The 137,070-nt window shown below is 41.4% G+C and overlaps 9 protein-coding genes and 1 pseudogene across 12 annotated transcripts; 4 read left to right on the top strand and 6 right to left on the bottom strand.

Annotated features, from left to right (window-relative positions):
- The first annotated feature begins 31,756 nt into the window (after window positions 1–31,756).
- Window positions 31,757–58,825, top strand: lbl (ladybird late). The gene is made up of 4 exons (XM_017151897.3): window positions 31,757–32,614; window positions 57,618–57,796; window positions 58,149–58,231; window positions 58,284–58,825. Exons 1-4 carry the CDS (start codon window positions 31,894–31,896, stop codon window positions 58,531–58,533), a joined length of 1,233 nt encoding a protein of 410 aa, XP_017007386.2. The 5' UTR covers window positions 31,757–31,893; the 3' UTR covers window positions 58,534–58,825.
- Window positions 58,826–59,062: 237 nt separating this feature from the next.
- LOC108064421 (uncharacterized) lies at window positions 59,063–60,140 on the bottom strand. Its single transcript, XM_017151928.3, has 3 exons — window positions 59,694–60,140; window positions 59,458–59,634; window positions 59,063–59,400 (listed from the first exon to the last, which is right to left on the bottom strand). Exons 1-3 carry the CDS (start codon window positions 59,949–59,951, stop codon window positions 59,230–59,232), a joined length of 606 nt encoding a protein of 201 aa, XP_017007417.2. The 5' UTR covers window positions 59,952–60,140; the 3' UTR covers window positions 59,063–59,229.
- Window positions 60,141–60,667: 527 nt separating this feature from the next.
- Window positions 60,668–63,875, bottom strand: LOC108064412 (nuclear cap-binding protein subunit 1). The gene is made up of 3 exons (XM_044394155.2): window positions 61,956–63,875; window positions 61,533–61,842; window positions 60,668–61,289 (listed from the first exon to the last, which is right to left on the bottom strand). Exons 1-3 carry the CDS (start codon window positions 63,374–63,376, stop codon window positions 60,741–60,743), a joined length of 2,280 nt encoding a protein of 759 aa, XP_044250090.1. The 5' UTR covers window positions 63,377–63,875; the 3' UTR covers window positions 60,668–60,740.
- A 4,600-nt stretch (window positions 63,876–68,475) lies between these two features.
- Ugt49B2 (UDP-glycosyltransferase family 49 member B2) lies at window positions 68,476–70,680 on the top strand. The gene is made up of 4 exons (XM_070216922.1): window positions 68,476–68,722; window positions 68,799–69,036; window positions 69,091–69,756; window positions 69,869–70,680. The coding sequence occupies exons 1-4, from the start codon at window positions 68,720–68,722 to the stop codon at window positions 70,540–70,542; spliced, it is 1,581 nt and encodes a 526-aa protein (XP_070073023.1). The 5' UTR covers window positions 68,476–68,719; the 3' UTR covers window positions 70,543–70,680.
- A 7,944-nt stretch (window positions 70,681–78,624) lies between these two features.
- On the bottom strand, window positions 78,625–80,128 carry bap (NK3 homeobox bagpipe). The gene is made up of 2 exons (XM_017151910.2): window positions 79,574–80,128; window positions 78,625–79,459 (listed from the first exon to the last, which is right to left on the bottom strand). Exons 1-2 carry the CDS (start codon window positions 80,028–80,030, stop codon window positions 78,756–78,758), a joined length of 1,161 nt encoding a protein of 386 aa, XP_017007399.2. The 5' UTR covers window positions 80,031–80,128; the 3' UTR covers window positions 78,625–78,755.
- Window positions 80,129–83,521: 3,393 nt separating this feature from the next.
- On the top strand, window positions 83,522–86,521 carry wfs1 (wolframin ER transmembrane glycoprotein wfs1). The gene is made up of 4 exons (XM_017152165.3): window positions 83,522–83,658; window positions 83,718–83,816; window positions 83,880–85,435; window positions 85,495–86,521. Exons 1-4 carry the CDS (start codon window positions 83,595–83,597, stop codon window positions 86,326–86,328), a joined length of 2,553 nt encoding a protein of 850 aa, XP_017007654.2. The 5' UTR covers window positions 83,522–83,594; the 3' UTR covers window positions 86,329–86,521.
- Window positions 86,522–86,638: 117 nt separating this feature from the next.
- On the bottom strand, window positions 86,639–87,246 carry LOC108064422 (uncharacterized). Its single transcript, XM_017151930.3, has one exon. It carries the CDS (start codon window positions 87,147–87,149, stop codon window positions 86,661–86,663), a length of 489 nt encoding a protein of 162 aa, XP_017007419.2. The 5' UTR covers window positions 87,150–87,246; the 3' UTR covers window positions 86,639–86,660.
- A 455-nt stretch (window positions 87,247–87,701) lies between these two features.
- Window positions 87,702–88,912, top strand: Gclm (Glutamate-cysteine ligase modifier subunit). The gene has a single exon (XM_017152002.3). The coding sequence runs from the start codon at window positions 87,866–87,868 to the stop codon at window positions 88,724–88,726; it is 861 nt and encodes a 286-aa protein (XP_017007491.2). The 5' UTR covers window positions 87,702–87,865; the 3' UTR covers window positions 88,727–88,912.
- Window positions 88,913–90,267: 1,355 nt separating this feature from the next.
- LOC108064465 (ankyrin repeat and fibronectin type-III domain-containing protein 1) lies at window positions 90,268–107,836 on the bottom strand. 4 transcript variants are annotated; one of them, XM_070216524.1, is made up of 11 exons: window positions 107,590–107,836; window positions 106,036–106,098; window positions 98,034–98,275; window positions 96,802–97,365; window positions 96,590–96,668; window positions 96,426–96,529; window positions 96,227–96,364; window positions 95,933–96,157; window positions 95,257–95,463; window positions 94,989–95,199; window positions 90,268–94,926 (listed from the first exon to the last, which is right to left on the bottom strand). In XM_070216524.1, exons 2-11 carry the CDS (start codon window positions 106,041–106,043, stop codon window positions 92,457–92,459), a joined length of 4,248 nt encoding a protein of 1,415 aa, XP_070072625.1. In that variant the 5' UTR covers window positions 106,044–106,098; window positions 107,590–107,836; the 3' UTR covers window positions 90,268–92,456. The 4 variants fall into 4 exon arrangements, with proteins under 4 accessions (XP_070072625.1, XP_070072626.1, XP_070072627.1 ...); XM_070216525.1 differs by having other exon boundaries at window positions 107,596–107,836; XM_070216526.1 differs by lacking the exon at window positions 98,034–98,275.
- Window positions 107,837–111,367: 3,531 nt separating this feature from the next.
- On the bottom strand, window positions 111,368–131,300 carry LOC123003030 (sericin 1-like; annotated as a pseudogene).
- Window positions 131,301–137,070: the final 5,770 nt, after the last annotated feature.

Genomic DNA, 137,070 nt, shown 5'->3' with positions numbered 1-137,070 from the left:
TTTTGGACCCACGGTTGATTTTATATGATCCTTTTTGTTTGCGCGGGTTGCGGGGGGCCTCTTTGGCAGCACGTTGTTTTTGTTTTTCGCAGCACTCACGAACGTCAGCAAAAGCAGAGCGGGAGAGTAGTGAGCAGAGAAAGAGTCATTTGAAGCGAAAGAGACGCCGCCAATGTTTTGTTTCTGGCTTAGAAACACCTGATAAAATTTTTCTATTTGGATACCAGAACGGATTATCTAATGTATGCAATTCTAAGTCAAAGTGTGTAGCCAACCCATTAAATTCATAAGGAATTTTGGTTTTGATTTTAAAAACATTTTGGATTGGCTTTCAAGGGGAGAGCAGGGAAAAACTTTCAGTCGTCACATTTGCATGTGAGAAACGCAATGACACACACACACATCGATAAATTGGCATGTACATAAATAAGTATGTAATGATTAAATTAGGATAAAATGACGGATCACCCAATGCAACCATTCTAAATCAAATATTTTGCAAAAATTTAAATTATGTTAAAGACGAGGGGCGCACGACGAAAATTGTTGGCAAATTTCGTCTCCAAAATTACACCTACTGTTTTCACCCAAAAGAGTTGGAGCTTTAGGTGCTTTTTTTAATTTTCCTCATTTCCCGAAATATTTAACTCCAGCTGTTGATCCCCAGCCGACATTGCACAGTGGTTTCCCCCATAGGCCAAAATTCAAAAAATCGACTGAACCCAAAATTGGAAAAGGGTATGCAAATTTTCTCTAAAAAGCTCAAGCTTCTTTGTGGCATACCAGATTTTTCTGGAAAACTATCGGTACTTTAAAAAAAAAGACCTAAAGTCGTGAGCAAGTGTTTAGTCGCAAAGCAAAACTGCGCGCATCACTAACTTTAAAAGCGTGTATTTCTTAAATTACGTGTCCAAATTAATATTCTGTGATATGGATTTTGAAGTTAAAGGTATTATTTTTAAGTTTCGATATTAATAAAAGCTAACTTGTGTTGTCCTTATTATGAAATTACTTTCTAATGTTTTTAGCAGCTGTTGTATTCGTCTTTTAATGTTTACTTAAAGTTTTAACTGTGTTCCCCCAAGATTCCCCGATTCATTTTTTATTCAGTGTAATTGTTAATACCTTAAGGTATAAAAAAAGTTAAAGCTAGCTGCAGATACTTGCAGATGTGTCCATAATCAACAATCTACTAACAGCCTCTTTTTTTGTCTTTAAGGTCAAATCAGCTGTTTATTGTGTTCTTTATTCGTGTTTCGTGTTTTTATTAGGTTCAAATTGTAATTTTTGTTTTCTTTTGCTATTATTGGATTTTTTGTTTATTATTATTATTGGGTTTTTTTATTTTTCAAGTAATTTACAGGTAATAATCAAAACTAACGGATTAATATTCGTGGGCGGAAAAGAACCCGAAGGCGTGGTTTCTTATCCGCTTAAATATGATTTAGATGCAATAATAGTTAAATAAAAAAAAATTGAAACCAAAAATAGCAACGAGTTTCAAATTTGGTCCGATATTTTGTATGGTAGCTATATGATATAGTCGGGCGATATGTCCAATTTTTTGTTGCTATATTTAAAATATTTTTATAGAATTTTGGGGAAAATTTCGTAATAATATAACAACTAGAAGTATTTTTGGCCGCTGCTCCCATACAAGCGGAACCACTGTGCATTGGGGCACTTCTTTTTTTGTTTACCTACCTATCCTGCGAGCGGATCCGTTTTTCGCTTAAAGCATTTTGGCCGTTGCCTTTCATATGTATTTGTGTGTTATCGAGTATTACTATAAAAGAGTAGATGTCGATTTGCGTCATGTTCCCCCAGCCCAAACCATAAGTCCTAAAATTCTGGAAAAAATTGGGTCTGAATCGTGTGTTAGAGGAGGTGTGCACTAAGAAAGGATTTTTTAAAATTCGGCTCCTAAGGACTCCCAGGACTCTCAAAAAATGCAAAATTGGTTAATTAAAACATCAACCATTCCCACAGTTTTTAACCAAACAAGTTGATATTTTTTTTTTAAGCTTTATTTGTGGAAATCTTTGAAAGCCCAGAAGATGAGCCCCCACCGACTTCCGGTTGGGGCACTTAATTAATTTTTCCGCACCGATTATGCGATCGCATCCGTTTTTGTTTTAAAGTGCGGAGCTATGCCATACAATTAGTAAGGTATTTTTTTTTCTTTTTTTGGACCCACGGTTGATTTTATATGATCTTTTTTGTTTGCGGGGGTTGCGGGGGGCCTCTTTGGCAGCACGTTGTTTTTGTTTTTCGCAGCACTCACGAACGTCAGCAAAAGCAGAGCGAGAGAGTAGTGAGCAGAGAGAGAGAGTCATTTGAAGCGAAAGAGACGCCGCCAATGTTTTGTTTCTAGCTTAGAAACACCTGATAAAATTTTTCTATTTGGATACCAGAACGGATTATCTAATGGATGCAATTCTAAGTCAAAGTGTGTAGCCAACCCATTAAATTCATAAGGAATTTTGGTTTTGATTTTAAAAACATTTTGGATTGGCTTTCAAGGGGAGAGCAGGAAAAAAAACTTTCAGTCGTCACATTTGCATGTGAGAAACGCAATGACACACACACACATCGATAAATTGGCATGTACATACATAAGTATGTAATGATTAAATTAGGACAAAATAACGGATCACCCAATGCAGACATTCTAAATCAAATATTTTGCAAAAATTTAAATTATGTTAAAGACGAGGGGCGCACGACGAAAATTGCTGGCAAATTTCGTCTCCAAAATTACACCTACTGTTTTCACCCAAATGAGTTGGAGCTGTAGGTGCTTTTTTTAATTTTCCTCATTTCCCGAAATATTTAACTCCAGCTGTTGATCCCCATCCGACATTGGGGCACTCCTTTTTTTGTTTACCTCCCGATCCTGCGAGCGGATCCGTTTTTCGCTTAAAGCATTTTGGCCGTAGCCTTTCATAGGTATTTGTGTGTTATCTCTAAAGATTATAAAATGAAAGACCGATTTTTAGGGGGATACGACCACAGCCTAAACCATAAGAGCTAGAGCAGCCAAAATTTTTCACAGTATTCCATTGGGGGCGTAGGCGCCCACTAAGGTCCGACATGTCCCCCCAGTGGCCCCAAACAGCTCCAACATCCATATTTAGAGCAAAAAATCATTAGATTTACTTAAGCTTAGCTTCTAAAGTGGTTGGAATTTCGAAATTTTGATTTTGCAGAATTTTAGGTCTTGAAAGGGCCTAATTAGAAATCTAAAAGAAATTTCGATATCCGCCATAATTTGTTGGCTACATTTAAAATTAACTTTTCGATTTAAAAAATCTAAACCGCTGCTCCGATCGAGATGATTTTTTGGTAAATGGTTATTCTATGGCCCAAATGCTTAAGTTTAATTTTTTAAATTTTTAACATTTTTTTTTAAGTATTTTTACCGAGTTTATTTAGATTTCCTAAGTTATTGCGCTGCATTTCGTGGGAGCCCGCCGAGAGAGCGAAACCCAGAGAGCGGATGGCAAGAGAGCGACGGCCGAGAGAGCAGCAGCAAAGAAAACTGTCGATGGGGTGGGGTACCGCTGTGGGGAAGGGGAATGGGAAAAGGGCAATTTTAGTTAAAATTTGTTTTGAATTTTAAAAACTTAAAATGCTGTTCCGATCAATATGATTTTCGATCAATAGTCAGTCCTGTGGATAAAATGCTTAGGTTTTATTTAAAAAAAATTATTTTTCATTTTGTTGCAGAAGTAAGAGCCTTATTTAATTTCCACCATGGAAGAAGATAAAAAATTACTACAAATTCTGTAAGCAAAGCCAAAATGTTTCCAAGTTAAATATCTTAAGATTCGAACTTTAGCCCAAATACGTATGTATATTTGGATATGGTTTGATTTGTACATTACATGTACAATACAATACATACACACAATGTGTGCTTATGTTTCTACTTGAAAGTCGATAATGTGCTTAAATACAAATAAAATTATTCATTTCCTTTCAGCCAATGCTAAATTTGACGAGTTTAATTTTAATAATTATCAATCAAATGTGGAATCGGAAAATAATAAGTTAGTTCAAATACATATTTGTGCGCAAATTAAAATTGCATTGATAACATTGTAACTGATAAAAAAATATACAAGTTCACCACAATTACTTGGATCACATTCATCGAGTATTACGATAAAAGAGTAGATGTCGATTTGCGTCATGTTCCCCCAGCCCAAACCATAAGACCTAAAATTCTGGAAAAAATTGGGTCTGAATCGTGTGTTAGAGGAGGTGTGCACTAAGAAAGGATTTTTTAAAATTCGGCTCCTAAGGACTCCCAGGACTGTCGAAAAATGCAAAATTGGTTGATTAAAACATCAACCATTCCCACAGTTTTTAACCAAACAAGTTGATATTTTTTTTTAAGCTTTGTTTGTGGAAATCTTTGAAAGCCCAGAAGATGAGCCCCCACCGACTTCCGGTTGGGGCACTTAATTAATTTTTCCGCACCGATTATGCGATCGCATCCGTTTTTGTTTTAAAGTGCGGAGCTATGCCATACAATTAGTAAGGTATTTTTTTTTTGTTTTTTGGACCCACGGTTGATTTTATATGATCCTTTTTGTTTGCGCGGGTTGCGGGGGGCCTCTTTGGCAGCACGTTGCTTTTGTTTTTCGCAGCACTCACGAACGTCAGCAAAAGCAGAGCGAGAGAGTAGTGAGCAGAGAGAGAGTCATTTGAAGCGAAAGAGACGCCGCCAATGTTTTGTTTCTGGCTTAGAAACACCTGATAAAATTTTTCTATTTGGATACCAGAACGGATTATCTAATGTATGCAATTCTAAGTCAAAGTGTGTAGCCAACCCATTAAATTCATAAGGAATTTTGGTTTTGATTTTAAAAACATTTTGGATTGGCTTTCAAGGGGAGAGCAGGGAAAAACTTTCAGTCGTCACATTTGCATGTGAGAAACGCAATGACACACACACACATCGATAAATTGGCATGTACATACATAAGTATGTAATGATTAAATTAGGACAAAATAACGGATCACCCAATGCAGCCATTCTAAATCAAATATTTTGCAAAAATTTAAATTATGTTAAAGACGAGGGGCGCACGACGAAAATTGCTGGCAAATTTCGTCTCCAAAATTACACCTACTGTTTTCACCCAAAATAGTTGGAGCTTTAGGTGCTTTTTTTAATTTTCCTCATTTCCCGAAATCGAGTATTACTATAAAAGAGTAGATGTCGATTTGCGTCATGTTCCCCCAGCCCAAACCATAAGTCCTAAAATTCTGGAAAAAATTGGGTCTGAATCGTGTGTTAGAGGAGGTGTGCACTAAGAAAGGATTTTTTAAAATTCGGCTCCTAAGGACTCCCAGGACTCTCGAAAAATGCAAAATTGGTTGATTAAAACATCAACCATTCCCACAGTTTTTAACCAAACAAGTTGATATTTTTTTTTTAGCTTTGTTTGTGGAAATCTTTGAAAGCCCAGAAGATGAGCTTCCACCGACTTCCGGTTGGGGCACTTAATTAATTTTTCCGCACCGATTATGCGATCGCATCCGTTTTTGTTTTAAAGTGCGGAGCTATGCCATACAATTAGTAAGGTATTTTTTTTTCTTTTTTTGGACCCACGGTTGATTTTATATGATCCTTTTTGTTTGCGCGGGTTGCGGGGGGCCTCTTTGGCAGCACGTTGTTTTTGTTTTTCGCAGCACTCACGAACGTCAGCAAAAGCAGAGCGGGAGAGTAGTGAGCAGAGAAAGAGTCATTTGAAGCGAAAGAGACGCCGCCAATGTTTTGTTTCTGGCTTAGAAACACCTGATAAAATTTTTCTATTTGGATACCAGAACGGATTATCTAATGTATGCAATTCTAAGTCAAAGTGTGTAGCCAACCCATTAAATTCATAAGGAATTTTGGTTTTGATTTTAAAAACATTTTGGATTGGCTTTCAAGGGGAGAGCAGGGAAAAACTTTCAGTCGTCACATTTGCATGTGAGAAACGCAATGACACACACACACATCGATAAATTGGCATGTACATAAATAAGTATGTAATGATTAAATTAGGATAAAATGACGGATCACCCAATGCAACCATTCTAAATCAAATATTTTGCAAAAATTTAAATTATGTTAAAGACGAGGGGCGCACGACGAAAATTGTTGGCAAATTTCGTCTCCAAAATTACACCTACTGTTTTCACCCAAAAGAGTTGGAGCTTTAGGTGCTTTTTTTAATTTTCCTCATTTCCCGAAATATTTAACTCCAGCTGTTGATCCCCAGCCGACATTGCACAGTGGTTTCCCCCATAGGCCAAAATTCAAAAAATCGACTGAACCCAAAATTGGAAAAGGGTATGCAAATTTTCTCTAAAAAGCTCAAGCTTCTTTGTGGCATACCAGATTTTTCTGGAAAACTATCGGTACTTTAAAAAAAAAGACCTAAAGTCGTGAGCAAGTGTTTAGTCGCAAAGCAAAACTGCGCGCATCACTAACTTTAAAAGCGTGTATTTCTTAAATTACGTGTCCAAATTAATATTCTGTGATATGGATTTTGAAGTTAAAGGTATTATTTTTAAGTTTCGATATTAATAAAAGCTAACTTGTGTTGTCCTTATTATGAAATTACTTTCTAATGTTTTTAGCAGCTGTTGTATTCGTCTTTTAATGTTTACTTAAAGTTTTAACTGTGTTCCCCCAAGATTCCCCGATTCATTTTTTATTCAGTGTAATTGTTAATACCTTAAGGTATAAAAAAAGTTAAAGCTAGCTGCAGATACTTGCAGATGTGTCCATAATCAACAATCTACTAACAGCCTCTATTTTTGTCTTTAAGGTCAAATCAGCTGTTTATTGTGTTCTTTATTCGTGTTTCGTGTTTTTATTAGGTTCAAATTGTAATTTTTGTTTTCTTTTGCTATTATTGGATTTTTTGTTTATTATTATTATTGGGTTTTTTTATTTTTCAAGTAATTTACAGGTAATAATCAAAACTAACGGATTAATATTCGTGGGCGGAAAAGAACCCGAAGGCGTGGTTTCTTATCCGCTTAAATATGATTTAGATGCAATAATAGTTAAATAAAAAAAAATTGAAACCAAAAATAGCAACGAGTTTCAAATTTGGTCCGATATTTTGTATGGTAGCTATATGATATAGTCGGGCGATATGTCCAATTTTTTGTTGCTATATTTAAAATATTTTTATAGAATTTTGGGGAAAATTTCGTAATAATATAACAACTAGAAGTATTTTTGGCCGCTGCTCCCATACAAGCGGAACCACTGTGCATTGGGGCACTTCTTTTTTTGTTTACCTACCTATCCTGCGAGCGGATCCGTTTTTCGCTTAAAGCATTTTGGCCGTTGCCTTTCATATGTATTTGTGTGTTATTTCTTATATATTCTTTTTTATGTTAAGGTTTTTGGGGGTTAGATCTGTTTAAAATAAACGGTAAAAAAAGAGTAAAAGTTTTTCTCTGCATTCGCTTAGCTAACCAAATCTATAAAATTAAGTTGCGATTAAGGAGGTATTAGATAGATTAGGGTAAAAGAACTATAAGGGAAGGGTGAAGGTGAGAAAGATAAAGTTCGTTTGGACTTTAGTGAGGATAAGGTCAAGGTGACAAACAAGTTTTACTAAGAAAAAGTGAAGTTAAAGTAAGTATAGTAAGGAGAATTTGTTTTCAGGTGAGACTAAAGTTAGGTTAGCTAAGAAGAGGAAAAACTGGTGCTAAGGTGGGTTAAGACTAGGAAATAGTGAAAACAGCATTAAGGTGCTAAAAAAGTGTGCCAAGAGTTAGAATAAAATAGGTGGGGTTAAGGTGAGGTAATATTAGGGTTAATGCGGTGTTAAGGTAAGGTATGTTATGGTTAGAAGGATTAGAATATTAGTGCGTTGTAGGTGGGTTTACTGTTTAGCTAAGGTTACGCGGGATTTTACTCTGATATTAATTTGAATTTGAATATACAAAAAAATCAGCAATAAATGCATTGCTAATAGTAGCGGACAACGTCGCTTCGGGTATTGCTAGTTTCTTATATATTCTTTTTTATGTTAAGGTTTTTGGGGGTTAGATCTGTTTAAAATAAACGGTAAAAAAAGAGTAAAAGTTTTTCTCTGCATTCGCTTAGCTAACCAAATCTATAAAATTAAGTTGCGATTAAGGAGGTATTAGATAGATTAGGGTAAAAGAACTATAAGGGAAGGGTGAAGGTGAGAAAGATAAAGTTCGTTTGGACTTTAGTGAGGATAAGGTCAAGGTGACAAACAAGTTTTACTAAGAAAAAGTGAAGTTAAAGTAAGTATAGTAAGGAGAATTTGTTTTCAGGTGAGACTAAAGTTAGGTTAGCTAAGAAGAGGAAAAACTGGTGCTAAGGTGGGTTAAGACTAGGAAATAGTGAAAACAGCATTAAGGTGCTAAAAAAGTGTGCCAAGAGTTAGAATAAAATAGGTGGGGTTAAGGTGAGGTAATATTAGGGTTAATGCGGTGTTAAGGTAAGGTATGTTATGGTTAGAAGGATTAGAATATTAGTGCGTTGTAGGTGGGTTTACTGTTTAGCTAAGGTTACGCGGGATTTTACTCTGATATTAATTTGAATTTGAATATACAAAAAAATCAGCAATAAATGCATTGCTAATAGTAGCGGACAACGTCGCTTCGGGTATTGCTAGTTATTAATAAATACTCTTAAGCTTTTCTTGAGTTTTTGTAATAATAATATTCATTTTTTTAACTTGTAAAACAAAGTATTTTTGAAAGAATGCTTTATATCTCGAAAACATGAGATTTTTAAGCTGAAAAGCCTCTAAAAATCTTGCAGTTGCATTAGGACCAGATTTGGTACTCCCCCCAATCTGGTAGCGACTAATTTATATCACGACTAGCAATACCCGAAGCGACGTTGTCCGCTACTATTAGCAATGCATTTATTGCTGATTTTTTTGTATATTCAAATTCAAATTAATACCAGAGTAAAATCCCGCGTAACCTTAGCTAAACAGTAAACCCACCTACAACGCACTAATATTCTAATCCTTCTAACCATAACATACCTTACCTTAACACCGCATTAACCCTAATATTACCTCACCTTAACCCCACCTATTTTATTCTAACTCTTGGCACACTTTTTTAGCACCTTAATGCTGTTTTCACTATTTCCTAGTCTTAACCCACCTTAGCACCAGTTTTTCCTCTTCTTAGCTAACCTAACTTTAGTCTCACCTGAAAACAAATTCTCCTTACTATACTTACTTTAACTTCACTTTTTCTTAGTAAAACTTGTTTGTCACCTTGACCTTATCCTCACTAAAGTCCAAACGAACTTTATCTTTCTCACCTTCACCCTTCCCTTATAGTTCTTTTACCCTAATCTATCTAATACCTCCTTAATCGCAACTTAATTTTATAGATTTGGTTAGCTAAGCGAATGCAGAGAAAAACTTTTACTCTTTTTTTACCGTTTATTTTAAACAGATCTAACCCCCAAAAACCTTAACATAAAAAAGAATATATAAGAAATAACACACAAATACATATGAAAGGCAACGGCCAAAATGCTTTAAGCGAAAAACGGATCCGCTCGCAGGATAGGTAGGTAAACAAAAAAAGAAGTGCCCCAATGCACAGTGGTTCCGCTTGTATGGGAGCAGCGGCCAAAAATACTTCTAGTTGTTATATTATTACGAAATTTTCCCCAAAATTCTATAAAAATATTTTAAATATAGCAACAAAAAATTGGACATATCGCCCGACTATATCATATAGCTACCATACAAAATATCGGACCAAATTTGAAACTCGTTGCTATTTTTGGTTTCAATTTTTTTTTATTTAACTATTATTGCATCTAAATCATATTTAAGCGGATAAGAAACCACGCCTTCGGGTTCTTTTCCGCCCACGAATATTAATCCGTTAGTTTTGATTATTACCTGTAAATTACTTGAAAAATAAAAAAACCCAATAATAATAATAAACAAAAAATCCAATAATAGCAAAAGAAAACAAAAATTACAATTTGAACCTAATAAAAACACGAAACACGAATAAAGAACACAATAAACAGCTGATTTGACCTTAAAGACAAAAATAGAGGCTGTTAGTAGATTGTTGATTATGGACACATCTGCAAGTATCTGCAGCTAGCTTTAACTTTTTTTATACCTTAAGGTATTAACAATTACACTGAATAAAAAATGAATCGGGGAATCTTGGGGGAACACAGTTAAAACTTTAAGTAAACATTAAAAGACGAATACAACAGCTGCTAAAAACATTAGAAAGTAATTTCATAATAAGGACAACACAAGTTAGCTTTTATTAATATCGAAACTTAAAAATAATACCTTTAACTTCAAAATCCATATCACAGAATATTAATTTGGACACGTAATTTAAGAAATACACGCTTTTAAAGTTAGTGATGCGCGCAGTTTTGCTTTGCGACTAAACACTTGCTCACGACTTTAGGTCTTTTTTTTTAAAGTACCGATAGTTTTCCAGAAAAATCTGGTATGCCACAAAGAAGCTTGAGCTTTTTAGAGAAAATTTGCATACCCTTTTCCAATTTTGGGTTCAGTCGATTTTTTGAATTTTGGCCTATGGGGGAAACCACTGTGCAATGTCGGCTGGGGATCAACAGCTGGAGTTAAATATTTCGGGAAATGAGGAAAATTAAAAAAAGCACCTAAAGCTCCAACTCTTTTGGGTGAAAACAGTAGGTGTAATTTTGGAGACGAAATTTGCCAACAATTTTCGTCGTGCGCCCCTCGTCTTTAACATAATTTAAATTTTTGCAAAATATTTGATTTAGAATGGTTGCATTGGGTGATCCGTCATTTTATCCTAATTTAATCATTACATACTTATTTATGTACATGCCAATTTATCGATGTGTGTGTGTGTCATTGCGTTTCTCACATGCAAATGTGACGACTGAAAGTTTTTCCCTGCTCTCCCCTTGAAAGCCAATCCAAAATGTTTTTAAAATCAAAACCAAAATTCCTTATGAATTTAATGGGTTGGCTACACACTTTGACTTAGAATTGCATACATTAGATAATCCGTTCTGGTATCCAAATAGAAAAATTTTATCAGGTGTTTCTAAGCCAGAAACAAAACATTGGCGGCGTCTCTTTCGCTTCAAATGACTCTTTCTCTGCTCACTACTCTCCCGCTCTGCTTTTGCTGACGTTCGTGAGTGCTGCGAAAAACAAAAACAACGTGCTGCCAAAGAGGCCCCCCGCAACCCGCGCAAACAAAAAGGATCATATAAAATCAACCGTGGGTCCAAAAAAAGAAAAAAAAATACCTTACTAATTGTATGGCATAGCTCCGCACTTTAAAACAAAAACGGATGCGATCGCATAATCGGTGCGGAAAAATTAATTAAGTGCCCCAACCGGAAGTCGGTGGAAGCTCATCTTCTGGGCTTTCAAAGATTTCCACAAACAAAGCTAAAAAAAAAATATCAACTTGTTTGGTTAAAAACTGTGGGAATGGTTGATGTTTTAATCAACCAATTTTGCATTTTTCGAGAGTCCTGGGAGTCCTTAGGAGCCGAATTTTAAAAAATCCTTTCTTAGTGCACACCTCCTCTAACACACGATTCAGACCCAATTTTTTCCAGAATTTTAGGACTTATGGTTTGGGCTGGGGGAACATGACGCAAATCGACATCTACTCTTTTATAGTAATACTCGATTTCGGGAAATGAGGAAAATTAAAAAAAGCACCTAAAGCTCCAACTATTTTGGGTGAAAACAGTAGGTGTAATTTTGGAGACGAAATTTGCCAGCAATTTTCGTCGTGCGCCCCTCGTCTTTAACATAATTTAAATTTTTGCAAAATATTTGATTTAGAATGGCTGCATTGGGTGATCCGTTATTTTGTCCTAATTTAATCATTACATACTTATGTATGTACATGCCAATTTATCGATGTGTGTGTGTGTCATTGCGTTTCTCACATGCAAATGTGACGACTGAAAGTTTTTCCCTGCTCTCCCCTTGAAAGCCAATCCAAAATGTTTTTAAAATCAAAACCAAAATTCCTTATGAATTTAATGGGTTGGCTACACACTTTGACTTAGAATTGCATACATTAGATAATCCGTTCTGGTATCCAAATAGAAAAATTTTATCAGGTGTTTCTAAGCCAGAAACAAAACATTGGCGGCGTCTCTTTCGCTTCAAATGACTCTCTCTCTGCTCACTACTCTCTCGCTCTGCTTTTGCTGACGTTCGTGAGTGCTGCGAAAAACAAAAGCAACGTGCTGCCAAAGAGGCCCCCCGCAACCCGCGCAAACAAAAAGGATCATATAAAATCAACCGTGGGTCCAAAAAACAAAAAAAAAATACCTTACTAATTGTATGGCATAGCTCCGCACTTTAAAACAAAAACGGATGCGATCGCATAATCGGTGCGGAAAAATTAATTAAGTGCCCCAACCGGAAGTCGGTGGGGGCTCATCTTCTGGGCTTTCAAAGATTTCCACAAACAAAGCTTAAAAAAAAATATCAACTTGTTTGGTTAAAAACTGTGGGAATGGTTGATGTTTTAATCAACCAATTTTGCATTTTTCGACAGTCCTGGGAGTCCTTAGGAGCCGAATTTTAAAAAATCCTTTCTTAGTGCACACCTCCTCTAACACACGATTCAGACCCAATTTTTTCCAGAATTTTAGGTCTTATGGTTTGGGCTGGGGGAACATGACGCAAATCGACATCTACTCTTTTATCGTAATACTCGATGAATGTGATCCAAGTAATTGTGGTGAACTTGTATATTTTTTTATCAGTTACAATGTTATCAATGCAATTTTAATTTGCGCACAAATATGTATTTGAACTAACTTATTATTTTCCGATTCCACATTTGATTGATAATTATTAAAATTAAACTCGTCAAATTTAGCATTGGCTGAAAGGAAATGAATAATTTTATTTGTATTTAAGCACATTATCGACTTTCAAGTAGAAACATAAGCACACATTGTGTGTATGTATTGTATTGTACATGTAATGTACAAATCAAACCATATCCAAATATACATACGTATTTGGGCTAAAGTTCGAATCTTAAGATATTTAACTTGGAAACATTTTGGCTTTGCTTACAGAATTTGTAGTAATTTTTTATCTTCTTCCATGGTGGAAATTAAATAAGGCTCTTACTTCTGCAACAAAATGAAAAATAATTTTTTTTAAATAAAACCTAAGCATTTTATCCACAGGACTGACTATTGATCGAAAATCATATTGATCGGAACAGCATTTTAAGTTTTTAAAATTCAAAACAAATTTTAACTAAAATTGCCCTTTTCCCATTCCCCTTCCCCACAGCGGTACCCCACCCCATCGACAGTTTTCTTTGCTGCTGCTCTCTCGGCCGTCGCTCTCTTGCCATCCGCTCTCTGGGTTTCGCTCTCTCGGCGGGCTCCCACGAAATGCAGCGCAATAACTTAGGAAATCTAAATAAACTCGGTAAAAATACTTAAAAAAAAATGTTAAAAATTTAAAAAATTAAACTTAAGCATTTGGGCCATAGAATAACCATTTACCAAAAAATCATCTCGATCGGAGCAGCGGTTTAGATTTTTTAAATCGAAAAGTTAATTTTAAATGTAGCCAACAAATTATGGCGGATATCGAAATTTCTTTTAGATTTCTAATTAGGCCCTTTCAAGACCTAAAATTCTGCAAAATCAAAATTTCGAAATTCCAACCACTTTAGAAGCTAAGCTTAAGTAAATCTAATGATTTTTTGCTCTAAATATGGATGTTGGAGCTGTTTGGGGCCACTGGGGGGACATGTCGGACCTTAGTGGGCGCCTACGCCCCCAATGGAATACTGTGAAAAATTTTGGCTGCTCTAGCTCTTATGGTTTAGGCTGTGGTCGTATCCCCCTAAAAATCGGTCTTTCATTTTATAATCTTTAGAGATAACACACAAATACCTATGAAAGGCTACGGCCAAAATGCTTTAAGCGAAAAACGGATCCGCTCGCAGGATCGGGAGGTAAACAAAAAAAGGAGTGCCCCAATGTCGGATGGGGATCAACAGCTGGAGTTAAATATTTCGGGAAATGAGGAAAATTAAAAAAAGCACCTACAGCTCCAACTCATTTGGGTGAAAACAGTAGGTGTAATTTTGGAGACGAAATTTGCCAGCAATTTTCGTCGTGCGCCCCTCGTCTTTAACATAATTTAAATTTTTGCAAAATATTTGATTTAGAATGTCTGCATTGGGTGATCCGTTATTTTGTCCTAATTTAATCATTACATACTTATGTATGTACATGCCAATTTATCGATGTGTGTGTGTGTCATTGCGTTTCTCACATGCAAATGTGACGACTGAAAGTTTTTTTTCCTGCTCTCCCCTTGAAAGCCAATCCAAAATGTTTTTAAAATCAAAACCAAAATTCCTTATGAATTTAATGGGTTGGCTACACACTTTGACTTAGAATTGCATCCATTAGATAATCCGTTCTGGTATCCAAATAGAAAAATTTTATCAGGTGTTTCTAAGCTAGAAACAAAACATTGGCGGCGTCTCTTTCGCTTCAAATGACTCTCTCTCTCTGCTCACTACTCTCTCGCTCTGCTTTTGCTGACGTTCGTGAGTGCTGCGAAAAACAAAAACAACGTGCTGCCAAAGAGGCCCCCCGCAACCCCCGCAAACAAAAAAGATCATATAAAATCAACCGTGGGTCCAAAAAAAGAAAAAAAAATACCTTACTAATTGTATGGCATAGCTCCGCACTTTAAAACAAAAACGGATGCGATCGCATAATCGGTGCGGAAAAATTAATTAAGTGCCCCAACCGGAAGTCGGTGGGGGCTCATCTTCTGGGCTTTCAAAGATTTCCACAAATAAAGCTTAAAAAAAAAATATCAACTTGTTTGGTTAAAAACTGTGGGAATGGTTGATGTTTTAATTAACCAATTTTGCATTTTTTGAGAGTCCTGGGAGTCCTTAGGAGCCGAATTTTAAAAAATCCTTTCTTAGTGCACACCTCCTCTAACACACGATTCAGACCCAATTTTTTCCAGAATTTTAGGACTTATGGTTTGGGCTGGGGGAACATGACGCAAATCGACATCTACTCTTTTATAGTAATACTCGATTATTGCATCTAAATCATATTTAAGCGGATAAGAAACCACGCCTTCGGGTTCTTTTCCGCCCACGAATATTAATCCGTTAGTTTTGATTATTACCTGTAAATTACTTGAAAAATAAAAAAACCCAATAATAATAATAAACAAAAAATCCAATAATAGCAAAAGAAAACAAAAATTACAATTTGAACCTAATAAAAACACGAAACACGAATAAAGAACACAATAAACAGCTGATTTGACCTTAAAGACAAAAATAGAGGCTGTTAGTAGATTGTTGATTATGGACACATCTGCAAGTATCTGCAGCTAGCTTTAACTTTTTTTATACCTTAAGGTATTAACAATTACACTGAATAAAAAATGAATCGGGGAATCTTGGGGGAACACAGTTAAAACTTTAAGTAAACATTAAAAGACGAATACAACAGCTGCTAAAAACATTAGAAAGTAATTTCATAATAAGGACAACACAAGTTAGCTTTTATTAATATCGAAACTTAAAAATAATACCTTTAACTTCAAAATCCATATCACAGAATATTAATTTGGACACGTAATTTAAGAAATACACGCTTTTAAAGTTAGTGATGCGCGCAGTTTTGCTTTGCGACTAAACACTTGCTCACGACTTTAGGTCTTTTTTTTTAAAGTACCGATAGTTTTCCAGAAAAATCTGGTATGCCACAAAGAAGCTTGAGCTTTTTAGAGAAAATTTGCATACCCTTTTCCAATTTTGGGTTCAGTCGATTTTTTGAATTTTGGCCTATGGGGGAAACCACTGTGCAATGTCGGCTGGGGATCAACAGCTGGAGTTAAATATTTCGGGAAATGAGGAAAATTAAAAAAAGCACCTAAAGCTCCAACTCTTTTGGGTGAAAACAGTAGGTGTAATTTTGGAGACGAAATTTGCCAACAATTTTCGTCGTGCGCCCCTCGTCTTTAACATAATTTAAATTTTTGCAAAATATTTGATTTAGAATGGTTGCATTGGGTGATCCGTCATTTTATCCTAATTTAATCATTACATACTTATTTATGTACATGCCAATTTATCGATGTGTGTGTGTGTCATTGCGTTTCTCACATGCAAATGTGACGACTGAAAGTTTTTCCCTGCTCTCCCCTTGAAAGCCAATCCAAAATGTTTTTAAAATCAAAACCAAAATTCCTTATGAATTTAATGGGTTGGCTACACACTTTGACTTAGAATTGCATACATTAGATAATCCGTTCTGGTATCCAAATAGAAAAATTTTATCAGGTGTTTCTAAGCCAGAAACAAAACATTGGCGGCGTCTCTTTCGCTTCAAATGACTCTTTCTCTGCTCACTACTCTCCCGCTCTGCTTTTGCTGACGTTCGTGAGTGCTGCGAAAAACAAAAACAACGTGCTGCCAAAGAGGCCCCCCGCAACCCGCGCAAACAAAAAGGATCATATAAAATCAACCGTGGGTCCAAAAAAAGAAAAAAAAATACCTTACTAATTGTATGGCATAGCTCCGCACTTTAAAACAAAAACGGATGCGATCGCATAATCGGTGCGGAAAAATTAATTAAGTGCCCCAACCGGAAGTCGGTGGAAGCTCATCTTCTGGGCTTTCAAAGATTTCCACAAACAAAGCTAAAAAAAAAATATCAACTTGTTTGGTTAAAAACTGTGGGAATGGTTGATGTTTTAATCAACCAATTTTGCATTTTTCGAGAGTCCTGGGAGTCCTTAGGAGCCGAATTTTAAAAAATCCTTTCTTAGTGCACACCTCCTCTAACACACGATTCAGACCCAATTTTTTCCAGAATTTTAGGACTTATGGTTTGGGCTGGGGGAACATGACGCAAATCGACATCTACTCTTTTATAGTAATACTCGATTTCGGGAAATGAGGAAAATTAAAAAAAGCACCTAAAGCTCCAACTATTTTGGGTGAAAACAGTAGGTGTAATTTTGGAGACGAAATTTGCCAGCAATTTTCGTCGTGCGCCCCTCGTCTTTAACATAATTTAAATTTTTGCAAAATATTTGATTTAGAATGGCTGCATTGGGTGATCCGTTATTTTGTCCTAATTTAATCATTACATACTTATGTATGTACATGCCAATTTATCGATGTGTGTGTGTGTCATTGCGTTTCTCACATGCAAATGTGACGACTGAAAGTTTTTCCCTGCTCTCCCCTTGAAAGCCAATCCAAAATGTTTTTAAAATCAAAACCAAAATTCCTTATGAATTTAATGGGTTGGCTACACACTTTGACTTAGAATTGCATACATTAGATAATCCGTTCTGGTATCCAAATAGAAAAATTTTATCAGGTGTTTCTAAGCCAGAAACAAAACATTGGCGGCGTCTCTTTCGCTTCAAATGACTCTCTCTCTGCTCACTACTCTCTCGCTCTGCTTTTGCTGACGTTCGTGAGTGCTGCGAAAAACAAAAGCAACGTGCTGCCAAAGAGGCCCCCCGCAACCCGCGCAAACAAAAAGGATCATATAAAATCAACCGTGGGTCCAAAAAACAAAAAAAAAATACCTTACTAATTGTATGGCATAGCTCCGCACTTTAAAACAAAAACGGATGCGATCGCATAATCGGTGCGGAAAAATTAATTAAGTGCCCCAACCGGAAGTCGGTGGGGGCTCATCTTCTGGGCTTTCAAAGATTTCCACAAACAAAGCTTAAAAAAAAATATCAACTTGTTTGGTTAAAAACTGTGGGAATGGTTGATGTTTTAATCAACCAATTTTGCATTTTTCGACAGTCCTGGGAGTCCTTAGGAGCCGAATTTTAAAAAATCCTTTCTTAGTGCACACCTCCTCTAACACACGATTCAGACCCAATTTTTTCCAGAATTTTAGGTCTTATGGTTTGGGCTGGGGGAACATGACGCAAATCGACATCTACTCTTTTATCGTAATACTCGATGAATGTGATCCAAGTAATTGTGGTGAACTTGTATATTTTTTTATCAGTTACAATGTTATCAATGCAATTTTAATTTGCGCACAAATATGTATTTGAACTAACTTATTATTTTCCGATTCCACATTTGATTGATAATTATTAAAATTAAACTCGTCAAATTTAGCATTGGCTGAAAGGAAATGAATAATTTTATTTGTATTTAAGCACATTATCGACTTTCAAGTAGAAACATAAGCACACATTGTGTGTATGTATTGTATTGTACACTAGCAATACCCGAAGCGACGTTGTCCGCTACTATTAGCAATGCATTTATTGCTGATTTTTTTGTATATTCAAATTCAAATTAATATCAGAGTAAAATCCCGCGTAACCTTAGCTAAACAGTAAACCCACCTACAACGCACTAATATTCTAATCCTTCTAACCATAACATACCTTACCTTAACACCGCATTAACCCTAATATTACCTCACCTTAACCCCACCTATTTTATTCTAACTCTTGGCACACTTTTTTAGCACCTTAATGCTGTTTTCACTATTTCCTAGTCTTAACCCACCTTAGCACCAGTTTTTCCTCTTCTTAGCTAACCTAACTTTAGTCTCACCTGAAAACAAATTCTCCTTACTATACTTACTTTAACTTCACTTTTTCTTAGTAAAACTTGTTTGTCACCTTGACCTTATCCTCACTAAAGTCCAAACGAACTTTATCTTTCTCACCTTCACCCTTCCCTTATAGTTCTTTTACCCTAATCTATCTAATACCTCCTTAATCGCAACTTAATTTTATAGATTTGGTTAGCTAAGCGAATGCAGAGAAAAACTTTTACTCTTTTTTTACCGTTTATTTTAAACAGATCTAACCCCCAAAAACCTTAACATAAAAAAGAATATATAAGAAATAACACACAAATACATATGAAAGGCAACGGCCAAAATGCTTTAAGCGAAAAACGGATCCGCTCGCAGGATAGGTAGGTAAACAAAAAAAGAAGTGCCCCAATGCACAGTGGTTCCGCTTGTATGGGAGCAGCGGCCAAAAATACTTCTAGTTGTTATATTATTACGAAATTTTCCCCAAAATTCTATAAAAATATTTTAAATATAGCAACAAAAAATTGGACATATCGCCCGACTATATCATATAGCTACCATACAAAATATCGGACCAAATTTGAAACTCGTTGCTATTTTTGGTTTCAATTTTTTTTTATTTAACTATTATTGCATCTAAATCATATTTAAGCGGATAAGAAACCACGCCTTCGGGTTCTTTTCCGCCCACGAATATTAATCCGTTAGTTTTGATTATTACCTGTAAATTACTTGAAAAATAAAAAAACCCAATAATAATAATAAACAAAAAATCCAATAATAGCAAAAGAAAACAAAAATTACAATTTGAACCTAATAAAAACACGAAACACGAATAAAGAACACAATAAACAGCTGATTTGACCTTAAAGACAAAAATAGAGGCTGTTAGTAGATTGTTGATTATGGACACATCTGCAAGTATCTGCAGCTAGCTTTAACTTTTTTTATACCTTAAGGTATTAACAATTACACTGAATAAAAAATGAATCGGGGAATCTTGGGGGAACACAGTTAAAACTTTAAGTAAACATTAAAAGACGAATACAACAGCTGCTAAAAACATTAGAAAGTAATTTCATAATAAGGACAACACAAGTTAGCTTTTATTAATATCGAAACTTAAAAATAATACCTTTAACTTCAAAATCCATATCACAGAATATTAATTTGGACACGTAATTTAAGAAATACACGCTTTTAAAGTTAGTGATGCGCGCAGTTTTGCTTTGCGACTAAACACTTGCTCACGACTTTAGGTCTTTTTTTTTAAAGTACCGATAGTTTTCCAGAAAAATCTGGTATGCCACAAAGAAGCTTGAGCTTTTTAGAGAAAATTTGCATACCCTTTTCCAATTTTGGGTTCAGTCGATTTTTTGAATTTTGGCCTATGGGGGAAACCACTGTGCAATGTCGGCTGGGGATCAACAGCTGGAGTTAAATATTTCGGGAAATGAGGAAAATTAAAAAAAGCACCTAAAGCTCCAACTCTTTTGGGTGAAAACAGTAGGTGTAATTTTGGAGACGAAATTTGCCAACAATTTTCGTCGTGCGCCCCTCGTCTTTAACATAATTTAAATTTTTGCAAAATATTTGATTTAGAATGGTTGCATTGGGTGATCCGTCATTTTATCCTAATTTAATCATTACATACTTATTTATGTACATGCCAATTTATCGATGTGTGTGTGTGTCATTGCGTTTCTCACATGCAAATGTGACGACTGAAAGTTTTTCCCTGCTCTCCCCTTGAAAGCCAATCCAAAATGTTTTTAAAATCAAAACCAAAATTCCTTATGAATTTAATGGGTTGGCTACACACTTTGACTTAGAATTGCATACATTAGATAATCCGTTCTGGTATCCAAATAGAAAAATTTTATCAGGTGTTTCTAAGCCAGAAACAAAACATTGGCGGCGTCTCTTTCGCTTCAAATGACTCTTTCTCTGCTCACTACTCTCCCGCTCTGCTTTTGCTGACGTTCGTGAGTGCTGCGAAAAACAAAAACAACGTGCTGCCAAAGAGGCCCCCCGCAACCCGCGCAAACAAAAAGGATCATATAAAATCAACCGTGGGTCCAAAAAAAGAAAAAAAAATACCTTACTAATTGTATGGCATAGCTCCGCACTTTAAAACAAAAACGGATGCGATCGCATAATCGGTGCGGAAAAATTAATTAAGTGCCCCAACCGGAAGTCGGTGGAAGCTCATCTTCTGGGCTTTCAAAGATTTCCACAAACAAAGCTAAAAAAAAAATATCAACTTGTTTGGTTAAAAACTGTGGGAATGGTTGATGTTTTAATCAACCAATTTTGCATTTTTCGAGAGTCCTGGGAGTCCTTAGGAGCCGAATTTTAAAAAATCCTTTCTTAGTGCACACCTCCTCTAACACACGATTCAGACCCAATTTTTTCCAGAATTTTAGGACTTATGGTTTGGGCTGGGGGAACATGACGCAAATCGACATCTACTCTTTTATAGTAATACTCGATTTCGGGAAATGAGGAAAATTAAAAAAAGCACCTAAAGCTCCAACTATTTTGGGTGAAAACAGTAGGTGTAATTTTGGAGACGAAATTTGCCAGCAATTTTCGTCGTGCGCCCCTCGTCTTTAACATAATTTAAATTTTTGCAAAATATTTGATTTAGAATGGCTGCATTGGGTGATCCGTTATTTTGTCCTAATTTAATCATTACATACTTATGTATGTACATGCCAATTTATCGATGTGTGTGTGTGTCATTGCGTTTCTCACATGCAAATGTGACGACTGAAAGTTTTTCCCTGCTCTCCCCTTGAAAGCCAATCCAAAATGTTTTTAAAATCAAAACCAAAATTCCTTATGAATTTAATGGGTTGGCTACACACTTTGACTTAGAATTGCATACATTAGATAATCCGTTCTGGTATCCAAATAGAAAAATTTTATCAGGTGTTTCTAAGCCAGAAACAAAACATTGGCGGCGTCTCTTTCGCTTCAAATGACTCTCTCTCTGCTCACTACTCTCTCGCTCTGCTTTTGCTGACGTTCGTGAGTGCTGCGAAAAACAAAAGCAACGTGCTGCCAAAGAGGCCCCCCGCAACCCGCGCAAACAAAAAGGATCATATAAAATCAACCGTGGGTCCAAAAAACAAAAAAAAAATACCTTACTAATTGTATGGCATAGCTCCGCACTTTAAAACAAAAACGGATGCGATCGCATAATCGGTGCGGAAAAATTAATTAAGTGCCCCAACCGGAAGTCGGTGGGGGCTCATCTTCTGGGCTTTCAAAGATTTCCACAAACAAAGCTTAAAAAAAAATATCAACTTGTTTGGTTAAAAACTGTGGGAATGGTTGATGTTTTAATCAACCAATTTTGCATTTTTCGACAGTCCTGGGAGTCCTTAGGAGCCGAATTTTAAAAAATCCTTTCTTAGTGCACACCTCCTCTAACACACGATTCAGACCCAATTTTTTCCAGAATTTTAGGTCTTATGGTTTGGGCTGGGGGAACATGACGCAAATCGACATCTACTCTTTTATCGTAATACTCGATGAATGTGATCCAAGTAATTGTGGTGAACTTGTATATTTTTTTATCAGTTACAATGTTATCAATGCAATTTTAATTTGCGCACAAATATGTATTTGAACTAACTTATTATTTTCCGATTCCACATTTGATTGATAATTATTAAAATTAAACTCGTCAAATTTAGCATTGGCTGAAAGGAAATGAATAATTTTATTTGTATTTAAGCACATTATCGACTTTCAAGTAGAAACATAAGCACACATTGTGTGTATGTATTGTATTGTACATGTAATGTACAAATCAAACCATATCCAAATATACATACGTATTTGGGCTAAAGTTCGAATCTTAAGATATTTAACTTGGAAACATTTTGGCTTTGCTTACAGAATTTGTAGTAATTTTTTATCTTCTTCCATGGTGGAAATTAAATAAGGCTCTTACTTCTGCAACAAAATGAAAAATAATTTTTTTTAAATAAAACCTAAGCATTTTATCCACAGGACTGACTATTGATCGAAAATCATATTGATCGGAACAGCATTTTAAGTTTTTAAAATTCAAAACAAATTTTAACTAAAATTGCCCTTTTCCCATTCCCCTTCCCCACAGCGGTACCCCACCCCATCGACAGTTTTCTTTGCTGCTGCTCTCTCGGCCGTCGCTCTCTTGCCATCCGCTCTCTGGGTTTCGCTCTCTCGGCGGGCTCCCACGAAATGCAGCGCAATAACTTAGGAAATCTAAATAAACTCGGTAAAAATACTTAAAAAAAAATGTTAAAAATTTAAAAAATTAAACTTAAGCATTTGGGCCATAGAATAACCATTTACCAAAAAATCATCTCGATCGGAGCAGCGGTTTAGATTTTTTAAATCGAAAAGTTAATTTTAAATGTAGCCAACAAATTATGGCGGATATCGAAATTTCTTTTAGATTTCTAATTAGGCCCTTTCAAGACCTAAAATTCTGCAAAATCAAAATTTCGAAATTCCAACCACTTTAGAAGCTAAGCTTAAGTAAATCTAATGATTTTTTGCTCTAAATATGGATGTTGGAGCTGTTTGGGGCCACTGGGGGGACATGTCGGACCTTAGTGGGCGCCTACGCCCCCAATGGAATACTGTGAAAAATTTTGGCTGCTCTAGCTCTTATGGTTTAGGCTGTGGTCGTATCCCCCTAAAAATCGGTCTTTCATTTTATAATCTTTAGAGATAACACACAAATACCTATGAAAGGCTACGGCCAAAATGCTTTAAGCGAAAAACGGATCCGCTCGCAGGATCGGGAGGTAAACAAAAAAAGGAGTGCCCCAATGTCGGATGGGGATCAACAGCTGGAGTTAAATATTTCGGGAAATGAGGAAAATTAAAAAAAGCACCTACAGCTCCAACTCATTTGGGTGAAAACAGTAGGTGTAATTTTGGAGACGAAATTTGCCAGCAATTTTCGTCGTGCGCCCCTCGTCTTTAACATAATTTAAATTTTTGCAAAATATTTGATTTAGAATGTCTGCATTGGGTGATCCGTTATTTTGTCCTAATTTAATCATTACATACTTATGTATGTACATGCCAATTTATCGATGTGTGTGTGTGTCATTGCGTTTCTCACATGCAAATGTGACGACTGAAAGTTTTTTTCCTGCTCTCCCCTTGAAAGCCAATCCAAAATGTTTTTAAAATCAAAACCAAAATTCCTTATGAATTTAATGGGTTGGCTACACACTTTGACTTAGAATTGCATCCATTAGATAATCCGTTCTGGTATCCAAATAGAAAAATTTTATCAGGTGTTTCTAAGCTAGAAACAAAACATTGGCGGCGTCTCTTTCGCTTCAAATGACTCTCTCTCTCTGCTCACTACTCTCTCGCTCTGCTTTTGCTGACGTTCGTGAGTGCTGCGAAAAACAAAAACAACGTGCTGCCAAAGAGGCCCCCCGCAACCCCCGCAAACAAAAAAGATCATATAAAATCAACCGTGGGTCCAAAAAAAGAAAAAAAAATACCTTACTAATTGTATGGCATAGCTCCGCACTTTAAAACAAAAACGGATGCGATCGCATAATCGGTGCGGAAAAATTAATTAAGTGCCCCAACCGGAAGTCGGTGGGGGCTCATCTTCTGGGCTTTCAAAGATTTCCACAAATAAAGCTTAAAAAAAAAATATCAACTTGTTTGGTTAAAAACTGTGGGAATGGTTGATGTTTTAATTAACCAATTTTGCATTTTTTGAGAGTCCTGGGAGTCCTTAGGAGCCGAATTTTAAAAAATCCTTTCTTAGTGCACACCTCCTCTAACACACGATTCAGACCCAATTTTTTCCAGAATTTTAGGACTTATGGTTTGGGCTGGGGGAACATGACGCAAATCGACATCTACTCTTTTATAGTAATTATTGTACATGTAATGTACAAATCAAACCATATCCAAATATACATACGTATTTGGGCTAAAGTTCGAATCTTAAGATATTTAACTTGGAAACATTTTGGCTTTGCTTACAGAATTTGTAGTAATTTTTTATCTTCTTCCATGGTGGAAATTAAATAAGGCTCTTACTTCTGCAACAAAATGAAAAATAATTTTTTTTAAATAAAACCTAAGCATTTTATCCACAGGACTGACTATTGATCGAAAATCATATTGATCGGAACAGCATTTTAAGTTTTTAAAATTCAAAACAAATTTTAACTAAAATTGCCCTTTTCCCATTCCCCTTCCCCACAGCGGTACCCCACCCCATCGACAGTTTTCTTTGCTGCTGCTCTCTCGGCCGTCGCTCTCTTGCCATCCGCTCTCTGGGTTTCGCTCTCTCGGCGGGCTCCCACGAAATGCAGCGCAATAACTTAGGAAATCTAAATAAACTCGGTAAAAATACTTAAAAAAAAATGTTAAAAATTTAAAAAATTAAACTTAAGCATTTGGGCCATAGAATAACCATTTACCAAAAAATCATCTCGATCGGAGCAGCGGTTTAGATTTTTTAAATCGAAAAGTTAATTTTAAATGTAGCCAACAAATTATGGCGGATATCGAAATTTCTTTTAGATTTCTAATTAGGCCCTTTCAAGACCTAAAATTCTGCAAAATCAAAATTTCGAAATTCCAACCACTTTAGAAGCTAAGCTTAAGTAAATCTAATGATTTTTTGCTCTAAATATGGATGTTGGAGCTGTTTGGGGCCACTGGGGGGACATGTCGGACCTTAGTGGGCGCCTACGCCCCCAATGGAATACTGTGAAAAATTTTGGCTGCTCTAGCTCTTATGGTTTAGGCTGTGGTCGTATCCCCCTAAAAATCGGTCTTTCATTTTATAATCTTTAGAGATAACACACAAATACCTATGAAAGGCTACGGCCAAAATGCTTTAAGCGAAAAACGGATCCGCTCGCAGGATCGGGAGGTAAACAAAAAAAGGAGTGCCCCAATGTCGGATGGGGATCAACAGCTGGAGTTAAATATTTCGGGAAATGAGGAAAATTAAAAAAAGCACCTACAGCTCCAACTCATTTGGGTGAAAACAGTAGGTGTAATTTTGGAGACGAAATTTGCCAGCAATTTTCGTCGTGCGCCCCTCGTCTTTAACATAATTTAAATTTTTGCAAAATATTTGATTTAGAATGGCTGCATTGGGTGATCCGTTATTTTGTCCTAATTTAATCATTACATACTTATGTATGTACATGCCAATTTATCGATGTGTGTGTGTGTCATTGCGTTTCTCACATGCAAATGTGACGACTGAAAGTTTTTCCCTGCTCTCCCCTTGAAAGCCAATCCAAAATGTTTTTAAAGTCAAAACCAAAATTCCTTATGAATTTAATGGGTTGGCTACACACTTTGACTTAGAATTGCATACATTAGATAATCCGTTCTGGTATCCAAATAGAAAAATTTTATCAGGTGTTTCTAAGCCAGAAACAAAACATTGGCGGCGTCTCTTTCGCTTCAAATGACTCTTTCTCTGCTCACTACTCTCTCGCTCTGCTTTTGCTGACGTTCGTGAGTGCTGCGAAAAACAAAAACAACGTGCTGCCAAAGAGGCCCCCCGCAACCCGCGCAAACAAAAAGGATCATATAAAATCAACCGTGGGTCCAAAAAACGAAAAAAAAAATACCTTACTAATTGTATGGCATAGCTCCGCACTTTAAAACAAAAACGGATGCGATCGCATAATCGGTGCGGAAAAATTAATTAAGTGCCCCAACCGGAAGTCGGTGGGGGCTCATCTTCTGGGCTTTCAAAGATTTCCACAAAGAAAGCTTAAAAAAAAATATCAACTTGTTTGGTTAAAAACTGTGGGAATGGTTGATGTTTTAATCAACCAATTTTGCATTTTTCGAGAGTCCTGGGAGTCCTTAGGAGCCGAATTTTAAAAAATCCTTTCTTAGTGCACACCTCCTCTAACACACGATTCAGACCCAATTTTTTCCAGAATTTTAGGTCTTATGGTTTGGGCTGGGGGAACATGACGCAAATCGACATCTACTCTTTTATAGTAATACTCGATAACACACAAATACCTATGAAAGGCTACGGCCAAAATGCTTTAAGCGAAAAACGGATCCGCTCGCAGGATCGGTAGGTAAACAAAAAAAGAAGTGCCCCAATGTCGGCTGGGGATCAACAGCTGGAGTTAAATATTTCGGGAAATGAGGAAAATTAAAAAAAGCACCTAAAGCTCCAACTATTTTGGGTGAAAACAGTAGGTGTAATTTTGGAGACGAAATTTGCCAGCAATTTTCGTCGTGCGCCCCTCGTCTTTAACATAATTTAAATTTTTGCAAAATATTTGATTTAGAATGGCTGCATTGGGTGATCCGTTATTTTGTCCTAATTTAATCATTACATACTTATGTATGTACATGCCAATTTATCGATGTGTGTGTGTGTCATTGCGTTTCTCACATGCAAATGTGACGACTGAAAGTTTTTCCCTGCTCTCCCCTTGAAAGCCAATCCAAAATGTTTTTAAAGTCAAAACCAAAATTCCTTATGAATTTAATGGGTTGGCTACACACTTTGACTTAGAATTGCATACATTAGATAATCCGTTCTGGTATCCAAATAGAACAATTTTATCAGGTGTTTCTAAGCCAGAAACAAAACATTGGCGGCGTCTCTTTCGCTTCAAATGACTCTTTCTCTGCTCACTACTCTCTCGCTCTGCTTTTGCTGACGTTCGTGAGTGCTGCGAAAAACAAAAACAACGTGCTGCCAAAGAGGCCCCCCGCAACCCGCGCAAACAAAAAGGATCATATAAAATCAACCGTGGGTCCAAAAAACGAAAAAAAAATACCTTACTAATTGTATGGCATAGCTCCGCACTTTAAAACAAAAACGGATGCGATCGCATAATCGGTGCGGAAAAATTAATTAAGTGCCCCAACCGGAAGTCGGTGGGGGCTCATCTTCTGGGCTTTCAAAGATTTCCACAAAGAAAGCTTAAAAAAAAAATATCAACTTGTTTGGTTAAAAACTGTGGGAATGGTTGATGTTTTAATCAACCAATTTTGCATTTTTCGAGAGTCCTGGGAGTCCTTAGGAGCCGAATTTTAAAAAATCCTTTCTTAGTGCACACCTCCTCTAACACACGATTCAGACCCAATTTTTTCCAGAATTTTAGGTCTTATGGTTTGGGCTGGGGGAACATGACGCAAATCGACATCTACTCTTTTATAGTAATACTCGATAAGATCACACGCGCAGAGCCGCCGCATCCAATCACATTCCCATCTTGGATCGGAATCTGGGGTCTGGGTCTCCCATTCCCATTCCAAAAGCCATCACAATCAGCCACTTAGCCCATCTCGCAGGGAACACACACGTAGGCGCCTCCAGCAGCAGGTTCTTAGGTGTCCGTCAGCGGAGCTCGGAATTCGCCGGACACGTCCGCGGACAAAGATCGATGCTATGGGGGCCACTTAATTCGTTTGATGGCAATGAGTTGACGCCAGCCTCAGCAGCTGTACCGCTACATCATCGATAAGACAGAAGTTTGGGAAATCAAAAGATTCACAGCTCCTACAACCCGGGAGAAGTGTTAATGGATGTCACTTTAGTTGGTCCCCCCTTCCACACTTTCTTAGCCCCTTTTTTCGCTTCGATCCACCTTTTGGCTGACATTAAGCTTCATCAGACATTCAACTCGATGCTGAATTAGCATACAAATTACACACGAGCACTAGCACTCAAAAAATGCTCTTCGGTATTCGGGTTTTGGGTTTTAGGTTTTCGGTTTTCGGACATTCGGCTCTCTGACCACAACAAAAAGCCGACAAATTTCGCCCCAAACGCTTCCAAGTGGCAAACGGCTACCGATTTTATTATTGATAATGTTTTGATTTATCACAAAGATATACAAATTGCCACTGCCCCAAACTTCGGTTGAGGTCCACTCTGTATCTTGCCGCAGGGCGCGGCGCTTTTGTGTGTATCTTGTGGATAAACGCTGGGGTATTTCATTCGAGACCATAATTTGTATGCGGTAGCCCGAACGTCGGTTGTTGGTGTCATTTCGTGCTAAGTTCCATTGTATCTGCAGAGAGAAAAAATATATAACAATATTCCGAATTTATTAATGTTCTCTATAATAAATTTAAAATATTAACTTGAGTTAATTGGTTTCCTATTTACAAAAGGATTGCCTTTTTTGATTGACAAAAGTCAAAACTGGATATACCATCTATATCTTTAGTATCGTTTGAATATTTTATTAATCTACCTAATTATAACATAATCGCCTCATATTTTCTCACAGTGTGCTCTTGCGGCTTCGCCGGACTACTTATGTTAAGCGATCTCCGGTGCTGGTCTTAATAGACGGATCCGATCCACATTGACAAATGCTGTTCGTCGCGTTCAGTAAATTGTTTTCGACATTTTCGTGTCGCATTTGTGGTCGAAATCTGCATAATGAGTTGGCAAAACGCTGACAGCTGTCCCAAGTGCCGGAGATTACTCGATGATAAGGCGAGGATCGCTTTGGCCATAAGCGCATTCGTCACAGATTTCTTTCGGGGCGCAGCTGAAAGGTTGAGGTTGAAGTTGAGGATACATAGCTGCGAGCTGGCTATAATTGGCATGCAGTTTGGGTTTGGGTTTAGGTTTGGAAGCGTCGAGCGTTGATTGTTGACAACTGGCTGGCACAACTTCATCATCGTCAGCCACAGGAAGAAGGGGATGGGGAACTCGAGTTCTGGTGTAGATCGGACCGGCAAAAAAACAAAAGGCGACATTAATGCATTGCCAGCAGCCACTCTCTCAGTCGCCGCCGAAGGGGCGTGACGAATTTGACACAACGGCAATGACTTTATTACCAAGTGACTCCTGCTCCGACACCCCTGATCACCCCTGCACAAACCCCCATCCATCCCCGCCCCTGGCAGTATGACAATATGACAATGTACACAAATACGAGCACCGTGGTGAAGAGCCCTCTCCGGGGATTTGGGCTTGCCAGATGCGACAATAAACACTTTGGCTATTTATGAGGTTTTAATGAACACGGGTTCGCCATTCGCCATCTTGGGCCGACTAATGAAAGGATATAGAGCCGATACATTTGGCTTATGAATTTGCAGAATTAGAGGCGTGTCGGACCGTTTTCGAGGGGCTATGAATTTGAGTGCCGCTTCGAGTGGCTCTTTCCTAGGGGCGATGGCTAATTGTGATTGACAGGGCGTGTCGCGTCTATTGAGGCGCCCAATTAAGAGTCGTTTTATAATTGATTTTGAATACGAAGGCGATAGCAATAACGAATGTTCACAGGGGAGGCAAATTTCCAATTTTCAACTTCCAATTTCCAAGCGAAAGGAAACTCTGGTCCGTCAAGTCAGTCAAGTGCAGGCATTAATCAAACAACGCGGCCATCTTGCAACCAGAATACGGGGAGGTTGGAGGGATTGGAGAAGGGCTCTTATGCAAATGCCGACAACAACTACAGCCGCGTCATAAAAACCGAAATAAATAGGGGTACATCGAAACAGGTACACCCTTTCAGAGGTCTGAATAAACTGGAACTCAAACTGGACTCGAAACAAATTATAATAAGGCTTTGTTTGTTTCTTTAGCAACTGGTAATCGGCTATAGGACTAAGACTTAAGTACATTAATTTAAATTAGTTTAAAATAATTTATTATCAAATTTATAGAAATATTTTCAAATTATCTATTGAAAAAATAAACGATTTTACGGATATTGTTATTCAAGAAAACAAATCCCAATCAGTTTAGAGTTTAAACTAGCACCTCCACCTGATTACCTTTGCCATTTTAAAATAATCAATTATACCCCGTTTTAAGAAGGCAGTGTGAGGCGAGGAAGAACCTATTATCGATTACGGCTCGGCTGTTACATCATTTCACTTAGCCGACTCTCCAGTCACATTCCCACCGGCAAAGGGCGCAATGCAGTTAAATAGACATTTGCATGCAAAATGCAAGAAAAAGCGAGAAATAAAAAGAAAACCAGGACAAACAGCGGAGCGAAATTGAATAAAAAACTGACACTGACAAACAAACGAAGCGCGGCGCATACAGGGCGCATACGTGATACAACGAGCGGACCAAAGTTGCAATCAATTTGGAAATGCATCGAGTTGAGTTGGGGAGTGGGAAACGATGGAAATGGCAAGACAAACGAATGTGTGCCAAGAGAATGCACTGAGAAAAAAACCAGCTAATTAAAAATAACATTTATCATTATTTATTATATTAAACCTTTATTAAATCGCAACAAAAGCTAAGTCAACTTATCTATTTCAAAGAGTGTGTGTTGAACATTAAATTATGATCTCGACATCCTAGAAATCTTGTAAATTCGTTTATAAATGTTTATCATTAAAATAGTAGGTATATTCTTCAGTGAACATTTTGATGGATTATACAGAAGGAAGAATTATTACTTTTTTGATCTTAATATTTGTTTGCCTTTTTGTTGGGTAAAGGATTACTCGATCAGGGAAACTACTTTAATTTTTTTCCTGTGCACTGGAGGTCTCGAAACACGGATTCGAAGAGGCTTGCTTTTTCAGCGGAAAATAGATGAGGAGCCGAAGCCAACGGTACAACGAGACATCATTATTGATGACAATTGAGTGGGCCAAAAGAGAGCTGCGAAAAAGCGGGAGAGCCAACAATTACGATAATTAACGCAGTCAGCCGCCTGGAAAGTGGAGGGGAGCGAAAGGGAAGGAGAAGGTGAGACAGAGAGAGAGAAAGGGAAGGAGCGCGCATGTCAAATTGTACAAATTGATGACGTTCGCACGTTGACAGCGAGTTTCGGGGGGTGGCAGGGGGCTGAAATGCTCCTGGCCCACTGCCATTGGTCCGCTGGCCCGCTCTCTGCCTGTCTCTCTCTCTTGGCGACTGCCCCGCCCCCTTTGGCCAGAGCGAGGCGGCGCGTTTCCAATTAGACGAGCTGCGCAGATGCGCGAGTCGAGTCCGTGACGTCACGAACCAGTTTAGAGCCCCCAAAAACCAGTCGAGAGAGTTGGCCATAAGAGAGCGAGAGAGAGGCAGAGGCAGAGGGAGAGAGCCGAGCGACATTAGCAACAAATTCTGGACGAGCCATTTTCGTTGTTGGTGTTTGTGTTGCACGTTGTGCCGACGTTTTTCGTGTGACAGCCGCGCGTTTTTGCCGACGCGTTTTTAGCCGCGAGTTTAGTACGCCATACTGCAATAGATATAGCCAGGATATGCTAAGTGGCCAAGGGAGAACCACCTGAAGATGCCGCAAAGAACTCCCAGTCCCGCTAATTCCGAGATTTCGGTGGGTTCGCCCAGTCCGCCGCCCATGAGATCCTTGAACATGAAGCGTTTGCGGCTTTTGAGGAGTCCTGTGAACCTAGCAGATGGCCGTCAAAGATCGTCGCCCGTCAGGATCAAAAGCTTTTCCATAGCCGATATCCTGGGACGTGGAAACGAAGAGGGTGGTGAGGAGAAGAAACCGGAGAGGAGTGCGGTACCCAGTGTTCCCGTACCAGGAGTTTCTGCCCCTCTCGTTCTGATAAACGAAAGATTGCAGATGCCCCTGGTGCAGATGCAGAATTGTCCACCTCCACCGCCGGCTGCACTGCATCCGTTTCTGTCGCCCGCCCTGCTCCACAGCTACGAGCAGCGACTGGCCTGGGACTATCAGCGCCAACTGCAGGAGCACTTCCAGGCCCAGGCGCACCTCCTCCGCCACATGACCTTGAATCCCGCCATCATCGCCTCCGAGGACGGCAGCTCCGAGCGTTCCCAGCGATCCAGCAGCAGCAATGGCAGCACCGACTGCTGCACTCCCAGGCAGGCGGAAAAGCTGGAAAAGCTAAACACCCCAGAGGGCGGCGAAGGAGCAGCGAAAAAGTCGGAGGCGGAACAGCCAACGGGGGCGAGAAAATCAAATGGGGACACTCCTCTGGACGCCCTCTTCCAGCTGTCCACCAAAAACTTTGACGAGGAACAAGGTGAGTAGTTCGGCAGTCTAGTGAAAAGATAAGCAAATCTATAAAGGGCTTTCTTAAACTCAAATCACCTGTGAATTCAGAAAGAATCTTTGTCCTTGAAGAGCTTAAGCATATCAAAACATTTTGCTTCTGAATATTTTTACCCCAATAACAACAGTTTCGTTTAACTGAATCGGCCTTGGAAAAACTTTTAAAATCAACACTTTGTTGTAGATTTTTGTGTATTTTTATACCCTTGTAGAGGGTATTATAATTTCAGTCAGATGTTTGCAACGCAGTGAAGGAGACGTTTCCGACCACATAAAGTATATATATTCTTGATCAGCACCAATAGCCGAGTCTATCTAGCCATGTCCGTCTGTCCGTCTGTCCGTCTGTCCGTCTGTCCGTCTGTCCGTCTGTCCGTTTCTATGCGAACTAGTCTCTCAGTTTTAAAGCTATCGCGATGAAACTTTCCCGAAGGTCTTCTTTCTATTGCAGGTACACCCAGAAAACAAAATGGACTAAAAAGGGGCCTAATTACCTAAAATTTTAGGAAATATGGCCAGAAAAACGCGCCAAGGCCATGCATTACCTAAAATGTTGTCCATGTGGACTATATTTTGTACGCAGTCTTGAATTTATTTCTGGTAATGGTTACCTAAAAAAATGGCTAGTGGACTAGATTTTTAGGTCAGAATTACCTAAATATTAGGTATTTAAAAAAAAGCTAGGATTTTTACTATTGATAGTAACATATTTGATTATTTTAATTGCTTATATTGTATTATTCGGAAAAGCAAATATTTTATCTTTCTGAAAAAACAATCACTTTATTTTGTCCTCGGTGGGAATCGATCCCGGGTCTTCTGCGCGAGAGTCCAATAGGCTAGCCTCTGGTCTACGGAACTACTTAAAGGCCCTGCGGCAAAACCAAAGCCTGCTTCAAGGGGCTCAGGCGAATTCTATTTTTAGAATAGGGCACTATTACCTTAAAAGTAGGAAAATAGTCCACGTAGGTATTGATTTTATATATTGAAACTTTTCCATCACTAGCTTTAAGAAAAGTCTAAAAAATTTTTTAACATTAAACTTAAAAAACCGAATAATTTGTTTATTAATATTAGGGACCAATATTTGTATTAAGTTGTGAGTGATAATCGACTTTAAATTATTCCTAAATTTTAGGTCTTATGGACCAATTTGAAGGTTACGATGGCCTATAAAAATCTCTTTAGCTTTACCTAAAAAGTAGGAACATAGTCCACATGCTAATATTTTTAGGTAACCCATTACCTAAATCTGAAATTTTAGTCTATTTAAATTTTTTAGGTCATACGTTACCTAAAAAATAGTCCCACATTTCTCTGGGTGTAGTACATATGTCGGAGCCAGCCGGATCGGACCACTATATCTTAAGGCTCCCAATCAAATATAAGAAAATTCATTGTAACTTTGTAGGAAGTAGGCGTTTTGATTCTTGACTACTTAAAAACAAAATTGAAATAAATCGAAACGCTGAATCTGGAATCCCTGGAACTGCACCGAGTGAGTATTCTTTTATCTGCAAGGGTATATAAGCTTCGGCTGGCCGAAGGTAGCTTCCTTTCTTGTTTTTCTTCTGAACTTATTATTTTAAGCCATAGTTTTTTGAATTACTTACTGCTCGATCGCCAACGCGAATTACCTCACTTTTTGCTCTGTGCACACAGCCGCAATCAAATTACATTTTAATATAAACTGATTTCCCAACGAGACCCATCATAACCATTAGCCCGGCCAGCGATTGATCAATTGTTGTCATTACGTCTTGATGAGATTCTGCTTAAGGCGTAAAAACAGTAGTGAGGTCAGTCTGGTCGGCCGAGGTGGCTAAATCAATTTCAGGCCGGCTGGCTGCTCGCTCGGCATCGCCTTTGGAGGCAATTGCCTTTCCCAGACCCAGACCCATACCCATACCCAGTCAGAGACCCACTCGAAACCCCCAGCCCGATGATATGATGGTGCTCCAGCTCGGATTCAGACCCAGGCTGATGGCTCTGGCGCATGCGTATCGTTCGGCATAATTTGCTTAGCGGCGTTGATTTCTCGTTAAGTCGCAGACGCGAACCGATTCATCCCACACTCAAAACAAAACAGTAATCCTAAAAAAATGATAAATTTTACCAATTCTATAATGTCATTTAATATTTTTAGAAATACCAGATTTCACATAAATCTTTAAACAAAAAAAACTTTTATCAGTTGATCATGTTAAGATTATTTTCCCAAAATATTGGAAACTGTTGTATTTCCTTTCTGATTATTCATTTAAATATAGTGAAACAATTTTGTATTAAAGTTTAGAGCCTCATTAAAACTTTAATTCAAGATATGCTTTAAATTTAAACTGAAATATGTTCCATCCTGTTACAAAAGAGGTTCTAAAGCAAAGGATTATTCGTTTCAATATTCTTGTAAATTTGCAAACTAGTTTCCATATTTTTCGAGTGCAATCGCCAGCAATCCATCAGCGAACCCATGGTCTGCGCTTTGTTCATCAGCTACTGAAATTGAATTTACGCGGCGCACGTACAACGGGCAATTGGTTCGTGCTCCACTCTGGATTGCCTTATTGCTGGATTGCCCGACTGCTCGATTGCCACAGAGCCATCTAATCAGCATCAGCTGATTTGATCGGTTGATCGGTTGATCAACTGCTACTGGCATTGAGTGCCGCCCGGGATGATTATGATTATCGCTGAGCTGCACTTAAGCGCCGCAGTTTGCGAAAATTGTATTATGCTTTTTTCCCAAGACAGCATCCGGTGGGGAGATCGGAGACCCTCCGCTTCCTGCAACTCTGCTGAGCAATTTGCCAGGCCGATCAAAAGCCGTAACCGGCCAGTTGGGGGAAAGATCTGAGGCACTTCCGCCTGGTAATTAGGAGCAGCGACAACTCCCATTGCAACACCATCGTAGCTCCACTTTGGCCTGCTCACCGCTCATGACGATTGCCAGCAGATTGCCAGCAGATAAACCAAAGAGCAGCCCATCTAGCACATACAAAATAATTACAATGAAAATGGCTGAAAAGTTGCAGCTATTTGAACAATGGACCTGTCGTTAGGTCTAGTCAATTACGAGCTCATGGGACATGTGGTCACCGAAGGTCGGTTACCCTTTAAGAAAAGGGAGTATTTAGGATATAACAAGTGGATAAGATCCTGAGGTGTTTATTTCTTAATTTCTCTGATTTTCATTAACATTAAAGATAAAGTTGAACAAATTTATAACAAAAATTATTTGAATAAACTTTTTTAACAGTTGAGAAATAGGAGTGTTCAAAAAGAATTATATTATAAATATCTACATTAACTAAATATGTGTGAGCACTTTCTCGAAATGGAATAGAAAGTCGATCATTACTGCTGGGACTCCCCTTTAACTTCCACAGGGTATACCCGCAATGGTAGTGGGCCAAAGGGGAGGAGACTCAGTGGGTCGAGGGGTGATCAGCACGGGTTGTTTTGTCGGTGGCTGCCGTTGAAATGTTGGCTTGATGAAACGCCAAGACAATTGGCACAGACAGCCGCATTATTGAACGCACAAACGGCACAGAGAGCGGCGGATGCATCCCTAATTACAATTTAATTACTAAAACTTTTCCCACTTGACAAAAGGCGGCGGCAATGGCAGTTGAAGACCGGAGGAGGAGGACCGAAGACTGCGACCCAGCCGAGCGTGAACCACAAAACGCACCGCAACCAGATACAGATACATTTACAGACACCCAGTCCCAGAACTGAAACAAACTCACCGAAACTCACACAGCTACAGATAGGCGGCCACAATGATGATGGCACTTCGGGTTGACAGTTGATTTGACAGATAGCAGTGTAAACATTTTACAACATGCGGGCCTTAGGTCGCGGGGCGGAGCAAAATAATAATAATAAAACGCGGCCGGGTGTGAGGTGGTACTTACATATACGAATACGAGGTGGTGGTGCCCAAAGAGTCAAAGCTAATTAGTTCAACTAGACGTATACTTAATTTCGAATGGGAGCAAAGTCGAAAAATGTAAATAAGTGGCGGATTGAGCATAAATTATAGTTATAATTGGAAATCCGCACGGATAATGGGCCGGGTCGTGTGCTAACTACCATGCAAATGGATCCCAGTCGGAGCTGTTAGAAGGCAATTTTCAGTCACGTCAAATCAAACGATCCATAACCGGTCCACATCCAGTATTCATATATATCGGTGGGTGGGGTAATAGCTTTTTGAGATTCTACTCTCGGAACAACGTGACATTCTAAATGGCGTGCCTTGGCTATCTGGGTGGCCAACAACGCCCCCCACACAAAGGTATTATATGTTTATCTGGTGTGCCAGATAGATTTCCATCTTTCGCATTAGTGGCCACTTGCCCTGTAATTGCTGTTCAAATATTTGCCTCCAGATCGCGGTGTATTAAAAATCAACTTGCCGATAAAAGAAATGACAGTTCTGCGTGCATCGAAAGCCATAAACAATTTAGCACACCGCCATTTAGATAATAACAAATGTTCAGCGATTGTTATGTAAAGCAAAAATTGATTTAATATTTGATTCTTTGAAATCGCAAACACTTCGCCATCGAGAATGCGCAAGTGCACTCAATTGCACTTGCAATTTCATTCAATTTAAATGCTTCCCAAGAAACCCATTCAATAGACTAAAACCCCTGGCAAAAGTCAACAAGCTGCGAGTTCAGACTACACATAAATCAAGCAAACAAAAAGAAATCCCGCCAGAGTGTAAAATAAAAATTCACTTCGAATGATTAATAGCTGCACAGCGTTTCAACAAAATTCGTTAATGACATTAAAACACCGCGAGAATACTATAAACAGCGTATATATTCGCATATGTGTTTATTAAATGCTATGAGGCGAGACTCGTTTGCCTCAATAAAATCGAGAAAAATGACTGCGGGCACAAACTGTTCTAACGTCGCATAAAATATGCATGAAATATTGCAAAAATGCCTCCGAGCAGCCGAAACAAGTTGACAAGCCGGCGCTCGGCATAAATTCTCTAATTAACGGTTGCGCCTCGAATCTTTTATTAAAAATTATAATTCGCCAGTAGTAGTAAAAGTGGCAGAGAAATATGAGTTTGCGTGCTGGCTAACCATAAAGCATTAGCATTAATACGAGCCAGGGAAAACTACGAAAAAAACTAAATAAACTAGCGAGACCCGCGTGGCGGGCTTTCAAAAATGGTTAACTGCCCGCTTTGCTTTCACTAGCCCTCGGCCCTCAGGGATGGACACACCGATACACTGAGCCGCGGTATTCCATATTATACCATACTAAGCGGCACCACTCGGGTGGTCCGTCATCATCATGGGGCACCCCTCGAGCAAATTGCATACCTCGCTCGGTCCGGTTAGAGGCGAAGTCAGAACAGGAACACAGTGACGCCTGGCCAGAAGATACTCAGATACAAAGATACTCGGATAGCCAGATACTCTGATACCCAGATACTCAGATCCCCGAGATCCTCAAATGCAGAAGAGGTGTGCGAAAGCAACGCACTGAAGGTGTTACCTGCACGCTTTTGATGAGCACTAATTGAGCTCAAGTTGCATTTTTCTTCCCTGCCCATTACCCGCGATCGGGCGGAAAGGGGTCCATCGGCGTCAAGATCAAAGCCGGCAGGCCGATCATAAAGACAAGCGAAAATCAAGCATCGACAGTTGCACAAGAGACAGCAAATGAGAGAATTAGCCGGTAGACTGAGACTCAGAATGAGACTGAGACTGAGAAGGAGACTGGCGAGCCAAGAGAGAACGAGACTTGGCCAAGAAGCGCTACAATTTGGTAATAACTCTATCAGAGCCATATAGGAGGCCCAGGAACAACTGTTGCCAAACGCTAAAAGGGTTTGCTACACGGAGAAGAATAAAGAACAATTATCACTATGGACGGCAGTCCATGTAGTGACGAAGCGCACCAGGAGAGTGTGCGAAGGCGACTACTATATATACACGAAGAAATGAAAATCTACTGTGATGGTCCGATCATAATGAATAATACACCTATCGAAAGGTATTGCGAAAACTAACAGGATTGCATACCAAGACTTTAAGAAAATCAATTGGCTTGGGAGAGAGAGCGGTGAAAGTGAAAAAGTGAAAATTTCGAAATTTGGAGCTGTTGGGGCCGGTGGGGATAAATGCCCCCTCGCAATGTTTTAGTTGTATTCCTTTTGAAAATACCCGTCGAATGAGGGGTCATTTGTCAAAATCCGACTCTCCGTTCAAAAGTTATAGCCAAAATAAGATTTTCTTCTTCTTCCCAAAATGAAAATTTAATTCTGTTTGTCAGTTTGTCCACTTGTCCACTTGTCCAAAATATGTTTTTTAAGTTCTGAAAATTTGATATGACGTTCATCACATCGATATAAAAAACTTTTGTTCTACCGCTTTTGGAAAAACCCGCTAGTTTAGCGGGAAAACAGCTATAAATAGCAAAAATTCGGAAAGCCGTAACTTCTATACTACTAAAGCTACAGACTTGTGCTGCATCTCGTTTGAAAGGTATTTTTAAATGCTATAAACACCTTTTATATGCAATTTGTGTAAATGTAATAGTTAAAAAGATATGAACAAAAGAAAATTTGTTTAAACTTTTTTTTTAGCTTTTTTTTAATTTTCTCAAAAACGGCTCTAACGATTTTCCTTACAACTTTAAACTGTATAGCCCTTGAGATTCCTTAAATTTTGGTATATATCATGTTTATGTAAAAAATCGCGTTTAAAAGTTATTCAGAAACGAAAATAGCCACTTTTGCCAGCTCAGAACAACTAACGCTCCCTGAGTATTGAATTTTGTGGGAGGGTATCCGAACTGTATTTTAGGGTCATGGAATCAGTAAATTTGCACTTAAGAGTTCCATATAGGAATCTTTTGTTCTACGACTTTTGGAAAAAGCCGCTACTTTAGCGGGAAAAAGCTAAAAATAGCTAAATTTCGTTAGTTTGTAAGTTCTACACTACTAAAGGTACCGACATGTGCTATACCTCGTTTAAAAGGTATTTTGAAATACTTAAACGCCTTTTTAACTTAATTGGTTTAAATACAATAGCTTACAAATTATGATTGACCAATTTAAATTTAAATGTATATATTAGCTCCTATGAGAGCAAATGTAAACAAACAAAAACTTCTGATATCAAATAAAAACACCTCTTAACGAGGTAAAAAACTAGTGACGACCGCACCTTCAACATACAAAAGTTCTGATATCAGCATTTGTGACGAAAAATTATTACACTCGTCATTAAATAGACTTTCTAATCTTTTCTCATTCGTCACGCTGCAATAGAAAATGCCTGTAAGGGGAAAAAGGCTGGAATAGTTTGCTAGGGCGGGCCGAATGAGAAAAGATTAGAAAGTCTATTTAATGACGAGTGTAATAATTTTTCGTCACAAATGCTGATATCAGAACTTTTGTATGTTGAAGGTGCGGTCGTCACTAGTTTTTTACCTCGTTAAGAGGTGTTTTTATTTGATTATAACATACAAAACCTTTATAAGCAACATCTTTTTAAATATTAAAATAAATTATTTCTTTTACTTTATTAAAAGTAATGGTATTCGTAATGGTATTTCTAAATATAATATTAAATGTTAAAATATCCATATATTTTTCATTTTGTATACAGAAGTAACAAAAAATGTTATTTACCCTGTAAAATTTAAGAATCAGTCCTTTTTTATTAAGTTATTTTTTCTCAGTGTAACAAATGAACCCTGAAAAGGGGCAGGAATGCGGCATTCAAGTCAGGACCTTGTCAAAGTTCTTAAAAACGCATTCGCATTCGCGTTCCCACTGCGATTCGCATTCGCGTTTTTGCCAAACATTAATCACTGGCCCGAGTGAAGAGCCGGGACCGCCCGAGCTGTGAATTTTCGGCATGTGTCGAACATCAAAAGCCCGCGCCACGCATAAAAAGCCATTTAAAAACGCATTTTCTGCCTGGCCCATGGCCCCGGGGCCGAAACTCCTCGCTGATCCCGCGGAGCCACAGCCAACTGCATACTGGCTTACTGCATTTGGCCAACAGTCCACGGTCTTGGCCAGGAAATGCAGAGCGCGAGATTGATGCGTTCACGGACAGCCCAGCGAACTACTGCAGACGGAATGCGAGGTGGCTGGAAGGCTCGGAGGGGAAAACGCATTTCCTCGCGGCTTTTCCAGCTGCACATTATGTGGGTCAGTTGGCGCCCGGCCTGGCGAAACCAGTTTTCCATCCTAGGTGTTGGCCATTGTGCAGATCTTAGAATTCACTGGGAAAAAATATTGATCAAGGCAAACTAAAAAGTTTTTTTTACATAAATAACGATGTTTAACTATTCGAAATGTCAGTTAGTTTTTAATTCAATTAGTTCGAGGGCTTTATTTATTCCATTCTTCTATATTTATTGTTTTTTCCCAGTGAACAGTGGGTCTAAGAAACGCGGGTGTATCTATGATAATCGTGAAAATGCACGGCGACAAATCATATTTATATGCCCAAGTCTTTGATGATAAATGTTGAAAAGCCAGCATAAATTAAAGCATTCAAATCATTAGCAGCGATGCCGAATAAACGAGCTGCGATCGGAGGATAGAGCGGAGTCGGTGTTCCAAGGGGAGGGTTCAACCAAGCGGATGGGGAAATTATTCACAGCTACGGATCGGGCGACATTAATGCGAGGGAAGTGCCCAGATGCAGGAGCCCTGGGTGGAACTCCACTTCCTCCAAAAGAATTCCCAACTCGCTTCCAGTTCCACAGCCTGCAAGGTGTCTGCTCTTTATTTTTGACCAATTTGCTGCGCCGACAGGTGCAGGCATCATCCCGTATCCATTCAGTCCATCTAGATGTCTGCACTTCAGTTTTGATGAGCCCCGAGTATCGTTTGATACATTGTAATATAACAGGATTCGATAAGGTGCACAATCAGACCGAAGCAGACATAGGATCTTCAAAGAACGTTTAAAATGTAAAGCGTAGCGGATTCTTGATGCCTGTCGATAAAAATATGAAGTGTAAGCAATCTTGATAAGATATTGCATAGGGGTATAAATATTATATGTATATTAAGGGAGACTTTCCAAAAACAAGATAAAAAACATCCGAATTTTTTTCGAACACAATTTGTTATAGTCGCCAACCATAACGTTTGAGGAGGATCGTTTATTCCATATTTATTATAATATATTCTTTATTTTTATTTAAATAAGATTAGCTTAAGTTGATGTGCTATTTCTATATGGGCACTTCCAAAATGTCGCTCGGGACATTTGCACACCTTTAAAGTTGAAAAAAAATTGTAAAACAATGGATTTTAGTTTTAATTATGGGCTTTTCTTTTCACTCTTCCTAAGCTCTATTTTTGGTAAAAATCTTGATTTTGTACCACTTTTAGTTTTTAAGATATCGGTAAAAAACTGCCGTATTCGCTCGGGACAAAAATAGAAGTGGATTTCGGGGAAGTTCATACAACACCAGAAATTAGCGAATTCTGATGGAATATTTTAATGCGATTTTTTTTAGAATGTTGTTCAAACATGTCGCTGTGAAATGCTTTTGGTTTTACTCAAAAATTCTTTGCCGTTTTTTTTTTATGCAGTTTCAACCACATTCGCTCGGGACATGTCGCTCGGGACATTTTTTCCGACTGTTTTGTAAAGCGGATTTCTTTACCTCTAACTCTCAATTGCTGGATGTTTTGCTTTTAACCTAATAGTTTAGCATGTGAATGAAGCATTCAGTACAGAAAAATGTCACATATTAGCATTCCTATAGGATAAATTTACAACAGAAGACAGGTCCAAAAAATAACAAAAAAATAGCCAAAAACTGATTTTTGCATATATTGGTGGGGTTTGTCATAAAAATAATCAAACTATACTCCAAATTTGTAGTTAAGCTCAGTATACAACTAATTAGAAACTAATATCGGGGCAAAATCATGTGGAAATATGTTTTATTCAAGTTTCAAGGTTTTTGGCTTGGTGGACTTTTTTCTGGAAGTGCCCATATTCTTATTACTTCCATCTATCAACATCACTCTACTAAATCTTAAAATCATAAAATCATTTCCTTCCCGACGATTGACTTTCTCTAATTAGTGCATTAAGTCATTTTCACGCCTTCCCCTTTCCGAGGAACACTTCCCCCGCATTGTCAGTACATCAAAGAACATATTCAGCCCTTCGCTGGAACATATTCGAAACTTCACCCAAATGGCATAGAGACGAAGGGCATAACAAATTTCGGACCGAAAAAGAATTCAGTGATTTGGAAAAACAAGCACAAGTTGGTGTTATTGTGTGGATGTTGATGTTGCTATTTACACGCAACACGACTGAGAACCAACCACCAACAATCACCGCAATAAAGCAAGCGGAGAACGACAAACTTCACGCTAAAATCGAAGGAAGCTGTGAAAAATGTTCTCTTCCCCCGAATCGCATCCTCCAATCGGGTATATATAGTACTGTGCTACTGTGGGCAATGTCAACAAAGCATTTAACACCTTCATCAAATACCCAACCGAACACCAACCCCATGTGCTGGTGGGTATTTGTGTAATCGTTTATTAAAGTGTGAAGAAAATTAATTTGACTATCTGAGATGTTTGCCGCTGTTTCTATGGCAAATGACTTGCAGTCGTTGACAAGATTAATTAATCCCCATTGCACGGCTGCGGGGAAATCGAAAGAAAAACAAAAATGCCTGCCTTAATTGATTTTCTCTTCCACTGCATTTCTTTTCGATTTCATTTGTATTTCTTTTTGCAGTGCAGAATTGTTATGACACGTCTCGTTATGCCAACGAAAGGCGTTTTATTCCAGGTTTTTGGTTATATGCAGATGATGTATTACACACAGAAAAAATTCGATGGCAAATAGTTGGTTAATACTCAAAATAAATATTGCAGAAAAAGGGTTAACATTTTATAGTAAAAAAATTAAAGCATTATTTTTACAAAATTAAACTTAGATTTTTCAACACAATTTATAGCGACAATTTCTTTATTTTCTTATGACAGCTTATTCTGTGTGATTGGATTTTTTCCAGTGTACATATATGCTTAGTTGTCTGGGGCTGTTTCATGTCCGCCGACATTGCAACGCCCCCCTCCTCTTTCGGGCTTTAACTTTAACTCCAACTCGTGTATGCACTTTTGACAAGTAATTTAATAAAGCCAGCGACATGACGCGTTGTTGTTGCCAAAAGGTGTTGCAGTTGCTGCTTAAACATGCATAAGCCTTAACGTGGCTCATGGTAGGGGGAGGGAGAGGGGGAACCACCGCCGTTGGCTCGAGTGCCAGTCAGTTAGTCATTCAGTCGAAGAGCAGAAGAGGCGAAGCAACCTTTAGTTTATTTTCGTTGCTGTTTGATTGCAGCTTGTAATCACAATTAAAGTGTTAAACATAAATGCCAGGGGCCAGTGGGCAACTAACGAATGTAAAAGAGACAGTCGACGAAAAAAAACGAAAATAAAGGAGGCGCACAAGGGTTGCTCATTGCTTTTATTGCTCAAGTGCAAAAGTGGCAAAACGTCTGGGGATCGGCCGACGGTTTTCTGGGCTCGGGAGTTTATCATTTCATGGACATGTCTACGGGCTGACAGCTTTGGAATTTCGGCAGTTTTTCGATTAATTAATTGACTGCCTGCCACCAGCCAGCCAGTCAAGTTCAAATGCATTTAAATGCTAAGTTTAATTTGTCATAACAGCGAAGCGTGTGAGCAGAACTAATCGAATGGGGGTTGCTGCCGTCAACGGCATTTTTTTAAATACATAAACAGTGTTTACCCAAATCAGAGCTGACTTACAAGTCAAAGCAATAGAATCCGAAGTACACAGCACGAAATCATTTTACTTTATTTTTAGCCCTTAAACTAAATAAGGTAAAAATCGATAATTAATGCTTAGAAAATTAAATATGCGGTGCAAAATATTCGAATGTATTGATAAAATTTAATAACAATTTTAAAATATAAGAAAAATACATCGTAGAATTTACTATACCATCCATTGGCCTTAATTACTCGTATAACCCAACTGCTATCAGTGTAGAATCATTTGCAATGCTAAACTGGACGTAATGAAGCGCTTAGCGGACAGATCGCGTCGGGCCAACACCTTTACAAATTACAAGTCAGCATTTAAATGGCCGTAAAGTTTTATGACACGGCGTCTACCAAATAATCAACTGGCGATCGGACAAAACGGGCTCATTAAGATGCCAGGCAAAGATCTGTGCCAGTTACAGTTCCAGTTCCAGTTCGGGGCCCACAATCCCAGTGCCAATACCAATCCCAATCCCAGAACTGCGTCCATCAAAGTCGGGCCAGTTAATTGATTTTAATGTGCCAATATCCTGACTGGGTCGTCGGACACAAAACATGTGCTGGCGATATGGATCGCCACTTTTCATTAATCGGTTTGGTGTTAATTTATGGCGTATCTTTATGGCCCAGACTCGGAATCAATTGCTTCCGTCTTCTGCCTGCCATCATGGTGGAAAGTCCACCCGGCAGACGTCACTTCAGAATGCACTTGAATCTCTTTCCAGCTCCCCGTTCTCGCTAATTACGGCAATTAAAAACCACTAAATGTAAGAAAGAAACGAAATTTTCTATGGCCGATCTTCGTCGTCGCCGTCAAGTGTTCCCCAGTCAGCCAGTCGAGTTCAAGTGGCTCGGATTCCCGATTCCCGAGTCTCAACTCCCGATTCCCGTAATGAAAATTACATCTTAATAAACCATAATTACCCTGCTGCCAAATGGAAGGCCCGAGTGTTTTGTCAAGTAGGAGAAAGCAGCCGACGGCGGTATCCTTTGGTGCCCAGGATATTAGTCAGATATCGCCGCTGATTAGCCGATTAGCCAAGAGGATGGTGTATAGTGTATAGTATATCTGCCCCTCCATTAGCAGTCCCAGTTGCATTACATTATTGAACAACAGCCACAACTGCAAGTCATAAACAATTTCAATTGCCGTTGCACATTCGCAACACTCAATTAACGCTTTTCAACAAAGGCCCAGCCAACCAGCCACTACTCAGCACTCACTACTATTCACACTGTTCAACGGCAGGCACAATAACAATAATAATAATGCATTCATCACTTTATGACGGGCCCACATACAAACTTGGCCTAGACAATAGTGTCAACCATAAAGAGATTGCAAAGCCCGAGCCGCGTATCTATTAAATTATGCTTAACTATGTGCTTTTGTTGGCCCAGTCGGCGGCAGTGGATGTTGCCGTTGTTAAGGCCACTTAAGACTGCGGAGGCAGAGGGCTAAGAGCGGCAGCTGGCTAACAAAGGAGCTCGCAACTCGATTGCCTCTTCTTCAGCACTAAGGCTGCCCTCGCTAGAATGGCAACCTATTTTTAAATTAACCCCCTCTTCGTAACGATGTCACTAACAAGATCAGTAACAAGAAATCAATTGGCAACCCAATTGGTAGTTCCCTTTTCCACTTTCAATTTGGCCAAAAATAAACGGCCCACGCAACGAGTTTTGGCTGACACAAAGGCACAAAAACATATGTGCCAGTGTATCGAATTGACTTGAGCGAACTCAGATGTGAAATATGTAGGAAATAACACGAATTTTTCATAAATTCTCCTTTAGCAAGAAAGCGTGGGACTCACGCGCTCACCTAAAGTGGGAAAGCAGCAAGCACTCCCGAAATACCCTACAATTTCAGAAGGAAATACAAGGGAAAAAATTATATATTTTTGGATAAAGAAGAATTTTAGAAATATTTTTAAATATGTTTGATTTTTTATCAGTTTAAAATACGTTTCTTGTATTAGGTACAAGCCTTCTTAAAAAATGTTCTATTACAAAATGTTGAAATTAATGGGTCTACCATTTTTTTAAGTGTTCCCAAGGTAACAGGAAATTTTATGTTTCTTACCATTGAAGTAGTATTTATTACCTCCCTGCTATCGCTTGTTAAAACTAAACCAATTTGGAAGGAAAGGCTCATCAAGAGATGTTCCCAACCTACTCAGATACCAAGTTGCCTGCATTTTTATGTCAATTCAATTGACAATAACCGCTGTGTTTCCCTTCGGGGCTGTACGCACATTTGTAAACGCCAACGAAACTGTCATTGGGCATAATTTCTGGCCGCGTTTTCTCGTCCGCAATACGCTGCGTATACGTAATGGCCGCTTAGGCGACTGCAACTGCAACTTCGCCTGCGGCTGCCACCGAGCCAATGCATAAAGTGCTGAATTTATGCACATTCGCCAATCTGAGGAGCTGAGAGCCAAGGTGGCTGCCAACGGGGCGTAGATTTAATTAAATAAATTCCAAGAGCGACGCATTCGGCATCGTCGCATTTTTTCCTTTTTGCATATTTGTGCGTAAATTTATATTATAACTGTGCTAATGTGTCCGTGCATGTGCGTCACCTGTAATTAAATAAATCTGCGCATTGTTTGCAGTGCCGTTAACGCGGCAACCATAAATGGGACAGCAGTTTTCGCAGCAGCAGACTTTACACTCTCCTTTTACATTGGTTTTAATGTACAATAGTTTCCCAGATTGTTTGTGCATAAAATAAATAATAAATGAATTTTTATAGTCACGTTGCTTAAAGGTTATTTTATGCGCACGCAATTTTATTATAGAGAAAGCTTGGCAAAATCCTAATTATTTAGAGCAATGCTTTCTCAAAAAATAAAACCGTACTTAAACACTTCATTAAACGAATATTTATGTGTGATTTGTTGAATTTTTTAATTTAACTATTTTAATTATTAGAAAATTTTTTTTTAATTCAAGCGACGAAAAATTGTTTGTATCTTTTGAAAATATTTTAAAATCTTGATAAATACACCTTGGCACTCCCTTAATTATTAAGTTTTTTGTTTCCAGTGTAGACAATGAAGTGTACGCAAACTGTATTTGCACAATATTTATTGTTAATTTATTTAGCTTGTCATTCGTCGAGCCTTGCAATTACGAAGGCAAAATGTGAGCCACGCCCACCGCAGCCCGAAAGTCGAATGTCGAGTCTACCATACAAAAACACGCACTCTCTGAATCGGGCATATTTCAGGCATATATCAACGGCTTAACAATTGGCTCAGACTTGTCGTCAGGTGGCCATTGCCGTTAAGCCTCCGCTTTTTTTTCCACCGACCCCGTCGTCCTGCCAATTTCCATTTTCAATCCCGTTCTTGACGCCTTGCGTGTGCCCCTCCCCCTGAACCTCCTCCTCCCCCCGCCCACTTCACCACCCGCCCCTCACGCATTCTGATACTTTAATTTATGGTCTCGCCTGCAGTTTATTTGTCATGCCAACATGCTGTCGCCGTAATTATACACATAACCGTAACTAGTTTTCTTTTTGGTGCAACATGCAAAACATTTTTTACGGCCCCTCGTAACATATAACACGAACGCACATCAAAAGCGCCATGCAAATGGTCGCTTGTTATGGCTAATGGTTCGGATCGGTCGTAAACAGAACTCGTTCTGAAGACCAGTCAATAGAGGACGCAGAAACGGTTATCGGATCCACAGACGTTGCCATTTCAGCTCAAATGAATATTGAGCCGGCTGGGTAATTAGTATATTTCTCACTTGATTGGAATGTCTTTATTTCGCCGCCTTCAAGTTGGCAGCTTTAAATTTAAGACAAGATTATGAGCAGTAATTTGAAGAGACTGAATAATAAATAAACACGAGTTGTGAAATCAAAATCTTTAACATTCTGAAAAAGATTTTATTTTCCGTATTTTATAAAATAAAATTTAAAATATATTCCCTCTTAAAAAAACCAAAATTATAAAAACTTGATTTTAAAAAGTGAATAGACTTCTGTTTATTAATACTTATTTAATAACTAGGTAGGTAACTCTATTTAAAGTCAAATCGCTTATAGAGCCTCTCAGCTGGTAGCCAAGTGACATTTTTCCACCTTCTGGAGACCAACGGCAATCGGCACTGAACTTTCATTTTATGGCGCTCACTAAAAACAAAACCTACGAGCGCGGCCCACTGCTCCTGCTTAAAGCCGCTTATCTGGCCGGCTATATCGATAAACATAAATTAGGCGATATTGTCGTTGTCGCCCCAAACCGGCGACTACAAGCTGAAAACTGCCAACTGCCAACTGCGAACGGCCGACTGCAAGCGGGCCAACGCCTTTTCGAAAACGGGCAGTCAACATGCAGGCGCACATAAAAACTCACCATAATGATAACGATAATGATAACGATGCGCAGCGGTTTGTTGTTTTACAAGAAAATTATGTATTATTAGCGCGCAGGCGCACACTGCGATGAGAGATGCACTTGTTTGTCGTCCTGCTGTGCGATCGCAGCGTTATAAAGATGCCTGCTTTATCACTGGGGATTCGGGATCGAAGATCATGGAGATCAAGGGGTGCAGTTGTACCTTTATACAGATCCCCGGCAAAGTAACTTGTTCCTGAGTTGCGAGCTCTGCTCGTGCCGCAATCTCGCAAGCCCGTCCTCATGGGTATTAACGGAAATTTATCATAAATTCCAATACCCTACTACTAATGGGCGTTGATTAGCTAATTTGCTGCGCTCGTTTCATTTTCCACTCATGCCCGGCAAGTCATTTCAAATACTTAATGCTCGTTGGCTGCTTTTCGTCGTCATTGCCGTTCGATCAAAACCGTCGGCAGCATATTTGCCAAGATTACACTGAGAAAATTTAGCGCCTTAAAAAAAAACTGAGGATTTAATTTATCCAAAAAAGTCTTATGATTCTCCTAATGGTTGTTAGTTTTAGGGTTTCAATTTTAAAGTTTATTACAATTATTTTTTAATCAAAACTTATACTTTTAAAAAGGACATGAGTTTCTACAGATTACCGTTATCTTACTTTTTATCAGCTCATATTTTCATATTTTCCTAAACTAAATTGAAGAAACTCGATTGTTTTTTAAGTGTTTTAGTCTGTCCATCTCCTGTTTGCCATATCGGCAGGCGGCTTGTTCGCTTTGATCTCCGCTTAGGAGCTACAAAATCATTGCTCGCCCCGAAATAATGAATGAAATCGAATCGGAGCCAAATACCGGGCTAAAAACAAATTAAATGCCGTTTGGCTTTGTGCGTTAACAGAGTCTGGTTAGGCAGCCGACGGATTAGCATAGCGTGTTCTTACTGTATCATTTTTGGCACGCATGTGCACCGGCACTCGGTCCCTGTCCCGCTCTCACCCGACTTGCTCTCCCTTTCTCGCTGGGCCCAACAATGAGAAGATTAATTTATGTTATTAAGTCGGCACGGCAGTCTTTGATCTTCGCTTCTGCGAGGTGTAAGGTAGGCAAGTCAATGGCGGTGGCAATGCCGGCACCTGAAGAGACCCCAGCCCCCGCCCAGAACCACAGAAACTACAGAACCACGGACAATCGATGCCCAGATCGAGATCTTCACGACCCGATCCGATCTGATCGGATCCGATCCAGCCAGCGATCGATCGCACGACCCTAACCTGACCACAGAACAGAAGACTCGGCTACCTGCAGCGAGTTAGATTGCCCCTGGTCCTGGTCGAATCGAGGATGGGGCCCAGTTGAGGAAGTCATTCGGAGGTTCTGGTTCCGAGTCCTAACTCTCTCTGCCTGCGCATCATTACATTAATTTGTAATTTATGGCAGCTTGTCATAATATCAACTATATTGCGCTTGAAATCCTAAGCAAGTGCACTGGAAAAATTGTAATACCTATTAATAAGAGATTTAAGATAAGTAAGGTATGCAACAAATATCATATTATTTAGATTTATTCTCTTAGTGATAAAAACTTAATATTTTTATAAATATTATTCTGAATTCACTTAATTAATAAATAATTATAATTCTTATTAATTATAAATATGTTTATAATCTTATAGTTTTTTTCTGAGTGCAACCAACTTCTCCCCGTAAGTTATTCACATTTAATCAAATTTAAAATTGATTCCTAACCAATGATTTTTTGTTGTTGTGCGCTCATTAATAAGCCCCTCGATGTATTTTCTTCTTGTTCGCCGCCGCTTTGGTTTCGCTGAGTTGTCAAAACTATCGTACAATGTCTCTGGGGCAAGTTTAGCGGCTCAGCGATCGCGATGGTTATGGTGATCATCATCATCAGCCGCAGCAACAACAGGGATAGGGATCCGATCCATTCATCTAGTGGCTGCTTGGGGCATTGTTGGCTTTACATGCCGTTGTCAACGCTCTTTTGTTGTGCCACCAATAGAGCGGCGGTGCCTTTGATCCGGCGGCCAGTTCAAAGCCCCCAACGAACTTCTAACTCAATTAGTGTGTAGTTTTTTAAACGGTTTTGATTACAGCGCATATTTCTTGCCATCCCCAGCCACATCGGACAACATAGAATACATGCTACTTATAAAGACATTAGGCCCACATTGAGGGGGCTGGTCCAGAAGTCAGGGGTGGGGAAGGTCACTCAATCAGGGCGCAGGATCCCATCCTCAGAGCCGCCGCCTGCTCTTTGATCGCATTTTAATGATGATGACCATTGTTAGCCGATGTTAGCGATTGCAAGCCCAGATTTTCACTTAACATCAGTACATCAGCCGCCAAATGCCGCCGCCGCCCCAGATCGGGAGGGCTTAAAGGGCATGCAAACATAAAAATGATGGAGTGGAGTGGAGTCCTCCACCAGGGAAATCCGGGGTGAAGCGGCGTCCAAATTGCAATGCTACGTAATTTTTATTGTCTCGCACCGACCAAACGATGCTCACACAGTGGTATAGATTCTGTTTCGATTGGTCATAAAGTTACCATCATGGGAACTGAACTCATTAATAGATTTTTTTCACAACTCTTCATTTTTCAGCTTAAATTGGAAGTAAAAATTATGCTAACTTGCATTAAACATTACCTTTTAACATTGTCTTTTGAAGGTTAAGGTTTTTACCGACGGCTTTATGCCTTTGACCCACTGTCGACTACAACTGCAGCCCACTGCGCCTCGGGAGGCGTCGAAACCTGGTTCTTGCAGACATCGCCTGGGATCCAGAGACTGGCTCCGAACCCCTCGATCTCCAGCTCCATCAGCATCCCCATCCCCATCCCGCTGATCCCAGTTCTCGGTCTGCTGCTTCGTGTTCGACCGACTCTTACACTGACTGACTTCATTGCTCTTTACGTTACGTTAAGTTTAAGTATACGTTTGCCCACTGCCCGAGCGCCATCTCGTTTAATCTGCCTTTTAGAGGGCGTGGCCATAGTATTTTATATGTGCTGATCAAAGGGAGCCGACACTTTGTCCCGAAGCCGACGCGTTGCCCCCTCCGCGGAGCTCGTCCTCCCAAAGCTTTTGCGTAGCGCATGCGCAGCGGACCGATCGTGAATCATGTGGCTTTTGCTAAGGATGGGGATCGGGATGGATGGTCGGATGGATGGGTGTCCGGAGGAGGAGAATCGGTGTGTGGCCGTGGCTTCGATTCCCTGGGACTCTTCTCGTCTGGGCCTTACGTATTCATTATTGAATTAAGGATGACCACGTTTTCGGCGCTTTGTTTCGCTGCGTCGGAGTTGCAATTGATTTGCCAGCCATTAAAATCAATCAAAATATAAAGTCGGGGGTCGTTCGATGATCTCGCTAGTAATTACAAGTGAAAGTCGAAACTCCAGAGTCAATGAATCGCTAGAACTTGAGTGATCTTTGGTAATTAGTTGTCCTCAATATCTTATCTTAAACTTTCCGGTTTTATCCTTAGCTTTTTGGGGCCAATGTAATTTCGGCGCCCTGTAAAGTGAGTGAACATCGTGCGCAAACGGTTTGTTGGTTTACCCGTTCATGTTTACGTTTATATTGGAGTACGAGTCCTCGGGTCCATTGAAAAGAAAGCGGCCGACTCAGCGATCGTTCGATACATGTATGAAGAAATTAACCCTCGAAAGCATCTGATTACTGCCCCCAGGTACCGTTGACATGTTCTTCCACTCCGCAAATTGCCGGGGCACTCGGAAATTATTGGCCATGTTAATGTTTACAAGATGTAATATCGCAATCAAAATAGCTGCGGGCCAACATGAACATGAAAACTTTACGCTGGGCAGTGACGCTTTGGCTTAATGTACGAAAATTTCAATTAAAGAGAAGGGGGAGAAATAACCCAGAGAAAGTCCTTTGTGCCGAAAGGTAATCGGTAATTTCAATAGCCTAGAGGTTATTGACTTTAGATTGAGCGCCCTCCATAAATGTAACAATTTCTTATCATCAATATTATGAGCTAAGCTAAGGATATCAAACAAGAAATAGTAATAACAAAATAAATGCTATAAATATTTATTTGAAAAATAATTAAAATTTTGACTAACAATCAAAAATATTTTTTAAATTCCCTGAAAGCCTACGCTTAAAAGGATCGTCCGTTTTCTGCCTGATTTATAAAATGCCTTTCCGACCCAAGTCCCATCAGCACCTCCCTAATAACGTCCATTTTGGGCTTAAAATAACTTCGCCTACCTGAAAACCCAGTCAGTTCCCAGATCTCCGGGGCGGTACAAATGACAACAAAATACAAAAAGTTATTGGACGCATTACGAGCGTGTAAACAAGCAGCCAACAATGACAGTCTCTTAGTTCTCAGTTCGGAGGAAAGACCCCACCAGTCGACGAGTCGCCAGCTTGGATATATCGAAAAGAAAATACCAAAATTTATAACTTTCTCGTTATGGAGAGCTGCGCCCCGCGCTCCACTTCGATCCGTAATGATAATGGGAATCTCCGTGGCCAGCTCACTTTGTCGGCGGCTAAATTTGTCTCATCTTCTTATATTAATTTGTGTTATTGTGTTTCGGCTTTTCGTAGGTCCAGCAACAGCAATAATAATAATAAAAGAGCCAGCAAACAAAGGTAGCCAAAAGGTATCGGGTTTTATAACCTGCTCGAACTCATCAATTTCATTGCTAACAACACGCAGACACGCCAAAGTGAGAAAAATATGCAGGGCCCGCCATCGACTTTGATCCGGTCTGAATCATCGTTGGGATTCCAGATTCCACATCTCAGATCTCAGATCTCAGATTCCAGATCCCATAGTTGGTTCTGTATGCTTATTTTCCTTTTTGGAGAGCCAGATTGAGAACGAGAAGAAGAGACGCCGGCAACGTCATAAGTAAGTCTCTCGTGTTGTTTCGGGGATTTCAAAAAGCCATTTAGAATAAATTAACCGGGACCTACCGCTAAAAAGATCTCTGATCCGATCCGATCGGATCAGATCCCAAAGGGGCAGGGGCTCGTTTTCGTTTTCGTTTCATATTTGTTTCGGCGTTTTGGGTAAAAGGTGAAGCAATGCGGGAGTGAGCCCCAAACAGGATTAAAATTAGTTTTTGATTACGCTTTCGAGCTTCTGGACAACGCAATTTGCGGTCTGCCGCTGCAGCTCCTCTGCTGGCCATAATTAGCGCTTTTAGCCCAGCTCTTTTGCATTCGAAGGTCGCCTTTGTCCTTTGCCGGCTTCGGTTTTGGTTTGCCTTTGTCATAACTCTGTGGTGGCGGCAATCTTATAAAGCTATTGGCAGGTATTTAGCCAGGCCAGAACGAGACCCCTGAGAATGTGAAATTCCTTGCGGTCGTAAATCCCCCGAAAAGTCAAAGCTTCTAATTGAGTCTTCCGCTGGCAGCCCGACTCACATTCCACATGTCATGCTTTTGGCCTGGTTCTGCAGGCGAACGAAATCCGAGCCTGGCTACCTGGTCTTTCAAAGGGTCCGCTGCGATCCGAGGCATTTGAAGAGCGTGTGAACAGCAGGCACCTTGTGGCAAACTATTCAAGTATTCCCTGGGCATTGGCATTAGCATTAGCCTTATCCCAGCGATCCAATGCGATACGCATCTTGGTAGCACCGATCGAGAGTGCCAAGCCAAAGTATCTCAAGATTGTGATCTCGACGGCCTTTTATTATGATGTTCGCCTTTATGGGTGCATACCCATCGGAGTGGAGATTACCATTACTGCCACATATTCGGCCGCTGGCTGATCTCGGCTGATTGATTTGGAGCTGGCTTTAATTGAATCGTTCCTCGCCCTCCGGACTTAATCAACATAATTGCTCCGGCACTTTGAGCCTTACTCCGGTTTCAGCCTGAACAGCTTGGAAAATGCTCCAATAGAATTTCGATTTCAATGGCCGCTGAGCGGAAGAGCCGGTCGTGATCCGGCATTAACCAGCGAGCATTTAATTAATTGCTGTTAATTTATGTGCCTCCCAGTAGCAGAGTCCAGCTAATTTGCCTAATTACCAGCCACACCATTAGCCATGCGCACCAGTCTGGGCCTCAGATTGGCCGTTGATAAGGCACGCCATCTCGAATCGAGCAGTGGCGGTGCACTCGGAGAAATATGGGTGGTAAACAAGGTGTCACCATTGTCCAAACGACACAATCTGCGGTAGATAAGCGACTAGAACTAGGGATTTATAAATTAATCAGCGGATTTAAAAGTAGCATTACTTCTTATTAACTAGCTTAAAGGGTTCACCCTCCATAGCAAAATTTGTAAAGCATTTCCTTTAAAAATTACAGAACTAGGTATATTAAACGAAAATTCGATTTGCTCAAATTAAAATTATAATTTGATATTTCATATATAACCTTTATTTAAAGTTTTAAACCTTTACATTTGTAATATAAGCTATATAATGTTAAAATTAAATTAAACAAAGTCCGATCAATCTAGTATTTTTAGTGCCCAGATATTAAATGGTGTTTAAAAATACATAGATCATGAAAAAACTCACATAAGTGTATATTTCTATAATAATATTATTTAAGCTCATTAAAAATCTTTAAAAATTAAATAAATAGTCCAAGTAACTGCCTTAAAAATTTAATAATCAGATTAAAACAATCCTGATCAACCTTTTAAATATTTAATTCAAACTGATATTTGGAAAGTGTACACTTCCCCGTATTAGAAGCAGACCCAACCCACTTGCGTAAGGACAATGCGTCATTTTGTTTGTGTCTCAATTAGCAACGCTGCCAGGAGGCATAAGTTATGCTTACTTTCCAGACAACGGGAGCAGCTCCTTGGACCCATTGTGCTGGATGTCACCCGGTGGTTCGGTGTCACAATGATTAGTTATGCTGATGACATTGTTTGTTGGCCACGTCACGAGGTTCCGATGGATGTGGATCTGGAAGTGGAGGTGTGGGTGCCCAGATCGTAATTCTTTCCGCAAATACCCGTGCACTTTAACTTCTACTTTGACTTTAACTCCGTCTGGTGGGTTGTTAGTGCCGCAACTGACATACGCTCTCCATGTGGGCTAAGCCATTAACCAGGCTCCGACTTGGTCCAGCCCCCCAAGTAAAGTTTTCTTGATTAATAAAGCTCAACAAATGGCCAAAAACACACCCACCATCGCGAGCGCCGACCAGTTTTTGGCCAGGTGAAGGCTTGCCATGGCTTTTAATTAGAGGCGTGGCTAGGACGTGGTATTGATGGTAAGTGGGGGCCAAATTAAACTGGCTAATGAAGGAAATTGTACTAGCTAATGAATCGAATACCGTTTTCACATATAACGGTAAAAGGTTATCTTGAAAAAATGAGAAAAATATATGTATATCATTACTTTTATTTATTTATCGGGATATGTTCTTCTTTAACAAACCCAGTATTATACATTTCATGAAAATCAATCTTAAGACATATACTGTTGCCATTTACGTTAGAAAGTTACCCATTATGTAAGCAATAACCCTTTTGATGACACTACTCACGCACATTTTAGCTTCCCAAGGGGCATTCCTGCCGTTTACCTTTAATTAACTCTTCATGTTCCTTCTCGTGTAAATGGAAAACACCTAAATGTGTGCTTCCTGCGGCCAAAATTCCTTTCAACCCTCGAGTTTTGGTGGCAAGAGGCGTTTACAAAACAGTAGATTATCTAAACTCACAATAAACACATCAGGATAGTGTCAAAATGGCTTTGGACCCGGGTTTCGACTTTGGCCACAAGGCCGTAGAAAAAAAGAAGAGGGACCAAATCAACCCCGTCATCCTTGCGCTGTTCAAGGACCCAATTCGGTTGCATTAATTGTTATTTGTCGGACATGTTTAGCAACAACAAAATTGCCCCGACCGGCTTTCCAATGCGCAGCTGCCATTTGTGAGACTTCCTGAGACCTCCTGCTCCCTCCCTATAAGTATAGTATCTCCCAAAATTCAACCCCATAAACAAACGAAGCAACAGCCATTTCCGTTGATACTTTGGCTGGAGCACTCATTCTTATTCACCGCGATCATTCCGCAGGCATACGAGTATATCGGTCATTAATAAACACTCAGCCGAGAGGCGCAAAAATTGAATGGCCCGCGATAAATAAACATAACCTAATGGGGTTGAGTTCAACTGGGTTGAAAGCCGTTTCCGCCGCGAAACACTTTCGGAAAAAAGCCCAGTAAAAACATCAATCAGCCGCCGTATTACCTTTAAACATGCCAAAAACAAATACCGGCCATCAAAATCCAAATCAAATCAAATCCCCATCGAATCGCTTACGAAAACAACACAGGGAAAATCATTCATTCGGCGGCGTGGCCAATAAAACGCGAGGGTATAAAACGAAGAAGTTAGAGAATCCCCAGCCCGATTTTACGACCACCGATTTGTTGATGTCGATTGTCTATTATGAATTCCATTGAATTGTGTGTTTGAAATTGTTTTAGCCACGAGCATTTCACTGATTGAATTGAAAGTGCCAGTGAATGCGTAGAGATCGGCCATAAATGCGATCATTAAAGCATCCTCAAAATTATCTGCGGAGAAAGGTCAGACCCCGGTACTCGCACTTGGCCAAGAAGCAAGAAAGCCAAAAGCCCCATAAACTTTTCCGCTTTACGATCAGCCGTGTGAAGCATATAAAAAGTTGACTGATCGCTGAATAATTTACGATAGCATCTCACACCTCTCCGAATCGATTCCACCAGTGACATTGACTTTAACGTTGATCTTGTTGCCTTGCAGATCCCGCCACGTTGAACATATTTGCCACGCGATCGAATCCAAAGAAGAAGCGCAAGTCCCGCACCGCCTTCTCCAATCAGCAGATCTTCGAGCTGGAGAAGCGCTTCCTGTACCAAAAATATCTATCGCCAGCGGATCGCGATGAAATCGCCGGCGGCTTGGGCCTCTCCAATGCACAGGTGAGTATTGCAATGTCTGTGGGTGCTAGCAAAAGAGGAAGATACGATTTAAAGTCAGGAATAATACCATACAAACCATGCAAATCCAAGTTTCAGTCCATTTTCTTACAAACAAAACATACATATAAGGGAATAAAGTTCTTAAAGTTCCGTTGTTCAGCTTTCTATCACGTTAATTTTCAAAGATATAATAAAGATAATTTTTGGTCTTGGTTCTTTCTGAACAATATAGAAAAATCCCATTTCAAATTTAATTCAACTAAATAAAAAAATATTTGTAATCCTGATTTCCAACGTATTCTCCTCTCTGTGCAGCTGTGAATGGAAATTAATAGACTTTCTTCTAAAACAGGTCATCACATGGTTCCAAAATCGAAGGGCCAAACTCAAGCGGGACATGGAGGAGCTGAAGAAGGACGTGCAATGCGAGAAATTGTCAGCGAACCAAAGCTTTTTAAAGAACGTTAATGACTTGAGTATTTTAAAGACCCGACCAGTCAGCAGAACCCAATCGCTCGCACCACCATCATCATCATCAGCCTCAGCATCACCACCCCCACATGCAGAGCTTCGGAGCGGATAAGGATAAGGATCGGGAGAAGGACAAGGACAAGGATAAGGAGGAGCTGCGGATGCTGAAGCTAATGACCCTGATGCGGTATTCGGATGGCAAGTTGCTATATACGCAACCACCGCCAACCTATTTGCCTCCTCTCCAAAGGCAAAACAGTGATTAGAATAATTTGTAAAAAACTAAAACAAAGCTATTATATGTGTATAATTTGCAAAAAAATATATAACAACCGCCCAGTGCAAGAAGTTTAATTTAATTTAACTTTACAAGTATTAAATTTCGTAATAAACTTAAAACTATATATGAATGGCACTGTGCATCAACCTACAAAATAATATACTTAAAAGTGTGCGATACTATAAGATGTAAACAATTTTAGCTTCTGCCAAGCTTAATTCAATTATTTCTAACAGTATACCCCCAGTAAAGTTTGTAAAGTCTCAAGATGAAATCGAAGTCAGATTCATTTGTGGTGTTTTATTAGGACTTTATTGTGGGTGGGATTACAGAACATATTTAGATTTCAGGAAACTGGTGTTAGCTAAATCATGGAAATTACATTACCGGAACACTATACTTTATGTCTACAGTATCAATAATAAATATAAAGTCTATGCCGACAGCCCTTCTAATAATCAAACAAGTTTTTAAACCTTTCTAGACCAAAAACCTTTTGCAATCCCAAAAATAAATTTTGCATAAATCCATATTCACTTTATTTTATGTGCAACCAATATACCCGTGGTGAATAAAATATTTTAAAAGTCTGCTACTTTGACTATAAAAACAATAAAAAGGACCAACAAGTGGGAATAGTGCTTTTAGCACCCACCACATATAGCGTAATTTAAGTTAAAGATTAGGCTTTAACTACATCGCCAATGATTTCCAAGCATATGGCATCAGGACGTTTGGCATTAGCTTTGTCAAAGGCAGTAAAAGTTATTAAGGCCTTGTGACGTCCCGGAGTTAAAGGCGCAGCGTAACTTATTAATATTCTCTCAAGAAATGGTTCCACAACTAAAACTGTCTAAATAGGTGAAAAGGTAATTAATAAATTCACATTTTAATTTGAAATAATTCTTACCCCAGGAATGTTTATGCATTTGTCCTTAACATCCTCTTTATTGATTACGTGCTCGGTGGAATAAGGATAGTAAAGAGTGTTTTTGTCGTAAAAGGACTTGCAAAAATCTCTATCACCCCCCTTTAAAACGGTTGGTTTCCAAACTCCTTTCTCCAACTTATATATACCAACTTCAACCTGAAATGTGATTGATTATAATAGAAATTGCTGCTTTATTAAGGTATATAAGCACTCACCCCTATACGATCTGATGGTTGGACATTCCATTTCATGGTTATGTTTCCACCTATATTAATTCCACCATTTGGAGCCCTTTTTCGGCCAAAGGCGGAAAGATCCGCTAATTTATCGACACTTTCAAATCCTGGATTGTCCGTGCAGTCACTGAACATTTCCTCGTTCACAGGCACAAATTCGTGGTTTAATTGGAACGATAGGCTTGTTATTTGCAGCAAGATAAGAATCTGCCATTGCCAAGCCACTTCGCGAACCATGTTTCACTATTTTCGAGAATGCTACTCGTACTTCATCTCCTGTCGCTTTTATAAGGCATGCTATAACGTTACATAAGGTGGAGTAATTGATATTTTACACGCTCATGATGTGAATCTTTACAATAATATTCAAAACTGATTTGGGATCATAATCTACCTTATCAGCCATTGTTCGCGTGCTTATAAAAAACATCAAACCCCGTACTTTAGATTAAATTAAAAGAGTATTATTATGTTAGTCAAACCACTAGGAATACAAAAAATTTATTAACGGATATATTGTTTTTAGTATACTTGTTTTCATTAGTTTTCCATCTCTTTTTTTCCTCCGTCATAAAGTTAAATCCAATTTCAAATTTTTGAATATAGGCGCCATTCTTCCTCTTTTATATAGCGAGTACGCGAACCAAACGTCCAAAGGTTGTGAAATAAATAACGCAGACGAAACCCCACCGCTAGATGGCGAACCAAAAATATATCGAATGACTCTCTTCCTCACACTATCGATAAGTCTACCGTGCTTATTATTTTCGATACATAAAACTAAATATACAGTTCACAAACAGATGGCGCCTGGCAACCATTTGGCGCGCGGCTTGAAAAAAGAAGTGTACTATATTTACAACGAAATGCAATAAAATGTAAAAGACATATTTAAAATTTTCAGAGAATATCTTATAATACAAAACATAAATTGTGTATTTTTCTCTGTGTAATTGGTTTATTATTAGTTTATATTAAAGCAAGTACAAAAGTGAGGGTATGATGATAATGAATATGATACAATAATTACATAGCGTATGCCAAAAATCTCTGTATCGCCTTACTAATTTCCTCCCTTAGGTCAGCCTCCCCAGACATTTTCAGTAGCTTGCAGGACACTTTCCTGTAGTCATCCGCATAGATGAAAAGCGTCTCCTGCAGCCGGCCGAGAACCCATTGGAACCAGTAGTGCTCCTCGGATCCCTCCTGGTCCTCCGGAGCAGCGGAAAGAGATTTCACGAAGCGATATACGATGTCCAGTAAAATACCCCTCATCGCAGAATCCGATCCACTTTGACAGTCCCCATCCATATCCACATCCACAACTTCATTCTGCTGATGGACACGCTTCACGTGGCGCACAGTGGAGTGGAGCAGCTCCCAAAGGTACATCTTGGTGAGCTCCTTGCGCACTTGAGGACCGAAAATCCAGGACACTATACTTCGGCACTCGAGCACCTCCATGCGATGCAGCTTTTCGGCCACCACAAAAAAGAAATGCTCGTTGTCAACCCACACTTCGAAGATTCCGCTCAAGACCGCATGCTGCTTCTCTATGTCACCAGCAGTCATCTCCTAAAATGAAAAAGGTGGCGTAAGGAGAGAATTAAAAGTCTTTCATAAAATTGAATAAATTCACGGAGCTCCTAAATCACTTAAAATTTTAGTAGTGCTTTGATAGCTCTAATCTTTGCTCGAGTTAGAAAAGGTTAATTTTCCAGAATACATAAAAAAAATTAATTAAAATTAAAGAGAATTAAATTTAAAATTAAATTCCTTGTTCATTTTAATAAAATGAAAATAAATTATTTAACTCACCTTAAAAACCGTTTGGTATTTGCCGAGTATTGCGAAAGTGTGGCTGAACGACTTGGACCCAAGGTGAAGGCAATTCTGGGTGAACACGTTGATCTTGAGCAGCGGTCCGATTCCAGTAGTGCCGCCTATTAGGGTGGAGATCATTTCCGGGGAGCACTGCTTGTTGCGCATCGCCTCAAGGAGACTTTTGGACAACATTGCACCCGGGAGCGTTTGGTCGACGAACTTGAAGTGCGGAAGCGGAGCTCTCGGGAGCAAACCGACCAAAACCTCCGGCACAATATCAACCAGTCTTTGATAGTAGGATAATCTGAGTTAAAAAAAAACACAAAAAAGAATTGTTATAATAATAAATTAATAATAAATAGTCTTAGCTAACGTTAACTATTTATTCTCATATTCACAATGCTTATTTCAACTCACCTGAGGCACTTTTTGAGCAACTCCCTGAGGAAAACCACCTTCGGCTGGAGATTGCTGGCACTCGCATCGACTGGTGACGGGAGACTCTGTCCCCATTTGTCCCAGTGGAAGATGAAGGCAAAGTTGCTCAAATGGTGCGACAGCCAGTTGACCAAACGATCGAAGCAGGCCACACTCATGGCGTCCAGTCGATCGAAGAGTACGTCTGCGGCCCAATCCACCAGCCGGGGCAGCTTGGTGGGCAGGCGCTTGCACAGCTCCACCAGCAGGGAGGAGTAGTTAATGGTGATCCACTGGGAGGTGGGCAGCTGCAGCATCTCGCCCAGAATCACCTCCACGATGCAGTGATGAACCGGCAACTGGGGCTTCGAGGCGGCATAGGCCAGAAGGCTGTCGGCACAGAGCCTCCGCTCCTTGTGATTCGAGCCCAGTATATCCTGGATCTGGACCTCCAGCAAGTGCCGCTCGATGCTCAGCAGGGGCAGCAACTGCTGGTCCTCGCCGTTAAAGTCGTGGGAAAAAAGGCAGAAGGAGGCGCGGGGCGGGGGATATCGGCATCCCTGCTCATGGACTGTTATTTGGAAATCGGGCAAGCTGTGCGGCTGTCCGCCACTCAGGCTCTCGTCGAAGGCCAGATAGGGCCGCGGAATCAACTGGTGCTGCGGCTCGGCCCACCGTTCCTGCCTCAGATCGTCCACCTGGTGCCACAGCAGCTCCAGGTAGTCCCTCTGCTTGGAGTCCCGCCAAATACCCAAGACGGCGGCGGGCAGGGTGCATCGCTTCTTGACGTAAATCTGCAGCGTGAGCATCAGACCCTCGAATACCGCCTTCCCCTCCAGAGCGCGACCAATCAGGGGAACGGCGGAGAGCACACAGTAGGCCAGCCAATCGAGACGGGTCTGCGGCTCGCAGTCCTCCACTTCGTCCGGATCTCTCACGTTCGCGCACTCCTTCACGAAATCCGCTAGGAATTTCAGCACCGTCGACGAGCTGATCACATGGCAGTTGTACAGATCCACAAAGAAGTGGACTACTCCCAGGATCTTTAACCACTCGCGAGTGCGGAAGGAATCGTGCAGCTTCTGCAACATGAAGGATAGGCATTCGGAGGCGAACTCGAAGCTGCCGATGTTCAACAGGCCCACAAAAGTGGCATAGGCACTCGACTGACCGGGGTGATCGCCCACGCAGGTTATAAGCAGGTGCAGTATGTGCTCCTTGAGCTCGGCCCTGATGTCCTTGCTTAGCAAATAAGCGAGGTTATCCAGCTTCAGCTCGATCGAAGTGCCGCCCTGGTAGCTCAGGCCCCGCATTAACCTCTCCACGGTCACCACCTGGACCTCGGCGGTTCTCTTCCGGCGGTTGTCGAACTCACCGTCATCTTCACTCAAATTTTCACGCTTGCGACGACCTTGGAACATTTTTAATCCGTCTAAAAATCGAAGAACACACTATTTGCCCGAAAGTGCTACCTTGATTATTGACAAATTAACGAGAATTACAAAAATGTTTCTGGTTTTAGTTATGTGATTATAGCACCGTCCAAGAATAAGCGAAAATATTTAGTTTCAGTTTTTTATAATTATAATTATTACGTCCCGACTCGAATGAAGAAACCGTACTGAGCAATAAACAGAATTCAAACTGGCATTTAAACTTTCACCGCCTGCTTTGTAAATTATTAGCTCCGATTATTAAAAATAATATTGTTAAAATAATTAGTAAATATTATACCGATATGCACCTCGTTCTTTTTCTTTTGATTTTCTGCACAATGTAATCGATGAGTATTAACTGCGTTTCATATATAACTCGACGAACTTTCAATGATCTTAATCTGATAAAACTTTTTAAGAACTTTATTTTATAGAGTAAAAAAATATTCCCAATTAATCGGACGTCTCGACTTGACTAGATGCACCGTAATGAGCTATAAACTGATTTTAAACTGACATTTAATCATTTAACGCCTACTTTGGCTAGATTTTAATGTTTTTGAAATTAGTGATTTAAAATTACTTTTTTAACCGCCTGCTTTATAAATACAAACTAAGATTCTTGTGGTATCTTTCTAATTTTATTAACAAACACAAAATTAAGATTGGTGGAACTGCAGTTCAAAATGTGGCGAGTTTGGGGTCATATCTCCCACGAGGTCAACAAACTACCGAAACAGCCATCACATCTCCATTGGAATTGAACTCCAATGGGTACTTGAGCACCCGACTGGAGTGGCTTCAGCTTCACCCTTTCCCAGGCGGAGATAGCGCTTCATTAAGGCGCAATTATGTCAAATAATTTGGCGGCCACTTCAGTTACAAAGCCACAGCTGATAGCTGGGACCCCGACCCCACGGCCCTCGATTCCGACACTTGCAAGTGGCCGCTTTCGCTGGAAATCAATTCAATTATGACTCAATTTTATTCTCACAGGGATCACAGCCACCCACCGCATCCTGCTGCATCCGCACACAATGCTCTGATTAATTCCACACGAACAACTCCGAAGAGCGGCTGATGATTAGCGCACGGCAACCCCACCTCCACCTCCACCCAGTACCAGTACCATACATCATATCCAGCGACTGCATAAAGTCGAACAACCCGAAGACCCAAGGTGGGACCACCCACATGGCCGTCTGTGCTTTTATTGCTCACAAAGTAGCATAAACAAATTGCGCTTCTAACGGCGGCGGCCGTGGAACATCCATATCCACATCCACATCCACATCCAGAAAGCCAACGCCACCACACACCTGATGGCCCTGATGGATGGATAAATGGATAGATGGAGCATATGGATGGATAGGGACAGTGATAGGGATGAGAATGAATGAATGGAGCCGAGCTGAGATGATGAGTTCCACTAGTACATTAAATGCTGGGGGAATTCATTTAATGTACTAGTGGAATAGTGGAATACACAGGAAAAAGGGGGATGAAATTATAAATCAATCAATATAGCGTGTGGAAAAAATTATATAAGTATTTTCAAAGGGTCACAAATTAAGTGTTTATGTAAATATTTATTTCAATAATATATTTGACAACCTTGTTTGCAATTTAAACATAAAATGCTATATAGAAAGGTTAATAATGGTGATCTAGTTTCTAAGAGATTTACTTCAGAATACAAAATTTTGAATTACGTTTTTGAATTTTTTATCGAATTTTCTTTTCTGTGTTGTATTATTGTTTGTTGTTGCACAGCGCTTTGCTTATTTGGAGTACGGTTTTGGGTTATTTGCGTCTGTTGTGTGGTCCGTTCCCTCCAGTTTTTCCGCCTTGGCGCTGCCTTTTCGACGTTTATTTCCAAACAGTGGTCAACTAATGTGTCCCAAATGTCCCGGGGCGACAATCAAAACAAGCCACTTGGCCCAGGACCACCGCAGAACAGCTGTCTAGACGGGTTTCGAGTGGAGATCCCAATTAGCCACCTTGGCTGGGACCGAGGCTCCTAACCACTGGCCACTTGAGTAGCCAGGGGACGGGAACCCGCCAGCGTTCACACATATTTCACCCTCCTGCCGACATCCTCGAGTGTGTCCTGTCTGTGATGCTGGTCGGGAGCGGCGACAAGGCGTGATTTGTAAACAGTGCCACACGCATGATTACATGAGCCGGTGCATCACCATCGCCATCACCACGTAGGGGAAACTGACTGGCGGCCCCGACGGTTTCCAATTGCATATTAGCGTCGCCGCAAAGCAGAAGGTCGGCTCTCACTGAGGAAAAATATCATTTAAGAACTATGTTTCCCTCACAACGTCTGTTAATCATTTTTATAAATTTAATATCAAATTTTATCAGAACACTCATCCATTAAAATCTAGGATATCAATATTCTTTAAAGATCTTTATAAATGGACCGAAAATAATAATAATTTATGATTTTCTTATATAAACCCTTACCACGACTTTAATAAAAAATCATATTTATACCCGTTACTCGTAGAGTAAAAGGGTATACTAGATTCGTGCAAAAGTATGTAACAGCTAGAAGGAAGCGTTTCCGACCCCATAAAGTATATATATTCTTGATCAGGGTCACTAGCCGAGTCGATCTAGCCATGTCCGTCTGTCCGTCTGTCCGTCTGTCTGTCCGTCTGTCTGTCTGTATGAACGCTGAGATCTCAGAAACTACAAAAGCTAGAAGGTTGAGATTTCCCACACATATTCTTTGGCTTCCTACGCAGCGCAAGTTTATTTTAGCCGAGCGCCACGCCCCCTCTAACGCCCACAATCGCCCACTAACGATTTTAAAATGGGTCCTGCGTCCACATCTTTAAAGATTTCCGAGAAGTATAAATGCAATTTTGTTGTGTATATTTATACCTATCGAAATGTAGAAGACATTTTTCAAATCGGACCATTCATTAAAAAGTTATACGCAATCAAAAATTATATATCTATCTCCCTCGCACTCCCTTTAGCTGAGTTACGATTATTAGTCGGGATACCAACCCGACACAGCGTTCGCACTCCCTTTAGCTGAGTGACGGGTATTAGATAGTCGGGACAACAACCCGACTATAGCGTTCTCTCTTGTTTTTTATTAAAAACGCATATCCGGATTTTCCACCAAAAATAGCAGTATTTTGGCCAAAACAACGGAAATAATGATCCAAATATGGAATGTCGTACATCGTTGAACTCGTGCTAAAAATCTTAATCGATTTGCATTAAAACCTGAACATTTTCAATTTTTGAAATTTTTTGCAAAAAATCATGATGCATCAATGTATTATGATGTATCAAAAATGTAAAAATTTGCAAAAAACTAATTTTCCTATATCAGCTCAAAAAGTGATAGGGAACAATTAATTGCCTTGTTAGCTGCTCAAAACAGTATGCATTTTTTATTTAGGACAATTTTTGGCCAAAACGGCTATAAAAAACTTTTTTTTTTGCCTATTATTTAAACACTCAAATTGATTGTGAGCAAGAACTGTCTTATTTCTGAGATTTAAAAGTACAAGTCACAGTAGCCTTTTAAAAATAATTAAGTGCATTGATCAAAATTATAAAATTATTGGAGTTAAATTCTAAGCAAATCGTACAAAACTTAAAAAGACCAGGCAATATAAGTTCCAAGCACCAAGAAAATATGTTTTTCCCAGTGCAATTATAAAGATAGAATCAAAATCGCACACAGATTTCGATTCCGATTCAGATACAGATGCAGTGAGGCAAGATGCGCACTTTTAGGCTCTTAAGTACAGACGATTCACTTTGGCCAAAAGCGCACATTTTCAATTCCATTTCTGTTTCGATTTCCGATTTCGATTCGAAATAGCTGATTTTTCAATTACCATTGGGTCAGCCGAAGACAAGTACGCGTATTATTAATGTAATAGCGGCTAATTGCGCATTCGCTGCAAAGGCAAATTAGAACAAGCGGGCAGGCGAAACACTTCAGGCAGCGGCTTAAAAGCTTTGATTTTGATGGAACACTTGGCCATCCGAGTCGGAATTTATGGCCGCATTTGGCCGTTGAGATCATTGCAGTGATTGCCAACAATGGGGCATTAGCCAGAGATTAGAGAATTTGCAATAACTTCATCCACTTGAGCCCCCGTCCTCCGGCAACGCAAACACATGACCGATCAAGGTTTATGGCCAAATCGCAGCAAGCACCCGCCAAATGCCCATCGGCAAATGCCAAATTCACCGCAGAAAAGTCGTTGCATTTATTTGGCCTGGCCGAGACAATAAACAAAGTATCACTGCTGCTGGCGTGCAGCAACAAATAGAGGCAATCTAAATACGAGTACGAATGCGAATGCGAATGCGGCCCGCAGAACAATAAAAACACATTGGCAAAATATGACAAAGTAAACAATAATAATAAGTCCGCCTCGAATGGCTGCCAAATTGAATGATCGATGCGGTGCAGATCAGAATAAAACCCCAGTCCGTATGAAAATCCAGGCGGACGTCACAGAATCTCCCGAAATTCCAGTTCAAACATAAAATTTAATTGCCTACAAATTGGCGCGTTGAGTTTTATGGCCATTTAACCATTTATATCAGTGTGTATAAATGGGCGAATATATATCCGGAGGACTGAAAGACTGATGAATCGGAAAGTTTACATGGGAAGCAAAACAACAGCAATGATCCGTTTAGGACCATCATTTACCCCACTGCACGGGTGGGTGGCAACCGGGAAGCAAATATTTAATTTAGTAAAATGTCTGTGATTTATTCACTATTTCCCATCGTTTCACTTGATCGCTTTGGGAAGTACAACATAAAAACGGATGGGAAAGTTTTGAAATGAAAGGGAAATCCAAATTGTATGATCATTTTGAAAGATCACTTAATATGAGAGGAAACCTATACCTTATTTGTTTTAGAACATTATTTTTAGTAGAAAAAAAATTATTTTTAAAATTTAAATACAAATTATTTGATCAGCAATCAAAGTCAGCATGTAATCACTGAAAAATGTAAATACATTTGGATTTATCTAGTTAATTCTGCTACCGCCTATCGCAAAATATTTTCTGCACCCCCAGATAAAATATCTTGAATGAACTCTTATCATTGAAGATTACTGGTCTAAAAGGTATGGATAACGAATAACCGAATAATCTATTTTATCGGTAACACGCTGTGCCGTTGAACTGAAGAAATCTTCCAAGATATGTTTATCTGTCTTAGCCAAAAAAGAAGGAACGAAGGAAGATATAAAAACCTTTGGTAAGATTGTCTCCAGCTCAGTATACCTGTGTCTAGCGAATGCTAAAGATATAAAATAAAATGGTTTGTTTTCTGAAACAGAATTTTAGTTATTAATACGATACTTATTAGAACCTTGTGGTCTTCTATAAATCCGCAGATACTCATAATCAAGTTGATTCTCTTGTGCCTTTTGGGAATTGGAGATGGAGCACGGATTCTGGCACCTTTCTTCCTGCCGGTGAAAAGCCATTTAATGATGTCCAATGCGATTATAAGGGAACTGGTGAAACGTGGACATGAGGTCACTTATATTACACCCTTATCGCTGGCCAAGGAAAACTTGGGGCCCAACTATAAGGAAATTCTGTTGCCCCACTATAACACCTGGGCAGATAGTGAGTTAGTTAATTGTTTAAAAATTATATGATTTGTAAGAGATTTATCCATAGTATCTGCGTTGATGAAGACCAATTCGGCGGTGGATATGATTGACTTTTCAAAGCTAACACACATGCGACTGGGCCAACACATTGGAATCAAATCAACGGACTTGGCACTGGCGCATTCGGCGGTTCAGGATTTAATTCACGCTGAGGATAAGAGGGGAAAATTCGATCTCCTACTAGCGGAACAGTTCTACAATGAGGGAGCTCTGATGCTCGGCCATCTCTACCAAATACCCATCATTACAGTCGCGACCTTTGCCTATGCCAACTACTTTAGCCAAATCTTTGGCTTCATAAATCCTTTATCGTATGTTCCGAATGTTTATTTGTCCTGCACCGATCAAATGACATTGCGGAAGCGATTGGAGAATGTGGTGATTACCACTGTTGAGGATGTGATGCGGGAGGTATCGTACTACCCGGCTCAGGATGCTATTATCAGGAAGCATTTCGGAAAGTTGCTGCCACAAGTGCCGACTGTTAAGCAATTGGAACGAAATATATCGTTAATACTTCTGAACAGCTACATGCCGCTGACATCGCCAAGACCGATGACCATGAACATGGTTTCAGTGGGCGGACTACATATCCAGCCACCCAAACCTCTGCCAGAACATATAAAAAGCTTCCTCGACGGCGCCGAGTTTGGTGCCATCTACTTTAGTTTGGGTGAGTGCGAACCAGAATATTATAACTTAAGTCGTTATATAACCCCATCTAAAATGACAACGTTACAAACTAAATTTTACATTGAAACTAAGTAAACCTTTATTATTTTTAGGATCTCAAGTGCGCAGTGCTGACATGCCACCCGAAAAGCTGAAGATATTCCTTGAAGTCTTCGCCAGCCTAAAACAACGCGTCCTTTGGAAATTCGAAGACGACCAGTTGTCAAATATTCCCGACAATGTCAAGATCGAGAAGTGGCTACCCCAGGCCGACATATTGGCCCACCCGAAAGTGATGGTGTTCATTGCCCACGGTGGAGTCTTTGGAATGCAAGAGGCCGTTTATCATGCTGTTCCGGTTCTGGGAATGCCATTTTACTTCGACCAGGATGTGAACATTAAACAAGGCCAAGTGGCTGGCTACGCCATTGGATTGGATTATCGCACCATTTCGGAAGATCTGCTGAGATCTGCTCTCAATGAGCTGCTGACGAATCCCAAATATAAAGCCAATATGGACAAAGCATCCCGAATCTTCCGCGATCGTCCACTTGGGGCCATGGACACGGCTGTTTACTGGATCGATTATGTGGCAGAACATCGGGGGGCTTCGCATATGGTGGCTGCTGGAGTACATCTTCCCTGGTTCCAGTTTTACCTACTGGATGTCTCAGCAATTATACTGATAATTGCTCTAATACCTCTTTTATGTTTATATGTCATCTACCGAAAGGTGAAATCTTTGCGACGTGTTAAAGACAATAAGAAAGAGTCAAAATCAGAATAAATATCACAAATTTGCTACATTTTACAAACAAGTAAAGTTGGAAAGTAACCATCCCCAAAATAACAATAAATAAATAAATTATAGAAACAATTATATTATTAAATAAAACAAAAATTATAAAAAAAAGCGCCTGATCAAAGAAATTGAAAAAAATAAATGAAATAATCGCCACATGTGTATTTCCACAGAGTATTTTATATATACTTGATCTGCACTTTGTTGCTTTTTATACATATTTTTGCAATAATAGCCCGAACACTTAAGCTTTGGCACTTGAGCTTCTACTTAAGTATTTAATGAATCCAAATTGGTATGGTCCTACAATATTGTACTTAAGGCGCCTGAGTGCCGACCCAAGTGTTCTTTTCGAATTAAGCAAAAATGCAAAAGTCTTGAGTAGAAAAACAAAGCGTCTCCCATAAAAAGCATAGCTACTCATCAAAGATTTAATGGGATTTCAACATCATCAAAATGTTGCTAGGGATTTGGATTGCCCAATTGATGAAATGACCTCCAAGTTTGGGCTTACCATATTATCGAAAGCCAATAAATTCCCTCCGAGAAAACTAATAAAAGATATTTTGAAAATAAAGATAATCAAGATTTACCTGTTAAATGAAGAACAACACGAAGTGGGGAATTTTTCTGACTAAAGAGTTCTGGAGACATAAATTTCCTGTGCATTTACATACTTTAGGAGCCTAAGTACGCACACCAGATATGTACCATTTACGTCTGTCCAATATCGAAAATCGCATAAACAAAATGACCCCAAAGACTGTTGCTTCCTGCAATGGCAGCGCCATTTCGAGCGCCATTGGACACAGAAATGGGATGTTTACGCGACTCCGAAGACTGGGAGACTTGGAGACTGGGTCTCCGGCAAGTGCACTTGAGGCCGGAGTGCGGAGACACGATCCGTGGAGCTACAGGGCTCATTATGCATTCACGAACTGACATTGAAGTGGGTGCGACGCCCCATGCTGGATGCTTTGGCTGGATACCATAGCTATAGGGTTACATGGCCCATGGGCTTTATTATTGGTATTTGTAACACATGATTACGCTTTATTGTAAACAAAAGCGTCGATAAACAGGCAAACACACGCACGCACTAATGATATGTTAATGCAGATGGCGCACAGGGCGTATGAGTGCTGCTCCTGAGTATGGGGAGCGGAAAGGGGTGAACCGAAGCTGTTTGTCTGTCAACGGCTTAGGCAAATAAACTTAAAATCATCCTCCGGCACTGGAATGTGCTTATGCGATGGCTGTGCGAATGATGAAGGCAGGTTAACGAGGAGGGTTTCTAGAAGAAATTGTTAATTGACCGGCAATTTAGATGGTCACCTTTGAATGCAGCCCAATCAAAGTTGGCTAACCAAAAATGGGAAAACGAAAAAGAAGGCCGAATTTGTTTAAGCAGAAGTTCTCATACACTTTATTTAAAATATAAGCATATTCGAAATAAAACCTAAGCAGAATAAAGGTTACAATATATTATCCTTAAGCTAAGTGCTTCGATTCAAGTTTAAAAATTGATCGCTTCAAAATGATTCAGTTATTAAAAACACATTTAGTGCTATTTTTTCTAAATATTTATATATATTATTTAATATTCTATATCTTTTATATCTTCTACCCATAGTTACCAACTTCAGATCTATACTTTAATACCCTCTAAAAGGACGTAAAAGGCTGACCACCCGGGGAAGCTAAAGCTGTCGACACGCCGCAGCGTTTAAGTGTAATTTTCTTCTTATTCTATTGAAGCATGTCCTTTGCCGGCAGGATAACTCTCTAACTCACTGCAACGCACTGGGCAACTTCTCGGGTCTCCCCAGCTCGTTAAAAATTCACTTCAGCCCTCGCTTTCACTTCGGATAAACATAATGGCCGTTCATTTGCGCCCGTCTGGGTTCTGTTCTCGACCCACTCAGCCACCCAGCAAGGCAAAGAAATTGCAAGAAAATGTTCTTTTCGAATCGAAGTCGAGCGCTCAGGACAATTGCGTACGTGTGCGCCAGGACTGAGTCCAAAAAGAGGGGGAAATTCAAGGGAAAAAAGGAAAAATAAGCGAGAAAAGAATAGCTAAAGAAAAGTGAATGTCTCATCTTGTGCGCCATGTAATTTGCTCTCTTGCCATGTGCTTCATCAGAAAGGAAATTGAAAATTGCTGCTAATAGCTGCCGACATTGGAGTGGGTGTGGCCGATAGGCGTCTGGGTGGCAGGACGAACGAAATTCTCCGTATAATGATTATGAAAAAATAAAAGAGAAAAAAGAGGAGGAGAGATAAAGAGATGCCACTAAGAAAAGGTAGGTGGAATTCATTTGAAATTGCTCAGCTTAGTGACGAAAGCTAACGAGGCGTTAAACTGCTCTTCTTCGGCAATTTAATGTTGATTTATGCATTGCAGAAAATTCCCGGTAATTTCAATGCCGAAAAAACCAATTAGTTGACTTGGGAGGAAATCAAATAAAATTTCAACTGAATTCTACAGGCGAATATTATGAATAGACCATGTATTTTAAATCCTATGCTAGTACTTAAGGTTTTTAATATTTTAAATAGGTTGGTATCACTTGATTTGTGAATTTAAATAGTAGATATTGTTAATTTGGAACCCAGTCCTAAAAATAACAATTGGAAAAATCAGATACAATTTGTTTTTCTAGTTTATGTCCCAGAACTCGAATGTTTTAATGTTTTCGGATTTGATTTATTTATCCTAAAGAGCACCTAGTCAACTGTAAATTCCTAAAGCACCTACACCTTCTTGTGATGGGAAAATTGTTTACACTAAGCAATTGGCACTTAAACAGGCTTTAAGCGCTTTTATGTTGTTCGAAATAAATAAAGGAAAACAAAAGATTAACGACCCAGTAAGTTGCAGGTGCTCGGCGAAAAGATTCCGATCCGAAAAAGTTTTCCACCCAGGAAGCTGATTCACTGAAGTGTTTCCCCATATACGACACCATTCAGTTTGTTTTCCCATCGCGAACCATCCAAACACTTTTCGGTGCCAAATGCTGCAGGGAGAAAAACAGATCCCGCCAGTTCACATACCAAGTGACTGTTTATCAATAGATCTTCAAGTGTTTTCCGCCTGGTAGCCTATTAGTAGCGCTCAGGCAGCTGATAAGGCGGCCCAGTCGATTGGGCAATACCCCATATACCATATACCATCCCATCTTCATAGAACATCACATCTCACCCACTCAGTTCTTGGCCCGCATCGACTGGCGGGCCAACCAAATGTCTATTGCGACTTTAATTGTCGGACATTACGAGTCGGCAGGTCCATTAAAAACGTTAATTAAGTTGCCCCAATGGAACTTGGACACATGTGCGTATCCCGAATCTCGAATCTCTCTCTCAGTCCGCCACACCACAACATTTTCATCTAAACAGCTCGCGAAAAAACAAACCATCCATCTAGTGCTAGTTGGACTCAACTCAGCATTTGCCGATTTGAATGGCTGTCGATAAAACGCGATAAAAAAGTAAAAAGAGGAACACCAAAACCGTTTTATGCATGCGGTAAAAATTTGAAATTTTTTACCCGAAATTTGAACAATAAACAAAATCACAAAAGCCAAAACATTTATCATTCAATTTGATGCCGCTATGGCCGGCGATGGCTGCCGTTCTCGAAATCATTTAAATGATTTTTTATTTGAAGCCAAATAAGCAAAGGAGTGGCCACCGAGAGCGGGGTGGTTGCATGGATTTTTTTCCGGATGGATCGGATTTGGATTTGGATTTGGCATTGCGCAAAGATTATTTCAACAGCTGTTGGACGGGAGATTGAGTTGGAAATTGAATTTCGAATCGAAATTGAGGTGGGTGGCCATTTTGTGGGACGGACGGACGGACGTGCACAACAACTTGCGCAAATAGCACCATCATCAACAATTGGTGCGAGTATAATATCATCCGCCCGTTCGGGTCTGTGGGCTGGATTCCCAGGAATTCTCGGGGACCGCACACAGTCACCGCTCGGTTTGGTTGGCTAATGAAAAGCTGAAAAACAATTAACTATAAATTAAACGCACAATTTTCAAAACAAAATAAACATAAATGGGCCGGGGCATCATTTGTACTTTGCTTTCCTTGTTTTGTTTACAGAGCAATCGGGTTCCGTGGGTGTGAGTGGGTTAATCGTTCGGGGAGAAGACGATTCATTTACCTAGCTAAACCGAAGGGATCCCATTCCCATTCCACTGGCAAACCCCATCGCCCGCCCGGCAGCAAAGCAATTAGGCAACGTCGCTGGCTCCAATCCCTTTTGGGGTTCCCCTCTTAGGACCTGGTCCATCCCATAAAACAAAGAGCACAACTTCAATAACAAAATCAAGCTGGAAATGGGCAGGTTGGCATTAAAATACTCTACAAAACTGTTTACATCTATAAAAATAGTGGATTTATTTTTAAGCATACCCCTTTTAATATTTTTAGCGAAATAAAATAATTTATATATTTTATATATTTATTCGCACTTAAAGAAAACTCCTATCCACTATAAATTAAATAGGAATTATAATTAAGTTTTTTGGGCACCCTCTACATTTTTATAGGACAAACAAATTTAAATCATTATTTCATACAAATTTAAAAATATCATAAACAAAATCTAGACAAAACTATTGTTTGTTTTTAATTTAAGCATTGTTTGATTAATAATATCGTTACATTTGTAGACGTACTTTAAAATGAGAAGTTAGTTTTGTATTACTTTATAAAAAAATTTTTTACAAAAGATTATAACATGTTTAATTTAGCTTATAAAATATATTTTTAAATCGTCGAGTACATAAAGAACCCAATATTTTATGGACTCCCCAAGGCAAAGAGTATCCCGCTCTAGAGTTTAGAGTTTAGTTGATGAATTTGTTGTGAAGTTATTCCTACCAAGAACTGTTAGTAGCAGGGCTGTTGCATAAACAAATGCGTCGGCAGAACAACACGTGCAACAACAGCAACACCAACAACAACAACAATAGCAATAGCCAAGCGGTGCCTGCAAATCGAAGTGTCAGTCGCAGTCAAAAATCTCCTCAGCCTCCTTTTATGGCACACATGTGTGCAGCAGACGACGTCGAATCCGATCGGGCAGAGATCGAGGGACTTGGATTTGGCTGGGGATATGGTCGGGATCGGGATAGGAATCGGGCTGGGATAGTCGAGGAGCATGGAAAGACAGCGCCAAAAACGCTAAAGCAAAGTGCATCGAAATGGGCCAAAACAAGAATGCAGTGCATTTTATAATAAGTGAACATTTCGGGCATTTTGTTTACACTTTAAGCTGTCCGGGCAACGGTTTTGGCATTTTCTTTTGAATTTCGCCATTAAATGCACTCTCTGCTTAAGAATGCAGGCCTCCCAGAAATGTTTAAACAAATAGCGAATATCGCTAAAATTGTTTACCCGACCCGAGGACGTCCGGTGACAGCCGACGACTAATTGCAGTTCAAAGATTGCGCATACGCCACTTGGGCCGCAGCGCCCTGACTAATTTCCATATTAATTACAAGCCAAATATCGGCGGCACGGATTTAAAAGGATTGCCGTCAAGTAGCTGACATCTCGTAGCACCCCGGCATGTGATGTGTGTCATAAAAAAGGTTGCATAAACAAATCCGGAGGCGGCGCAATATAAACAAATTAGTAGCCAAGCCGCCGACGGCAGCAGGACGAACGGATTTCACTCCAAGACCACATGCAGCGTATTTCTTCAACCCTTCAGCGTGGTAATGAGAAATCCGAAGCGTGCTATAAAACTGAAACTCAGACTCAAAGAGGCCATGAATCACAGGAGTGAACAATAGGAGAGTGTGTGGGATGGGGAGGGTCTCAAAAAATGCACTCATATTCTTTGAAAACCACTCAATCTGTGTTCCGAAGCGAGACATTTTCTCAATGGATTGTGGATAATTAAGATTATACGGTTGAAAATGTTGACTTCTAGTCTTTTTTTCATTCAAAATCATTAATGAAAAGGTCTACCACATCGATAATGGAAATTGATTAAATATGGTACTTTTAAAATAACAATAAAATTCCCTAAAATTATATGTTCCATTAGTTATAATATTTCTTAGAGCCACATATATGATATTTTTGAAAGATTCCTTGAAAATTTCGAAGATTTTTAGAAAGAAGAAAATGCAATATAAAGTTAAAGTGGTTTCTTAAAAATAAATATTCATTAAACTCGTATAAAACAAAAAGCATAACTTAAATCTTTTATACTAAACTTCCTGGAATACAAGAGTGTTTGCTTGAAAAGTGAAATAAGATAATATTTCTGGAGCCGAGTGGCAAAGAGATACATTCTCGAACTGCTGAAACTCTTATTGACACAAGTAATTACAACTGTCAATCGATTTTAGTGTCCCAAATTTGTCAAATGCCTGCGGGCTTTTAGTCTAAGAATGCGCCCAAGAGCAAAATATGTACTTAGAGAGATCGCTCATATCCGAATTGTTTTTTCAGTTGGCAGTCGCAAGACCGGCACGTTCAATGCCCCACTTCCGAAGATTTCCAGCACTCGGAAAAATTACCCCCGAAAATTGGAAGGTTGTTATACTTTCGACGTCAAAGGCTATCCTTTAGAAAAAATAGCTATAAATATTACTTTAGAAAGCCTTTTTTACCTTTCTAAAACGAAGAATATGTTAAACTTTAAATGCAATATTCTTCAATCTTTTCTGAAACTTTTTGAGTAATTTTTTTTTTAATTGAAGGAAAGGGTGAATTCTGCTGATGGGAATTTAAAAATGTTTCACAAGAAATATGATCAACATTGTTGCTAACCGCCCCTAATAATTCTGAAGTGGATGTTTAGCAATGATCGGTCGATTACATTTTTCACTGGTCACATGTCCTTTTTCCCATCCTGGGCGTCAGCTTGTGAGTCTATTTGTTTGTTTGTTTATAAATATCGCCTGGTAGGACCGTTAGAATTGTCGCCGCCAGGCACTTGAGGCTTGTCCTCTTTGTCGTCAGCCACCAACTGTGCTGCTAAGGACATGTCTATGTCCCGTTCCCATCCCTCCCCCACCCGCGATGATCTTGTGCAAAAGCGCTCGAGAGGATCGTATGTAAGTCAGTGGTTTGTGGGTCACAGACGTCCGGCCCGACCCTCCTGACACATTGAAGCACTTCTATGTCGACATTGAGTGGACTCGTCATAGTCGGTCATCATCAGCGGCTTTCGGATTTCGGTTTTTGCAAGGCTCCGGGCCACACGCATGGCCACTTCAGCGGAACGCATCTCGAGGCCCTCATCCGCCCGATCGCTGTCATTTCTGAAGGGTCTGAGAAGTCTCTCCCGCCTGTTGATGCGAATTGAGGTCATGTGGTATCATTTTATATAACAATCGCCTGGGAGTTTCAATTACTCTTTCAAAGAGATATCAGCTAAAACAAACCCATTGAAATTAAATTAAAATGTATAAAGATTTCTTAAAATTAAACTTAATCTACGTATTTATTTGGTCAATGCAAATACATTTTCACTGTTAGCAACCTTTATAAGACTTTTAAGAAAATGTTTGGACCCATTAATTTTTACATGTTCATTAGCTTTTTAAGAACACCATTATTACTTTCTACAAATAGCGTAAGATAACATATATATGTTCATTTATCTCTCGCTCCTTGATTAAAATTAAACAAATTAAACATTTTTCCGTTCGTTTTCAAGGATTAAAGCATACTTTTAGTTTGCCATAAAGACGAGTAATCTCGCAAACAGACAAAATACTAGCCGATATTAGGAAAAACCCATCTACATTTATCTAGCCTTACCCATTCTCGGATTTTTGGAAAAATGTATTTATTGTTTTCCAATTAAAAGTCCACTTTCAAGTAAAGTGTAGAATAAGCGTTCCAGAATCGTACCGCAAGTTTATCCAACTTGCGTTGGATAGTTTTGAATGCATGGCTAAGTGCGGGATAATAAATTGTATTGACCTAAAGTACTAAATAAGAAATAAATCGAACACAATCAATAGACCAAGTTATCAATACAGAAGGTTTAATTTCATTTAAGATTTTATTTAGCTCTTTGGTAGATACAACTAAAACTTAAGGCTACTAAAGCTATGGGACATCTATTGGTTACACATAGAGACTAAAACACAATTTCTACGGCTATCACAAAAACGTAACCCCTCCTCCTGCTCCGGGAAGTTGCCTCCTGCAACCTAGTCGATCTCCACATTCTCGTCGCCATCCTCCGCCGCCGAATGGATGCTCTCGGCTCCGCTCTCCACACTCATCACCTGGCCATTGGGACTCGGGCACGGGGTTCGCTGCGGACGCACTGCACCGGGGAGGGGAATGGGAACTGGCGACGAGGACGCCGAGGATGCGGTCACAAAACTGGACGACTGTGTGGGCGGTGGGATGGGTTGTGGAACCTTGTGTTGCGGGTAGAAGTACGGGAAGGGCATCTGCATTTGGGGAATCGGAAGACCACCGTAGGCGAGCTGCAGCTGGTGGCGATAGATGTTGATCAGGGCGGGATCCAGGCCGTGCCCCGCCCCCGGGCCAGCCATGTGGGCGTAGGTGGTGCTGCCATCCTCGCGCACCAAAACCTGGACGGGCACCCTCTTGCTGGCGCCCAAAAGAGCAGCCTCGTGCTGCTGGATCTGCTTGCGTTTGGTCTTGTAGCGACGGTTCTGGAACCAAATCTTCACCTGGGTCTCCGTCAGCCGCAAGCTCTTGGCCATCTCGCTGCGTTCTGGCCCGGATAAGTAGCGCTGTTGGGCAAAACGGCGCTCCAGTTCGAAGACCTGAGCATGGCTGAAGGCGGCACGCGACCGCTTTTTGCGGCTCAAACCACTGCCGTCGTGGGAAAGTGGCGATTCGGAGGGCGAGCTGCTCAAAGGCGGCGGTGAGTCGCAGTCTGTTGAAGGAAAATTACGGAAAATTAGCAAGGCGCACGAAAAAACTCTATACAATAGAAGGGGTCTTTAATCCATTAGCTCTTAATGGCGGCGCTAACTTTGTGATAACTTACCGGAATCGTTGCTGGTGCAGCGTCTCATGTCCAAGGGAGCGGCGAGGGTGGATCCAAAGTAGGCCAATTTGCGCTGCATATAGTCCGCGGCACTGGAGTTCGACGTGGCCGTTGCCTGGTGATGATGATGATGGTTGTTATTGTCCATGGCCGCCGCATAGTACTGCAGATAGTTGTTGGTGGGCCGGGTACTCGACTGCATCTCCTTGGCCTGCGACAGTTTGTAGAGACTGAGATCTCGGCAGCAGAGCGGCGGTGACTTGGAGGCGGATCGCTCGCGATCGGAGGGGTTTAGCTTTAGCTTTTCCGGTTCCGGTTCGGAGTCCACGCTGGACATGCGACGCGATGTTTCCGTATTGCTGCGCGTCAGGATGTCGTTGATGGAGAAGGGAGTTGTAAGCGATTTGCTCAGACCCGCCATCGCAGCACCCACACCCGCACTTTCCATATTCAGCATTTTTTGGGTTTTCTTGAATATTTTTTTAGGGGTTTTACTTTCTCGACACTTGTTCACTCCGGACTTTTCTTCGATTTTCCGATCTTTACGACTCGAGGGCTGCGTAGCGAATGTGCTTGAGTTGGACGCTCCGGGCTGTCTTTAAATAGCTGCCCAGATCCCCGGCGAGAATCACTCAGTTTCACGGAGTGGAAATGTGCGCCGCACTCAAGTGGCTCGTCGGCATCTGGTGGTGGATAGTGGCATTCGATTCCTCCCATTGGTGGATACAAAAGGCGGACGGAGAGCCTTTTGAGTTTCCTCTCAAGTGGGTAAACAAAATTTGTCGTAAAATGGTAACGGTTGCGTCTACTTATATGGTGCGCCTTCTTTTTTTCGGGGAGTGCATGCATCCTGTTTATTGTTTATAACCCTGCTAACTGCTCTCCGGTATTTCGTATTTTATATTTTGGGTACAGTCCCCAAGATGTGATCCCTTACTATACTTTTTCCATTTGTTTAGGCAAACGATTTGTTTAGAATTTAAATCATTCGGAAAGAATCCGAAAAGGTATTAGTAAACTCGCACTCCTGCCTCTAAGTAGGTTAGTTGGGTAATGGAATTGCTTGGGATTGTGAGCTAACTAAACAACACTTTTATGGGTCTAAAGAAATATAATATTTCGGTAGCACATTTTTTACCATTTTACATTTTTTTAGTAAACAAATATTATTGACTGTCCACTGTTTTTCATTTCATTAAAAAAAATGTCTCGAAAGTAAAATTCGAAATGTCTACTCAAATCGAAAACAGATTTATGACCAATTTTTTATATACGCAATGACAAAGCAATGACATTATGCCGACCAATCAATTATTTATTATTATTATTTAAAAAGATCTAATTCTAAAAATTGTAGAATTGTAGAATTAAGAAGAAATTATTTAACTCCATATTTTTGTTGTCCCTGTATATTGGACCCCTGGACGCTACCATGTCGATGCCGATGCCAAACTTAAGGATATGAAAGAAAATCAGGAATTATCATTATTTCATTATTTTATAAAGGCAGCGATACACACACTTACAATTTTAACTACAATATTTTTCAACTAGTAGTGAAACACAAGTGTTTTTAAATTAAATTATATGCATATAAATTAAATATATTTTTATTCTTGACTTTATATAAAGCTATACATAAAATAATTTGTCAAACTACGAATTTCTGTTTACTTTAAAATGTCTTAATTTACATTAAAGGCAACGACTTAAGAATCTGATGGTTCGAAAGAAACCTTAAAGACCTGATGCCCTCAATCCTGAGATTATCGTGGGAGTTCTCGGCGAAAGCTCCCGCCATTGGCTACCATGTGGCCCAGAGACCACTCTTCCTCGCTGATTGGATGCTCAGAAGAGCAGGCAACATGGCTGCGCACTCAGTCGGAAAAACACTCGGCCGTTCTCACTCGAAGCGAGTGAGAGGCTGGGAACGAATCCGAGGAAAACCGGCACATGCTCTCGGCGCCTCGCCGTTGGGGGTGTTTTCTTTTTTGGCTTTTGTGCGCTGATTCTGGCTCGATGCGATTCCCTGTTCTCCACTACACTTCACACCTTCGGGCTATAATCTTTTTATTGCCAATTCAGTGGCTCTTAGTGCCGCGGGCGCCGGGAAGTCAAGCCAACAATGGAAGACCAGCTCGAAAGGGGGTAGAGGTGGGGGTGAGGGTGAGGCCACGGTGTTTTGCGGTCAGATTTGAGTAACCAATTCAGGACCAAGTGCGGTGTGCGATTGGGAATGGATCGGGGCAGGAACTGCTACTCGTTATTCCCTTTCAACTGAATGCCTTTCGATAATACTCGAGTAATTAGTGTTGTAATGATGCTTGTGGCAGGCGCACGCGCCCAAAAGACTCAGGATCTCGGATTGTGTTGTCGCTAATTTCGTTAGCTTCTTTTGCTGATGCGATTACCCTTGAATGGAGCAGGTATTCAATTACATAAAGGAGGAGGGTGGCCGATGCCCACTATGAATATCCAGCCCACCCCCTATGATGAATTGGCGTTTTCAATTAAACTCGACAGTTTCTTGTTTGATTTCCGAATGCCCACCACCCGAAAATCTCATCGACTTGTTGTCCTTGTGGTATTGTAAAACTCAATGGTTTATCAAAAGCCACTTCAAATGTTTACTTTTCCCTGTTTTTCCTTATCATTCATGGTTGTGAATCTGAAACCCGATCCATCTGTGGCACTTTAACGTTGAACGGAGACAAGTGTCCCTCGTCGTCGCCAAGTTTGCACATATTTTAACTTTCACAGTTCATACTTTTTATTTGTTAAGGCTCATTAAATAAATTAAATAGCTGAAGACCTACGTCAATCAGCCAAAGGCCTGATGGCAATAGCTTTGCTATAAGTCGGGAAGTTTAATTTTATTAAAATAGTTACTCTACCTCTAACGAATAAATAAATAAATAAATTAGGGTTAATTTATGACCATAAATAGATTAGTTTTTAGTTTTTTGTGAAGTGGATACGAGATCGAAAATAACGAGAAGTTTTTAGCTATACCCCTATTATCTTATTATGCCCGTTAATTGTGGTGTAAGATGGTATATTGTATTCATCGGAAAGTATGTAACAGGAAGAATAAAGCTTATCCGATCCTATAGAGTATATGTACTCTTGATCAGGATTACTAGCAAAATCGATCTAGCCATGTTCGTTATAAGTCCCACCACTTGGGTGAAAAATGAAAAGAAATCAGGTGTTCAAAAGTATAGGGGGATTCCCTAAACTGTTGAATTGCTGAATTGTTGAATTTTGGTCAGCTGTTAATCAGCTGTTCCAGACAAAGTAAACTTTCAGAAATTTCAGCAATTCAACAGCCTCGGGGCTGTTGAAAATTTTGTTGAATTGCTGAAAAGCCAGAGTTGTCACTTTTTTTTAAAAGTCGTGGCAACTCTGTAACATTTTAGTATCACCAGTACGCATTATTTATTTTAAAATCAACTTAGAAAGCATATTTGTGGTTATTTTTACCTTGGTAACACTTTTAGACAGTAAATAGCAATAATAAATCAAATTTTACATGCTTTAAGTTCCGTGTGATTTTTATAACATAACAGCTGTTTGAAAATTCAACAGGAACCATTTTGGGTCGTTCCCTTAATTGCTTAAATTTTTTTGTTGAATTTCCAACAATTCAGCAATTTAACAGTTTAGGGAATCCCCCTTCTATAAATTTGTTTTGAAATTCCCTTACAACCAAATCCTTAAGCCGCCACTGCGTCAAAAGAATGCTACTATGCTATTTGTAGTAAAAACATGCACCCAGCCAAATCCTGTCTACTCTCCTGGTCGAGACACGAACAAAAATTTCTTTACAATTTATAACAGCTGATAAGAAGTTTTTCCGGAATTTTCTCGCTGAAGCAGAAACTGTCTGAACAGGCTAAAAACGTTCGTGACTACCAACGCCCATCTCTATTAGAAGTGGGCACACGATGCCATCACTATCGAGTCTGGCTGAGAATTATTTCATAGATTTTCGTAAACAAAGCGAAAAGACGGCCTGTAAATGGCCACCTGGACACAAAATGAGCCGACAGGTGTCACCAAGCGCAGGCGTTGGAACCTGGAGGGTAAGTCCCGAAGCCTGTCATGAAATACCTTCCAAACATGGAGATACACTCCCTCACAGATCGCGCCTCCTTGAACAAACTGAAGCATCACATTGCCTCCGAGGGATGTCCCCAGATGCAGTACGATCTGGCCAAGGAGCTGCTCGATAATGCCATAGGTGAGTAGTAAAATAGCGTAGCGGAGAATCACAGGATAATGGAGATTTCCCTGTTTTACTTAGAGCCCAATCCTGCCAAGGGCAATCAGAACCAGAAGGCCGTCAACTGGCTGGTGAGTGCCGCCCACAATGGACACGAGGATGCGGCCAAGCTGCTGCGGCAGTGCTACAACCAGGGCAGCGGCATAACGGCGGAGAATGCGGACGAGGTGCGTCGCTGCCTGGCCATGACTCCGGGCGAGCGGGCGGCGAGAAAAGCAGCCCGGGAGCTCTTTGCCTGCCTCTCAAATGGCAACGAGCACATCACGCCCAAGCAGCTGGAGCGCAAGATGCGGCGCATCTACAATCTGCAGCGAAAGCGGCGTCGACGCGACGACGAGCGCTCCTCGTCGAGCAGCGAGGGCGAGCAGGAGTGCGAACCCCTCGAGGATGTGCCCTCTGTTGGCCAAGCCAGCGTGGAGCGACGCAGCCTCATCACCGAGGCGCACCTCGTTTCGGCCGCCTCCAACTACAGTGCCGGCCAGATGCCCAGCGTCAATGACGCCCTCACATTGTCCGTGCCCGATCCGAGGAGCCTGGACCATGTGCCCTGCTTCTACCGCATGGTCTTCCACCCGCTCATCTTCTTCAGCCTCTTCTACCACCGCCTGCTCAATCTGATTGTGTCCATTCCCAATGTCGCGCCGCTGAGTGTCCGCTGCAGTCTGCTCGTGGCCCTCTCCTGGTGGAGCAGCCGGCACATGCTGCCCCTGGTCAGCTACTACCTGAGTATGGCCATCATGATCTGGGCCACGTGCAAGATGCTCAAGACCAAACAGCAGTTCGTGGACTTTCGCATCTGGTCGGGACTGTTCCTCAGGTACGGAGATCAGAACATCGAGGCGGACATTGCGGAGCAGCGCTTTCTGCGCAACAACATGAAGCCGTACCTGTACTACTTTTGTGCCTTCATCTGCAACCTGATCGTTTATCCGCTGGTCACCGACGCCTGGCTGCCGCACTCGGAATTGACTATTGTTTCCGGAGCCTTCACGTTTCTCACCATGGGGGTGTCCATGTACGCCTCCTCTCATCTACTGCCCGACTGGCTGGTGATCGTTTCCTTTGCCGTGAACGTGCTCGCCAAGTATCCGTACGAAATGGACGAGGTTGTCTCCACCCGCTGGCGCTTTCTGGACCTACGCGTGCCCACCTTCTCCTCCTTTGTCATTGGAAATGGCATTGAGTTCTGCCTGAATTGCCGCACCGCCCTGTATCTCTTTATTCCCGTGCTGCTGGTGATGATGGCCAAGCGCTGCCGCTGGCATGGAGTCTACACCTACCTAATTCCGCACTGCGTCACGCTCAGCTGGCTGCAGGTGTGCATCGCCACCTCGCAGAGTGCCACCATGTTTGGAGCGATGCGGGCTGCGCTCGGCCTGGCCGGCATAGTCTTGTTTCTCCCGCTCTTCGGAATCGTGGCGCTTCTTGTGCCCGTCTTCGTGGCCATCGATAGCTTGGGACTGGCCAGCGAGCAACTGCGCTGGGGCAGCACCGCCCTTGCCTGTGGAATGGTGGTGGTGCTATCCTGCGTGCTGGCTTTGAATAGGGCCACCCAGAAATACATAACCATGCTGCAGGTGAGTACTTGTATTAAATGATAACATATGTTACTTACTTACGATTAATTTCCTTTCAGCTTTTAATGGCAGTGACTACAGCCTGCCTGTTGGTCTTTCCCTACATGACGTCCAGTTTCAAGGACACTCCCCGCTTTAATGCCATGCCCAGAGTGGGTCTGCACTCGCTTTCCGAGACGGACACCCTGCCGTGGGATCGCTTCAACGCTCTGTGTGCCCAACCAATCAACGAGCAGCCCAACAAGATCAAGGCACAGCTGCGCTGCTCCCATCTGAATGGAATGCCCGTGACTTGGGAGGGCAGCGTTACCAAAGTGGAGATCTCGCGGGTGTCCAACATCCTGGAGGATGTCATCGCCAACTATCTTCCCGTGTGGCTGGGCAGGCTGCTGCGCTGTGTGCATGGCGAGAATATATCGCAGCACTTCAGGTGCGATCCCAAGTTGGATGAGCAGTGCGAGGAGTGGCGCAGTGTAATTAAAACCCTGAAGGCGCAGAGTGGAAGTTGCACGCTGCAACGGTGGAATCGCTACGAGTACGAGCTGCTGGTGAAAGTGGGCGCCAGGAAGAGTGGCCGTCTCCTGGGCCGCTCCACCTCCACCGATGTGATTCTACGAGCTCACCATGACTTTGGGAACTTCACCCGGCTCCTGAGCGAGGGCGATGTTGTGCTTTTCTACGGAACCCTGCATAACTCTCGACTTCTGGCCGACAGCGTGCAGGTGCAACTGAAGACCATCGAGTGCGTGGACTGCCGGTCGCCGGATTTGGGCACAGCCACTATCGAACGAGTGGTGGCCGCGTCTCCCATGGATGCTCGTTTGCAGGATTTGATGAGGGGCATCAAATATTTGTTGAACGCTTTGTTGAATCCCCTGATCACTTTTAAGTAAAGCCCGAGAAACCCGAGTTTCTTGGCATCCGCTCATCATTTTTAATTGGTCCCTCTATATAAATATGTATTTATTTAAAACCCAAGAGGATCATCCTCACTGTTGGCGTGGCATTTAAAATATGAACGCTTTGTTGGTAATTTATGTTTAAGAACTCCATTGTAAAAGCCAGAACAAATAAATGGTCCGCTGTTTTATTCGTTCTTATAAATCTGATTTTTCTAACTACAAAGAGTTATTTTAATTTATTGACTAACAGTCCAAGTTTATTATTATATCTGAATTACAGGTACATAATTGGTTTTTTTAATGAAGCTTTTCATTGTTTTTAATCATTTTTCAATTTGGAGGGGGTTATTCAGACGTAGTTTCATGTTAGCGACATCGGATGGAAACTGCGAGACTTCCTCCACATTCAACTCGTCGAATTCCTGATTTAAAGCTCTTTTGGCAGTCTTTGGTGAAATCAAACGCTCCGAAAGTGGGTCCACTTCCTCTCTATCCGGTGATTTTGGGAAATTCAAACTTTCCCAGCATTTGGAGGCATCAAATTTGAGGCCAGCATCCACATACGAGTCGAGATGGTGATGAAGCTCGCATGGCTCCTTGCAAGTAAATCTCTCGGGCGCGTTGTTCAGGAACTGCACTCCGTCGAGCAGGAGCTTCCGGTGCGTGGCATCATCCACTCCCAGCATTACCAGGTCGCTGCCGACAATGAGCTTACAGCTGGCAATACTGTCGTATCCCCGCTCTAAAAACCTTTCGATGTACTTCTCCATGGTCAGCAGCACCAGCCACTCGCGCACAGCCCGTCGACACATCCCAGTCTTTTGATTCTTCTCTCCAGAGTTGCGGTAAATGTTCTGAAATCTGCTGTGAAGTTTTGAAAGCTGTCACTTTTGACAGCTATCGACCGTTAGACTGGTTAGGTATGACAAATTTTAAACAAATGTATCGGTTCTCAATTTGATTACTGTAAATTAGGTTTGTCCGTTTCACTCCGTTTTTTTTTCTTGATAATTTAGTTTAAAATAGTTTAATTTTTTGTTGAGTAGAGTTATTAAATTTCCATAAAATTAAAAATGTCAAAGGGTTTTTCTTATTTTTATAAATTGGAAATAAAGACAAACTAATCATTGCGGTTGGTTGGTTCTGTATTCAGATTCTTATTAACTACGCGCCCTTTGAATCTTTCTTTTAATTCAAATCAGTTCAACTTTTGCGCCAAAAACACGAACAAAACAGGCCCACAGGGTGTTTCAGATTGGTTGCAGTGTTGGTAAGTGCCGACATGAATATTTTCTGGCTACTTCTAGCTATTTTCAAAGGCCAGTTTAGCTTTTTCACGACCCTACGAGTTGGCTACACTGTTCTCGAATTTCATTTCGGTGCAAAGTGTATTTAAGTGGCCAGGCGCTCGGTGCTCGAGAACACACGCGTTTCACCCACCTGAGAGGGCTGCACTTGTCTTGACGGCCGCGGAAGTAGCAGAAACAGAAACAGATACCGAGCGAGAATACCATTTACACTTGTCACCATGATACCGACCATAACGAAGAAGTACCAGAACGTGGTGATTAGCACGGGCAACATCATCGCCACGGAGCTGCTGGGCCAGCGCAAGTCGGAGGAGGAGCTGTACGACGGCCTGAAGCTGACGCTGCTCAGCGATCCCGCGGCGGAGCGCGTGGTGGTGGAGAAGGAGATCGACGAGCTGCACGGCCGGGTGCAGCGGGCCACCCAGGAGCTGACCACCCGGCTCACGGAGAACGGCCGCAATGAGATCAGCATCGGGGCCAAGATATTCCTCAACCGCCGCTCCGCGGAGTGCGTGAATCAGGCGGTGGAGGCTCTGCTCGGCATACTCAGCGTGACGCACGTGGACAATGTGGTGCTGGCCTACCACCCGAATGCGGTTGCCAGCGCAACGCCGGTGGCCACAACCAAGTCGCCCTGTTCCGAGGGCCTCGCCGTCGGCAAGGCCAACAACTGGAGCCAGCGCAACGGGGAGGAGGGCGTGGCGCAGCTGAAGGAGCTCTACCAGAGCCTGGAGCAGTATGCCCTCAAGCAGCAGATCACCCAGCTGGGCATCGCCGATCTGGATGCCGCGGCCCTGGAGGAGCTGCACAAGAGCGCCCAGGTGGCGCCCACCATTGCCCAGGTCAACCTGTCCACCTGCTGCGTGGTGCCGCCGGAACTGCAGGAGTTCTGCACCGCCCACGACATCCAGCTGAACACGCACAGCGATCCGGAGCTCCTGCTGCCCGCGGAGCAGTTCGCCGGCCTGGCGCCGGGCTACACAATCGACTGGTCGCTGCGCTACCAGGTGCACGTCCGCTGCCGAGGCGTTCTCACCGCCAAGGGCTATATTGTGGGCGCCTCGCGGTCCAGCAATTAGATTTAGAGATCCCACATCCAGATGCTAGGCTATAGTTTTAATGTTTGTAATGTATGCTGTGTACAGTGGTGTACTTATTGTTTGTTATACAAAACCCAGATTGAGGATTCGGAGCCGATCGATTGATTTTACTGTAAACGATTTTTCAATACTTATTCTGAACATAAAGCGTTTCAAAAACGACAATTGGCTGTTGTGTGTCACTGGGGGTCAGCGATTCGAACCCCAACCGGTTTGAGTGGCTTACTACAAATTAAGTATACGTCCAGCTGGTGTAATTTATATGCTCTGGTCGCCAATCGACAAGTGCTCTTGGCTTGTTATTTGCCCCGCTAATCGCCGTCTAGGCCTCCGCTTCTGGTGGACTCAAATCTAATTAAAGGCAGAAGCGTCTCGCCCGACGACCCATCCAGATCACGTGGCTGACCCACCCGGAATGGAAACAAAAAAGCCCCGCAGTTGATTAGAATATTGTATACAACGGGAGATATGTTAAATATATAACTGGTGCTTTAGATGGTATCAGTGCAACAGCTAGTGGCCATAAATCCCGCCACAATAAATGGAAATACTAACCAAAAAAATGTGGAATCTGTCCGGATGAAACAAACTAATCAGCGGGAAAAATTTACAATGCCCGTAAACGACTGGAGTGAGTCAAGATTTGAGATTTAAGATTGGAGTGAAGTGAACTGAAGTGGAGGTGAAATAGGCGGCGAGACCTGTAAGTGGGGCATTTAATTGACAAGTGGAGGAAGTCGCTGGACGAATGGATTATTGATGAGCGCGGCCCGACAGGTGGGTGCGAAAGGGAACATGTAATTTGGGGCCAAAGTTCAAGGGCCATGTGTCCGATTCGAAATGTGTGTATCTTAATAAAAGTACATGGAAACTCATATAAATAGATGGGAGTGTTGTGGCAAGAGAAACGCACAGAAAACACAAACACTAAGCGCACTTATCGCGCTGTTTCTCCCATTAGAATGACTTGTATGTTTCCAAAATCCCCCACAGAAAAAAAGAGAGAAATAGCTGGAGCTGACTCAATATAACTTGTTTGCCGATCTTTACAGCTCCGGGCTCGTTTCGTCACTAAATGGGTATCCATGCCTGCGATGACGCATCGGAATCCGAAATAAACATTGGCAACATGTTGCCCAAACAATCGGAACATTGGAAGAAGGCTCTGGAATACAATCAAACCGGCGGACACTATCTTGGCAACTGGTGAAATGTGATAGCCGCACACTTATAGCGGGCGTAATCAGCTCGTTATCGTTATTAGCTATTTTTTGCCATTTTGTAAGACAAATCGCACTGCATCAAGTGCAGGGTCGCTTGATAAGCGCTTGATCAGCCGAGCACCACACGGGGCGTATACGTAATGCGGGCTCTATAAACCACTTCCAGTATAAAATGTGACCCATCATTATGTTCCGGCTGACTTGCCCTGCATGATTTTGCACTTTCCGCTGTATATCATTAATTTATCTGGATTCCAGAACTTTCTAAACACCCTCACCCACAAGCAAAACAAGAAATTACACCATAACATTTGTTGAGTCTTTATTAAGTTAATTGAATATTCTTTGAATGCTTCGTACCCATATTATCCTTACCAAAGCTAGTTGCCCTCTTTTTGGCTCCTTACTCGGAGTGTATCGTATATATTGTAGGCCATTAACACACCAAAAATGTACACAGGTAGTCGATAATGCCGATAATGGATGTACTGACACTGAGTTACACTTGATAAGTTTCATCTTCTATATATATATGTATATCTAATTACAGGAATTGTCTGCGTTGATGTGTTTTTCATGTTCATATGCGGAAAGACTCGTTCAATGCTTTTGGTTACATTTACATTTCGCCTCTCGCATTTTCGTAGGCCATTAACAATTAGCTACAGCTACAATTAGATTGCATCGTAAAAACTAATCTCACTGGATCGCAATTCAAAATAATACTCTGTATAATTTCGCTCCATTCGAAAACCAAACGCTCTTTTCTGGGGACGGACGCTGTGTCTGACAATTGAAATCGTTTAATTGGCATTCCGAATTAACAAACTGAAACTGGCCACTCAGTTTGGATTTGGAACTAGTTTACATTCGTTGTTCGTTCGCTCGACCATTCTGGGGACCATTGAAAATTCGAATTGAGGCAATTGGGTGGCGGCAATACAAATCTGAAACCGGGCTGTGAACGCAAGGGGGTATAATATATGTTATATTGGGCATTTTCTGTGGTCAAAACTTAGCTACGTTCGTTGCTGTTCGTCGAGCCCTAGGACTGGTAAACCATAGAGTAAAAATGTATCAAAATCGTCTTAATCGCCATCTCAAAAACAAGAAATAAACGTACAAAAATCGTCTGTTGGTCGTAGACATCTTAAATAGTTCGATATCTTTGTTATGGACTCTGTGTTGCACATTCTTTAAAGTAAGTGTTCTCGTCTAGTTTCTCATAAGATTCAAAATGTATACTTTTCACGACCTGCGACTCCAATCTAAATTCGACTTGTCGTCCAATGGAAATAAGTTTAAATTGGGACATCATGAGCTTGACAATGAGACTGTTCTTTGACTACCGGTTCACAACAAACACGTGTATCTGCAGAACTTCCTCTAGTTTACTTATGGTATTTCCTATTGAGAGAGTACAGAGTAGAGTAGTTATTTATAGACACATACGGCTTCGCACATTGAGATAGCCACGTTAATAGTATGGGTTCTAAGTGGGCCAACAGTTGAGTAGATTGTGGAGTAGGATTATCAAGTGTATAGGAAGCTCGTCGAGCCAATTGCTGAGTGGAGTAGATAGGGTCGGACTTGGACTCGGAGATATCATTGCTACAGTTAATAAATACAAACAGTTTAATTTCAAGTTGCCTATTCTTTTTTCAACATTCAGTTGTGCCAATATATTTTTAAAAAATATTCTCCGTTTTCGTTATCATTTGTGTTGCGGTGATTTGTTTACATACTAAGCAATTGATTACAGCTAAATTATTTGTTTAATCCAAGGGAATTGCAATTTCTAAGAACACACACACATCAAAGACATCAAGAGTGACACTTAAAATGCATATTGACATTTGTTCTTTGAGTTTCGCCAACAATTTGGTTGTTTGTTTTCGTGTTCCGTATTTACCGATTTACGATTTAACATTTAGATCAAAAAATGTGCCCCTAAAAATGCCACAAAAATACAATCAAAACATTTGTTTACTAATCTACAAAAATACATACAATAAAATACATTGATGCACGCATAATATTTATATAACATACATACTACTTATGTACGGGCGTAGCCTTCTTTACTCTAGAACAACTAACAACAATCTGTTTTTGTTTAGTCCGATTCGCTTGTGTGTGTTCGTGTTTGCTTGGGTAATGTAGAATGTATAACTACTCAAAATATAATACCGTTTCAAATACAATTTTATCAGTTTGCCATTGCAGCATACATAAGTAATTCAGTCTAATTCGGGGATTGGTCAACGATCATGGCCCTGAAGAGGGTGGGAGTTGGGAATTGTGATTGGGGGAACCCAAAAACTAAAACACAACAAAATGTACAATATACGAAAATCCCGGATTGCAGATAAATCTCTAAAGTTTCAAAAACAAAGTGGTGAATCGTGAATATGCCGACTTTCGCCATATCTTAAATCTTAAACTTTTAAATCTCGAGAGATCTCATTCGCTAGTTATCCTGCTCTTCAGATCAAATGCGATTTCCGGTTGGAGTGCTCGATGGCCGCCAGCAACTCGTGCTTCTTGCGGACGTACAGACGCCCCTTTTTCCAGGGATTCTGCAGCTGCAACGGCTTGAAGTCATCCCGCAGGCACCGTTCCCTAGCTCCAATCACCGCCACCAGGCAAAAGTTCTCCAGCATCTCGGGTCCGTAGACGGGCCCGTTGTTTCCCTTAAGCACGACGGCCATGTTGAGTTGCTTCACCACCAGGTTGATCACCTCCCGGGCCGTCGTCTTGGGTGTTACGTGCAGCTTCAGGCTGGTTCCACTGGCCAGTCCCGTATTGTAGGCGGTATACACCTGAATAATCCCCGGCGTCTGCTCGGCGTTGAGGCTGGAACAGCTGGCGGAGTCCTCTTCGCTGCTCTGCCGCGACAAGCTCTTCATCGACGAGGCCTTCGAGGTGCTGGCCACCGGCTCCTCGCCGCCCACTGCCCGCAGCTCGGCCAGGGTGCTCTTCAAATAGGGTCCTCCCTCGCGTAGATTCGCACTGGAGGATGCCTTGGTCGCTGGCTTCAGTGGCTTGTGCTCCAGATCCGTGGCGAAGGCTCCATTGCCGCTTCTTAAGGATACACTGGATCCAGCCAGATACGGAGCCGAGTTGGAGCTGTGCACCGTGATCAGGGGATTGGTCTGGGGACCGATATTGGAGCTGGTTCGCTTGCGTTGGGCAGCCACCGCCTGCGAGTGACGCAGTGCATCCGCCAAGGTGTCGTCGGATCGCGAGGGCGGAATGGCAAACACACTGTTTGTGCTATTTCCATCCGAGGCGGAATCCACGGCGGAGTAGAAGCTGCGAGACGTGTAGGTGGAGCTCATGGAGTCGCCGCTGTTCTTGCGGAAGGAAACTTCCGAGCAAATGGAGCCCGCATATTCGCTGGTGGTGGAAACTTGCAAAAGTTGCTGTTGCTGCTGTTGCGATTGCTGCTGCGGAGTAGGAACTGGTTTGGTCGCAGGTTCCACCGGCGTAATAACACTCAGCTCTAGATTCTGCTCCGATTTTGAGTGCTCCGGCTTGCGCTGCGTGGGATCCTCGTTGGTTCCCGGACCTGGCCAACTGCCCCTGCCTTGACCAGTCTTGGAGAATTTACTTTCACGAATGGGCAGCTGCAGCAGCTGTTTGCTAGTGGAACCCGCCGATGATCCAGCCACCGCTTCATCCTGCCGCTGCTGTGAAAAATCCAGGATTTCTCGCATCGCCAGCGAGGGTTGTGCATTCTTGTTCCTCGCATAGGCCACCACATCCATTAGCCAGCGCACGCTCTTCCACACAATCGTGAGGCTCGAGCTCAGCTCCTGCAGCGTGGCCAAACGCTCCTTGGCCGCCTGCAGTTCGCTGCTGGAGAAAGCCTCGCGAAGCGCATGAGTGGCCAAAGCGGTGTCCAACTCGAGGATGCAGGATAGACGGGCGTACTTTTGAATAATGGCCGGCTGATAGGTGCGCAGGTGAATCATCTCGAAGGCCTGGATACTCAGACTGGCCAGGTCATCCCGCTGCAGCAGCAACTCCGACTGGCCGGGCACGGCGCACGAGGATTCGGCGGAGGGGCAGACGACCAGGAAACTAATGTCCGGACTGTGCTCGATCACCTCCACGTCGTACAGCCGATGGGTGGTGGCATCCTTGGCCTTGATGTTCATGCTCGCGAACAGCTTGTGCATAGCATTGGTGAGATCGTACAGGAATAGCCGCTGCACCTCGGTGGTAGCTGTTCCTCCACAGGCTGAATCACCTCCTTGAGAGCTAAAGTCCAGCGGCAGGCGGAGAGGATCGCCACTGCAGCGGTGGAGCACCTGCCATTCCTCTGCAGTAATGTGACTATTCTCGCGCACCTTGCAGTGGGGCAGGACATTGGGCGTCTTCACGGGCACCACCACCTGGATCTGGTCCATGGAGCACTGCATCTTCAGGTAGCCCAGGTAGAGACCCGGCTCCAGTCGCTGCAGCGCCGCCTGCTGGTAGTGCAGCTGATCGCCAATCGAGGAGATGAGCAGCTCGTTGATGGTGTAGTCCTCGTGCAGAGCACCCAGCTTCTTCTGCAGCTTGCTGACCGGCAGCCAACGCGAGTTCAGGATGGAGACGGCCTTCTGGCTCTTCACCGACTGCACACAGGTCAGCACCACGGTGCCTTGGGCATCCCGCAGTGGTTTGTAGTACAGCTGACCCAAATCCGTGATGCCCAGCGCCGATTGCATCTGGCAGACGGCCGACAGAAGCTTGGTGCGGAAGTGAACGGCGGACGTGAGATTGCGCTCCATGTCGGAACGGAGAGACTTGACATCCTCCCAGGTGCAGGCCACCTTCATCAGCCAGTAGTAATCCATGTGCAGGGCACTGGGATAGGACTCGTCCACCTCGATGACCGGCGGAAAGTCCTCGCTGGTGACCAGAACTTTATCGTCGCAGTGGATTATGCAAGAGAAGTAAATGCCGCTGTTTCGGGATACAATAAAATGAATAACATTATACTATTTTAGTAACTCTTCATTTCATACCGTCTCAGTGTCTTTTGGAACTTGGAGGTGACCGAGAACAGCTGCTTGATGGTGGTCTTCTTCTTAGGATTGCGCCTTTGGGCGCTCGCTGGATCCAAGGTCAACTCGGAGACGTCGGCGGGTCTGGCCAGTCGCACGGCGGTGAACAGATTGTCCAGGATGCGGTGTCGGCCCACGAATCGATCCTCCCGATTGTCCAAGTCCCTCCAAGCTGTTCAAGATAAAACCAGTTAAATGGATTCTATTTTAATAAATTACTTTAACTCACTAGAGGGCACCACACTGGCGGGCACCGAAGTTCGATAGGCACCCCAGCCCTTGACATTTCCGCAGGCGGCTCTCAGGAAGTAGCGACGACCCTGGGTGAGGCCCGATATGTGGCACTGGGCGCCCATCGTGCCATGGAAGCTGATCCACTCCAGCAACTCACTCTCGCCCACAACGTTGTTGAAATCCGCGCGGGTCGACCATTGGACTGAAATATAGAAAGGTTAAATCAGGTATCGAACTAAAAGGACTGTTTACTTATTAACTTAATTATTTATCAGTTTATAAATTATATTTGCGGGGGAAATTTAATAGGTTATTTAATTTGTACACCCAAAAAAAGTCGATATGAAACGTAGATCGATTTTACATTATTTAAGATCAATTTCAATTTTATATGAGGCCAGGTAAAAAGAGTATTTCATGTAAAACGATATGGGTTTTGCATGACCTGAAATTTACATGACCATATCGATTTTACGGGCATAGGTTTTTTTTTTGGTTACAATAAAGACCTAGTCCATAAACCCCAAAACAGACACCTCACACGAGAAGGGTACAAGCACACAAACAGCGCGAATCGAGTCAAGAACCACTTCTTAACCGCAGCATGACGGCCTAACCACAATCACATGTCCCATTCCCACGAACTGCCACTTGACGTTCCTGCGGCTTACCTTTGAATTTCGTGCCAATGGCCCCCTCGAAGGGCTCTAGGATTTGGACGCTGATGGAATTGTCGCCGGTGACGTCGACGACCACCGAGGCGGGGGCATCTGGTGGCCTGGCCTGATCCCAGCCGAGCTGCAGGCGGCGCAGTCCCTTCACGCGGCGCTCCCAGATGCCGATCTGCTTCTCCACCTCGCTGCCCGTGCAGCCGGTCACCGAGGCGCTTGAATTGCCTGCCGGATTGAGATTGAGATTCTGATTAAGTGCACCCGTCCAATTGACTCGACTCGACGGCCACTCACCAATTATGATGCTCGAGATGGAGGGACGCGAGGCGAACATGGGCGGGCACAGACCCTCCGGTCCACTCAGATCGTGAATCCGCGACTCGGCGTCCTTGAGCAGGCCGTTCAGCTTGGTGCCGATGGTGTCCACGGAGACTGCGGATTGAGATTGATCGATGAAAAGAGCATTCGAGGTATAAATTGATACTAAACTCACATTGAGAGCCCTCCATGGCGCCATGCTGGAGCAGCATCCTGGTCATGGAGCGATTATTGCTGAGAACGGCCAAGTCCAAAGCGGATAGTCCGTCGTTATTGATGCTGAGAAGAAGAATTTATTAGAATATATATTCAGATTTAATATAAGGGATTCAACCTCACCTATTCACATCAACGTCGGTGGACTCTAGAATAGTCCTTGCCTTCTCCAGATGACCATGCTCCACCGCCGAGAACAGAGCTGTGAATAAATAAAGCACAATATCCAATGAGTTTTCTGTGGAAACCCTTTCCTAAGTCTAAGTAATCAACTTTTAAGCATTAGAGACAGTGGCGATGCGTGCCAGTTACTCGAATTCTTGAGTAAACCCTACCATGCAAGTGCAGATTGCTCTGCGTCAGCTTGTCCAGCTGGGCCTGGGCCAACTTCAGCTGTTTCTTGGACATTTTGCTGGCCCGCGGATGCGGTGTGTTGCCCGGGATTTTACTGCGCAGCTGTACCGGCTGCCTGTGCACCGACAGTTGTCCATTCGCCGAGGCATTCTCATCGCCCAGCGGCGGTGAATCCGGCTCCGAGGAGCCCGTCTCGTCGTGATCATCCCGCAGCTTGGCATTCTTGGGCTGCGAGTGCCGCGAAATGCAGAGCTGCGATTGGGAATTCGCCTGCGATTCGGTTCGCGAGTGCGGCAGAAGGAACTCCATTTCCTTGAGATCCTGAGAGTGGCAGGAGATGGCTGTCCGGATCTTGGCTACCGTCGCATGCTGCGTCAGCTGTTCCGACCAGCGACTGGTGGACAGCAAGGGGGCCGGGTAGTAGGTGGGGTAGTTGTCCTGGTTGTTATTATTGCCGGCACCCGCAATCGGTGGCACCACCAACTTCTCCCGCAGCCTGACACTATCGATGTCACCGTCACGTTTATCTTGCGGCAATATGTTGTCTGTGCGTATCGTGTGCGTTTGGTGTTGAATAAAAATAAATAAAGGAAATCAAATTAAATGCAAAAATGAAAATCAAATAAGGGATAAATAGAAATTAAACGCAGATGTTGTGTTGTGTGTGCAAATATTTACAATGGCAATGGACCAGTAGCACCACGTTTTGTTTCGTATGAGGGTGGATATGTAATTTAATTACAACAATTGCCGTTTCTGCTTGCGATTAATTAAATATTAAACATTAATGCCGTTCTCTCCTATTCATTGCCGCTATTATTCGATGCAATTGGGAATGCCGTTGCCGATGACCAAAGCCAATTAAATTAATTATGCGCCAACCGTTGTGGATGCAAGCCAAGTATGTGTGTTTTGTTTTAGAGCGTGTGTGTGGAGTAGTGTGTTAGGTGAGGTCTCCGTGAAGCAGCCAACCCACCTGGACCCGAATTAACGAACCAACCCGCCCACCCAGTCAGCAAAGCCAGCCACCCACCAATTCATTCGTCCAATTGACTTTAATTCCCCGCCACAGAGCAGATATATTATAGTTATATGGGTTGTTGTGTGAGCGAGAGCATTTATGATGATATGGTGTGGCTCTGTTTTTTAATTACCCCTCATGGGGGCTTCTATATACGGGTTAAGGGCAGCCAGAGAACTACCGATCTCTTACCATCGATGGCATAGTGGCTGTGGCGACGCTGCTGTTGCGCCGCTGCTGGGGAGGATGACGCCGACGATGATGCGGAGGTGGTGGCCCGATGGGGGGACACTTTCAATTGACAGAACCTGGTCAGCTCGTTGAGCGTGTGAAACGATTTCTGGCGAACGAAGACAGCCGGGGAGCGCAGACAGCTGCTCATCGGGAGCTTCTGCGGCATATTGGGGACTTTGGTGCTATCGCTTGGGTAGCATCTGCAAGAGCACACAACATTAACGACCCGAATTTGGCCATGGATTAAGCCAGTCTTTGCTGTGTATGTGTGTATTCCTATCTACGTATTTATGCACACTCGTGAAATGAATATTCATCCGAATCTCCCACCCGTTTTACGGGTTTCGCCGATGGTTGTAAACAAATGGAATGCATGCCAAAGACAAATGCAAACGAGTTACTAAGAAAAATCGCTTTGTGATGTAATGATAAAGCACGGGGACAGGGATATCTGGCCTGGGAAACCCTACCCTTGCGATAGACACACAGCTGCCTTTCCTTTAGTGTGACACACACCATTCGGAATAGTTCATTGACCCACTTCCAGAGCAATAAATATCTCAAATCAAAACTTGATGGATGTGCAATAAAAGAGTTTGGCAAAACACAAACAAAGACATCAAAACATAACTGGCAGATACATAAACTTTTACTGAATCACTGTTTTAGTCGCTTTATAAGCGGGCACCAAATGTGGGTTTTATTGGCTAGAAGGAAATGCTTGAAGAAAGCTTCTTTTGTTTGCATTAAACGCTCTTTAAACGCTTTTACCGGCATATTCCTTTTCAAGGGTACGAGCATATTTTCTTTTGTTCAGCTGCATAAACTCTTTAGGAGTGTTTTTTCACTCGATTTTCACAGGAAACAACTAATTTATCACCATTTTAAGTTTTTAAACGGATTTAAAGGGGGCTTCTACAAACATTTCAGGTAGAAATGCGGCTGGTAAAATGAAATCATCTTTTCACTTTTATCGGTTTATTGTATTCATTCAAGATTTTTTTTGGTTGACGAACCGAAGGAGATTTTTTGTCAGAAATCATTTTAGCTACCTGTTTTCTAAGAAAGCCAAAACTTTAAAATTGTAGAAAGTAAAACCGAACTTGTTTTAACTCCTAATGTAACCCAACATATAACTTTAGATCGGGTACCATATTTTGCATTTAAATCACACTTCTGAGTTCGTCAAGGACTTAAAGGACACCTACGGCTGTTCAGATAGGGCATCGGCTTCCGAATAGTAGCTGTGCGCATGCGCGTCGTTCCATAGATGCCCTGCTGGGCATGTCGGGTGATATCCGCCAGCACGGAACTGGATTCCTCACCGCTCAGGGTCCTCTCCAGGTCCGAGTCCAGGGTAGCTTTTGGGGCACAGTCCGTCCGCCGGCAGTAACTCTCGGGGATCTGGAGCAACTTGCAGGCCTTCCGCGGTAAAGTGGCTCCCACTGGCAGGGTGGACATGAGCCGTTCAATGCCCAGTTCACCGTGGTCACAGGAATCCGAGTTCATTTCCCTGCTTTTCAGTGGCACAAATTCGTTCTTTCCCTTTACTTTGGTGGTCAGAACGGCCACCGCGTCCAGGTCGCCGAGCATGCGCAGTGCCTTGGCCGCCTTGCTCTTGTCCAAAGTGGCCGATCCTCGCGAGCTGCGACTGCGCATGTGCAGCTGGGTGCGCAGCTTGAAGGGAGACTGCAGCGGCAGGGCGGGACTGTGCAGCTTGTTTTTTAGCCGTCGCAGGGAGGAGCGGACGGAGTGAGAGCGGCGCAAGGCGGGCAGCGAGTCCCCGCTCTCGTTGTTCTTCTGCGGCGTCACCATATCTGCTGCTACAGCCGCCGCCCCCTGCTGATCCTTCAACTTGGCATACGAACTGAGAGCCTTGCGACGCTCCATTGGTTCACTTTTTCTCTAGTTTTTGGTTTTTTATTATGGTTTTTTTCCTAAATTAGTTTCTACGGGGAGGAATGTCCTCCGTATGGCGAGTTTTTCGGTTTTTCGATCGATCGCGGTTTTATGCCAGGATTTTCCGTTGTGCGCGTCCCGTGGTTCAAATTCAAACTGAGAGCACTTTCGGGACGTGATTGAGAAGCAAATACCCAACTCACAGGCTCTCTGGATCACCAACTCTCCCCGTTCGCATTCATCTCATGATCTCTCACCGTACAGTCGAGGTCAGACAACTAGCGTTGAAATGAAATTTCCTCAGGTAAAATTACTATACGCTTTATCGCTAATATCATACAATCTAAAATAGTATTATAATAACATTTTGCTAATCTGAACTCTGTTAACACTAAGTAACTATTTTCTTTAAAAAGCGATTAGAGTAGATAAGTCAAAACATAATGGATCACTTAATTAATTTGACTCATAACTATACCGTTTCATTAAAAGTTATTTTTATCAATCACATTGAAAAAGTTTTTTTCAGAAGTCCTTGTACTATTTTTACTCCCGCTGTTGTATTAGGAAATACTTCCTTTATAGAGGGTCGCTTAGGTAGCTGTTCTCTTGATTTGAGTTCTCTCCTTATTCTCTTACTCTCGCTCACTGAATTTCCAACGCGCTACCTACCCTCCAAATTTTATTTTCAGGAAATATCAATCTACTTGATCCCTGTTTACTGGGCTTCGCGCTTTTGGTTTAATTTTAGACGGGCGGCATTTGCATATACCTGCCTTTAAACTCGCCTAAGCCTCCGCGGTTCCCGAAAAAATCCCAAGGATGCTTTTGTTCTGTCTACATGAGGGTAAGCGGGTGTTGTAAAATCAATTATCGGGTATTTCAAGCATCGTGAGGCAAAAACAAATCCAAGGACCCTGGGAGGACGAATGCAGCAGCTCCTGCGGCTGCTGTCTTCGATTCCTGGCCCTGATTTATCGATGTCTGTCGTCGGCTGCTATAGGTGTCGTCGTCGCCCCGGGCAATGAAGACAAATGGAATAAATGAAATTTACGTCGCGTCTAGGAGTCGTCGAAAGTCAGGCCCCTGTCCCTGATTAGCCTCACAAAATGCTCCGGGGCAGCAAAATGGAAAACTAATTGGAACCCCGAAATCGAAAGACGACTCCGAGACACTGAGAGTGTGCCCTCAATCAAACCGAAACTGGTTTCATTTTTCAAATTGCTTTATTTACGTGTGTGTTTTTGTTCGATTTCCATTTGTTTGCTAATTTTAGACATTGTCCCATGTGGATGAGTGTCGCACGCTGGTTTTGGTCCACCTGTCAACAGCCACTTGGCTCCACGGAATTGCTGGGAATTAGTGGGTCTCGGAAATCATCTATTAATATTTAAACGCTTGGGCGAGGTCAGTGACGAAGGGCGTTGCGGTGACTCAGGCCAGCCTCAGATTTGTGTTTAGATTTAACTCTGGCTTCGTAAACTTATCAACAATTGATTCACCAGCGAAATGAAAACAAATACCTTTGTCATTTGTCGGCTTATGATTCTGTCTTTGTTTCTTATGGTTATCTTGTTGTATTTATAGAGAATTCAAATCATTTTTCTCGAAATCTTCACGCGAATAAGTGGGCAGTGGTTTCTGATAAATTATTCTCATATTATTTTCTTTGTCTCAAACACGAATGAGTGTTTGATGACTGAATATTATGGTATGTGTGATAACATGTTATTATCTTCGTGGAGTATATTTTTGCTACTGCTTTGTTCAGTAATTAAGTGATTTTCCATTTCGTTTAGACCTTAATTAAAGTTTTTAGGTTCAAGTTTTAATTTGGTGACTTGTTAAATTTCCCATTGAATTTTACCAATAACAAACCAAAAATATGACTGACATGGTCCCTCTTTACGAATCGGATCAGCTTAGCCCTATTTAACTGATAATATCAGAGAGTTAGGCTTTTCCCTCCCCGCTCAAATCAAACTAAACTGCCAATTGAGGGTGGGCAATAAATAAAATTTGCTGACCCATAAACTTGAAAAAAGAGAGTGACAGTAACGAAAAAAAATCTGCAGATGGGGCTCGAGGCAGGGCTGGGTGCCTTGGGCACTCGGTTTTGCAATTGCAGGATAATAAAATTTATGAAGCTACGCCGCACGAAATTGCCCAACATAAATCACGGCGAACGCTCTCGACGACAGCTTTCGAGGAGTGGGATGGATGATATGAGAGGACGGGATAGAGGTCATCCAAATCGCCCAAATCCTCCTGGGTACACAGAACAACATAATCCACTTAATAGAGTCGACAAGGGAGTCCCAATAATGGGGTTTACTGGCAGGACTCCCGGCCCCTGTCCCCGTCTTGGAAAACCCCGTAAATTATGCAGAATTAATCTTACATTCTGCGCTGTCATAATTGTCAAATCTACCACACATTTAGCAAACTTACGAGCGGCAGACAAGTTGCCAGGCAAGCAGTCAAGCGAGCGAGCAACCAAGCATTTTCGACTTAATTTAAATAAATTTGCCGCTTCCTCAATAAAAGCTGCTCGGTCTGGAGTCTCCAGTTGGAAAAGAGGAAAACGGCGGAGAGGGCAAGGCAGTGAGGCAGACGGGCGCAAACAAAAAGCATATTTTATATGTCTCTGATTTCGAGTGCAAATCGCATTATGAGGAGTTCAGCGGAAGCGCTAATTGAATTTAAGTAACCAGACCCCAAGGCATTTCTGCGGGATTCGATGGGGCGGTCGGCGGGATGAGGAGCTTTAACTTGACCTTTGTCTCTGCAATCAGCCAACGCATTTAATTCTATTGCTTTACTGTGCCAAATCACGAAACTAATGTATTCATATTAATCAGATATGCAAATTGGACCCTCGTCGCTATCACAGAGACAAAAAAAAAGAACTGGGAAAGGAAAAAAAACCCACATTCTCAGTTGAAAGCCAGCAGAAAAAGTCCAAGCCAAAATGGCAATAAACGTTTCGGCCGGGTCACTCGGACTCGCCCAACTTCCTGGCCCATTTTCCCCCGCCATCTTCCGCCTGATCCGCTGTGGAAACAAACACAAACCAATAAGCCAGCATTTAAAATTATGTAAATCCAGCGCGATTTGCACAAAGTTTTTGCCGCTGACTGTGTTTTTTTTCTGTGGAATTTCTCTTTTTTTCCCTGAGCGGGGTCAAGGCGCAAATCTGTCGTGCATAAAGGGATCTCGGTTTTTGCGTAGATATTTTTTTGGATTTTAGACTTCTGGGCCGCAAATTGAAAAGTTTATGCGGGATATGGGTGCCGTGTTCGGGAGAAGGGTGTGCACTATTAACATGGTTTAAATGCGCACACAGGAAAAGTTTCAAAATCAACGGCGAAGTTTTGTCTCACTAATTTTATAAGTCCCTTAGTCTATTGTGGTTTAATATAGTATTTATTTCAACATGCTTAGTTTTGAAAGTTATTCGTGCTGTAAAAAGTGTGGTGCGATACAGTTCACTAAAAAAAAATGTTAAATCGTTAGATACTCGTGTTACCCATTATTAAATTAACAATAACACAAAGTCATCAGTGTTGTGTTATTAACTGAAAGTTTAAATGAAGGAGAAGTTCCTAGTTTGGTAATAAAAGCCTTTTTGATTCAAGTCTGCTATTACATTTTCCACATAAAAGTTCCTAGTCAAATTCGATATTGCGTTTCTTTCGAGCTTCCCAGAATTGTACGCCTTGTAACAATTTCCGTAGAAGACCAAGTTTACCCCGAACGAGAGGCACATTTGGGTCACTCACTACCACAAGTGCGTGTCCCACTGCCTGTTCGTGTGACCTTTGAGGGCATTAAGTTCAAAAGTCGCACAAGTTTTCTCTGCGGCAGCCACAGAGCATTTGACATATGTACCGCCCATAGCCCGTAGCCCGTAGCCATTCATTTGCATTCTCTTATGTGTATCTGTATCTACGAACTCTGGATATCCGCCCGGGTGCCGTGTTTTGGGATTCCGTTTCGAATTGGGATAGAGACTGGGGCTCGCCGTGTGGGTTCTACGTGCTCATTGCGTTCTTTGACAAACGTGACAAGCGCAACTTCAATTCAGCCGTCGAAGATATGTAGGAATCACAGCTATAACGACAACGGCAAGCATTTCATTTATATTGTTTGATATAAAAGTCTTTTGATTGATTTCACTTTGCTTATCTGCTTTGTAAAGCGATTTCCATGAGAACAGCGCCTCCGCACACAGACTAGGGAATGGGCATAGCTATAGAAATGGCTTTAGGTAACTGGAGAAGAGTCTAAGGTCAGCCGGGTTAAACGCGGGAGGAGGGGGTTCCGACTCTGCCTCCGACTAAAGACCATTTTAGCTTAACAATTTGCATGACTCGTTGGTCGCGTTGTTGGAAATTCGAAAATCGATGCGAAGGCCTTTAAAGAGTTGCTCCTATTACAGGCAGAGATTCAATAAATTAGCGTTTCTTGGAACTGAATGAGTCAGGCGTGGGCGAGGTTGTTCTGGATCCGGTAGAAAAGCACTAAATGCATAACTGCTTGAAAATTGAGATATGTCATACGATGAATTAGGCAAGCTCACAGGGCTCCCCTTTGTTTTCGAATTCGAGCGCTATAAAAGCGGCTCTTATTCAAATTTCGTTACCGCACTAGTCACGCTATTCCCCCATTTAGCAAGAGGCAAACAATGTCCAGCGCCTCGAATCACACATTCTACCTTAATCATTGGGAACACACCTATGGGGCTGGGGTTTTAAACCTTATCTGCAGACATATTATACAATACACATCGACGACAACCGATATCTTCGCCTCAGCTTTTTGTTCTGTTGCTTATGTTTGCTTTTCAGCCATGAGCCGCGCAAGTTTTTGAGCTGCCAAAACCAACAAATGCGATAACTATAAGATGGCTGGAAGAAGCAGCTAGAGGCGAAGAGTCTAAAAGTAAACAAACTTAAGGAATTGGTAAAAGTTGCCAGCAATGTGCCACAACAAATTTTGCGATGAATTCTTTTTTAATCAAACATTTAAAACTTTTTAATAAGTGCACAACTCCAAATAAAATGGAATAGCAAACGCAAACATAAACTTTGGCCTGCGGGGCGTTCTTAAGTGCTCCAGGTTGGTACACCTTCCGAAACCCCCAACATTCTCCTTCAGGTAACTGTGGATCGCAGAACTTGGCTACACTGGGTAAAATTTGTTTAATAACTGCTTTCTTACAATATAAAGAAAATATAAAACTAGAACATTCTGTTTGATATGAAAATATATAACATTCAAATACTTATATTTTGAATTATTCCTAATACATACTTCCTAGATTATATTTTCGAGAGATTTTCCTCTGTGCAAAGCACCCAGAAAAACTTATTTTTCCATGCTCAAGAGCCACTAACTTTCGTTGTACACTATTTTTTTTATTTTATGGGTAAACGAAAACCGAAATATAAGAGGTGCATACGTCACTTGAACTTTATGGGCGGAAACGTGGGGGTTTTCGGGTTTGTTTTGCTAAACGGACCGAGATAGAAACAACGGCTAAAAACAACCTTTGAAATATTAATGGTCAGCGTGAACTTCAGCTCGAATTGGTTGCAAAGTGGGTGGAAAATGGGAACTCGGTGGCCTAGGAAAATTGCGTGCTGAGCCAAATTTGCAGCTGTCAACGGCAGAAAGTGCAGTAAACAAACCGCAAGGCACAACATGCATTGGGAAAAGCAGAGGAAAACGACGAAAAACTTGGCTGAAAAGAGATTTTATTTTTATGGTGACGGGTTTTTTCCGACTAACAGATGAAACATTTTCCTTTTCAGACGCCGACAACTTTGACTTTCCTGCGGTGTGAATAAACCTTGGTTAACAAAAGCCAAGACAACGCAAAAATGTTGCAATAGTTCAAGTTTTTCATGTCGTTGCATATTTCTACCCCCAATTCCCCACCCCCTGCCCACCCTCGGAAAACAACAACAAAGTAAGAGGCTGCCTTTGTGTAAAAGTGTGTGTTCGCTTTGGTTGTGTGTGTGTTAAAGGTGAAGTATATTCGTGTGCGTGAGCTTACCTGTTCATTGTGCGGGGAGCGTACTTAAAATTGCAGCACAAACCACTTTAATGAAAACGTCGACTGTGAAAACAACACAACAAATGAGACAACAACAAAGATCAGTGGGCTTGCAAAAAGCTTTTTACAGTTGCAATTCCTTACGGCTGTGTGAGTGCGAGCGAGAGAGAGGTGTACACAGAAAGAAAATGGTATCACGTTGAAAGGCGCGTCATTTTAAATAGGGATTGGTAATTCATTCGTCGTAATGTTTTGTATAATAATATTTTTAATTATTAAAAAACTAATAAAATAACAAAAATTGAAAGCCTGCCTAATAGGCAGTGCCTATGAATTATTAATTTGTTTGTTATACCCGTTACTCGTAGAGTAAAAGGGTATACTAGATTCGTGCAAAAGTATGTAACAGGTAGAAGGAAGCGTTTCCGACCCCATAAAGTATATATATTCTTGATCAGGATCACTAGCCGAGTCGATCTAGCCATGTCCGTCTGTCCGTCTGTCCGTCTGTCTGTCTGTCCGTCTGTCCGTATGAACGCTGAGATCTCGGAAACTATAGAAGCTAGAAGATTGGCATTTTGCATGCAGATTCTAGGAATTCCTACGCAGCGCAAGTTTGTTTCAAAATGGTGCCACGCCCCCTCTAACGCCCACCATCGCTTATATACGATTTTAAAAATTTTAATATTTTGGAAAAGTAAAAATGCAGTTTTATTGTGTTTATCAATACCTATCGAAATGTAGAAGAAATTTTTCAAATCGGACCATTCGTTAAAAAGTTATGCGTGATCAACGTTTTCTATCTCTATCTCCATCTCCCTCGCACTCCCTTTACCTGAGTAACGGGTATCTGATAGTCGGGGCACCCGACTATAACGTTCCCTCTTGTTTTATTGTTATTTACTTCAGCTAATTTAAATAGTTCTGGTAATTTTTTCAAAAGGGTTTAGTTAATTTATCGATAATAGATGCAATATTTTCTTTCTGTGTACATAATTATGTTGCATCGAAGAGGGGGCGGCAAGCAGTGAAGAAGAAGGAGACGCATCAACAGGGAGACAGTTTGATGGACACGTGAGTAAATTGCTCTCCGCATCTCTTCGTCCCTCTCTGCCGCAAAAGCAAAAGTTCACTTTCGCTGCCCCTCTCTTTCTTACGCCGGAGCAATTGTTGTTGCGGCTCCCACAAAGTTGGACATGCAATCCAATTACCGTTAGAGCCCAATTGTCTCCCAGCAAATTGCAGTTTTTACTGGCACGTAATATTTAATTAACATTGCAAATAAACACACACCGCGAATTTCTCTTTGCCCCGAGGCTATTTACTGTGTTTTTTAAATGCTGTTTTCGGTTTTACGTTACTTTTTTAAACGAAAGCGACGCCTTTAGTTTTTTGACACTTCTTAAGCAGCAGCACGCACACACTCTCCTTTTGGCTCTCTCTTTTTTTTGAGCAGGTAACACCAACAAGGTGATCTCTCTCACCTCTCACTCTCTCCCTCTCTGTCGCACACTCACACAGGGGAGCCGCAAACAGGTAGCAGCGTATACGTACACTCACACACACGCAGGCGCAGCAAGCGAAGCAGAAACAAAACGCTAAGAGACGCGTTTTTTCATTTGCACAATTTTCACAAATCCGCCACTATTCGGATTCCGGGATCTTATTCAGCACTTTCAAACAAAATAATAGATCATCCATCCAGTGGATGTGGATTCACCAATTGGAGCTCGTTGCTCTTAAAAACAGTAACGACCGAGGGGGAATTTCTTATTTGCGACGCCGACGCGCGCTCTCTGCTCAGAAGACGATCGTTGACTGAAAACGCTGAGAGAAATCGAAGTCAGTTGTTGCGCCTGCGATCGTGATCGTGGGGAACTACCGTTGTTGTCTGCCGTCGGCGGCGTCGCAGTCGACGTCGGCGTCGACGTCAGCGTTGGCGTTGGCCGTTAATGGTCAGCGCTTCACAGTTAATAGCAGTGTTGCCAAGAAAAACCGCCGAAGAGGCTTCAAAGTTTATACTCATACGCACTGTTGGCTTTGATCAAAAAGTTTTCTTACTCCGGGTGAGGTACACTTGCCAGAAAAAGTATGCGTACAAATATTTTCCGCAACTTTAGAGCTTAAAAAACGTCTTTAAAAAAATTCGTAAAAATGTCATTTTAATTTTAACATTTAGTACACATATTAAGCTTTAATTTGACGTAACTTATTAATTTCTAGCACCTTTACTTTTCCTAATATAAATAAAAATGTACAAATTGGCCGGATTTCGCATCAGAAAAAGTATGCGTACAAATGCATATGGTATTAGAAAAAGCATTATTTTGGGCAAAGTACGTCGAGTTTAGTACGGAGTTTGATACCCTTTATGTTTTATAACTTCAGTCTACATATTCGTCATCGATTGGACCAATGTCCTTGCATCCATCGCCGTTATTTGATTCCATTCCTCGACATTGAGTTTTTTCAGGATATCCTTGGATGCAAGGGTGTGAAGGCGAGTCCTGCCCTCCAGGACATCACAAAAATGCTTTACGGGATTGATATATACTATTTTGATGGCGAATGTAGCTGTTTTACACATAAAAGCTTTGTTTTGTGGGCGCAATGTTTAGGTTCGTTGTCCTCTTGGTACCAAAAGTCCTTTTCGAGTCCCACTTTCAGGACGCTTTAATTTCTTGTCTTAAAGTGCATAAAACAACCAACAAAATGAGGTATCGTTTATTAAAATCGGTCAACAACTTAACGAGAAATGGCTAGCCATATAACCAAACAAACAACTGCTTTGGCGTAATGCACGAATTTCATACGAATTTCAAAAAAAACTAACCTTCTATCTAAATAAGAAAGTTTTTATACCCATTTCTCGTTAAGTTGTTGATTTTAATAAACGATACCTCATTTTGTTGGTTGTTTTATGCACTTTAAGACAAGAAATTAAAGCGTCCTGAAAGTGGGACTCGAAAAGGACTTTTGGTACCAAGAGGACAACGAACCTAAACATTGCGCCCACAAAACAAAGCTTTTATGTGTAAAACAGCTACATTCGCCATCAAAATAGTATATATCAATCCCGTAAAGCATTTTTGTGATGTCCTGGAGGGCAGGACTCGCCTTCACACCCTTGCATCCAAGGATATCCTGAAAAAACTCAATGTCGAGGAATGGAATCAAATAACGGCGATGGATGCAAGGACATTGGTCCAATCGATGACGAATATGTAGACTGAAGTTATAAAACATAAAGGGTATCAAACTCCGTACTAAACTCGACGTACTTTGCCCAAAATAATGCTTTTTCTAATACCATATGCATTTGTACGCATACTTTTTCTGATGCGAAATCCGGCCAATTTGTACATTTTTATTTATATTAGGAAAAGTAAAGGTGCTAGAAATTAATAAGTTACGTCAAATTAAAGCTTAATATGTGTACTAAATGTTAAAATTAAAATGACATTTTTACGAATTTTTTTAAAGACGTTTTTTAAGCTCTAAAGTTGCGGAAAATATTTGTACGCATACTTTTTCTGGCAAGTGTATGTACATTTGAACCACACATTTGCTTACTCTCCCTGTTTTAAACAAAATATTACAACGAAATACATAATTTGACAACAAAGAAATGGGAGAACGGTTTTTGTTCGACTGAATACTAACTGTCATGCATGTCGTATGAGTAATTTTTAAGAAAACTTAAGATTAAATCTAAAAAAAAAATTTTGGCTTTCGAATACGTTTTTTGCACACTTAAATTTGAGAATAGGTTTTCATTTTTTGGACCATGTAATGTACTTAGGTTCATAATTGAGTTGGTACAAGCTACATGAACCAACAGTATATTTCGATCATATCTGTGATCTTTAGAATCCCTAATGTCTTTTCTTCTTTAATTTTTAGAAGTAAACAGATTTAAATTAATTAATTTCTTTAAACCTAAAAAATCTATAGTTTTGGCGAGAATAATGCTAAGTCGTCAACTCTGGAAGTTCGTCACTCTTTGGCGTTGCAACTGGAAAGCTCCTCTGCTGGGGGCAACGATAAAAGCGAGGTAGATAGTGAGGGGGAGAGAAGAGATCACGCTCTCAGAAAGTCTATTTTTCGCTATCGCAGCAAAAGTCTTATCCCTTGATTCGGAAGCTGGGAGAGGAAGCTCGGCTTTATTAATATTTTTTATCACTAGCAATTTATTGCAGACGTCGATTTAAATTTACAGAAAAATTTGTAGTTGATCAATTTCGAAATTGAGAATAAACGAAATAGTAAACAACACAAACATAAAATAAACATTCAATGGTTTTTTTTAGAAATCCTGCGAAAAAAATTGAAATTTTATAGTTTTTTTCTAAATATAATAATAATCTTCGCAGCTTGCTGATTTGTTTTAATCACAGACTTGTTCCGGTTCTTCTTTCTTTCCTTTTAGTCCGATAGGCTTTGAAGAGCATTTCCAGGAACAGTTTGGTCATAAAGTTTTGTCAAGAGGAAGCCGCTTGAGCATTTTCAACAACTTTTGGTTTTACTCTTACTATTCCAACCGATTAAACCACGGCACAAGTTTTCACCTATAGCTTGTTGGGTATTTTAACGTCTCAAAAGTTAGCTTCCATCGACGGCTAGGTTAAATATTTCACCTTTAACAAAAGTTTGTGTTCTTTCTCAAGTGCGCTGCATTAAATTGATTTTCTGATTTATACGCCTCTCTCTGATTTCCAATCCCTTACACTTTGAGCTTTGAGCACTTGGCCCAAGTGGCAATCGATTTAATACCGCGCCTGCCCAGCTTTCCATCCGGAAAACTCGAGTGCGCATTTGAATTTCAATCAGCCGGCTGCAGCGAAATAAATAAGCCACCGATGACTAGAACGATGAGCTCTTTCCGTCCACTTCCATTTCCCCTTCTGGTCAGGAAGTTCACTCCCCAACTCGACAGTGATGGGTAAGGTACATTAATTTGTTCTAGAAACCATTTTTAACACCCACAATATCAAATTTGTGAGTGCTTTTTCAAAGATATTTTTTATGGGTAAAAAGGGTAATCCTTTATAATATTTCTCATTTATCGTTCTTTGAAAAGAATATTAAATGAAAAGGGATTCCAAATCTTTCATTACTTTGCTATAGATTTATTATTAATCAGTTTTGTATTAATTAGAGTACCTAGAAATTATGTTCTTCTGGAATAGGTCACTATGGGTCTTAGAACTTAAGATTAATAGAAATGTACCTACAAATATTACCCTGTAAACCGAACACACATTAATAAAGGTCTAAAAAATAAAGCAAAATAACCGAGAAGTACTCCATTTTTCAATTTAAATATTTTAAATTACTTAAAGCGATTGAAAGAGCCATATGATCGCTACAATATCCCTCGTTCATAAGTGTAAAGGGTAGAAAGTGCCTGAAAAAAAGATAGTTCCCAGTTCTAACCAACGATATGGCACGCATCGCCTGGCAACAAAGTAGATATTGTGGATTCCGCATCCGATTTTCCGCACTCACCGTTTATGATTCTGGTCAGCTTGGAGCGGCGCGTGGAGGAGGGGCTGAGCATGCTTTCGCGCCGGCTGCTGCTGGCACTGCTGCCCCCGTTGCCGCCGCCACCTGACGCCCCATGGTGGCCGGGGACCGGTCCACCCGCTGATCCGGATCCGGCTGGCGAGTCACCGTAATTGACATTCAGCTGGGCCTGCGCCTGCGAGCCGAAGGAGCTGGACGTTGAGGTGGAGTACAGGCTGCTGGCCGAAGGACGTTTGCTGAACGGAGAGGGGGCGCCGCAGGAGGAGGAGCCACCTGGTCCCGTGACTGCCAGCGAGGGGCGTGGCGACTCGCTAAACACAATCTCGGCAAAGGAGTCGATGCTGGCCGAGCGCTGCAGAGCACTGCTGTCCTTGCGCCTGCAAATAGATATAAAGGAAACACATAAACCAAAGTCATGAAACACGATGAGCAACTCAATGGATTCTGGTGGGGATTCCTTTGGAGGTGGGGGCTCGGAGATTCCTCTAACAAGTGCAAACTTGCAGAGTATCGTAATTACTTCACGCTGTCTGACATTTTAATGAGCTGCCCGCAGACCATTAAGTGCCGCTGCGGTCACTGGCCGGCCTAGTTTGCCATAATGTGACCGTTTTTTATGGCCACGCCAAGAGGAGAAAGCCGCTCGCCGGGGCAGCGGCACAAGTGTCGCCACTGCTGTGTAAGTACACGGATAAAAATGTAGTTCCTATAATAATAAATTCCTGTTTTTTGACACACTAAATCTCTAGTATTTCAAGAGATCAATGATTAATTTCAATCATTACTATAAATTCTGTTTAAGTTAAGGATATGCTTATTCTCGGTATCTTGAAGCGACCCTATTTAGGTTCACTATCCGATTCCGTGATCTATAAAAGTAGAGGATAAAATAATTCAAATTCATATCTTGGTGCATATTTATGTTTTTTTAAATCTGCCATTTATTTAAGAATTTATTTTGAATTAGGTTAAAATTAGGTTAGGACGGGCTACAAATATTTAATTTATAGATAGAAATTAAAAAGTAATTTAATTTTTTCACTTTTAAAAAAAATTCTTAGTCTTCTTAGTTGATTTTCCAAAAACTTGGCAAATTAAAAAATACATGTTTTATTTTCCTAAAAACCAATACCTTTGAATTATTCGTTTTTTTCATCCATTTTGTAGCTGAATAGTTGTAGTTTTTTGCGAGTGCAGCCACAGCTGCTGCTAATGTGTTGCTGTGGGTAATGCTGACAAAGTTGACGCATGTTCGTAGCTGGTCGAGTGTATTTCTTCATTGAAGTCAAACACTTTTCTGCGCTTTTCCCGCACTTTTCTTGCGTTCGGCCGGCACGCTTTTGCCCATGACTGGCCAAGTTTATGGCCTGCAAATCGAGGTGAGTGATGTGGCTGATGGGTCAGAGTAAACTGCAATTTACGGTCCACTTGGCGGCCTAGTAATGGATTAATTTGCCATCTGCGGGGATGGGGATCTGGATGGGAAGGCAGTTCATGATTTGACTGCACAGCGAACTTTAGTTGCGAACTTTGTTCTTCTTTAGCTGCATCATATTTTGCTGTGTGTTCTGCACTACCCTGAATTAATTTGCAAGCCGCACACAAATTGAGTTGCCTCTGCCGGCGCTCTTTTGCTCATTTACAGCATTTGCATAATCAGAGTCAAGTTGGGAAACTCGACCACATTAAGCACGCTCCAACCTTGGGCTGAACTTTCTCTATGCCAGCGACTGGTAACCAATTTGTCCTCCGATGAAAGCTCATATATTAATACGAGTTTCGGTTGTGTGTCTGCAACAACATGTCGTATGCGCAACATTTTCAATTAAAACCGCAAAAGCTGTCGGCAGTCTCAACGCCCTCGTAACGTCAAATGGAGATTGAAGGGGCTGTTTCGGGGGACACAAGAGGTCTCCTTGTACATACACACATAGGATGCATTCGTACTCACGCTAATTCCGTTAATCCGAAACCATAATAAACCCGGAGACGCTCTTTCCGATCTCCGTCTTTTACTCGCCTCCTACCCACGAGACAATTAAGTGAGTTTGCAATTAAACACATTCATAATTTGCCAACAGCTAAATACGCTTAATCAACGCAAATTCAATCAAATTACGACGCTTTTAAGCAACAAACGAAGTGCTTCCCCAACCCCAAAAGCAAACCCTTTGCCCATCAAGAAGGCATTTCCACTGCTAGACTGAGAGAAATATAAGGAATCGAGGTTCCAAATTGTTTTAGTTCTTAAAAAAAATATACAAACTTTAACGGTAAATGTATTTGTTTCTTAAATAAAATTTTTAAAATTAGGATTTTTTTAAAAAATGTTGAATGGAAATATTTTATTACCACGATTTTTTTCCAAGTGTACATCCCATAGTAAACTGTACTGCAAAAACTTGTACTCGTCATCGTCGTTGATGGCTGATGGCTGGGGTATTTTAGGGGGTGGATAAGGGTTGGTTTCGGTGAGGAAAGAAATATAAGAAACCCCCAAGCCACAGACACATTTCACGGCAGGCGACAGGCGGCAAAGTAGACCCTAGTTAGCTCTACTTGACTTGCTGCTGTGGCGTGTTGCCCTTGCTAGTTGTCAACCTCATCGTTGGCTGCCTGCGATGCAGATGAGAAATGACAGGCGACCATATGCCCCGAGTTCCCTGAGGTTCTCTGAGCCTAAACCGCCATAAGATGGGTAGCGTGTTTGCCAACAAACCTCAAAGTGTAGTTCTGTATTGAAAGGCATCTAGGAGCCGTCGATAGTAATGATTGTTATTAACTTATGCAGATATGCCAACATGCCAGGCACTTTAACCAACTGCCAACTGGTGGCAATAAGTCAAGTGATGTGCCAAACAAACTTGGCCTGTGTTTTCCTTTGTCGAGGATACGTTATCGAAAAATCAACAAAACAGACAGGCATTTGACTTGGCAAGGTCGTACACACATATTTATTTTTCAGGTGAAATGGGGAGGCGTATATGGAATATCTGTACTCAGAGAAAAAATAAATCCATATGAAAACATTTCTTAAGACATCAATTTAAAATAACAGCTATCGTAGAGGTATGATTTAATGATCATAATATTAAAATGTAACATTAAATTATCAAGACTAAAAACAGACTATTATATTTTTCTCCCTGTACATTTGTGTGCTTTTCTCCCTGGTGAGTGCCTTTCCATGCCTGGTTTGGTCTCCGTATTTACACTATTCACACAACTCCCTCCGTCAAAAGTGATTTTCAGGCAATGTGCTAGGGACAGGTGACACATTTACGCACACAATCCTTGCCTGCTTAAATATTTCGAGTTTGGTTCGCCGAAAGTGAAGTGAAATTCACTAGAAATTTTCGTCATGTCCTTGGAAAACTCCTTTAAGCTCTTGAAGGGCGGACTGAACTGTCACAACCTAGTGTGTAAAATGGTCTTAATAGGGTCTGGCTGGCACAGGAATCAGATGTAGGTTGGCAGCCTCAGAACAATTGACTGGGACATGGCTGAGTGTCGCCTATACGGTAATTGGATGTGAGTGTAAAGTGCATTGGGACATGGAAGTTAGTTAACTCTGGATCGATATCCTTTGGCCTGTGTGCTTTTGGCCTGGTCAAATGAGCCGCACATTAGGCCTAATGACTGTTGGCCAACTCCAACCAGTAGACTCTTTCAGGGTCACATCTGGCAAATTTTTGGTTGTTGTCTGTCGCTCATCATCAGAGCGGGGTTTCCACTCGCATTTTCCGACCTTTTATGCGAATCACACACACAAACATACGCACAAACAGAGGGTTCCCGCTCAAAGGACACAAAGTGAAACTGAAAATAAATCAGAAACAGAATGGCGGCCGTGCCACACAAATTGATGTTGACATCAGCAAGTCGGCGACTTTGTCGAGGCTTTTAGCAAAACTTTTTTTTCCCATTTTTTTGTTTTTTTTTTTTTTGTTCCGCGAAGCCGCATGCAATTTATAAAATTTTACACTACATAACCTGCCGCCACAGCCCACGCAACCCAGCTAATGAGTTTTGTCATTGTATTTGTTTTCGCATCTCTGCGGTCGTGGGTGTGCATGGCGCACATGACGTATGCGCAATTTCAGTTATGGTTCGTTTACTCGAACTTCCAGTGGCATCTTGTTGTCCCAGCTAGTTTAGTGGCTCCTCCTGCCGCAGGAGCAGCGGCGACAAGACGCACAAAACTTTATCCACAACATCAGACTGGCTGCGCGGTGGCAGGACACGATTTTATTGGCTCCGCTTCACGTCCTCTCCATCTTCGTATACCTCTTCATGGCAAAATGCAGAGGTATTATGGGCTTAACACGCAAAATGGGAAAACCAAATAAACATTCATTCGATCTATATTATAAGTTTGCCAAAATAATAAATAAATAGTAAATTTAAAGTCCTCAATGATTTTTTTTTTTATTAAAAGAACATTAATTAAAACATGAAAGCTGTTCATTTGTATTCTCGAATGTATTAATCCAATCAAAGGAGAATGCATTGTTCAAGCGAAGCTTCGGTTTGGCTTTAAAAAATCCATATCCATTAGCGGACAAGTTCTTTTTGTGGATGACAACATATTGTTTAACAATCACTGTGCATGTGTGTGAAAATAAATCAGCCGGAAATTGATTATTGAATGAAACCTCTGCTTGAATTAATTTTACGTGTCAACGGCGTGAAAACACTTTTTAACTTGAATCAGTGAGCTATTATTTCCGATGGCTTCCTTAATTATTACGTAAATTTAAATATAATATTTGCCAAAAGCTCCTACTAACTTTTAATTTTCTTTTAAAATTAATGTCGAAGATATTCCTTGGTCGACTACTTGTTCACTTTCTTAAAATGTTGAAGGTTCGGGTGGACCGCCTCCATCTTTGTCTTTGGCTGTTGGCTCATGAATAATGCATTCACAATTAAGCCAGTGAGGACTGAAAAAAACCCCAACTAAGACCCTAACTGGGGAGTTTCTTGGCCCGCTCACTCCCCGCAGGAGTGGAAATCCCCGCACTCACCAACTCACTCTATCTTGGCCGAGCTTTGCAGTTATTATTATGCGCATTGCCCGCTTCCACTCTTGCCATTTACGTTGTTTTACTTGCGTACAAGCTCGTTGGCTCTAAATTTAGCAACGTAACTCAATACAAACAGAAAAGAAAAGAACAGAACCGAACCAAACCGAACAACAACGATGGCCATAACCCGTCCCAAAAAAGCGGACTCCTTTTGTTTCGGTTTTGGGTTTTTGCATTTTAAAATATCAAAGTTTAAACACATAAAACAGTGACGTTGTTGCGCCAGAACACAGGACTCAGTGTGCTCGGTACATATATCCAGTGTCCTGCTGTCAGAAAGACAGAGAGAGAAAGACAGAAGCGTTGCAATCAGTGTTCGGGGGAAAGGTCCTTCTGTACCTCCTGCGGCTTGTTTGCCAAAATGATTTTACACTCTTGACCATGGTCAACGGCAAGTGGTCCATTGTGAAGTGCAGAGGAGAAGAGTTCAAGGCGTAGCCTGTCCGCTCGTAAATTGCTTAATTCCGTCAGGGACATGTGATATTGGCCAGTCTGGGCTGGGTCGTATAAATAATGCGGCCCACACATTTCCCCATTTAGCTTCATGTCGATAAATGTGTTTACATAATTAATCGGGACTAGTTTGATTCGCCCACAAATCCGTTGAAGCTTGTGAATTTAGAATAAGCAAATGTGCTAAAATTAGGAAACTATTTAAACATGTATCCTCCCCCAATCAATTATTCAATGTTGTTCAGCCAACACGCAAATTAAACCACAATTAAATAACTTGCATTACATTTGTTTTACTCATATTTCGCGGTTTACAGGCAAAAATAAATATTTAGTGGTTTTTAAATGCAATCCTTAGGACATGGGTGAATAAAATATTAAATTAAATTTCGTCTGCCTGGCAAATGAAATAATACGAGCCCAAAAGAGTATAGATGCTCATTTTGCCATCGGCCATATAAACGTAGCGGTAATCCTTGTTGGAATGTTGAACCGGTTGTCCTGACCTCCATTTCAAAAACTGTACAGTTTTTCCGGAGGCCAGAGATACAAAGTTGTCCGAGTTAACCCGGTTGTTAGTACCCAGCCAATAAGGTTGATTCCTGTATTTTGCACTAATGGCCTCAAATTCTTTTTCATTTTGAAAGGATGCTAGATAGCCACCCATCTCACGACAGCTTCTGGCAGCATCTGTCCAATTTTTCTCTTCCTGGACGATTCGAAAGTACCTCGAGCCAAACTTCTTGAAATGAGGAGGTATGACTTTGGTCCAAGTCACCTTCTCTTTTTCCATCGCATTCTTTATGGAATTAAGTGTTTCTTGTATGTCTGACAAGTGACTTTCCATCTCGGCCTGCTGAGTCTCCAGATTTTCCATTCTAGATGTGGTTTCATTTATTATTTTATCAATTAATGGAAGGAACGCAGTGAGGCAATAGCCTCCACATTGATTGAAAGGGTCCTTAAGTAAACACTCGGAATCCGTGGCATCCTGCAATTTCACCTCCCCATACAGATTCCACACAAATAACGCGTGTATTAAAAATCTTGCCGCCTTAAGCATCTTTAACCGGGAACAACCGTTGAGTTGGAGAGCTTTTAATTAACTGACTTTTCATTTCGGATTTTCTTTGCTGGCTGCCAATGAGTGTTCAGTGTCTTGAAAGACTTTATATGTTATAAAAAATCTCTTACAGAAGAACTCATGGGAAAATTAAATTTTTATCCTTTGCCAATGTCCCATATAAAATTAATAGCATTAAAACCGTTAATAATCTCATAAATATATTTCTCCCCACTATTAATTGAGTGCGTGGTGTTTTTTAGTCGGATTGCAGAACTATTCCGAAATTCTTAAGTCTTATCGCTTGTTCGTTGGTTTGCGTTTGTTATTATTTTGGGTAATTAGTAATTTCCGGAAATTATGTCATTCCTTTTGTTAAAAATATCAAGCTTGTTAAGGAAATAATATGAGAGTTCGAGCAGAATAATAAAAAATATCTGCAGCTGATCTAAAATAAATTTTAAATGTGATAATGTATTAGAAACTATATTCCATAAACAATTTCAAGCTGAAGCCATTGAAGGTAATTGAAACTGTTAAACTAGATGATTACCAAAACGGCTGGTTGGGATTATTACTTAATTGGTTTTCCCTTGAGGGCGCTTCCACCTTCAGGGTGAGAGCCATCTTTAAGTCCGCTTAATACCACCTGCAAGTCAGCCAGCTGGGGTTTGATTTGTGCAACTTATCGTGTGGCGGAGGGAGTGACGTTAATTAAGCCAGCATCGTGGCGAAGGGAGGGGCAAGGGATGGGTGGGTCGGTGATGCCCCGGGCGTGTTAATCTTGCGACTGCATGTGTCTCCATTAGCCTGCCGTGAACCGTAACGAATGAAGACAAATGCGGCACTCGAACGCAGACCAAGCTGCTGTCCTGTCATCCAGTTCATCCGTCCGTGTGTCTGTCCCTCTGACCAACCTCATATGGCCGGCCATTAGGTGGCGGACCCAGAGACACACGACCGAGATCAGCTTTCCAGCTCGAGGGCGTAAATGAAATTAGCTAATTGCACCAGTTCGCCACCAGTTCGCCAGCAGACCAGTCAGCAGTCAAGGTGAAAGTTGACAGCGCAGACAGCGTAGGGGGATTGTTGTGCTGTAAATTACGTATACGCACCTCTCCCAGGACAGACGCCGTGGCGCCTCCTCGCCGAGTCCCAGGCCGAGTCCTCTGCCCAGACTCTGGACCGCATTGTCAGCCGACGGCGGTGGCTGCAGATTGGACTGCCTGCCTGCCAGGGCGCTTGATTGATGCAGCAATTTGGCCAGCCGCGTGAAGGTCGTGCTCGATCCAGAACCGGATCCAGAGCCGGATCCCGAGCTGGCCGTCTCCGCCAGAGGCATCTCGTGGAGGGTGTGCTCCCGGGACATCGGCGTTGAGGCCTCCGAGGAGGCGGCTGCCCGCTTTCGGGCCGCCAGTCGATAGGCTCGCGCTGCCACCACATGAGGAGCTGGTATTCTGCAAAGGAGATGGGTAATAATATGAATACTAATACTTACATTTATTGGCAAGTTAAAATATCTATGTTTAACATTTTGAGATTAATTATCCTGTTAGAGTAGATCAAGGACTTGTCTAATATTACACATTGATTAATTGAAGCAAAATGAAGTTTATCCTCGAAAATCATCGTTGCTCCCTTAATCTTGTGCCAATTAATCAAAAATTCTTGGATAAAGGGATTTGTATAATAAGAAAATCAGATATTTAATGGATAATACTGTATTTTCTGAGAGATGTTTTAAAACTACTTTAATTCGAATAAATCCCTAATGAGGATTTTATAATAAATAAAAAGGTCTTCGTTAAAGGCGTTTTTATAAACAGGATGCTATCCGATTTTAATGGATCATACTATAGTTTCTGAGAGATCTTCTATAACTTTTTGCACGGACTCTGTTCTGTGGTGTTCTTTGGTTTGGCCGTTTTAATTCGAATTAAATCCCTAATGAGGATTTCCTAATTGATTGGCTATTCAGGTGCTCTTCCTTTTACCCACCTGAGCAGCAGGGATCCATCCGCGTGACACTCAAAATCATCGGAGAGTTGGAACAGCGAGGTATCCCCCAGGTGATGCAGGTGCTGCAGATGCGATTGCTGCGGATGTTGCTGCTGTTGATGCAACTGCTGCTGGTGGAGATGATGATGGGAATGGTGGTGCGAGTTCTGATGTTGGTGGGGCGTGCTGCCCGAGGACTTTCGACGATAGACCAAATTGCTATCGTCTTTCGGCAAATTCAATGATTTTACCATTAGTGTATTGTTGTTGTTGGCCAAATGCGTGTTGTTGTTGTTGTTGCTGCTGCTGCCGGCATTGTTGTTGTTGCTGTTGTTGGTGTTGTTGCCGCTGCTGCTGTTGTTGCTGGCACGTGTGAGCAGCGACCAACGATGACCGCTGGCGCTGCCGCTGCGGCTTTTGCTGCCCAGCAAACGCTCGTCTGTATGGGAAAATCGGATAAACCAAAGGGTAAATGTACAAATATGTATATGTAAATATGTCTATTATACATTGGCGCGTGTGGCTTAAATGCACTTTCATTGTATTAATCATAACTTGTGTTGAAAACCTGTCAAAAGTTCTTAATTACACACTCTGCTGGCACAACATGCCAAACCCACACACATGTCCCAATGCCACAGGAAATTGTGCAAAGCATTTTCATTATTATTTTACTTTTCCAGGAAGCTTAAATTCCCTGAAAGAGCCTTTCAAACTTGCATGATTAAAACTTAGAATTGTCTAAGCATTAAATTTAATCGGATTACTTTAAGAGTTTTATTATCAAATATATATAAAAATTTGTAATATATTTAAAATACTTCCTGTCTAGACGGGAAACTTAATTCCTAGTTTTTGCAGCACACTATATTTAAATTTGCTTTACTCTTTGATCAATTAGTTAATCGAATGTGGCCATTTCTGTTGTGTCCATGAAAATGCATTCAAGCACTCTTAATTGAAAATTCTGGAAAATGATTTTGTGTGGGCAAGGTAATTTGCAATTTAAAAAGGCATTCAAAAGGCATGCTGTGAAAGGATTCAAGAGCTGAAATTCTAGGTGTGCAAATAAACCTTTTGAAGCAGCACTCAGCATAGGCAGGAATTTACAAATATGATGCATTTACTGAATGCCCTTGGCCTGATTCTAGGCCCAGCCTTGATAAATCAATTGATGTTCCGAACCCAAATGTTATCTTAATTAAACCGTATTACTCTTCTTAAAACATAAATAAAGACTATATTTTATCCACTTAAAATCGTCTTCTTAAGCTGTGCTGATTTTTATAAATAAAGATTAACATTAATTTACAAACATTGCCTTTAACAATTTCAACAAACAAAATACTCTTTCTTGTTCCCAATTAATTACTGGAAAAACCTCATTATTTATGCAACATTAACTCATTGAATGCGATTTATCAGTAAATGATCGATGTGTATTGAATCAGCGTGGTCGTTTCATCCGATTTTTTACTATAATTAACCCATTTCGACCACAGTAATATGAATGTGAGCTACGCACCCAATTGAAATGTTTGTTTATCCGTGTGCAGCGAGACGACCGGAAGTCCTGGCACAATGATGGCGGGCAGTGTGCGCGACCGTAACAATGGCGGCGGCAGCTTGCGGCTGCCCGGTCGCGATTGTGACCCGGAACCACCACCTGCACCACCGCCCACTCCGCCTGCACCACCCGCGGCGGCGGCACTCTGCTGGGCTCTGAAAAAAGAGAGGATATTGAAAAAAAGGGTGGAAAGGAATGAGTAAAGGGTGCGGAAGAGCCAAAGAAAGTGACAATAATAAGTTAATGCTATTATTTATTAAGTGCGACGAGTCGGGAGTGTCAGCAAGTAAATGCAATTATTTCCCGTCCTCATTGCACAGCTCCATGCCATTTCCGTTTCATTTGCATGTGCCACCCCCTGTATCCCCCTTCCCCGACGCCACTCTCTTGGTCTTATTCCTTTTGCACGTTGGGCCAGAGAAGGGGATATTTTATAATATATACTGTTTTATGTCGTCGGTGACATTTTTATGAATGTCGGGTTAGCAACTCAACGTACTACATGGTACTGTATCCTTGAATTTAGTTCCTTTTAAAGGGAATATATTTGAATTTTTAAAAACCTTTATAGATTTATATTTTCAAATTTATTGTACGAAATCTTTTAATATATCATAATAGTATGTGATGTTAAAATACAAAAATAAATTTTTTTACAAAATAAAAATGTTAAAAAAATAAAAAACTTCAAAGATTTACAAATCGGCAAGAACCTAATTTTTTTCTGGTTTATTACTGGTTCTATATTTTATTGGCATGCCCCAAAGCCAGAAATTTAATTTGTTTATTACTTCCGCCCACTGTGCGCTGGAAAAGTGTCATTGTCAGCTGTCGCTTTGCGCATTTTTTTGCGCTCGCATGTGAATTACATTTGATTGTTGTGTGGAAATTACTTTCGACACCTCACAGGCGGCCCTGCAAGCCCATTCTGCTATCATCAGCTGCCTGCGACAGCCCCCCGATTTTTCCGGGGCGAAACCGTCGCTATTTCTGCAGCCTGATGTGTGATTGAATTCCTGGCACTCGAACCCGATTCCCAACTTGACGCCTACACCAGATGCGTCTGTCCTGCTCCTCCGGCGGCAATTGTCAATCTGATGGAACAGTTCTTTTTGATATGCATAACAAATATTTATTGAAGAGTGTTATGTGAAACTCAATTCACTTTCACCCATGAAAAAAAAATAAAAATTAACAAAAAGTGAATAAAAAGATTGGTTACAAAAGTTTAGCAGTGTTGCAGTCTAGGCGTCTAAGTCTGGAATGAGTTTCCCACAAGCGTGCCGTCCAAGTATCCAATTGTCAGATGGGTGCAATCTTTTTAGTCTTCTTCTGTTCATAGGTCTGGAAAGTGTGAGGGCAAGTCTGTTTGTGTGGGAGATGAGTCTTGATCTGTAGCGAGTGGCAGAATTGGTGATAGATTTACAAACAGGATTAATTTTGAGATCTCGAAAAATAGTAGTGTTTCTTGTATAATATGGGGCGTTTATCATATGTCTTAAAATTTTGGATTGGCAGGATTCAACTCTTTTTATAGAAGTGTTACAGGCAGTGCCCCAGAAGTGTATACCCCAATGTAAACTAGGCATCAAGGTTGCTTTGAAGAGCCGGGTTTTCGCCGTGATCGATAGTCCACTGCCCGGACGAAGAAGCCATCTCATTTTCCCCGCTTTTTGCCTTACTGAAGCGCAGGTTGCCACAATGTGCTGCTTCCAGGTAAGCCGCCTGTCCAGAGTGAGCCCAAGGTACTTAACCGTGTCCGAGTGCTTTATTGGAGTCCCGTCTAAGGTTAGGCGATAAGTGTTCAGCCTGTTCAATGAAAAGGTGGCATGCTGAGACTTGGCAGGATTAACTGCGATGTTCCACCTCGACGCCCAGGCCTCAAACTCATTTAGCATGTCCTGCACCATATCTGTCGCCTCTCTTCGCAGAGCACTTGTCGCCAGAAATGCTGTGTCATCTGCATAGGTAGCTGTTAAAACATTCCTGCCTCTGGGCGACGGAAGGTCCGAGGTGAATATTGTATACAAGACAGGACCCAGCACACTTCCTTGAGGGACTCCAGCAAGAATAGGCCTTGAGGCAGATTTGGATCCTCGAACATCCACCTGGAAGGTTCTACCAATTAGAAATGAGCGAAGGAGATCAAAGTATGTCAGGGGAAGAATGGGTTTCAGCTTATAGAGCAAGCCACAGTGCCAGACTCGATCGAAGGCTTGCTTGACATCTAGGAATACTGCGCAACAATACTTTTTCGCCTCAAATGCTTTAAGGATATGGTTGACAACCCGATGCATTTGCTCAGCAGCGTTATGCAGACTCCTGAAACCAAACTGATGATTTGGAATTGCATTCTGAAACACATGAACACTAAAAAGCCTTTTTAGTAAGATTCGCTCAAAAATCTTAGAGAAGGTTGGCAATAGGCTTATAGGCCGAAAAGAATCTGCACAGCGGGGAGAGACGCCTTTCTTGGGGATCATAACAACATTCGCATGCTTCCACTGCTCCGGATAATATGAAAGAACAATCATAGCATTAAAGATACGCGTAAGGAACGAAATAGCTGCTACTGGCAAAGCTTTAACTACTTTTCCGTCAATGCTGTCATGGCCAGGGGCTTTGTTCATCTTCAGTCGCTTTATTTGGTCTTTAACTTCTTCTGCTTCAATAGGTAAAATTTGAGAAGCTAGACCAGAGGGAACATCATCAAAGGCTTCTGTAATAGCAGTCTCTTCATCTGTGGCCAAATCAAAAGGCTTAAATCTTTCTTCCAAAGAATCAGCGAATTCCTTAGCTATTTCATCATCTTTATTTGCCCAGGTACCGTCCGATCGAAGCAAGGGAAACTTCTGGAGAGGCTGCCGTTTAAGCCCGCGAGTGCATTTCCACAGTTCAAAGCCTCGATCAGCATCCGGATCGATAGCACTAAGTTTCCGGACAAAAAATTCGGACTTAGCATCATAAAGTGCTTTTCTTAATAAAGTATCAGCTCTTTTAAATATTGCTAAATCTTGTGGATGACGCGTTTGCATCCAGCGTCGCCGGAGTGATCTCTTCTGCCTAACCAGCGCCGTTACTCTGGTGTTTGAAAGGGCATTATTTGGCTGTGGAACAGCAGGGCGATTACCGATAGCAGTGGATGCGGCAGCGGCAGATTGAATCTTTAGAGTGAGGTCACTAACAGCTGTATCAATATCCAGAGGACAGTTCAGATCAGCAGATTCATCATTCTCAATAAGGATTGTAAGGTGATCCCTAAAACGTCCAATGTTAGCCCGACGAGACAGCAGCCTTGGTGTTGTAAGTCGGGGTGAAGTAGAAGCGCATAAAAGTATTTCAAGCGGAATGTGATCAGAACTAAGTTCATGAGATTCATGTACAGTCAGAAAGTTGGACGAGATACCCTTATAAATAGCAAAATCGATTGCCGTTGGATTTCGCCTTGCATCAGAAGGAAAGTGAGTTGGTCCTCCTGTAGCTAAGACTTGCAGACTTGAAGACGTAATAAAATCTAAAAGCTGAACACCTCTGGGTGAAGAGCGGATACAACCCCAAAATTGATTGTGAGCATTCCAGTCGCCAGCTATGATAAAACGGTTTGAAAATTCGCTAAAAAGTTGTCCAAAATCTTGAGCAGTCCATAAAAAGGAGGGGGGGCAGTAAATAGAAGCAATCACGATGTCTCCCAAGTCCGTGCTTAAGGTAATTGCAGCAGTTAGACATTTTACAGTAGAGTTGGTACTGTAAGGGGAGTACTGCAAGTGAGAGCGGATTAAAATAGCAGCACCTCCTCGAAGACGGTCAGAGGGATGATTAGCCGTCAATAAATCATATCCAAAAATTCTGAAATGTGAGCGGCTGTTAAAATGCGTTTCGTTAATTAGCATCACGTCAATTGAATTAGCCGTAAGATAGTGCTCTAACTCGAGATTTTTGCCAGTGACACCATTGGCGTTCCAAAATGATAAACGAATGCCTAAACTAGACATGTCTCCTGATCTTAGACGCATCAGAAGGCGAACTGCCGGTAAACTGGTTCATAAGAAGTTCCATCATTTTCAACATCATTGACATCATCTGGTCAATACGGGAGATAAGTATTTCAAAGCCAGCACTAGGCGGAGGAGGCTCAGTAACGCGTTGCATGGGCTTGGAAGTGCTAGATCCAATAGCCGGGGAAGGTAAAGCTGGGCCCCAAGCACTTTGGGCAGGAAGAGGGGCAGGTACAAATTTATTTGATGGTTGTTTTTTTATTGTTCCCGATTTGCGACGAGCAATTGCTTCTAGAAAAGCTGGACATTTGCGGTATCCTGCACTGTGGTTAAAACCGCAATTAATGCACTTAAATTGATCCTGAGACGTAGCAGGGCAAACAGGACTTCGAGACTCATGATCACCACCACATTTTGCACATTTGGGAGGTATGAAACAGTATGTTTTTGTGTGTCCAAACTCCTGGCAGTTATAACATCTAACAACTTCATCTCGGCGTTCAGGAGGGACGATAGTAATTGACTGATAAGCCAATGATTTAATGTCATAGACTTTGACATTATTTGTCGATGACTCTAGCTCAACAAAGAAAATATTGGGCCTGTGACCATTGTTCTTACCCGGGGGATTATAAACATTGCGGACAACGTGCCCAGCGGCGCCTAAATCAGCTTTAATATCTTCAGGATCCGTAGACGAATGTAGGCCTTTGACGACAATCCTGAAAGATCGATCACTTTTCAATTGCCAAGAATTAAACGGAATATTATTACTCCACAAAAGTTGTTGAACTAATTTGTATGTATCACCATCGAAAGGAGATACCCTCACTGTAGCAGGTCCAGTAATCTTAAATCTTATATTGGTTGTGGTGGCCTTGATCAGATTCATAAGTTGCTTGACATCAGTAACACCCTTTATCACAAAGGCGGGCGGACGTGGTTCAGATTTGGGTGCTTTAGACGACGGAATAGGAGTACCAGAAATACCCTTTGACTTTTGGGAAATTCCACCACTATTGCTAGAAGTTATTGTACTCTTACTAGTCACAGGGGGCTGGCAGGAGTTTAGGGGCTCCGATGGAGGAGACTGGGTGTCTATACGATCATTAGGGAGTGGGTTTTCAATGTCTTCATCCGATAAGAGGGCAAAGTTGTTTCCATGACCTGAATATTTTTCACCAGGAGAGTCCGAGTCCTCTGATCCAAATATTTCCAAGTGAACCTTGCGTTTAATATTACGAAAGCGCTTAATAATTGGTCCAAATGAAGCATCCTTACTGTGGTTAGGGTCAAGCTTGTTTCGCTTTCTTATGCGTTTGACGGATTCGCAACGCAACTGGTCCGCCACTTCCTGACTGACGAATTGTAGATTTGAAGTAGTGGAATGTCCAGGTGTGCTTGCACCGTGTATTCCTTCATTAAAATTATCAAATTCATGTTGAGAAGCAAAATCTTTCTCAGCATTAAGCAAAGTATCCGCCGAAGCTTCCAGAACGTCTTTCAAATTGTCTAGCGATGAACATGAAGTATCAGCAATAGATAAATTGCGTTCAGAATCAAATTTCTGTGATCTAGCTTCCTTGGACCTGACGGAGGTCACCCTTACACCACGACCTCTAGACGACCTTGAAAACTCCTTGCTAGTACTGGCATTTGAATTATCAGTTATAAATAAATTGGGAGACGAAGAACCATCGCAACTATCCACATTCATAACATGATCACATAGAGGGACATTAATATCTTGATCAGCGGCAGACATGATGACGACCAGCAGGGCGGCCGGCCAGCCAATGCAGGCGAGGCCGGCAAACGCGATGCGTTAATGAAGTCCAAGTACGAAAGCACAAGTCACACGACGTGAAGTCCAAACAGAACCAAGAGATAAAAAGAAATAAATAAAACGAATTTTTATAAAATTTTTTGAAACACGGGATCCCGAGATGATGGAACAGTTCCACAACCCATTTCAACCCACCCGCCACTTGAACTATACATACATATGTATATCTGAATGCAATACCAAATAAAAAAAAAAGAATGCGAGAGCTGTGTATGCTAACAAAAAATGGAAAACTTTTTATTTGATTTATTTCTGACTTTGACATTTTGCCAAGGCAAGGCGCCTGAATATCTGCCAGGGTCCCAGGGAATCCCCTCCTGCAATATTGATGATGATAGCAGGATGGCAGGACGGCAGGAGGGGCTGCCAAACGAACAGAAATCAGCAAAGTTTTTCCCACCCAGAGGCATTTACAAGATCCCAGCTAGGGACAACACATTCAATTGCTTCTCCATGGCAAGAAGCAAGGAGCTGCACCCGCATTTAGTCCTTTTCCATCATGGAGCGAAACGGCAGCAAAGTTGCACCACTGCACCAAAAGGCAAAGGAATCATGTAAGCAATTTATCTGCGTCCTTGCAAAACAACAGCGGACAACTTGAGAAAACTGGCGAAATACTTGGTTAAAGCTGCCAAAAGAGCAACACCATGACACAATGTCCACACATAAATAAGGGCAAAATTACATAATGCTTTAGCGAAATAACTTAGGGCTGTGAGGAGACCATGGCGCCCTTTTGTTTTTTACAGCACACTGGGAAAAATAATATGCAGAATTGATTTTCATAAAAAATAATAAATTTTAGATATTTAGGAAATTATAAGAGTTAATATTAATTTTTCTTCAATTTTTAAAATCTTTATAAAATTAAAAATGTATTTATTTTAACGCTATTACAACAAGCTGAATGAAATAAATAAGTTTAGATTTAATTGTAGGAGTAAACCAAATAAGGGATAAACTTCCATAAAATAAAATGTTTAAACAATATAAATTAAAATTGTTAACTTAACTTTTTAATTTAATTTTTAAAGAACTATGAATATGAATGTGTGGGAATTTCTGTGTTATGACCCTACTAGATGACCCCTTTAAATTGCATTACGTCAGATGGGAAATTACAAAGGATATGCCAAATTTCCGTAGACCAAACGAATGCCTAATTTGGGTTAATATTTTCGCTGTGCAGCTGAGAGGCTTGAGGTTGGCCGCCGGCGCTTTCGGGAGTGCTGAGTGTCGAGCACAAAGGCACACATACGAGGAGAATAATGCCGCAGCACCCACTAAAGGCAAGCTGTTACAGGTCGCAGCAGGGAGCTCCGAAAGGCAACAAAGCCAGGGAGTAGAGCCGTCAAAAAAGGGGGGTTCCACGGGGGCGGAGCCACTCGCATAACTCAAAGCGGATCTACATAATTGACGTGAAATACTCGTAACCGTAAATCGTACATTACTCCACGGTAAAGGAGTGAAAAAAGGTTAACATGCTGCCGGAATGGCTGGGAAAAGTGCTTTAAGATGGGACGACGCCTGCATAAAAGTTTACACCCTGATAATGAGTAGGTGCTATTTAATGAGCCAAGTGGCAGAATGTACGCAGATCAAAAGGATATGAAATACTGCTCTTCCGGGAGGGATTATCTCTGGACCGCCCCTCACCTCACCTGATGATTCAATTACTCGCCGCCGATTATCTGCTCTCCCATTTGCATACTCAAATTGGGGAATTTCGCTTGGCACCTCGGACGGAAAACTAATGAAGTTCTCTGTGGACGTACAGGGATATTAACATCAGCTACGACAACATTCCTGTCTCATTTCGGGCATTTGTGTGTGCAAAAAAGGCCAACTAAGCCGAAAGGCTTTGCCAAATTACGCATACGCAGTGTGTGCGCCCTGTAATCCGGCATGTGTGCGATTTTCATAGGGGCTGGTGTAATTGCATTTGCTGCTGTGTTTACATGTGCGTGCATAATTAGAGCAAATGTTGTTCGTGTAATCAAATCATCGGAAGGCGGACCTTTTTCATCCCAAAGGACACCCGGCCGCGCCCCTTTAAAATGGGTTAAGAGCGGGGTTAGAGAACTTCGGGATAAGTGAGTGAACTTTAAGCGAACCCACTTGAAGCCATGTACCCCATCCTCGGGAGGAAACGGGTTGCTCGTGCCTAATTGAGTTTGCCGCTTGGAATTCTTTCGCAGTCCCTGCTGCTTAAGCAAATGTTGAGCATGCGAATGCCGGGGCATAAAAAGCATTTTCATTACGGCGCGATGCAGCGAGGCAAAAGAAAATGTGGAAAATTCCTTCTTTGCAGCACACGCAATAAACTGCGACGGAAAAAGAGAGAGAAGGCGGATGAACATAGCTGCGAATCTCTAACGAGCTGCCTTTGCCAGCTGCTTTTCCAGCAAACAAATGAGCAATGGCAGCGGGACGTGCATGGGAATCGAGATTGGTTTGCCACGCCCTCATCGGCACCTAGCCACGCCCAAATGCCCAAACGCCCCGAAAACACTTGGAGCCTCTGAGACTCCAGGAGCTATTTATCAGCAACTTTGAGGGCACTTCACGCGCTGCATCCGGCCCGAAAAAACCGAACTGAACTTGGCCAAAATCCCCTCGAGATGCAGGCACCTAAAAGCTGCTTTCGATTCATTTCCACGGGGTACTAAGTATGTCGAAGTGCACACATTTTCAAGTTAAAGAGTCTTTTACGAGCTCTGAATTTTGCTGTCTCAAAAACTTAAGATTTGGGGGAATTTAAATGTAATCTGAAGATTTTGGAGAATTAAGTCATTTAAAAGTTAGATTTTACACCAATAGCAAATAACTACTAAAAGCTGAATTAAAGAAAGGAATTGTTGTATTGGAAACAAACAAGCTGGCATTAAAACCCATAAACTAAATATAAATGAAATTTAATCTAAAGATTTCTGAGAACAAATCATTATAGATTTAAATGCACTTATAGAATTCCAAAACTTACTATAAGCAGAATTAAAGTAAGAAATTGTTGTACTGGAAACAAACAAGCTGGCTTTAAAACCCATCAAGTAAACAGAAATAAAATCATTTAATCTGGTGAAATAAATCTTCTGCATTATATACAAATAATGTGATGTGATGATAGAAAATCTTCTATTTTATTCCCCTGGAAATCCTTTTTATTTCTCCTATTAAATGAGCAATGCTTTCCTTGTGCGTGTTATTTTTGTCTCTCTAAGTTATTTATTTTCTTTAGTTGGGTATTCAAAGCTCTTAAAGCTCGATTAAAAATAAGATCTTAAGATAGAAAAAATTAACCAAGGGAAGTTGATGAATTATTCGCTAAATACACATCTCGGTCGGTATTGAATTTAGTTTCGGACCGAGCTCATTGATTGGCAACTAAATCGCTTTTGATTGCGGCCCAATCCGTTTCCAATCCGCCGTTCAAACAGATTGTTAATTCTGTTTGCCTTCGGCTGGCTGACAATTCATTGCCAGGGAAATCCGGCAAATCCCGTTGACTACTCCCCCCGCCTGGAGCATCCCCTGAAATACCGCCTGAAATCCCCGATTACCCCCTGTGGTGGTTAAGTAATGGCAAACATTCGACTTACTGTCGCTCCTTGCGCTGCTGTCGCTTCTTCTTGAACACTTTCCTGACGCGCAGCAGGAGGAAGGCGGCCCGGTCCACGGAGAGGGTGGTGCCGCTTTTCTTGGGAGGACCTGCTGCAGAATCCGGCTCCATTCTTCTCGAGGTGCTGCTGCTGCTGCTGCTGCTGCTCCTGACTTCCTGCTGAGGTGGCTGCTGCTGCTGCTTCGTTGCTGACGGTGTCTTTTTTGTTGTTTGTTGGCTTCGACTATTTTGCTTGTAAGCCGCGAGTGCCGCTTATGACAAGTTGCGCCATGGCTGGCATTTGTATGCTCCTGGCGTAGTACTTTCTCACTTTTGGCTTTTGTCCTTACACTGGTTGCTCCACCAATACTTGCACTATCCCCATCGTGCGAGGAGCTAAAGTGGGGCAAGTATGAGTTTGGTACATGGTTATATGCGTTATAGCTATGTATGCACACACACGCCTCGATTTACATATCCTGGCAGGACCTGCACGTGTTCCCAGCTGCCTCGTTGCTTCGCCCGACAATGGCGTGCCAAGAAGCAAATAACATTTTGCTTACTTGTCGCAGCACCGCTTTTACCCTCCACCTCCCTAATCCAAGCCAACCCAGGAAAACCCACTGCGTAAGCATTCATATGCATGATATTGTTTTATTTATGATCTGCTGTTATGGCTGCTTAGGTAAGTTGCGAATTTCTTGGCGTTTTACGCATTTCCATAAACGAATTTCCCCAGCCACCCCAGCCACCACCCCAAGGACATTTGTCTTGACACGTCCTTTCTTTTATTATTGTCAAATAAAAATTTAAATTCATGTGGCTGCCAGAATGGGGACCTTAACCGTAACGCAACCAAACCAGAAAGTGGGCATAAACAAAGTCTCTTTACTGCAGAAGCTTTACTTTCGGTCACTCTAAGAGTTCTCTTTGAATTTTCCCTCATTGTCAGTTTCAGTTTCATTTTCAGTTCCATCAGCATTCTCATTGTCATCTTCATTATCATAATCGTACCTTTTTCCAGATCAATTACGGATTAACTGTCAAGTTTATTGGTGTGCAAAAGGGGGAACGGTAATCCCCGGAATCCCTGAGAATGTTGGCAGCATAAAGTTGAATGTCTCGACGCCCCCATTTTCCACCTGCTGTCGCCTGTGACTTCCAAGTGAGCTTGAGTGGATTTTGAAAACATTTTCAGCACTCTCAGGACTCAGGACTCAAACTCAAACTCACATGCAGGCAGTCAGGCCGTCAGACAGCTCTGTGTGCGACAGTCGCCTTGATAAAGGATAAGAAATTGCTGCGCAGCCAAAAACCGAAGCCAAGTTGGGGGACATCCCACAGAAGGTGACTTATCTGCTAACTTAATATTGACTTATTTGCTCGCTGGCAATCGAAAACTATTTACGAGCAGGAGTCCTGCCAAATCGGTGATTGCCTTGTACCTATTCTTGGGCAAATCCCGAGGATAAATGATTATGATGTCGTATTTGGGTCACCGGGCTAGGGAAACCTGGCCAACTGAATTCCTGATGAGCTGGAAAACCATTCTTGATGAGGGTAATGTTTAGGGAGAGGTGGGCGATGGGGCATCGGAGCAATTATATCTCGATTTGATAATCACAGCCGGAAGCCGTCAGTTCCAGATGGATGTCAGAGTCATGCGCGAACAAAAGACAAAAAGTTGAGCTGGGAAAATTCAGCAGATAGATTTTAGTGAGAGCATAGGAAAGTGTATCTGTCAGCAAGAATTTAATTGGTTCCTACTTGGATTGATTACATTTTCACTATAGGGAAAATACAATTAATATATTTACTAACGTTACCTATTTATTAAAGTGTTAAACCCAGATTTAATCCTGAATTTCATAAGGTAATTCCAAGTAAAGCTTGCTTGGGTTAGGGAAAACATTCCGAGAAACCAGAAACTTTTCACAAAGTTCTTTTTTTTACTAGAAGACCACAAAGCTGGTATATCCTTTTGACCACCACCGGCAGTTGACACGAGGATTAATTTCCGCAAGGTTTTCCATCGCCTCACGGATATTATGCCGCATGCAAGAGACATTGGCCGTTTGGGCCGGGTCTACAGCTCGACATCGAGTTAATTGAATGTCACGGCAAGCTGCGACGCTGATTGGAAGCCGGGAGGTAACCAATCCTGGCCAAAAGCCCGTGTCTCTGTGCACAGGAGCAACTTCTGTTGCAACTCATTTCCGGCACGCCCGCGGGTGTTGCCTTTGGCTTAGATTGCGCAATTTGACTTTAAAGTCAATCATTTCGCGCTCCAAGTGATGCTGCTGCTGCTTTTGGTTGGTGGGCGGTGCAGAGCGGGGGCGGGAAAAAGGAACGATAAACGACACATCCCGGACAGGTGGAGCCGGGCAACCACAAGCACATCATCGGAGGCACGTCACTTGCAACGCTTCCGCTGTTGATTTATTCGCCATTACCGGAACGCCGGAACGTGACCGGTTGCGGTCCAGGACTGCGTCTCGGCAACGTGGCGAGGATGCCATAATTAAATAACAATTTGCCAGCGAACACCAAAGGGGCGGAGGGCAGAATGGCAGCTTGCATGAGGATATCAGGACACCCAAAGGACACTCGCACATGTGCTTCGATGGCAGGGGAAGGGGAAGGGGAAGGCACCTCCTCCAGGAACATTAAGAGCCCAGCTCTGCCATCAAGTGCCCGGCGTAAAGCGAATGCGAAAGCGAACTCGAACGCGACCAACTCCCTTTATGGGCCAACATTTCGAGGACCTCTCGCCTTTGCACTTTTCCTTTGCATAATTTTTTTTTATTCGGCACAACAAAGCGCTAACAAACGTACGTATAAGAACATACAGTCGTGTCCGGATTAATAGTATTTTAAAAAGCAAATCTTTTTTTCGATCCTTTTCAATATTTAATGTATATCCCTGAATTCCATTTAGTTTATAAATTCAAATTTAAAATTATTTTCAAAGACTAAAAGTTCTAAGATAAACTTTTCTTGGTTTTTCTCCAAAAACAAAATGTATGATTTTTTTCAGAAAAGTGATTTTTTCAAAAATATTTTAAAGACGGATTTAAAAAGAAATAATTTATTCTAGATTTTTTTTTCAATTTTTTGATTAGAGAGAATATAGATTATAAAATCATTAAAAGGTTTCCATATTAATTGGTAGCCATTACTACTACTACTATTATTGCGCCCTCGTCTGTAGCTACCAAATTTGTTTCCCATTTAGCGTCCAGCTGGTCCAGACATCTCCAGAGGGAGAAGGAATGGTCGAGGGCCGGAAATGAGTGCAAATTTATGCAGAAAGTAATTAAAAGAACCGTTGTCCGGCTACATTTCCTGGCCCAGTTGTCTGCCCGGGTGCCCCTCCCGGGTGAAGAGCGGAGGGGCGGCTTTGGGGGAGTGGCCTCCTTTGTGCAGGAGCTTTGAGAGGTTTTTAACGATTTATTTGCGCTCATAAAAGTGAAATTTAATGAAGTTGCAGCATAAAAGGCGCATAAACACGAGCCAAGTGGCTCGCTGACCTTTGTCCTTTGTGCCGCCCTCCTCTCACTTCCTCTCAGTCTGTTTTGTTGGTATCTCCCTCTTGGTCTCATTGCTCCCGTTTAAGTGGTTCCGTTGAGTGTTTGTCACTGTCTTAATTACTTGGCTTTGCGTCTCATTGTCCGCTGGCCGCGAAGGCAAATACCAAAAGGCACCTCAAGCTAACGAGCTGCTCAGCCTCTGCCTTGTGATCCAGCCTGCCACACCTATCAGCACCACCCCCTAAACTCCCTCCCTCTTACCACTTATTTCCCAGTGGGGCAGCGAAAAGTACAATCAATTTCATTTCAGCGCCAAGCAAGAACAACACACTGGGGCAACCGCAGGAACTCAGGAGCGCAGGAGGCCCAAATGGCCCGCCCACCTAATTTAAAGGACTAATTGTCAACATGCCGCCACTTGGCTGAGAACTGAGAGTGTGTGTGGGCCAGGATTTTGGGATTGGTTTGGCGTTCGGCTAATTTCCTTCCTAATTTGACTGAAGCAACCGAAATGGTATTTCGTGTAAGCTGACTTAAGACGCTGATGAGGAATTTTGACTTTACTTTTAATACCTAGAACTCATACCTCATAATCACCCAATTACAAAATCTTATTTCGTTTTGTTATATTTCACTGTATTTTATTAAATATCCTTGCAGGTTTCATTAAAAATATTTAATTTACCATTTATCTATTCTCTTTCATCAGACAAAAACATCGTTAAGAGCTTTGTATGCTTTAAAGGACAAGGTCATTGTAAACTATATATAAAACACAAAATTATTATTAATAAATGTAAATTTAGCCATAAGAACTAATAATAAAATACAAAGCATTTTTAAAAATACATTGCGTTGTTTTTAAAAATAGGTTGTCGATTAAGTTTAATCAAGTGAAAAAATATTTGTTTTCAATTATTTTCCGGGTTTACTAGTTAATTAAAATATATATGACACACGTAATTCTAAGCGATTTAGAAATTGTAAATCCTTTCCATGGACCAATTTGTGGCTAATTTGTCTTGAAACATAGCTTTCAGCCATTGATTTTTCAGAAGCCCTTAGTTTTATTCTCGCAGACACCTAGGAAATTTGAGAGGCTTCATCGACAGGACTTTGTCTGCCTTCCTGCACCGAACTCCTTAACTAAGCCAAACACTCTCGATACACCTAGCCAAAAAAGGCCTCTGAAGTCCATTGTTTTGCCTAGACTGCCCCCAGGCTGTACTATATGTTTATGTGAACATATACTTACAGATACTGACACACGTCTTTCCCTGCTTTCCCTCTTGACCTGTCGCCCCGTTCAGTTGTTATTCGTCTGCCATTGTTTGGCCACATCAAGTCGGCTGAGCAAAATGTATAGATACCCTTATCTACGCCTCTCCACGGCCCACAATATTAGCACTTGAGTACAATTTTCCAGTGTAAATAGCCCGGCTAACAAAAGCCGTTAAAACAAAGCATGCCAAGACGAGCGATGAGCGTTAATAATGCGGATGAAAGCGACATGTTAACAAGGCGACGCCTTAAGAGGATTGCCATTCGTAGCCGGAGGATGGAATTTTGGAACCCCACGGTCCCCGAAGTGAGGTGTTTTCGTCTGCCTCAGGTTCCTGTTTTTCGAGAAATTTACATTCTGGCTGCGATGGCAGCTCGAAAAACTAAATAAAAGCAGCGAGTCAGACACATATTAGACAACGGGGCGTATGAGTGCTGTCCGCACGTTATTTTCATTTGGGCGTCCAGCCATGAAAATGCCAGCCTTGAAGTGTATTTATACGCCGGGGGTTTGGGCACTTGTGTTTTGTCTTTCGTCTGACTCGGCCGACATTTATGGTTCAAGTTGCCAAGTTGTGTTTTCTTTTTAGCTGAAATTGTATGCCGCCATTGACTGGCGCAAAAACACACACACAAGGTAGTTTTGTTTCTGAAAGCACCAAATACATAGCTTTAGGATCCAGGACTTTTAGCCCTATGGCTGGGCTGGCTAACATAGTAAGGCAATGGAGTGTAGGAACAGGGCGGCCAAAGGTTGCACAGATTTCATGGCTGGCTGCATGCAGCTGGCAAAAAACAAACAACAAACAAGCCAACAAAGAAGCCAACCAGCGCTGGCCAGCAACAACAAATAGCCCTGCTGACAGTGGACAGTAAAGTCTGGCTAAATAAAATAGTTTACATTGGCATTAAACAGTTTTGCATAAAAATTAGGGAGTAATTTCGTATGAGTCACATGTTAATTTCTGGTAATATTTTATAATGCAGGTTCTATTATCTATGAAATTATATAAACCGCAGGGAAGTTATATAGACTTGATCTGATCTTTTTTAGTTGATAACTAATGTTCAGAAGATTTTTTATATTTTTG

Source organism: Drosophila takahashii, chromosome 3R, assembly GCF_030179915.1.
Source record: "Drosophila takahashii strain IR98-3 E-12201 chromosome 3R, DtakHiC1v2, whole genome shotgun sequence".
Taxonomy (NCBI): domain Eukaryota; kingdom Metazoa; phylum Arthropoda; class Insecta; order Diptera; family Drosophilidae; genus Drosophila; species Drosophila takahashii.
This window is presented reverse-complemented; position numbering and strand designations above follow the sequence as displayed.

Bases quoted from the DNA above. Each gene is read 5' to 3' on its own strand.
- lbl (XM_017151897.3), top strand. From the start codon at position 31,894: ATGCCGCAAAGAACTCCCAGTCCCGCTAATTCCGAGATTTCGGTGGGT. The intron at 57,797-58,148 runs GTGAGTATTGCA...CTTCTAAAACAG, and splicing joins TGGGCCTCTCCAATGCACAG to GTCATCACATGGTTCCAAAA. The intron at 58,232-58,283 runs GTCAGCGAACCA...AGTATTTTAAAG, and splicing joins GACGTGCAATGCGAGAAATT to ACCCGACCAGTCAGCAGAAC.
- LOC108064421 (XM_017151928.3), bottom strand. From the start codon at position 59,951: ATGGTTCGCGAAGTGGCTTGGCAATGGCAGATTCTTATCTTGCTGCAA. The intron at 59,635-59,693 runs GTGAGTGCTTAT...ATCACATTTCAG, and splicing joins AACCATCAGATCGTATAGGG to GTTGAAGTTGGTATATATAA. The intron at 59,401-59,457 runs GTAAGAATTATT...TCACCTATTTAG, and splicing joins AATGCATAAACATTCCTGGG to ACAGTTTTAGTTGTGGAACC.
- LOC108064412 (XM_044394155.2), bottom strand. From the start codon at position 63,376: ATGTTCCAAGGTCGTCGCAAGCGTGAAAATTTGAGTGAAGATGACGGT. The intron at 61,843-61,955 runs GTGAGTTGAAAT...TTTTTAACTCAG, and splicing joins TTGCTCAAAAAGTGCCTCAG to ATTATCCTACTATCAAAGAC. The intron at 61,290-61,532 runs GTGAGTTAAATA...TTTTCATTTTAG, and splicing joins AATACCAAACGGTTTTTAAG to GAGATGACTGCTGGTGACAT.
- Ugt49B2 (XM_070216922.1), top strand. The intron at 69,037-69,090 runs GTGAGTTAGTTA...ATTTATCCATAG, and splicing joins CTATAACACCTGGGCAGATA to TATCTGCGTTGATGAAGACC. The intron at 69,757-69,868 runs GTGAGTGCGAAC...TATTATTTTTAG, and splicing joins TGCCATCTACTTTAGTTTGG to GATCTCAAGTGCGCAGTGCT.
- bap (XM_017151910.2), bottom strand. From the start codon at position 80,030: ATGCTGAATATGGAAAGTGCGGGTGTGGGTGCTGCGATGGCGGGTCTG. The intron at 79,460-79,573 runs GTAAGTTATCAC...TTCCTTCAACAG, and splicing joins CTGCACCAGCAACGATTCCG to ACTGCGACTCACCGCCGCCT.
- wfs1 (XM_017152165.3), top strand. From the start codon at position 83,595: ATGGCCACCTGGACACAAAATGAGCCGACAGGTGTCACCAAGCGCAGG. The intron at 83,817-83,879 runs GTGAGTAGTAAA...TGTTTTACTTAG, and splicing joins GCTGCTCGATAATGCCATAG to AGCCCAATCCTGCCAAGGGC. The intron at 85,436-85,494 runs GTGAGTACTTGT...ATTTCCTTTCAG, and splicing joins AATACATAACCATGCTGCAG to CTTTTAATGGCAGTGACTAC.
- LOC108064422 (XM_017151930.3), bottom strand. From the start codon at position 87,149: ATGTGTCGACGGGCTGTGCGCGAGTGGCTGGTGCTGCTGACCATGGAG.
- Gclm (XM_017152002.3), top strand. From the start codon at position 87,866: ATGATACCGACCATAACGAAGAAGTACCAGAACGTGGTGATTAGCACG.
- LOC108064465 (XM_044394263.2), bottom strand. From the start codon at position 99,965: ATGGAGCGTCGCAAGGCTCTCAGTTCGTATGCCAAGTTGAAGGATCAG. The intron at 97,366-99,283 runs GTAGGTGTCCTT...CGATACGCACAG, and splicing joins GATGCCCTATCTGAACAGCC to ACAACATATTGCCGCAAGAT. The intron at 96,669-96,801 runs GTAGGGTTTACT...ATTTATTCACAG, and splicing joins GAGCAATCTGCACTTGCATG to CTCTGTTCTCGGCGGTGGAG.